The sequence below is a fragment of the Mastigoproctus giganteus genome, chromosome 10, assembly GCF_048544385.1.
Source record: "Mastigoproctus giganteus isolate SK-2022 chromosome 10, ASM4854438v1, whole genome shotgun sequence".
Lineage (NCBI taxonomy): Eukaryota > Metazoa > Arthropoda > Arachnida > Uropygi > Thelyphonidae > Mastigoproctus > Mastigoproctus giganteus.
Genome location: NC_143584.1, coordinates 181,263,567 through 181,371,460, shown reverse-complemented (window position 1 = coordinate 181,371,460; position 107,894 = coordinate 181,263,567). Strand labels below are relative to the sequence as shown.

At 37.7% G+C, this 107,894-nt stretch overlaps 1 protein-coding gene across 1 annotated transcript; it reads left to right on the top strand.

Annotated features, from left to right (window-relative positions):
• Positions 1–705: 705 nt before the first annotated feature.
• Positions 706–101,378, top strand: LOC150079591 (cation-dependent mannose-6-phosphate receptor-like). The gene is made up of 7 exons (XM_090383561.1): positions 706–932; positions 13,600–13,702; positions 40,272–40,399; positions 57,476–57,563; positions 57,899–57,978; positions 88,496–88,622; positions 101,117–101,378. The coding sequence occupies exons 4-7, from the start codon at positions 57,516–57,518 to the stop codon at positions 101,174–101,176; spliced, it is 315 nt and encodes a 104-aa protein (XP_090239687.1). The 5' UTR covers positions 706–932; positions 13,600–13,702; positions 40,272–40,399; positions 57,476–57,515; the 3' UTR covers positions 101,177–101,378.
• Positions 101,379–107,894: the final 6,516 nt, after the last annotated feature.

The following is a 107,894-nucleotide window of genomic DNA, read 5'->3' as shown; positions in this document are numbered from 1 at the left end:
CTGTGCTAAATTTCTTGTTTATCTACTTATCCATTGTCGTTCCACCTCTTGCAGGGTTGCTAAGGAAACCAGATTTCTCCATTTATCTCACTCTCTCTTCAGCTCTTCCCAGCTAACGCCTCTTCTCTCCACATAGCTCGTCACCTTTTCTTGCCAACTTCTTCTCGGCCTTTCTCTTCCAAATGTGGATATTGATTGATTTCAGAGAAAAGTAAAAAAAAAAAGAAGAAAAGAGAAGACTAGTTTATATGTTTGCTCAGAATATGAAAACATTACAGTGATAAACTAGTATTTATCACTGTAATGTCAATGTCAATGACCTGTCGGCTGCATGTGATATAATTATAAGATAACTAATAATCAGAGAACCAAAAGACATTTTCCTTCAGGGTTGATCCGGTTTTGTTATGAGGAACATTTATGTTTCTGCTCTTTACAGACAAATATATTATTTATTTAGGCCTTTTATACTTTAATTAATTTACTGTGGTTGTGAAGGGTGTTTATAGTCTTCTTTTCATATTAGCTGTTTTATTGCGGGTGAGGACGTCGAGCAGTTTAAAGTTTTGAAACCCCAGAGCATAGCGTAGTAAGATATTACTAAGATATTACACTCTGGGGCACAGTAGTAAGATATTACTACTACTCCTGTTCCCCAGAGTAATATATCTTAAACACTGTTCTTGAAAACGATAAACTTCTGCTGTATGTCTTCGGTTCATGCTGTGGTCTGCTGTACAGAGGCGCTTTTGTCATTTCTGAGATGGCTGGTTACGCAGAGTGGTATATTCAACTTAGTGTTTGTTACGTTATTGGGCTTTTACTTTCTTTTGTAACTTCTGAAAGTTGTTATCGTGAAAGTTCATGTAGCTGCAGGTTTCAAATGGAAGTTTAATAAATTTAGAAGCCCTTTCTACTTTTCCTGAGCCTCGGTAAGTTTATTTTGTCAACTCTGCTTTACCAGGTGATCTTATGCATATTTGTTTGAACAACAGTCAAATATTGAGTGAACGGGTTTTGACGGCTTTGAGTCTCACTGAGGCCAAGTGAAATCTTCAGAATCATATCCTCGTAAATTTTTTCTGGAGATCTTATACAGAGTTGTTTCCTGCGTAAATTCCAATTTTATGTCTTTGATTGAAGCTTCCAGATTCACGCTATCTTTGTTATGCTTGTCATGTTGGAGTTCATCCTGAATTTTATAGTAATATCTGTGTTTTCTATGAATTGTACAAATATGCGATTTCTTTTATTTCAGCCATGCTCTTTTAAAAAAAATGTAATTCATTGTTTTATCGTTGTAGGATTTCCTATTAAAGTCTGTAAAGTTTAAAGAACAAGTCACCTGGAACAAACTTCCATCTGTCGTTGTGGAAGTTGATAGGTTAAATAAATTTAAGGAGGAACTGGACAGGCATTTGGAGGGAATGGTGTGATTTTATTTATTTATTATTTTTTTTTTTTGGCTGATGCTGCATAAGCTCATTCATTTGCTTTCTTGCATTACATGCCACTACTACTACCAGAAAAGTTACGTTTCTTGTCAATCAGCATTTTTTCCCTATATCCAGCGAGTCAACACTTTTCATCATGATCAAGCACACGTCCTTGAAAAGGAGCAACAAAGCCTACATGACAAAACTTAACTAAAAAAAAGAGAAGTTGATAGAGTAATAAAGTTTTCATTAGAAACCACTCTTGAAAAAAATTTCATATCTGTCATTCATTTTTTGTGACAAATAGGTTAGTGTAACAGGTTACGTACATCGTGAGATAGTCGAAACATTCTTATATCGGGAAATGCGCTTATCCAGCAAGAAAATGTAACTTTCCTAGCCCCTCATTTACTACATTTGTAAAAATTCCATCAACAGTGGCTGAAACTTGTTTAGGTCACCTGGTTGAAGTTAAATAATGCATGCAGTGGTGTACTGCTAATTGTTTAATAGTGGATTTGTTAACAGAAACTAATTGCACATCACATATAATAGCATTAGCAAAGGCACAGATGCAAAAAAGCAAGCTTATATAGCATCAGCCAAAAAAAAAAAAAAAAAACCATTATTTCACCCATCCACTCACTCCAAATGTTTGTCAAGTTCTGCCTTGAACCTATTTAAGCTATTAACTTCTACAATGACAGATGGAAATTTGTTCCACCAATCAACCATCCGCTGGCTAAAGGCAAACTTCTGCACATCTATCCTACAACCGTTTTTCCTCAGTTTGAATTTATGCCCTCTCGGATGATTATTCTGAGCAAGAGGAAGAATCCCATCAGCATTGAGCATGCTCAAACCATTCAAGGCTTTATACACCTCAATCAGATCACCTCTCAGGTGCCTAGTCTCCAGACACTGTAATTTGCAAAACAAGCCTTTCTTTGTAAGAGCAACCCTTTGTTCCATTCTTCATGTTGCCCTTCTCTGTACTCATTCCAACAGCTCTACATCCTTCTTAAAATGAGGCCTCCAGACCTGTATACAGTACTCAAGGTGTGGCCTGACCATTGCTTTATACAAGGGGATAATCACCTCCTTATCCCTGCTAGAAAAATTCCTGTATATCATTGACAAGAATTCCTGTATATCATTGACAAGACACCATGAGTTATGTGGGCAAAACAAAACGACGGCTCAAAGATTGTCTGGGGGAACATGCAAATGCTATAAAAACCGCTGATTACAATAAGTCTGCTGTGGCCGAACATTTTTGGGAGAAGCAGCATCAAATCTCCCCAGAGGATGCGGTTATTGTGGATCGAGCGCATGGGTTCTGGAACCGTAAATGGCTCGAGAGCCTACGAATCTGTTCATCCGACCACAATATTATGAATAGGGACAGAGGTATGCGTATGCATCCTCTGTTTCACACTATCATCCTAAATATGGATGTACGGTTTTGCTTGACACGTTCCCGAGCTGTTTCCGCTTCCAGTTCAGACCATGCGCCGACTGAACCACGTGTATAAGTACCGTGAGCCTGTTATATAAGGATGTGCTGCAGGAAGTTTTATTATTGCTGAGGAAGGAAGCCGATGCTTCCGAAAGCGCCAGATTTTTATTGTTTTTATCGCTTTTAATCCGGTTTATTTTAGTGTATTTTATTGCAAGGATTTCTTCATAGTTTTAATGTTTTTTTTTTTTTTTTTTTTTTACAATGTACATAATTTAATTTAATATAATAGCAGTTTTTGTAAATATATTTTATTTTATTTGTAAATATTTTAGTTACAGTAAAATACTTATATTTTCATGGTTGGTGTATGAGTCTATTTATTGCTAAAATATGAATTTGCCCAATTTCAGAGGCTTTTTTCAGGACACCATGAGCTACTCTTGCAGACCGTCTGCACTGCTCAGAAAACTTCATATCTGCTTGCACAATTACCCCCAGGTCCTTTTCATTCTCTACCACTGTCAGTGTAGTACCACAGAGTTGATACATTACTCTGGGATTACTGCTTCCCATATGTAGTACTTTACGTTTGTCAATGTTAAACTTCATTTGCCACCTCTCAGCCCATCTGCTCAACTTTTCTAGATCCTGTTGCAGCAGTGTACTCTCATTAGTGTCATTAGCAACAGTGCCAACCTTCGTATTGTCTGAAAACTTGGACATTAAGCCTGATATACCATCATCAGTATCATTTATAATAATTCTTAATAACTGACAGCAAACCTTTTTTTTTTTTAAATGGCCCAAAAAAAAAAAAAAAAAAAAACTGGAAGTGCCACCCATAATGTACTCCTGAGGCCAGTACATGTGGTCACTGTTTTTCCACACCATGTGGAAATTGTTTGCATTCATGTAGGTTTGAATAAGGGAAGTGGCTTCTAGGCTAGCCATCCTTCAATAACCCCCATCAAAACAAGAAAAACAGCAAAGAGTTCTTTACTTATGTAAACTCTAGAAGGAAAGGGATAAATCAGATTGGACCACTTAACATAGATGGGTTGACTATTGATGATCATGCTCAGGTAGCTGATAAACTGAATGAGTATTTTGCATCTACATTCGCACATGAGGAGTTATTCAATGAGGGGAGCACCAGAAGTTTATCAAACTCTAACGGCGAGTTAAGTGATTTGGTAATAACTGAGAGCAAAGTGGAGGAGAAATTGTTGAAGTTAAACATAAGGAAGACACCTGGGATGGATGGGATCTATCCAGTTATATTAAATGAGGCAGCAAAGGAAGTAAGCAAACCCTTAGCCATAATTATGAGAGCTTTCTTGGACTCAGGGGTGGTACCCATGGACTGGAGGTGTGCAAATGTATCACCAATTCACAAAGGGGGTTCAAAAGGCGACAAGTAACTACAGACCTGTTAGTTTAACTTGTGTTCCAGGGAAAATATTGTAATCACTGGTTAAAGAAGCATTGCAGGATCATCTAGACAAGACTGCAGTAATAGTTAAGACACTGCATGGGCTTGTTAAATGGGAGGTCTTGTCTGACCAATTTTATTGGATACTATGATGTGGTCACTAAGGAACTAAATGCCAAAAATAATTTTGATATCATATACTTGGATTTCAGGAAAGCTTTTAATACTATTGCACATGGAAGACTGCTGTACAGATTGGAGAGGTATGGCATTAAGGGTAAGTTGCTACAATGGATAAAGGGATGGTTGAGTGGGAGACGACAGAGAGTGGTAATCAATGGACACTGCTCTTCGTGGACAAATGTTATTAGTGGAGTTCCTCAGATTTCGGTGTTGGGCCCATTGTTGTTTTGTATATTTATCAATGATATTGATGAAGCGATTGAGTTGTATTATTATTATCAGGTTTAATGTCCAAGTTTGCAGTTGATATGAAGGTTGGCAGGGTTGTTAAAAACAGTATGCTACTCCAACTGGATCTAGATAAGTTGGGGAAATGGGCCGAGAAGTGGCAACTGAAGTTTAACATTGACAAATTATGAGGTACTACACTCAGGGAAGTAGAAAGTGAAAAAGACCTGGGGGTAATTGTGCAGTCAAATATGAAGTTCGCCGAGCAATGCAGACGGGCTGCCAGGGCAGGTCATGGAGTCTTGTCAGTGATATCTAGGAATTTTGCTAGCAGTGGCAGGGAGGTGATTATTATTAGCTATATAGTGCAAGGAAGCCTGAGGCTTATGCTGCACCAGCCAAAAAAAAAAAAAAAAAAAAAAATTCTCGAGTTACCCTGAGAGAGAGAGAGAATCACCAAGAAGAGAAGAATGATGATATCCAGCTCAGGACCCTGGGTGTGCCAAGCCCATACTCACCAGATGTGAGCCCTATACAAGGCAATGGTCAGGCCACACCTAGAGTACTGTGTACAGTGGTCTGGAGGCCTCATTTTAGGAAGGATGTAGAGTTGCTACGAGTACAAAGAAGGGCAACAAGATTGGTGAAGGGAACAAAGGGGTGCTCTTACCAAGAAAGGCTTAAGTTCTGCAAATTGCAGCACCTGGAGAGTATGCACCTGTGAGGTGATCCGATTGAGTTGTATAAGGCCTTGAATGGGTTGAGCAAGCTGAATGCTGATGGAATTCATCCTCTTGCTCAGACTAAGAACCTGAGGGGGCACGGTTTCAAATCGAGAAAAGATAATTGTAGAATAGATGTGCAGAAATTTGTGTTTAGCCAGCGGGTAGTTGATTGGTGGAACAGGCTTCCATCTTTTGTTGTGGAAGGTAATAGCCTAAATAAATTTAAGACTTTGCTGGCTGTGCATTTGGAATGAATGGAGGGGTGAAATGGGAGGGTTTTTCTTTTTTTTGGCTGATGCTGCATAAGCTTTCTTTGTTGCATTGTATGCCTCTACTAATGCTAATTCTAAAACAAAAAGAATTGAGTAATTCTCTAGATCAGTGTTTTCCAAACTTTTTTTTGCTCTTGGACCCCTTTTGGCTTTGAAAAATAACCACAGATTTTCACTTCCTAGCTAAATTAAATATGGGGTGTCTGGATGAGGTATTATAAATTTTTAATTTTGATCTCAGGACTGATTTATTATATGTTTACAATATACCTTTTTCAGACTGACACAAAAAATAACTGAATAATAAACTGTCACTATTTGAGTATACAATCAATCATACCTCGTAGGGTACTAGTGTGAAGGATGGTGTGGTTTTTTTTTCATCTCACAAAGTCCTTTAAAGTTGGGAGCAATTGAATTCTCATGTCAGATGTAACGTCGTCTGTAATGATATTTATATTTTATTTTAAAAAATAAGTAAAATTCAAAGTAGCCATTATAGAAATTATCCACAGTTCTCCTGGAACTGTTCGCAGATCCCAAGGAATACACTGAACACAGTTTGGGAACCACTGCTCTATATTGATGGCTCTAATTCTCAGCACCCCTGCTCCCCCAGTGATTCATCCCCACCAAAGAAAAATCCTGAACCTGTGCATAGGTTCAAGGTCTGTATATGGATGGAACTTTTGTATTCTGGTTGAATTAGTCATTTTTGGACCAGAGGTCGCTTGATTTCCTCTTTGCAGAAAGTTTCCTTTTTCATTCTCAAGGAGTGAAGTTGGTTATCGGAATATATAGTTTTCAGGCACGTATATTACTGCCACATAAGGAACATTCTTCTTTGTTGTTGGCTCAGTTGAGTATTTATAGATGACTATGTAACAATACTCATTGAATGCATTAATGAATTTCATGTACTCTAACAACATTAGGATATATCTAGACAACAGTAGGACTTGACTGAATTTGGTTACCAAAAATAGATTTAAGATATCAGTACGGCCTCTGTAGCCGAGTGGTCATGAGCGGGAGTGCAGTAGCACACGCTCTTTGAGTAGACCGGGGTTCAAGCCCCTGGGCTAGCGTGGCAGATTATGGTCCATTGCCCTCAGCATGAATTGTTGAGGAGGCTTCCATCCTGCAGTGGGTTGATAATGGCTGCACTTTACCTTTTTTTTTTTTTTTACCATTGAATGTACATGTGTTGATTAGCCAGTCATGTAGCAGATGGATCAGTTGAAAAATGGATACAATGGATACCTTGGCAACAATAGGTTCCATGAGCCTGACCAAGCTTATGGCAGCACACAACCCTGAATGAATATTTTAGATTCAGTATCTTAAATATATTAAGTTGTAGGAGAGAAAGAGCTTATTGGTATTAAGCTTGAGAACTAGCTAATATACATTATCTCTAAATCTATTACCCCATCTAGATTTTATAGCAATCCAAATCCTATTGTTCCTTACGCTGAGCTTGGTTTTACTGGTGTTTACCTATATCTTTGTTTCTTTCAGAACCCATAATTACACTATAACTACAAGTTAACATACCTTTCCAGATTTACACTTGTTTAAATTGGTTTTGCATTCCAGTTTTACTGAAAACTGTTATTTATACAGGATAATTATATCCACATATTATATACTTGTAGAGGACCTGGATCATTTATATTCCTTTGAATGAGTAAAATGTATTCCTAGTAGAACAATAGTGACAAGTTCCTATCATAAGTGAAAGTACAAATTCTGTCCCCACTGCAATAATTTCAAACAGTCTTTTACTACCCCTCCTGGTCTCAAACAATGGCTACATCAAATTACAGTTGCAAATCCTTTAGCTCTTTTCAGATCTCCTCATGGTGGCAGATCTGATAGGTATAGTTTTCCAACAGTTTTTATCATATCTTAGCACGTTGAAGCAATATTCTATGCTGTCTCATGGACTGCTTGGACTTACCTTATTTGTGACTATATAAATCATTTAAATCCGCTACTTAAATCTGCATCTTGGAATTTTTCATTTTGATAATTATTTAAATAATGATTTATGGTAGAAGTAATAATTCTGAAGTAGAATAAAAATTGAGTTGAATACATCAGATATCATGATTAACAATGATTGCTAAATGTACACTAATATGTTGCTCAACCAAAATAATAAAGAATATGATCTTTATCATTTATATATAAAAAAAAAATTAGTGAATGCAGATTTTTATTTTTAAAAAACAATATATTTACAAAGATTGTCAAGAATATAGCGACGTGAAATAGCCACAGAAAAATTTTGATAAATTCTGAAAACATGCACAACAGAAAACTACTTAATTAAAGTTAAAATTATTAGTATATCAATTGTAGTGGTATACTAACATTCACTGAGACAATATGAACGAAAAATTTATACGGTGTAAGCAGTAAGGCTTTTGTTGTTGTTATTTAGTTTTTAGGAGCATTAGCAACTAAGGCCATATTGCTCTGGGAATATGCGGTGGTCATTTCCTGACCTTTCCGCATCCTCCGTATTTGGTGGTCACAGGCTTGAACCCCGGTCTGATCAAGAAGCGTGTGTTAAGCACTGCTGCTCCTGCTCACCTGGCTACGGAGGCGCCTAAGCAGTAAGGCTCAATGCTGTATAAGTTTAAATAGGATAACTGTCTTATTCTTGCATTTCTTTAACAAGTTAACTCTTACTTCTTCAAGAGTTACTCAGAGTGTAAATTTTCAGATTCGTGTAGACCAGGTTCATCCATAAAGCCAATATTAAACCTAGAGAGTAATGGACTCTTCCATAATAATATCACAACCCATAAGACATGAACTTTGCAGTAATGGTATGCAAAGCATTCCAACAATATGCAGTGTTTGCCATGGCCTGCAGTCAGTGGACATAAATCCTATTGAGAATCTGTCGGATCATCCGGCATGAAGCATCTGAGATGGACCAAGCAACCAAAGAATTGGCCACATTTAAGGTTATTTGAAAATAGGAATGGAGTAGCATCACCAAGGATACCTACATACACTTACGTGAATCAATGCCACACAGGACTACTGATAAAACTGCCAAAGGTAAAAACCTGCATGCTAATTACACATATTCTCTACTATGTTGGTTGGACAACGTATTAGTGTACATTTAGTGATTACTGTTAATGCCATGTTATTTGATGTATTAAGTGTACCTACATTCACTTAGGTGAATCCATGCCAAACAGGACTACTGATAAAATTGCTGCTAAAGGTGAACTTGCATGCCAATTATGTGTATTCTTTAATATTTTGGTTGGGCAACATATTAATGTTCATTTAGTGATCATTGTTAATCATTTATTTATTTATTTCGTATGATGTGATCAATACACGAAGGAACCAGTTTTTTCTTGCTTCTTTTGTGTATCGTGGCCGGGATATCCAACCAACCGGTTGGTTCAGCACCATCATGATATCCAGCCCGAGGCGGGAATCGAACCCGCGACCTTTGGGTTGCCAGGCAGGCACTTATTGTTAATCATGATATTTGATGTATTCGACTAAATTTTTATTCTACTTCAGAATTATTACTTTTACCATAAATCACTATTTAAATAATTATCAAAATGAAAGCCTCCAAGATGCAGATTTAAGCAGCAGATTAAGCCAATTTAAATGATTTATGTAGTCACAAATACAGTATTCGAAGCAGTCCATGAACCAGCCTAGAATATCAACTCAATGTGCTAAGACATAATAAGAACTGTTGGCAAAACTATACCATCAGATCTGCCACTATGAGATAATAATCTAGTGATAGTGTGCTTGTGTATTGTCTATAGATATTTTTCCAAAGCACTTTTATTAATTTTTGAATTGTTGGTCCTGTATTAGATGGAGCTATGATTTCATCTAAGACTGTTCAAGTTCTTTCTTTACAACCAAATAATGTAAAATACAAAAAAAAAAAAAAAACAGTTTGGGGAACAAGACCTAAGTTCTATACTTTTCCACGACAGGTATTTTTCCTCTGTCCAGCTGATCTAGCAGAAAAAAAAAGAAATAAAATAAAACTCTTACACATTCATTTTGTCTCGTGCATGTTTCAGAATTGCACGAAACAAATATAGGAGCATATTTGACAGCTAAAAATAAGAAAAAAGTTCCTATAAACATGTCTCAAAAGTCAGTATTTCCGAGATATTAAACGATCAAAAAATAAATAAATAAATAAACCTCTGAAGCAGTTGTTCAGTGTCCTACATTTTTTTTCAGTGTAATGAATCCACAATTACTGGCATGACTTATTTCAGGATTATTAATGGTTTCAGCATCTTCCAAAATGTGGTTTCTCATTTTATCTTGTGTGGTAATGCACATAAAATAAACCATGGATTTCATGTCGCCCCACACAAAGTAATGGATGCGAGGTGGGGTGATTGTGGTGGCCATTTGGACCAATCCATTGGTTATTATTCTCTGTATTTAAAATTTCAGAAATATGGAGAATTGTGGACCTTTTGCACCTTGAAAATTGGCAGTGAATGTGTATAAACCAACTTTCAAGGGGTATATCTTACAATAGGTTTCACAAATAGCTCTGCAGAAACTACTTATGTTATTCCCGAAACCTTGCTGGTAATAGTATGTTTTTTTTCTTTTCTTTATTCTGCCTAGGAATGAATGATTTTACAAGAAATGGAATTTCTTGTAAATTGTGATTCATCTCAGGACAGCTCGTGGGGTTTTATCAATGATGTACTGGAATTTTTCTAGAAGCAATCAGGAAGTAATTATCCCATTGTGTAAAGCAATGGTCAAGCCCCATCCTGACCATGGAAGCCTCATTTTAGGAAGGATGTGGATCTGTTGGAACACGTACAGAGAGGGCCACAGGATTAGTGAGGGGAACAAAAGGGTACTCTTACGAAGAAAGGCTTCGGGTCAGCAAATTGCAGCATCTGACTAGGCACCTGTGAAGAGATCTGATTGAGGTGTTTATGGCTTTGAATAGATTGAGCAGACTAAATGCTGATGGTATCTTTAAAACTTTCTCCTACAACACACATAAAGGAAAATAAATTGAAAAAGGATGACTGCCGGATAGATGTGCAAAAGTTTGCTTTCAGCCAGAGAGTAATTGAGTGTCATGGAAGTGGCTAGTTTGAATAAATTTAAAGAACAGTTTTAAAAAAAATTGTAGAAGGGATGGAAAGATGAGTTAGGTAGTGTTTTTTGACTGATGTTGTATAAACTTTAGTCCTTAAGGATGTTGCGGACATTCTTTCAGATATGCCAAGCTGTGCTTGCTACCTGGGAGTCTAAAACACTGATGGAACTGATATTCTGATGACACTCAAGTGGAGTGGATCTAATTTCGGCAAAATCTGGTCTGTCTGTGACAGCGAAATCAAATCTCTGCTTGCACCTTCGCAATGGTGGGATACTTAGTAATCCTGGGTGTAACCCCATGTGAAAGTCCTGAAATATGGCACCTAGCACACTGTGGATGACCACTCAAGTGCAAACCAACATGAGGCGAGGTGTAGCACCCACACCACATGGAGGAATGCTGCCCCTCTGTGTTACCAGCCAGTACTAGGTGGTATGACTCATCAACCGGTGCAGTACCACTATTTTGCTTATTAGAGTCTTTGAGTGAGTGGTGGAACCCATGTTTAGTCTCCAGAGCAAAGCTCCAGCTAACCCTCCCACATCTCTTCCATCATACAGTATGACTGATGTCTTTTGAGATTATGATGGACATCATGGTGAGATCCAATCTTCGTAACATTTTGAGGGTATAGCTCTAAAATGGTGTTTGCGGGCTGGCTACTAGTTAGTACACCGGACAGAACCTCTTGGTAACTCTCTAGGAGGCTTCCAAATCAGCTAGTGTATAATCTTGCTGCCTCTACTCTGCCAGATAGTGACTGGAAGGAGTCCAAGTATTGTGTAGGTGGGAGACATTGTCAAGGCCACTTTATGTCAAGGAGCTGGGTATATTCTTACGATGTCTACACCATATCCAAAAATTTCATTTCTTCATACAGCATTGCCCCCCCACCTTTTCTTACCACTGAATACACCATGAATTGTTAGACTAATAGAGCAAACTTATCTGCAAAAAGATCTAAACCTCCCAAACACTTCCTTGTTCATTTCACAAATATATTTGGTCTCAGTTCTGATCTCAATGTCCATTTCCACTTAGTCTGCGAAACCCAATGTACTTTTTCTGACAGAATCTGTTTTCATTTGATTCAACTACTGCTCATCTCAGTTGTCTGAATTATTCACTGTATGATTCCTTTCTCTTCAAAGGTGGTACTTGTGCATTCTGATATTCCCTGTCTGAGACTTAGTAATTTGGAATCTTTTCTTTTCTTTTTGATCTTCTGTGACTTAAAATCCTTCTACCATATTCTGTCAAATTCATCTGTTGCTTCTATCGTTCTCCCAACTCCACTAATTGGAATTCTTTGACTTCCTCTCTTTGAAACTTTACTTTCTTCAGTCCAACTTTTCTAATAGTGAGGTAATTTTCCTTGGTGATTTTAATGTTTGCAATTCCGACTGGCTTCCGTTTTGTAGTCACACAGACCAAGATGGTGAGACACTTTTGTAATTACTAATTACCTCACACAGATTGTTCATTTACCTACCAGAATACCAGACAATCCTGACCGCACAGTCAACACGCTGAATTTTTTTCTCACAAACAACCCTTCTAAGTAATCGGTTGAGGTGAGTGGTCCTCTAGGCACATCAGATCACAACTTGGTGATGGTCTCTTCCCCAATGGAGCCTTTGTCACATTGCTATTGTTTGGTATTACAATACAAAATGGGATGATCTGCAAATTTCTTTTACTTGGTAGGATTACTTTTTCAAAACTTCTGATGTCAACGTTTGCTCAGATCGTGTCAGTGAAATTATTCTTGTAGGGATGAATCCTTTATTCCAAACTCCACTGTAAAATCTCATCCTTTATTTAAACCTTGATTTTCTAATAAATGTGCCAAGGCTGTTCAAGTTAAGAACATTGCCTATTGCAATTGGCTTGTATCCAAATCGCCAGCTTAATTTTCTTCCTACACTAAAGCTCGTAACAATTGTAAAGCAGTTATTACCAGACCAGATCCTGATGGTATTTCTCCACTTGTTCTCAAAACCTATGCTGCTGAGCTTACTTCTGTTCTGTTTCATCTTTTTTGACTTTCTTGTTCCAAATGTGTTTTCCCTTCTGTGTGGAAATTTGCTCATATCCAGCCAGTTCTTAAAAAGGGTAAAAAATTCCTCCCATCCAGTTATTGTCCCATTGCACTTTTACTCTTTCTAAAGTAATGTAGAAATCAATTAACTAAAAACTCTAGAAACATTCCATCCGATCAATGATTGCCAATATGGATCCCATCAGTGTTGATCCACTGGTAATATTCTGGTTTATGTTATCCCTCTATGGAAAAATTCAATGGAAGAGTTTGGTGAAACTCAAGCAGATGCTCTTGACATTTCAAATGCTTCTGATCATGTTTGTCATGGTCTTCTAAATAAGCTTCCATCTTATGATTGTGGGGGAGGTTTTTTTTTTTTTTTTTGGCTGATGCTCTATAAACTTGTTTTCTTGCATCATATATTACTGCTACTACTACCACTGATAATAATATTATGTTTTATATTTTGCTGTTCATTCTCACATTCTTAGTGGCCAGTATATTGTCAGATTTTTGCGCAAATTTGTGTCCATTTGTTTCATATAAAATCACATCTTTTTAAAATATTTATTAAATTATAATACATAATTTGAGATTTATGTTGTTTGTTGATTAATTTTGGATATCAGTATTTAACAAAATTTATTTAAAAATATTTGTTTTAGGTGGTCTTATCTGAAAACAAATACTAAAAATGATCCATACCTATACTCGTATAATCCATGTTTTGATTTTGAAGAAAGTGGAGACTGTTCTGGTGGAGTAGCAGTAAGTTCTTTAATATATTTTCATTTTTGTGAAATGAAACTCTAGTATAATGCATATTTTATGACACTACTGCATGTGTCTACCCAAGTTTTGAAAGCATAAATTTGATTTTATGATTACAGAGACAAATCAGCTAATTCAGGGGAGGTCAAATTAAGTTTAGAAGGGCTTGTGAGTTAATCAGTAGCTGTTGTGGGCTTGCAAGTTATGTTAACTATTCTCTAGATCGGCTTTTGGCAACATAAGGTGGGACATTGTCTCGAATTGAGACAGTATGAGTCCTATTGGAACTGGCCTACTTTCCTGTGGTGTACACAAGTACCTAGAATCATCTTTCCGGGTGATTAATGATTCTGGGTAGCCAAGAGGCCAGAGCAGAACACGCACACAAATGTACGTTACCCACATATTTGGCTCTTTTCAGGTGGTACTGTTCTTCACAGAGATACGAGGAGGAGTTGAACTGATGTTCTAGGAGCTGCCCTTTACAAAAGCACATGTCCAAATTCTCTAGATCAGCATTAGAGTACATATAACTTTCAAGGTCTGCACTGGTGCACAGCAGTATGCAATTACTAGGAAAAAAAAATTTTATTTGAAACAAAAAAAAAATAAACCCATAAAACCAGGTTTTAATCAAGTTTTTTTTTTTTTGTCCTTCAATTTTCAATTTCTTCTTGTCTTTGATTGCAAGCTCCTTTCTCTCATGTTAGTGTCATTAATAGATGGCAACCTAATGGTATGAAGTCTGGTAGATATGGAATTTTTTTTTTTTCTAACAAAGCTCAATTTTTCAACAAGTGATTAGAGTGGTTTTAGAATATATGCTGTCCTCATTAAATAACACCCTAGTGATTGAAGAAAAGAAGTTTTTCTTGCAATGCAACATCAGACTTTGGAGTTACTGGCAATAGTCTTCCGTTTGGATTATTCTATTGAGCTGAAGCAGTTCAAAATAAAATATGACTTAGATATCCCACCAAACACATGGCAAATCCTTTCTGAGGTGAAAACCACCTCTTGGATGTGATATTGTAGAATCTGTGGCACTTATCCAATGTTGACATTGCTTAACACTTTAGTCAACAGTGGATTAAGTGGTAAAGCACTCATTTCTAATCCCCTAGTAAGAAATCTTTCAAAATGTGTTTGTTTACCTTAACTAAGATTTTCTAGTGATGTGTGGAACCCATTTTTCACATTTTTGCACTATTCATAGCCATTGCAAGTGATAAACAGTGAAATAACTGAGCAAGTTTTTCAACAGTTATAACAGGATCTTAAAATGTAGATCTTGGCAGGTTGTCAAACTGAACAATTGGCCTAAATATATTTAATCAGCTAAGCTGTTCAGGTCACTAGATCTGAACTTCTGGAATCGTGGCATTTCCTCATTTTGCATTCCGTGGAACTCTAGGGGCTCACATTTAGTGAGTATGGGCTTGGCACACCCAGAGTCCTGAGCTGGATATCATCATTCTTCTCTTAGTGATTCCCTTCTACTTTTGTCTCTCTCTTTCTCGACACCTCCGTAGCCAGGTGGGCAGGAGCAGCAGTGCGTAGCACACGCTTCTTGATTAGACCGGGGTTCGAGCCAGTGACCACCAAATACGGAGGATGCGGAAAGGTCAGGGAATGACCACTGCATATCCCTGGAGCAATATAGCCTTAGTTGCTAATGCTCCTAAAAACCAAATAACAAACAAACAAACTCTCTTTCTCTGGGTAACTCATTTTTTTTTTTTTGTCTGGTGCAGCATAAGTCTCAGGCTTCCTTGCACTATGTGGTTGATAATAATAAGTCGGAATTTCCCTAAATGCTTATGCAGCACTCGCAACATCATAATCATCAGCCATTTTCAATCCACTGCAGGATGAAGGCCTCTCCAGCAACTTTCCAGTTCCTTCTGTTTTGAGCACTGGCCATCCATTTATTACCCACAAACTCATGAATTTCATCTATCCATCTCCGCCTTTGTCTTCCAGGTTTTCTTCTAGCTCCTCTTGGGTACCATTCTGTTATTTTCTTAGTCCATCTGTCATCATGTCTACGAGCTATGTGTCCTGCCCAAGACCATTTTAGTTCTTTAGTTTTGATAAGAATGTCCTTTACTTGAGTTTGCTGCCTAATCCATGTGTTTCTCTTCTTATCTAACAGTCTAATTCCCAATATAATTTGTTCCATTCTTCACTGTGTAGTTCTCAGCTTCTCTTCCATTCTTTTGGTGAGTGCCCAAGTTTCACTTCCATAGTCATGGTAGGGAGTATACATTGGTTCATTATTTTACGTTTCACACAAACTGGGATATTGCTCTTCAGTATGTGACTATATTTCCGAATGCTATCCATCCAAAATTATTCTTCTCTTGACTTCCAGCCATTTTTACAGTCATTAACTTGTCCCAGATAAGTATGACTCTACCTTTTCAATTACTGCTCCTTCAATCAATATGTCCCTTTCTGTAGCATACTTGTTCATCATTCCTTTTGTTTTGGCCATATTCATCTTTAGTCCAAAATCTTTACTAATTGTGCATAACTGATTAAGATTTTCCTCTAATTGTTTGGGATCGGGGCTTATGACCACAATGTCGTCTGCAAATCGTAAATGGTTTAGGTACTCTCCGTTCACATTGACTCCTTTCTGCGACCAGTCTAATCTTCTGAAAGCTTCCTCAAGGGCAGCAGTAAACAGCTTCGGAGATATTGTCTCCTTGTAAACTCCTTTCTCGATTTTAAATTTCCTACTGTCTTTGTCTAGTCTAATAAAGGAGGTAGCACTCTCATATATTTTCTTCAAAATCATAATATGTGGGGTATCTATGCCTTGTCTTTCCAGTGCCCGAAACATTGCCTTATGCTGTATGGAGTCAAATGCCTTTTCATAATCCACAAATGCCAGGCATAATGGTGTTTTATATTCATTTGCTTTCTCCATTAGCTGTGATATTACGTGAAGGTGATCCATAGTTGAGAATCCTGCCCTAAAGCCAGCTTGCTCTTTCGGTTGATTCTCATCACGTATTCTTTCTAATCTGTTAGTAATGACCCTTGTGAACAACTTGTAGATGTGGGATAACAAGCTAATTGGTCTATAATTTCCAATTTCTGATTTATCTCCTTTCTTATGCAGCAAAGCTATGATTGCATTATTCCACTGCTTAGGCATCACACCTTTTCTAATGCACTTTGTGAAGAGTCTTGCCAATTTTTGTGTTATGTCTCTTCCTCCCAGTTTTAACAACTCTACAGTAACTTCATCTTCCCCCGGGGCTTTCTGATTCTTCATTTTCTTCAATGCATGTTCTACCTCATCAGGAAGAATATCAGGTATGTCGTATGCGTTGCTACTTTGCAATCCGTCTTCCCCACTGCTGGCATCATTCCCTTGCTCCTTGTATAATTCTCTATAGCAGTCTTCTGCTATTTGAATTATGCCTTCTCTGCTGTTTATAAGTACACCATTGCTATTCTTCAGTTTCAGTATCATTTGTCTTTATGTATTACTGCTCATGGCTGCTGATTTAAATCCTTTGTTTTCCTTTAATGCTTCTACTTTTCTTGTGTTAAATCTTATGTCCTCTCTGAGTCTCTTTCTAATGGCTTTGCATAACTCAGTATACTCAATTTTTTCCTTGTTAGTATTTATCTTGCTCTTCATTTTTCGCCTTCTGTTCATCATATCAAGTGTTTCTTGACTAATTTTTTCTTCTTTGGATTTCTTTTTTCCCTATAGGTTTCTTGGACTTTATCACTTTCAGAAAGTTGTAATATTCCTCGTCGATATCTTGGTCCTGAGCAGTCTGCAGAAGCTCAAACTTGTTCTTAAGTTCCAGTAAATACCACTTTTTCTTCTCTTCTGTTATCTCAAAGACCTTTGTATTATTTACTTGAGTCAGTTTTTTTCCTTTCCTTTCCTACATCTATATCAAGTGTACATCTTACCATTCTGTGATCACTTCCAACATTTACCTTATTCAGGACGGTAACATCATTCACAATATATCTTCTGTTAGTGAGGATGAAGTCGATTTCATTAGTTGTTAATCCATTTGGACTCTTCCATGTCCACTTTCTGTTCACCCTTTTCTTGAAAAAGTGTTCATTACTGACAATCCTTGAGATTCTGCAAATTCCACAAGTCTTTCACCTCTTTCATTGCTTTCACCGATTCCAAAATTTCCTATAGTTCCCATTTCTGCGCTGTTTTGTCTTTCAACTCGCAACTACGTGTGCTAAATTTGATTGAAGCAAAAAAATGTTCAACGAACATGTAAATTGAATTATTAAATTTTTTATCTCATGCGCAGGAAAATTACATGAATATACAAATATTTCAAAATTACAAAAAGAGAGAGAGAGAGAGGAGACAGTCGTAACACCAGAAAGTTTTACCTTTTGAGCATGCCAAAATAACTCTTCAGCTGATAAGTAAGCTGCTGCAGAAGTTGAGGGCTGTGGAGATTTAGAAGGGTTTTTTCCCAACACATCACAAAATTTCTCTGCAGCTGCAGAATCGTCACTGGCGACTTCACTACATACTTTAAGGTTGTGGAAACTAGCACGATGCTTGAAGCTATTAAATGACCCATTGCTTGCCACGAACTTGGCTTGAGGTTGGCTGTACTTATCCTTAATATCTTCATAAATACTTCTTGCTTTTGCTTGAATGCCCATTAGATTCAGGGGTACTCACTTCTGAATCTGATATTCTATACATATAGTATTAATAGCTTTTCTATCTTCGATATAGCACCCAAATGCTGCTTTGTGATCACTGTTGATCTTAAATGTGTTGATCCTTTAACATGTTCTTTTATACGCTCACTGTCTTTTAAAATAGCATTCACTATTGAAGGAGAGAGACCTAATTCTCGTCCAATAGATGACAAACTTTGCCCTGCTTCGTATTTCTTAATCATTTTCATCTTTCTAAATCAGTTTTGTTTGGTTTCCTAGCACTGCCACCACTTGCACTTTTCATTGGTCACTTTCCCTTCACTATTGTAATAAGTAAATAGGAATGAAGAGAAGATTCTGAAAATTTGTTTCTTATATGATTGAAGATTTAAGTGAAGGGGAAACACATTTCACCATAATAACGTAAAAACCCAAACAATTCCAGTTATCGGGATTATCACAAATGCAATAAGATTGTGTTTACTACCTGTTTATAATTAGATACACTAACAGAAAAGTTCAATAAACTGGAAAGTGCAAATTGTTTTTATTGTTTTATGGTATTGACTGGCAGAAACGTGCTTTAGAAAAATATCAAAAAGGCATCAAAAATTGATTCGTATAATGGAGCGTATGATAACGATGAAAGTGTAGTGCAATTTCCATTATAAAAATGACATTTTAGAGAGATAAATAGCTTAGTTATGTAGCGAAATTTTCAACTTCCGAAGTCTTGGGACAAATTACCAAAAAAAAAAAAACAGTGCTATTGTGTTCACATCACGATATTTTCATGATACCTCCATTCATTCTTATGGATGTGGAATACATTTCCATGATTTTTTTTAAAGTTTGCATTGACCAGCAAAAACTTAAAGTTGAATTTCCATAAGTCAAGTATTACTTATGTCGGGGAGTGCCAGTATAGAATTTCTTCAGCATCTCATAAGTCTTCCATATGTAGCTGCTGACCCAACCATCCCCAAGATTATCCAAAACTGTCAGCCTCACCCATCCACCCATGGTGGCAATTCTGTCCATTAATTCACAACTCCCTGTCAAAAGAAGATCCCCACAATCCAGTTCATGCTTTTATCCCTCCTCTCCCCACTACCAATATTAAGTCCATGTCTTCTAGTTGTAATATATTCCACAACTGTGAAAATTTCACCATCCCCTCCCAGAGCCTCATCAACTCTAGTCAGGTCCCTTCTAAGGTGCACAGCCACCAAGCTTAGTAGCTTGTGAGCATTCATGTTGGGAAGCCCTTGAAGTCCTTTCCAAAATGGATGGCCTCTAGTCTATCCCATCAAGTGGTGTCCCCAAGAACCCTGGTCTTTCCTTGGGTGTGGTCTCCACATTTTTGTCCATAAGTGACCTGATGAAATAACTTAATCTGATGGTATTTGCCATCATTTAAAATATTTTCACAATCAAGAGGCCAGAGAGCTGGGATTTTTCTCACCATCACCTTCCATCAGTTGGCTGAGCATGGCAGGAGTCATCTGAACCTTCAGTGAGGCTACTTGAGAGTTTTTCAGACTCTGAAGAAGTTTTAGTCAATTTCTGTTGCCACTGTATAACGATCCTGGTGGTCGTCTCTCTATCAACTGTCGTGAATTTCAGCGCTCCTGAAAAAGTTATCAAAAAGTGATTAAAAATACAGTTAAAAGTGCCAAAATGGATATAAAAAGATATCGGACGGAAGAAGGAACAACGGGTTAGTGATATAGTGTTTTTTTTTAATTGCTGTCAGCAATAATTAGCGTCGTAAGACTAAAATTAAAAAATCGTATGGAATAGTTGCTTGGCCTATAGACTTAACATGGGAAGCTATACAGCCTGATATATAGGAAATTGCTGACAACAAAACTTTATGTTATGGCATTAATTTTATATTGTTGTGTATTTTGGAACACTGGGGATAATGTCGGTGACTCTGGGGACACCTCCAAAGTAGAAATAGCGTGATTAGACGCCGGAAAGAGAAAATCTCCGTCGGCCGTGCGGCCTACATACAAAAAACAACAACAACCCAGGTGGACATATTGCCTTCTTCCCCAATGTCCAAACAAAGGAATTGACGGGAAGGGCGCGATTGACAACAGCAGTGAACATACGGGCATCTGGGGGTTGCAATAGTGAGAGTAGGGAACGGATCAGCACACGCGGTCGTCAAAGCTACGTACGGGCTAGCGTAAAAACACAACAGACAAGGAAGACAAGAACATCGTCACCCTAAAAAAATTTTAAACATGCATAACTCCGGGAATACTGGGTCAAATCGGATGGTACTTGGGACAGGCCCCCAATAGCCTAACCCCTATCACGCAGGCACACCATATACAGAAAAGGACAGGAACATCACCATCCTTATCACCAAACTCATATCTAATCAACTACTGGGCTGATAAAGCTGATATTTTGCCGGTGGCCTCCTCAACAGATCCCAACTACCCAAACATACAACACTGCCTACATCCAAGAACATCACCAACTTCAGGAAAAATATGTACTGGAAGACAAGTAAAAGAAGCAACTAAAAGGAGGAGAGCATACAGAGATAGAAACCTCGGAATTGCTGCCCCGACTAAGCCCATAAATAATAAAGACAACGAGATGACAATATTGAACCTGAGACAAGAACATCACAATATTTAGTAAGAAAACTTTGGCTGCCCATAACTCAGCTCCCCGGGGCACTACAGAGTTGATATTCAGGTCGCAAGTAGGGGATAAGAAATTTTACCTCCCCCCCCCAAGTTACAGCGCCCCCTGGCGGGAAAGTTTTAAAAAGCTGGTAACTCGGCCCCAAATTAACCGAATGCGATAAAAATCGGTATCTGGCCTATTCCAGACGTTACCGACACACCCAAAAAATTTCAAAGCCCTGGGACAATTAGAACAAAAAATATAGCGAAAACACTGGTTCCCCAAAGGCAACATATTTAACTGAGTAGCGGAAGCAGGCATTGAAACCAGGAAAAAATGGGTACCTCAACCAGTAGTGGGACATCAGCCTCCACGATTGAGATGGCAGGAAACCTGACTCTGGCACCAGGGGGGAAAGACCCCCTAGAAGAATTAGCGACCGAACTAAGAAACAAGTTACCAAATACCTCCACAAGGGGAAATGAAAATGACACAACAATAAACGACACAAATGGACTGGACCATCCCACATGTGAATCCAACCTAGAGACCTTAATGGAATTAAAAACCAAATTCCTACAAGTCTTCAAAAAGGGGAAAACAGTCACAGCAAATATGGTAGTGGAGCTGGTAAAAATATGGGGCTCTGTAGAGAACTTAGTAATACAGTCATCCCTGGAATTAGAGAGACTGAAAGTATCCAAGGAGAAACCCATGCCCACATCCACTCCAGTGGCAACATATGCCAGTACAGTGGCAGCTAAAGTCGATGGGAAAACAGAGCAAGATCTAATACCATCAGGGTCTCAGACTAAACATGTAATCCTGGTAAAACCAAATGACCAGAGTAAAATCAAAATGAGTGAAGAAGTCAGCAACACAATCACAAGAAATTTCAAGACAGAATTCAAAAACATAAGAATAAAATCGATAAGGAAACTAAGGGACAGAGGAGTGGTCATAGAGACAGCCACACCCAATGACCTAAACAAACTAAAACAATGCACTAAATTCCAAGAATACAATTTTAAAATTGACTCCCCACGTAAATTAAGACCAACAGTAATAGTATATGATGTCGACAAGGACCTCCCAGACAAGGAATTTTTGGAAGACTTATACGAAAAAAACTTCGAGGGCTCCAAAATTTCACTAGAGGAATATACAAATGAAGTAAAAGTGCGTTTCAGATTAAATGCCAGACAAAAAACCAACAAGCACCTGGTACTTGAGGTCTCACCACGCGCACGTAAGCACCTACTCAACCACGAGGGGCGCATATACATAGGGTGGTCGGTGCACTACCTGAAAGACTTTTTTGTAGCAACCAGATGCTTCAAGTGCCTAGCCTATGGGCACTCAGCAAAGTACTGCAGGCAGAGTGAACACACATGTGGCCACTGTGGCGAGGTGGGGCACCAACAGGCCTCCTGCACTAAGCCGGATGGACCGGCTACATGCCCAAACTGCAAAATACGGAAGCGAGATAGCAATCATTCTTATAGAGATCATACATGCCCGGAGTTTGTAAGGGCCCAAGAGATTACCAAACAAAAGACCAGCTACATTCAATCAGATCAATAATAACACAAGTAGTGACAAATTAACCTTCTGCCAACTGAATTGCCAACGCTCGGCTTCAGTGACCTCAGATCTCGCAAAAACTGCACTAGAAAAGAAATTTGATATATTAGGCCTACAGGAACCCTATAACTATAGGGACAAGGTAAAAGGATTGCCACACAACACAAGGATTATACAAGCAGAACCCTCAACTGACGGAGTGGGGAGAGGGGCAGTAACAAGGGTGTGGGCTGCACTGGCAGTATTAAATCCAACAATAACAGTGACCAAAATAAACAGCTTATGCACAAAATATGCAGTAACTGCCTGCCTAGAGGGCCCATGTGGGCAAATATATGCAACCTCAATCTACATGAGATGCTCAGGTAGAAACCAAGACATAGCCCCATATATAAACTTCATAGAGGCAGTCCTAAATACCCTCCCAGGAAAACAAATAATAATAATGGCGGACGCCAATGCATCCTCACCATTATGGAATAGCCCCAATCAAGATGCAAAAGGGGAGCTATTGGAGGAACTCATCATTTCAAAAAACTTGATAGTGCACAATACTCCAGGACACCCACCAACATTCTCCTCAGCATCAGGAGAATCATACATAGATGTCACCCTCACCAGCAGCTCACTAGCAAATGCAATAACTAACTGGACAGTCCACCCATACTGGTCAACAAGTGACCACGCAGTAATAACATTTACCTACACAACAACACAGAACCCCCATGGTAACAGAATCCCCCAGGTTGCTCCCAGATATAAAACAAAAAATATAAACTGGGAAAGATTTGACAAACAAGTAACAGATAAATTCACAACTAACCTCCTAGAAACAATGAAACAACTGCCTGCAGAACAACTAGTGGAAAGAGTAATGTCACTCCTCACAGAAATATGTGACGTCACATTTAAAGAAAAAACGGAGAAGAGAAAACCAGATGCCCTGGTGGACCAATGACTTATCTACTCTAAGGAAGACAGTGAAAAAATCCAGAAAAGACTTAAAGAAAGCAAGGAGAACACACAGACCACAGGACCAAATAGAAAGACTCCAAGAAATATACAAAGAGACCAGACGAGGATATTGCAATGAAATATACAAAGAAAAACATAAAGCATGGAAGAGGCTGGTTGAGGTCACACTGGGGAAAGACCCATGGGGCCTGGTCTACAGGCTAGTGTTTGAAAAAATACACCCGGGAGAAGTGTTCTCCTCGATCATAAGCTCCCCAAACAATGAGACACTGACATGGGAACAGTCAGTAAATAAAATTCTGGATGGAATAATAAAGCAGGACACTACAAACCCTGAAAGCCCCACACAAACAACCATCCGAATACAACACCTGGCATACAGAGCAACAGATAAAGAGGATGACTTCACACACGGGGAGATAAATGAGGCAATACTCTCCTTTAGTGATGGAAAATGCCCAGGATTGGATTTAATAGAGGTGACTATCATGAAAAGACTGTGGAAAAAGAATAGCACAGTACTGGAAACCCTATTTAATAAATGTCTGCATGAGGGCACCTTTCCTGCCCCCTGGAAAACAGCAAACCTTAAAGTCCTAATTAAACACCCAGACAAACCCCTAAACTTAGCTTCCTCCTACCGCCCCATTGCCCTGCTTCCTGTCATAGGTAAAGTACTAGAAAAACTAATAGTAGGCAGATTCCTACAATACTATGCTAAGAAAAATCTATCCACACAATGCCAGTTTGGTTTCACCCCCGGCAAGTCTGCCGTGGGAGCTATCAAGCAGGTTCTAAACACTATCACTTCCTCGGAATTCAATTATGTCCTAGGTCTCTTTGTAGACTTCAAAGGTGCCTTTGACACCTTATGGTGGCAAAGTGTGCTGGCGAGGTTTCGAGAGGCAGAGGTCTCAATTCCGATCTATCGTCTAATTACAGACTACTTCTCAAACAGGCACCTTGTGGTCTCAAGTGGAGCATGCTCCGTAACAAGACCCGTGACCCGCGGCTGCCCACAGGGATCTGTTCTTGGCCCTGTCTGTTGGAACATGGTCCTTGATGAGTGGCTCGCAAAAGACTCCCCCCAAATAACAAAAATAGCATACGCAGACGATCTTGTTCTGCTCCTACATGGCAACTCACGGCGACAGCTGGAAACCAGTGCAAAAGAGGTACTGAATGATCTAATTTCATGGTGTATAACAAACAAACTGGAACTGTCAGCAGAAAAAACAAAACAAGTCCTATTCAAGGGAAAGCTTAACAGAAACAGACCCCCATTAATCAAAATCAATGAACAGAGCATAGGCATGGAATCCAAATACAAATATCTAGGAGTAGTACTAGATGAAAAATTAAACTTTGTGGAGCATGCAAAATACCTAAGGAATAAAACCCAACAATTAACAGGGAAACTACTAAGAATAGCAAGAAAAAAATGGAACATAAAATCATCCACATTGGCAATGTACTACAAATGTTTATTCCTACCCATAATATGCTATGGAGCAGGTGCCTGGGCACCCAGAATCAGACACAGCCTAGTAAAAAAATACCTAATACAGGCACAAAGAATATTCCTACTGGCCTCCTCTAGAGCATGTAGAACCATCTCCACATCAGCACTCCAGATAATCTGTGGAAAACTTCCAATAACATTCGAAATAATACAAGCATACTTAAAATACTACAGGAGACAAAGAATAGCACATTCCTTTGAAGAATATACAACAGATCCAAATGAAACAGACAAAGAAGAACAAAGAAGACTAAGAGAAATGTTTCTCACACAATGGCAAAGAGAATGGAGAGAAGACACCAAAGGGAGAACAACATACCAGTTCTTCCCCCTGGCACAGGAAATAAGTAAAATAAATAAACCCTGGCTGCAACCAGGTTTATACACTACCTTCCTCTTATCGGGTCATGGAAGCCTAAATGCAAGACTGCATGCTCTGAGGCTAACAGATTCCCCCAACTGCAAATGCGGGTTGCAAGAAACAGTACAACATATAATGCTGGAATGCATAAACTACACGGATCTGAGGCAACCACTCCAGCTTATAACAGAGGTGTACCACACAGATGATTTTCCAAAAGTATTGGAATCACCAGAAAAATTCCAAGCACTAGCAACCTTTGCAACAAAAGCATTTAAAAGAAGGAGAACTCTCCAAGGCATGCCAGAGTAAGGCATGCTGCAACACACAAGCCCATATCTAAAATGGGAAGGAAACACAACAAGAACAGGGTCAGATGTACGGAAAGGGACTGACATACATAATTATCCCTGACCAAATTAGTAGTACAGCATGAAGAAAAAGTAATGACTGAGACATGAAAACAACAAAAATAAAATCAAGGGGCATGATACTGACCAACATTATCAGTGTCCATGATTCAGACATCACAGCACTCTACTAAAAGAAGATGGGCTATTGGAAACAATGAATGATGAATACAGACCTGTCATTCTAGAGAACCATAGCAATGGTCATAAACTATGGAAGTACCACAAACTACTAGTGCCATGCTCACCAACACCAGTCAACCCTATCACTGCCTAAGCCTAGGGAACACCTAGAGTGAATGGGTAATGGTGAGTAAAAATCCTAGATCACAGTTGTGTTACATGAACAAAAGTAATGATTGTGACATTGAAAACAGCAAAAATAAAGTCAAGGGGCAAGATATAGACCTACATCCCCAGTGTCCATGTTCCAGGCATTATAGTACTCTTACCTTACAAGAGGTTATGTGCTAATGAGAAGAAAGCATGTTGCATGACACCTACAGCCCTAACAACTCAGAGAAACATTAACACTGGTCATAAACTTGTATGTACCATAAATCACCAGTGCCATGCTCAAGAAGACCAGATAAATCTGTCATGGCTTAGGCTTAAGGAATATCTAGAGTACATAGATAATGGGGAGTAATCACCCTGGATCACAGTAGTACTATATGAGACCAGATAAATCTGTCATGGCTTAGGCTTAAGGAATATCTAGAGTAGATAATGGGGAGTAATCACCCTGGATCACAGTAGTACTATATGAACAGAAGCAATGACTGTGACATTGAAAACAACAAAACTAAAATCAAGGGACAAGACACTGACCTACATTTTCAGTGTCTATGTAGCAGACACCACAGTACTGACTGAGACATTGAAAATAACAAAAATGAAATCAAGGGCATGATACTGACCAACATCCTCAGTGTCCATGATTCAGACATCACAGTACTCTACTATAAATAGATAGACTATTGAAAACAATGAATGATGAATACAGACCTGACATTCTAGAGAACCATAGCAATGGTCATAAACTATGGAAGTACCATAAACTACTAGTGCCATGCTTACCAACACTAGGTAGCTCTATCACTGCCTAAGCCTAAGGAACACCTAGAGTGAATAGGTAATGGTGAGTAAAAATCCTAGGTCACAGTTGTATTGCATGAATAAAAGTAATGATTATGACATTGAAAACAGCTAAAATAAAATCAAGGGGCAAGATATAGACCTCCATCCCCAGTGTCCATGTTCCAGGCATTATAGTACTCTCACCTTACAAGAGGTTATGTACTAATGAGAAGAAAGCATGTTGCATGTCACCTACAGCCCTAACATCTCAGAGAACCATAACAATGGCCATAAACTTTGTATGTACCATAATTCAACAGTGCCATGCTCAACAAGACCAGATGGAACTGCCATGGCTTAAGCCTAAGGAATATCTAGAGTATATAGACAATGGGGAGTAATCACCCTGGATCACAGTAGTATTACATGAACAGAAGCAATGACTGTGACATTGAAAACAACAAAACTAAAATCAAGGGACAAGACACTGACCTACATACACAGTGTCTATGTTGCAGACACCACAGTACTCTACAATAAGTAGACATGTGATATTAAAAACAATGCATAATGACCACAGACCTGTCATCCCAGAGAACCATAGAAATGGTCATAACCTACGGAAGAACCATAAACTACCAGTGCAATGCTCACCAACACCAGGTAAATCTGTCAGTGCCTGAACTTAAGGAACACCTAGAGTGTATAGGTAATGGTGAAGAATAATCCCAGATCACAGTAGTACTGCACGAACAAAAGTAATGACTATGACATTGAAAACAACAAAAATAAAACCAAGGGGCAAGATACAGACCTACATCCCCAGTGTCCAAGTTCCAGGCATTACAGCACTCTCACCTACAAGGGGTTATGTGCCAATGAGAACAAAGCATGTTGATGTTACCTACAATCCTAACATCTCAGAGAACCATAACAATGGTCATAAACTTGGTATGTACCATAAATCACAAGTGCCAGGCTTAACAAGACCGGATGAATCTGCCAGTGCCTGAGCCAAAGGAATATCTAGAGTGTATAGGAAAAGGTACACACAAGGACATATCCAGGAAAGAAAAGAGAGGAAAGAAGGAGAAAAGAGGGAAGAAGGGAAGAAAGAAGAAGGAAAATGGAAGAGAGGGGAAAAAGAAAGACAAGAAGAAATGGACACTACCATGCCAGATTGCGTACCAATATGAACTGATCACATCATTCCCACTCTTGGTCAGGATTGAGCCCTGCAAGAGGTGGAATAGTACATCCCTCCCACTCTTGGCCAGGACTGAGCCCTGTGAGAGATGGGGTATAGGGATATCGAAAAGTAAATGATAGTCCTTATATTATTATAGTTTAATTTATTTTATTTATTTTATTTTAATATATTTTACTTTATTTTATTTATTTTAATTATCTTATTTTATTTTACTTTACTTTATTTTAATTGTTTTATTTATTTTATTTTACTTTACTTTATTTTAATTGTTTTATTTATTTTATTTTATTTTATTTTATTTCATATCTAAGGGGAAATAAAACCAAAAAAGTGTGCCCTGGTAATTCTGAGGGGACCTTCCCTGATGCATTACCCGGCCACACAGGATTAACTTGATGGGACATCAGACGTCCAAAAACTTAACCGCAGGACCGGATCAGTCCGTGTCCTCTTAAGATAAAGTAGATCCTGGCTGCCTCCATGTGGCTAGGGATGGGAGTGAGGGGCTGTGACACAAACCTGCCACAGCCCCCTACTGCTAAATGCCAGGTGCCGGCTAACACACAACGCAAACACAACACTAATGCACACCTAATTACATATTTCATCTATCAGATGCATTTTTTTTTTTTTTTTTTTTTGTTTTGTGTTAAATATATACGTGAAATTTTGATGCTCTTTTAAGTTCTTTTCTAAGCCGGCAACTTGGCAAAAAGCCTAACAAACGGCGGATATAGGGGAAACCCTGGAAGCCGCTAATAACTTACAAATACACTTTATCTGTATACATGTCGCGAATGGATATATATGTGAGAATGTATATAAATTGTATATAAATCTTGTATCATGTATATATAAATGGATGTATATAAATCTTGAGAATGTATATAGAATTGTGTGTATAAATAAATGTAAATGTAAAAATGCCACTGTATAACAGCAAAATATCAAGTTTTTCAGTACACAGTAAGTTCAGTAAAATACAGCAAAACAACATTTAGCCTTTGGTATTGTATATACATTCTACCAGGTTCAGCAATTATATGTATTTCTTTCAAGTTTAATGAACACCCAGATTGTTGTCCATAAAACTTTGTGATTTAATGGACAGAACCCCCATATAGTACATTAAATCAAGGTTTTACTGTGTGTGTGTGTAACACTTATTTGGCTTTATATTAGTGGTATCTACGTAATACCTCATGGGGCCACCTTTTGCCTGTAGTACACCCCGCCTGTATACATCTTGGCATGGTTTCCACAATATGTTATAGGTTATCCTCTGGTAGTGCTACCCATGTGTTACACAATGTGTCCAGTAATTCCTGCACATTATTAGTTGGATGGTTATATCATGGAATATCCTTTTCCAGCAGGTCTTAAACATGCTCAATTGGGTTGGAATTGGCTGAGCTGGGTGGCCACAGGAGAAAGAGAATTCATTGTCATATCCAGCAGGTCATTAACTGAGATAGTTAGTGACTGGCTGGACCTTGTGGCATAGTGCATTGACTTGGTTGGCGATGATAAAGGGTAGGTGTCCCATAAAGCTGTTCATTTATGGTGATCAGAAGACCCAGGGCATGCTACAAAAACAGTTCCCAAACCATAACACCACCACCTCCAGCCTGTTGAACACTAACAGTTCATCCAGGCACCATGGCTTTGTGTTGTTTTCTCCAAATGCAGATATGTCCAGCAGAACGATAGTTGGAAATGGGATTCATCAGACTGAGTAACAGATTTTCACATTTTGGTGGCCGTGCGTGCGTGCGTGCGTGCGCGCGCGCGTGTGCTGACATACCCATACAAGGCACAGGTTCTTGTGCCTTGTAGTAAGCATGGGTACCTGTGACAGCCATCGACTGCCATAGCCTATACGAGCTAATGTCCAGAGTATAGTCCAAGTAGATATTGGTCTTGCTATTCCTACATTGTACTGGGTTGTGTTACGAGATGTGTGCTGTGTTAAGAGATGAGACAGTGCTCACTGCAGGTGGCCACCACCACCTGTGTCTGTCCTATGTGTGACCTCTGGCTGGTTGTTCAACTGCTATTAAGCCAATTATAGTAGATTCATGACATCATAGAATGGGAGCACTTAACCATGTTGGCTGTTGTCAAGATAATGGCACCTGAACCCCCACCAGTCACTTGATTTTTGAAGTTAGAAAGTTTTCGATGCCAACCTATTCTTCCTCACAGACATCCAAAAGCTGATCATGATGTGTGTATGATCTACAGTCTTATATCAGCCAATCCCAATTTTGAACCTTCACCAGCATCACAGACTAGGACATTTCTACACCAGGGTGTGTGTTAATACAAAGTTAACTCAGTGTCACATGCACACACAAGTTACCATACAATTTGGCCTCTCTGTGGAGACTTAGTGGGATTAATAAATAATATTTTAATTTATGGTTAGCTACTACACAAGGAAAAATAAAAAAGAATTTTACAGGAAATGCCCGTGCATGTGGAGACCTTGAGGTCAAAGGGAGTTGGCTTCTTATTAGGTGAAGGTAAAAAAACTCCTTCTGTTTTTATCTAAATTATTAAGAGTGGTCTGTATGCGGTATTATTTCCAAAACTTCTTGACTTCATCTATGCAAGACTTTGGCCGGGATTTTGGTTGGGCCAGGTTGAACGAGTAGCCTTCTGAGATGGAAAGGAAATGTCACTTATAGCTATGTTGGGTGATTATGATATTTTTGTCGGACCAGTCCTTCAGTTGAGATTTGAGCTTCAAGTATATCTACCTTATGCAGGATTTGATACACTAACTGGACCATGGCCCAAGATCTAGGCCTAGTTTTGGTAGATCTCCAGTCAGGATCTCCCAACCCAAACTACTGCATGTTATGCTTTTCCTCACCAACACCTTCAGCTGCATCCAGTTGACTTGGTTGACGAGGGCAGTGTTGAGTCAGTTTGGTGTGATATAAGCAGTCAGAAAACAAAATTGTGAGTGGAAGTGTTTTGTAGGCCTAATGACTGTCATGCGGATACAAAACAGCTGTACAGAGATATAGTGGACCAGCAAATCAGAATGTCTCATAATGGAGGATTTTAACTTTCCAGATATTGACTCCAATTTGTGGATTGGTCACTCACACACTAGGAAGACTTTTATGGGTTTCTTGGATGACTGTTTTCTACAGCAGCATGTTAGAGAGGCAACAAGAGGAAGCAATACTCGTGATCTGGTTATCAGCAGTGATTCTTCATGCATTAAGGAGCTGCAGGTAAGAGACCCATTGGGTAGCAGCAACATAAGGTGTAAGGTATATTGTTGTCATGCGGCACCAGGGGTTTCCCCCAAATCCGCGTTGCTTTCTTTGTGGGTGTACCAGTTTCCTGGGAACACCAGAGGTTTAAAAGTGTGTGGGTATTGTACCTGTGTAATGTCGTGTACCGTTGTTCATCTGGTCATTTAGCTGCTGGACCCCTGCTGGAGCCCAGCATTGCCCCACCTTTGCCCCGTGGAGGCAGACCGGGAACCCAGAAGTTACCCTGGCAGGTCCTGCCGTGTAATTTCCTGAGATTTCAGCGGCTAGGACCTAAAAAAAAAAAAAAAAAAAAAAAAAAAACCCCACTTATGTTATGTTATGTTATTTGGTTTTTAGGCGCATTAGCAACTAAGGCCATATTGCTCTGGGATATGCGGTGGTCATTCCCTGACCTTTCCTCATCCTCCGTATTTGGTGGTGACGGGCTCGAACCCCGGTCTAATCAAGAAGCGTGTGCTACGCACTGCTGCTCCTTCCCACCTGGCTACGGAGGCACCACCCCCACTTATGTACACATATATACACAACAGTGATACATAATATATACGCATCCATGCAATCGTAATTACTTTGGATGTTTGCATACAGCACGTGTGTATGCATTCATATGGCAGGAGTAGAGCAATGCGTAGGATAATTAGGCTGAGACTGGACGAAGATTATTTTTGGGCTAGATTAAATTTAGTGTGTAGGGTGCTCGCATCATGTATAGATAGAGTGGGGGAGGGGAGGAAGAAGGTTGGGGGAAAGGCAGAAGTATGGGGGACACAGAAGAGATTCCCCCAGGTGGGCAGTGAGGCATGCCCATGCCTCACCATAAGGAAAGATGGAGTAGCAGGGGGCAAGGCGACTGGTCGTCTCGTCCTTCTGCCAGGAAGGGGTATTAAAGGAGAGCCAGGCTAGTGCTTGGCTCAGGCTACCAGAACAGCTGTGTCCTTCATTCAGATTTTTTGTCTATCTTCATGGCTGCTTGGTAGGTCATCTTTGGTGTTATGCACATTTTGGCTTCTAGCCATTATGTGGCTAGTGTGCATTCAGGTCCCGTCTTCTTCTGTACAAGGCTTCAGCGAACTTTGAGAAGGCAATATATTCCTGCCTTCTGTCCAGGAGGTGTTGTTCTCTATCTCTGGGCAAAAAGGTGATCCAGGTGATGAGCTGGCAGCGGAGGTCATCATAAAGCTGGCATTCATGCACGAGGTGGTGCCAGCTCTCCGTAGCAGCAAGTAGCGTCATCTAATGCCCAGGGCTGTAAGTTTAGCCTTAAAGGCACCATGTCTTGTTAGCAGGAAGGTCGCGTGGAGTCCCGGTGTGAACCATGCTGGAGCCATTGGATAGAGTTTTCCAACGTTGGGGAAGAATCGTTTGGTGATTTCTCCCTTTGGGGAATTCTCCCATCTGGTTTGCCAGGTTTGCATGAGGTGATTTGCAAGTCTCTTTTTCTCAGTCAAACGGTTTGTGGTAGGATCTGTGTCGAAGCCGGCGAAGGTGCAGGCTCTTCCCTTGGAGAGTTCGTATAATGCTCCACATTTAGCTACTTAGAGGTCTAAAGGTAGGGTTCCCGCCAGTACCTGCAGCGCGTGGGTGCTAACTGTGCTGCAGGCCCGGCTATAGCGAGCAGCATGGCTCTGTGGATAGAGTCGAGGATTCTGCGATTTACAGCCATGGTGACTCTGGGGTACCATGCTCCAGAAGCATAAGTAGCTATCGGCAGGAAGGCGGCTTTGTAAAACAGCTTGAGGGTCTTCTTTTTCAATCTCCAGTCCCTTTTTGCGACTCTGGTAACAAGGGCTGTATAGCCTCGTATCTTCTTACGGGTGTATTTCAAGTGTGCCTGGAAGGAGAGAGTGGGGTCCAGTATTACTCTCAGTTATCTAAGTTTCTTGGACAGTCATAGTGTGATACCATCAATCTTAATCTGGTGGGTCTCCTGTAATCTAGGGCACCCTTGAGGAGAATGGAGTCCGTTTTGGTTGCAGAAATCATAAGGAAGTGGATATTGGTCCACTCTTGTAGGATTTTAAGGGCATGATTTTCCTTTCTTTCCAGCCGGATTCTGCTGTTTGCCTCTATTATCAAGATGAGGTTGTCTGCAAAGGCTTGTGAAGACGCCTGTCCAATATTGGTATTTAGGAATTCATCCAAGACGATGTTCCATAATGTGGGTCCTAAAACGGAGCCTTGTGGACAGCCTCTGTTAATTTTTCTGCTGAGTATTTTATATGGAGCATTCACCATGATGAGGAGTTACTGGAGAGGTAGCTTTGGATTACTCGATACAGATTGCCTGGCATCCCACTCCCCCGGAGCCGAACCAGGATGCTTGGCCACCAAAGGGTGTCGAACACCGCAACGAAGTTGATAGAGATAGCCAGGAAGTATTTGTTTTCTGTGGCAGCTGCATGTGCAAGAAGGTTCTTCAGGGCATCTACAGTCGATGTTCCCGGTCTAAAGCCGTACTGGTTTGGGGACGTTAGGTTTGCCTGTATTCTGGTTAACAGGAGTCGTTCCAAGAGTTTACTGCAGACTGTTAGTAGGGCTATTGGTCTGTAGGAAGTCAGTTGGTCTGGTAGTTTTGTCAGGTTTTTAATTATGAGTTTAATATTTGCTTTTTTTCAGTCCTTCGGATAGGTCCCAGTTTGGAGACATAGATTGAAGAGGTTCAGTAGCATATCGGGGGCTATCTCCACCACCTTCCTGATGATCAGATCCAAGAAGTCTGGACCCGGACATTTCTTACTTTTAATAAGGTGCGCAGCTGCTTGTAATTCCTCTATTGTGAAATCCGGTTCCCTGTCTTCTGTTCGGTAGTCATCATTCTCTGTGCACATCTTGATTAATAACTACAAGAAAATTAAAAAATCAATGTCAAATGTGCATATGTACATGTGTGCATTATGATGCTATTCTTTTGAATTGCAGAAAAGATAAGAGCATCACTTTTTTTATTTTGATTTGACTTTAATGTATTGGTTTTTTTTAATTGAAACATCTTGTGGCACACACAAGATATTTCAATTAAAATGTGCTGGATTACTTATTTTTAAGTACACCAATGACATAGTAATCTTTGGATAGGGAACAGCTTTCTCATTGGAACAAAACCAGTTGATTAGGCAAAATTTAAACTTAGATATAATAAAATATATAAGCAGTAATACTTATTCCGATTTTAATATCAAATTCAAAAATTTCAACTGAAATATAAAAATAAAATAAAGTCAAGATGACAAATTGTCTAAACCTAAAAATAAGTAAGATAAACCCTGGTGTCTTTTTAAGTAAAACACCCTGTACATTAATATAACACAACACAACACTATGGGGCTTGGCTCCTTTGCTTGCCCGCGCATGCTTTTCTACATAAAATAATAGTAATAGTAATCGTGCCATGTGATGCAAGAAAGCAAGTGTTATGAGCTTATGTAGCATCAGCCCAAAAAAAAAAAAATTCACACAACCATTCCCTCTAAATGTTTATCCAGTTCCTCCTTAAATTTATTTAACCTATCAACTTCCACAACGACAGATGGAAGTTTGTTCCAGCAATTATCCACCCTCTGACTAAAGGCAAATTTCTTTCCTCAATTTGAATTTATGCCCCCTTAGGTTTGTAATCTGAACAAGTGGAAGAATCTCATCAGAATTCAGCATGCTCAATCCATTCAAGCCTTATACACCTCAATCAGATCACCTCGCAGGGAGCCCTGGGTGTCAAGCGTTCCGTGGCCAAGCGATCTCAGTGCGTTTCTCAAAGCGAGCTATCTAAAGAGCTTTTGCCATTGTATATATTCTGTTTATTTCTGAATACCGTTTTTCTCATTTTATATTTAAGTAGCTCTTTCGTTCTACAAGAAGTAGGCAAAGGCCCAGAAAGGAAAGAAACCTTTCTGTTTCGTTTTCTTTATTACTAATACAACTAATAGCTGCTTGGTCTCCTCGTGGCACTGCTCCTGCCTCCCCGTGGCGGGGCCGGTAACCTGGGTGGTAAAGACAAACCCCCAGGGCCAAAAGGGGCTGACATGGATATAAGTAACTATCCACTGTTAGAACCCTCGAGCTCAAGATCAGAAATTCCTGACAATGACCATGACTCCAATCGTCCAAAGTGACTAAGGACGGAAAATCAGAATAAAGATGTGCCAGCATTTCTTATAATGCACTCATTATCCACCCAACCTGTTGGCAAACTATCGCCTTTTCTTATACAGAAATGTTTAGAATCGGTTTGTGGATCTCATAAAATGGTAAACATCTCCAATCTGGAGACCTTCTAATTGAAACTTCTAAGACAGAGAAGCTGTTAAAATTAACATCATTTAACAGTATTCCAGTGTCAGTTACACCCCTTAACACCTCTAGAGGCGTTATCAGTGAATGGGACTTGCTATCCGTGTCAGAAGAACTCAGGGAACAAAAAGTGACTCGTGCACGGAGAATAATGACCAAAAAAGATGGCAACCTACTACCAACCAGGTCCATCATTTTGACATTTAGTACTCAGACTCTTCCATCTTCTGTTAAAGCAGGTTATTTAAACTGCAAGATTCGGCCCTACATCCCAAATCCCATTCGCTGCTTTCAGTGCCAGAAGTATGGCCATTCTCAGACGGCATGCCGAGGCGATGCCGTGTATAGGAGGGAGTATATGATGAGAGCCTTGTTGATCAATTCGGCCCTGGAAAGATTGTGCAAGGCTCAAGGGGTAGAATTTTTTTCAGCCTGGACTGTACTTGTTAACAGGAGAGATTGCTTCTACAGGGATGGGATACACTTAAATAGAAAGGGTGCAAGAATATTTGCTGATGCTATCGAGGCAGTGTTAGGTGGGTCGGAAAACTGCTAGCTTGGGGGGAGACAAAGACCAATAGATTGACAGTAGCCACTGGCAGAGGTGGAAGAGATTCTTGCACTGCTTCTATTAGAATGAGCAGAAGCCTGAAAAACAAGATGCATGGTATTTCAGAGACTGCTGGGAGCCATTGCGGTACAAGTAAACACATGGGTTGTGTTAGGGTAGCTAAGAATAGAAACAGGTGCAGGTATACTTGTGTGTACACCAATGCTAGGAGTTTAGTAAATAAATTTGATGAATTTGAGGTATTGCTCAAAACATCAAAGGCAGATATTGTTGGGATATCAGAGACATGGTGTCACACAGATATAAGGGATGCAGAACTGCAATTTGGGGAGTACAACGTCTACAGAAAGGATAGACAGGATAGGAAGGGGGGGAGGGGTTATGCTATTAGTTAAGAAACACATAAAAACCAAGGAAGTGAAGCCAGTCGACATCGCTGGACAGTGCAGTGTTGAGTCAGTTTGGTGTGACATAAGCATTGGGAGATCAAAATTGAGATTAGGAGTGTGCTATAGGCCTAATGACTCTGATGAGTATAATAAGGAACTGTACAGGGAAATAGAGTGGGCCAGTAAATCAGAGAGTCTTATAATGGGAGATTTTAATTTCCCAGATATTGACTGGAATTTGGGGGCTGGTTACTCACACACTAGCAGGGCTTTTGTGGATTTATAGGATGATTGTTTTCTACATCAGCATGTTCGGGAGGCAACTAGAGGGAGTAATACTCTTGATTTGATTATCAGCAGTGATTCTTCATACATTAAGAATCTGCAGATAAATGAACCACTAGGTGGCAGTGATCACAGTGTGCTGAAGTGGGATTTACTCAAAGAGGTAACTACCATTAGGGGTAAAGGGAAGGGTTATTGCTTCCGTAAAGGCGACTACGATGGACTGAGACAGTATTTAAATTCTATACAGTGGGACCAACTGATGATGTTACCAACAGCAAATTCAAAATGGGAAGCATTCAAAGAACTTATCTTGGAAGCTACTAGGCTTTACATACCAACTAAGAAATATTGTTCAAGGTTTAGGCCAAAATGGATGTCAGATGAACTAATGAGGCATATGGCAGAGAAGAAAACTGCATGGGATACTTACAAATTAACACATGACACAGAAGCCTATGATAGATACAAGTTGATATGCAACCAAGTTACAAAGGAGGTTAGGCAGGCGAAGGCAGATTACAAGAAATCCTTGGCAAGGGATGCAAAGAAAAACAGCAAAGAGTTCTTTACTTATGTAAACTCTAGAAGAAGGAGATGAATCAGATTGGTCCACTTGATATCGATGGGTCAACTGTTGATGATCCTGCTCAGGTAGCTAACAAACTAAATGAATATTTTGCATCGACATTCACACATGAGGAGTTATTCAGCAAGGGGAATGCCAGAGGTGTATTCAACTCTAGCAGTAAGCTACAGAATCTTGAAATAACTGAGAGTAAAGTGGAGGAGAAACTGTTGAAGATAAACACAAGAAAGGCACCCGGGGTGGATGGGATCTATCCAGTTATATTAAAGGAGGCAGCAAAGGAAGTAAGCAAACCCTTAGCCATAATTATGAGAGCTTCCTTGGACTCAGGGGAGGTACCCATAGACTGGAAATGTGCAAATGTGACCCCAATTCACAAAGGAGGATCAAAGGCTGACACAAGTAATTATAGACCTGTGAGCTTAACTTCTGTTCCAGGAAAATTAATGGAGGCACTGGTTAAAGAAACACTGCAGGATCATTTAGACAAGACTTCAGTTATAGCTCAGACACAGCATGGTTTTGTTAAGGGGAAGTCTTGCCTGACCAACTTGATTGGATACTATGATGCAGTCACAAAAGAACTGGATGCAGGGAATAACTTTGATATTATATACTTGGATCTTAGAAAGGCTTTTGATACTGTTGCACATGGAAGACTGCTACACAAATTGGAGCAGTGTGACATTGGAGGCAAATTGCTGCTATGGATAAAGGGGTGGTTGAGGGGGAGAAGACAGAGAGTGGTAATCAATGGACACTGCTCATCGTGGACTAATGTTATTAGTGGAGTCCCTCAGGGCTCAGTGTTGGGTCCATTATTGTTTTCTGTATTTATAAATGATATTGATGATGGTATATCAAGCTTAATGTCCAAGTTTGCAGACGATACAAAGGTTGGCAGGGTTGTCAGGACACTACTGACACTATGCTGCTGCAACGGGATCTGGAAAGGTTGAGCAGATGGGCTGAGAGGTGGCAAATGAAGTTTAACATTGACAAATGTAAAGTACTACACATGGGAAACAGCAACCCCAGAGCAACGTATCAACTCTGTGGTACTACACTCACAGTGGTAGAGAATGAAAGGGACTTGGGTGTGGTTGTGCAGGCAGATATGAAGTTCTCTGAGCAGTGCAGACGGGCTGCAAGAGTAGCTCATGGAGTATTGTCAATGATATACAGGAATTTTTCCAGCAGGGATAAGGAGGTGATTATTCCATTGTATAAGGCAATGGTCAGGCCACACCTAGAGTACTGTATACAGGCCTGGAGGCCTCATTTCAAGAAGGATGTAGAGCTGCTGGAACGAGTACAGAGAAGGGCAACTAGATTGGTGAATGGGACAAAGGGGTGCTCTTACGAAGAAAGGCTTAAGTTTTGCAAATTACAGTGTCTGGAGACTAGGCAACAGCGAAGTGATCTGATAGAGGTGTATAAAGCCTTGAATGGTTTGAGCATGCTCAATGCTGATGGGATTCTTCCTCTAGCTCAGAAAAATCACCTGAGAGGGCATAAATTCAAATTGAGGAAAGACAGATGTAGGATAGACGTGTGGAAATTTGCCTTTAGCCAGCGGGTGGTTGTTTGGTGGAACAGACTTCCATCCCTTGTGGTGGAGGTTGATAGCCTAAATAAGTTTAAGGCTCAGCTGGACAGGTATTTTGAACGAACAGAGGGGTGAAGTGGAAGTGGGGTTTTTTTTTTTTTTTTTGTTTGATGCTGCATAAGCTTGCTTTCTTGCATCAAATGCCTCTACTAATGCTAATGCTAATATACAGGAATTTTGCTAGCAGGGACAAGGAGGTGATTATCCCTTTGTATAAGGCGGTGGTCAGACCATGCCTTGTGTACTGCATACAAGTCTGGAGGCCTCATTTAAGGAAGATGTAGAGTTGCTAGAATGAGTACAGAGAAGGGAACAAGATTGGTGAGGGGGAACAAAGAAAGCCTTACCAAGAAAAGCTTAAGTTCTGCAAACTGCAGTGCCTGGAGACTAAGCACCTGCGAGGTGATCTGATTGAGGTGTATAAGGCCTTAAATGGTTTGAGAAGGCTCAATGCTGATGAGATTCTTTCTCTTGCTCAGATTATAAACCAGAGGGGGCAAAAACTCAAATTGAGGAAAGAGTTGTAGAATAGATATGTGGAAATTTGCCTTTAGCCAGTGGGTAGGTGATTGCTAGAACAAATTTCCATCTGTTGTGGAAGTTGATAGCTTAAATAAATTTAAGGAAGAACTGGATAAGCTTTTGGATTGAATGTATGTGTGAAATGGGAAGTTTTTTTTTTTTGGCCGATGCTTCTTTGTGCATATGCCTCTGCTAAAGCTATTCTGATCTTTCATAGTTAGGCCTAGCATTGGTATGAGGTACATAGAAAAAGATGGTAGTTCCACTAATTACTTTTTATTTATGCATTGATAGGTGTTGGTCCCCATCGAAGTACTTATCAGTGTGTAAAGATGGTAATTAGATTTTTATATATTTTTTATGTATTTTGTTTGATCTAATTTCTATTGCTTCATTACTAGCTGGTATGTCTGCGTATTATTATTTTTTACCATTAAAAACTATAGCCATGTGAATTACATCTGTGTGTTGTATATAATACACACACAGATGTAAAGCAATATTTTTCGTTTAACAATTATATTAATTTTATTTTAATATATACTTCAAGGTTTGTCAAAGTAACAGTAATAGAACAGTCTTCAGGAACTTAGGTAATCAACAAAGTGCAAAATTCAAATGGAATTCTACAAAGCATGCTTTACAGTTAATTTATACTCACGCTACAGAATCTAAGAAGTAAGTGTAATAAAAAGCTTTATATTTTTTTATTTACCTATATATGTATTGTTTATCTGTGTTGGTCAACTGTAGCACAATTACTATTGACATATTTTTTATGTATATTCTTTCAGCATTCATTGAGATCACACACACAGGGCAGACCGGGCTAGCCAGGTGGGTAAAGTGCCTGCCTGGCAACCCAAAGGTTGCGGGTTTGAATCCTGCCTCGGGCTTGGATCAGTGTGAAATGCAAAAACTTTGTGAAGTGCATTATGGCCTCAGAAGCCGATGCACCAACAATTAACAAAACACACACAGGGCAGACCGGGCTAGTCAGGTGGGTAAAGTGCCTGCCTGGCAACCCAAAGGTTGCGGGTTTGAATCCTGCCTCGGGCTTGGATCAGTGTGAAATGCAAAAACTTTGAAGTGCATTATGGCCACAGAAGCCGATGCACCAACAATTAACAAAACACACACACACAGTACATGAACTCAAAGTGTCTACAGTTATCCATTTTAAAGTTGCATGAATATTCTCTACTTTGTGCCACTAAGAGGGATATCTTTTTTCTGAAAGAAAAAAGATATCCCTCTTATTTAGTTTATTCAAAAATTTCAAAGCCTTAAATACCTCAGTCAGGTTCTCATGCAGACATTTGGTCCCAAGTCTTTTTAATAGGCAGATCTACATTGTTCCTGAAATGAAAGCTTCTAACTTCTATATGGTACTCAAGGTGTGACCTAACCAAGGCTTCAAATGTGAAATACTTATTTGTCCCTACTAGCAAAATTCCTGTGCATCATAACACATCAGGCACCACCGTAGCCAGGTGGGAAGAAGCAGCAATGCATAGCACATGCTTCTTGATTAGACTGGGGTTCGAGCACGTCACCACCAAATACGGAGGATGCGGAAAGGTCAGGGAATGACCACTGCATATCCTGGAGCAATATGGCCTTAGTTGCTAATGCTCCTAAAAACCAAATAACAAATCATAACACATCACATAATGCCATGCCAAGTAAACTTCATGAATTGGCACAATTAACTGCCTTTGTTTGTTTCTATTACCCAAATGTAAAACTTTGTATTTTCTAATATTTTAACTGCCATTTTTCAAACTAAATGAATGATTTATCTTGGTCTTGGTTGGTTATTATTATTTACCACTCTCCCAAACCTTGTATTATCAATAAACCTTGACATCAAGCCTGTTGTTTTTAGTGTCATTATCAGATATCAAAAAATAACAATGAACCCAGTACTGAACCCTTGGAACTCCACCAGAGACCAAAGTCCAATCAGAGCAGTAGCATTTTATTACCACCCTTTGTTTCCTATTACCTGATCACATTTTTCTCCACTATGTTACTTTCCCGACAATGGCATGTTCCAGTTTATGCAGGTCAGTATCCAGTAGTTTTAATAAGGTCTAAATATACTAGAATAACCTCTGTTTGCAAATATTTGTTCTTTTGAACAAGGCTGTTTAACATCTGGAATTCGGGTTACGAACTCAAAAGCTTGACCTTATGAACTTGTGCTAAACTTCAGAAACTGCATAGTACATTACCTTTTGAAACTAAAATTAAATTGAATGAAATATTTTCATATTTATGCATTTCACCTATATTTTACAGACATATAAACCTATATTTTATAAACATACAATATGGAACAGTATAATAGTTTTGTTTTGTAAAATTAGTGTTGTCACTACAATATTTTATTCATGTTTTAGTTGATCTAGCTCAGGACTGTTGTGAACATTTGAGATAAGAATATGAAATGTTGCAAGGTCCATAATAATAATTATTATTTTTATTATTTTTTAATAATAATTTAATTATCTACTTGCATATCATAAATCACATGTAAAGGTATACTTTGCTTGCTAAGGTGGAAGTTGTTTCCTTTGAACAAACATGTGCTTTCTAGATTTTGGATTTTTTTTAACTAAAATGCTTAGTAATAATTATTGTTTGAATGCAGTTAAAATATGATGGAAAAAAGAATTTCATCTGCCCCATCTTATCAGGAAACACAAGGCACTGGAATCTAAAACAACCGAGGGACCAATCATTTGAATAACCCTTAAACCTGCCAAGGAGCTGGGTTTGAAAGACTGTGGTCCTACGCTATACAAATTGCTAACAAACAAAACACTTAACCGGTGAAGGCTGAAGACAAAAGTGGTTTGTATATCGTAGGACCACATCCTTTCAGCCCAGCCCTTTTGCAGGGCTAGAGGTTATTGAAATTCTACTATGTTCCTTGGTTGTTTTGAACATCAGTGTCTTGTGGTTTCTGATGAGATAGAACCTCAGCAGATGAAATCCTTTCCTTCCATCACATAAAAGGTAGACTGAAGAGTTTTCTAAACTGATGTGACATAGGACTTGTCCGTTTATCTGCAGTCAGTGTGAATTAGTGCACATTGAATAGAAGGTGTTTTTTGTGTTTTGTCACATTCTAAAACAAGTGATTTTACTGAGAAGCAGATTGCATTAATGAATTGCATTAAGCAGAAAGCTTTAATGAATCACTGAAATATAACTATGGGAAATACCTTAGGTAGATAATTTATTGAATGCCACTCATAACATATATATAAATGCAGAACAAGAAAGACCGATCCTGAATGGCACATGGCAAGAAGAGCATGCATCGAGATAAAAAAAAAAACAAAATACAGTACAAATGGAAACTAAATATAATAAGAACATCATTCAGTTGCTTACAAGTAACCCATAGATGAATGCAAACACAATTTTACTTTAATGATTAACAATTGCTGATTTAAGAGCATATTGTGCTGATTTCATTGTCTCCAACTTAATGTTTGTAAATTTAATTGGTCTATTTATGCACTAATTAAACTTAAAGTATGTGTTAAAAGTACTGTTCTATTAGCACCAGGCTAAGGGTAAGAAAACAGCAGTTCTGATGTATTCTTAGCATTAGTAGAAGCATGCAATGCAAGAAAACAAGCTTATACAGCATCAGCAAAAAAAAAAAAAAAAAACACTTCCCATTTCACCCACCATTCGTTTCAAATGCTTGTCTAGTTTTGCCTTGAATTTAATTTAGTTATCAACTTCCGCAACGACAGATGGAAGTTTGTTCCAGCACTCAACTACCTGCCGGCTAAAGACAAATTTCCGCACATCTATTTGCCAACTGTCTTTCCTCAATTTCAGTTTATGTCCCCTCAGGTTTGTAATCTGAGCGAGAGGAAGAATCCTATCAGCATTGAGCCTGCTCAATCCATTCAAGGTCTAATACACCTCAATCAAATCGCCTCACAGGTGCCTAGTCTCCAGATACTGCAATTTGCAGAACTTAAGCCTTTCTTTGTAAGTGTACCCCTTTGTTTCCCATACCAGTCTTGTTGCCCTTCTCTGTACTCATTCTAGCAACTCTACCTCCTTCCTAAAATGAGGCTTCCAGATCTGTACGTAGTACTCAAGGTGTGGCCCGACCATTGCCTTATACAAGGGAATAATCACCTCCTTGTTCCTGCTTGCAAAATTCCTGTATATCATTGACAAAACCCCATGACCTACTCTGGCAGCCTGTTTGCACTGTCAGAAAACTTCATATCTGACTGCACAATTACCCCCAGGTCTCTTTCATTCTCCACTACCCTGAGTGTAATACCACCCAGTTGGTATGTTACTCTGTGGTTACTGCTACCCATATGCAGTATTTTGCATTGGTCAATGTTAAACTGAATTGGTCAATGTTAAACTTCAGTTGTCACTTCTCAGCCTATCTTCCCAACTTTTCCAGATCCTGTTGCAGCAGCAGCATACTGTTATTAACAACCCTGCCAACCTTTTTATCATCCACAAACTTTGACATTAAGCTTGATATACCTTCATGAATATCATTGATAAATATACAAAACAACCCTCGGGGACACCAATAATAACATTAGTCCACAAAGAACAGTGTCCATTTATTACCACTCTGTTTTCTCCCACTCAACCATCCTTTTATGCATTGTAGCAACTTGCCATTAATGCCCTACTGCTCCATTATGTACAGTAATCTTCCATATGCAACAGTATCAAAAGCTTTCCTGAAATCCAAGTATATGATATCAAAATTATTTTTTCCCTCCATCTGCTTTGTGACCACGTCATAGTATCCAATCAAATTGGTCAGATAAGGCTTCCTCTTAACAAATCCATTCTCTTTCTGAATTATTACTGCAGCCTTGTCTAGATGATCCTGCAATGCTTCTTTAACCAGTGACTCCATTCATTTCCCTGGAATGGAAATCAAACTAACAGGTCTGTAATTACTCTTGTCACCCTTTGATCCCCCTTTGTGAATTGTAGATACATTTGCACATCTCCAGTCCGTGGGAACTTCCCCTGAGTCAAAGGATGCACTCATAATTATGGCTAATGGTTTGCTTACTTCCTTTGCCACCTCCTTTAATATACTGGATAGATCCCATCCACTCCAGGTTTCTTTCTTATGTTTAACTTCGACTTCTCCTTCACTTTGCTCTCAGCTATTACACAATAATTTAACTTCCCGTTAGAGTTTGATAAACATATGGCCCTCTCCTTGAATAACTCCTCGTGTGAATTTTGATGCAAAATGCTAATTTAGTTTGCCAACTATCTGAGAATGATCATCTACGGTCAATCCATTGATATCAAATGGACTAATCTGATTCATCCCCTTCCTTTATAGTTTATATAAGTAAAGAAATCTTTGCATTCTTTGCCAAGGATTTCTCATAATCTGCCTTCGCTTGCCTAACCTCCTTTGTGACTTGATTACTGACTATCTTATATCTGCCATAGGCTTCTGTGTCACCTGATAATTTATATGCATCCCATGCATTTTTCTTCTCTGCCACGAGCCTCATTAGTTCATCTCACATCGAGGTCTAAATCTTGAACAGCATTTCTTAGTTGGTATGAAAAGCCTAGTAGCTTCCAAGATTAATTCCTTGAGGGCTTCCCATTCAGAATTTGCTGATTTTAACATCATCAGTTGATCCCACTGTATAGAATTTAAAAACTGCCTGAGACCACTGTAGTCACCTTTCACATTAGTTCAGGCATATGATGCATGAAAGCAAGCTTATAGAGCATCAGCCAAAAAAAACCCTTCCCATTTCACCCATCCGGTCACTCCAAATGTTTGTCTAGTTCAGCCTTAAATAAATTTAAGACTTAATTTAAGAATGAACTAGACGAACATTTGGAGTGACCAGATGGGTGAAATGGGAAGGTTTTTTTATTTTATTTATATGGTAGTTACATCTTTAAGTAAATCCGACATGAGTAGACTGTGATTGCTGTCACCTAATGGTTCCCTTATCTGTAGATTCTTAATGCATGAATAATCACTGCTGATAATCGGATCAAGAGTATTACTCCCTCTCGTTGCCCCTTGAACACGTTGCTGTAGAAAACAATCCTCCAATAAATCCACCAAAGGTTTGCTAGCGAGTGACGAACCCACAAGTTCCAGTCAATATTTGGAAAGTTAAAATCCCCCATTACAAGACATTCTGATTTACTGGCCTACTCTATTTCTCTGCACAATTGTTTGTTGTACTCATCAGAGTCTTTAGGCCTATAACACACTGTCTGGGAAATAAGTGAACTCGTACACCGACCATTAAATAAGTTTTACTGAAACTGAAGTTTTACAAATAAATATCAAAAAACAAATTATATAATTTACAATAAACTGGTGGCTGTATATTACGGAATGCTAAAACTATAATGAATAAAATAAAATAATAAAATCATTTACTATAAAATATGCTAAAATATAAAGCTTAAAAGCGCTAAAAACCTGAAGCTTTCGAGAGCATCAGCTGTCTTCCTCAACAGTGATAAGACTTCCTGAAACATCTCCTTATATAACAGGCTCACGGTACCTCCACACGTGGTATTTTTCCACGTGGTTCCCTCGGCGCATGGGCGGAAGCGGAAATGGCTCGGGTACGTGGCAAACAAAATCGTTCATCCGTACTGCGGACAACTGCTTGAAAAATAGGATGAATGCGTATACCTCTGTCTCTATTCATGGTATTCTTACTGGATGAGCCAATCCGTAAACCCTCTAGCCACTTACTCTCCCAGTACCCATGCGTGTGGTCCACGATGATGGTGTTCTCTGGGGAGATTTGATGCTGCTTCTCCCAAAAATGTTCAGCCACAGCAGACTTATAATCGGCGGTTCTTATAGCATTTAAATGCTCCCCCAGATGATCCCTGAGCAGTCATTTTGTTTCCCCCACAATCTGGGCATTCTATTCTGTATACAACTCCACTACTGAGGCCTTTTGGAATACGGTCTTTCACCTTGGATACAGCTGTGCACAGCCTCTGCCCTGGAAGCTGTACACAGTGTGTCTTATAACCCCATAAAATTCTTGCTAGATGCTCAGTAAGGCCCGGATAGTAGGGGATGTATGCAGTGGCTACCGGAACGAACAGCTCCCTGTGTTCAGACACTCCTCTACTATATCTGTCCTGGATCCTCTGGGGATATCCGCATTTTCTAAGGTCTGCCGTGACATGATTAATTTCCTTTTCTTTATCCTCGGAGGTGGTGCAGTGTCATCCTGCTCTATCAAATAGAGCTTTTACTACACTGTTCTTATATTTTCCAGCTTGTGCTGAGTTGTAGTGGGTGTATTGGCCTCTACACATGGCTTTCTTAAATACGGACGTCTTAAGTCTGGAACCCGTCCTAGAGACCAATACATCCAAAAATGACAGGGTACCACCTATTTCCACCTCTGAGGTAAATTGTATAAATTGGGAGAAGCTGTTAAGCCAGCAAACTGCATCATCCTCCCTCCCCTTCTGGACCAGGGCAAAAGTATCATCAACATATCTCTTCCAATTTCTAATAGGAAACGAACACCCACTAAAAACCATACTTTCTAACTCCTCATGGCCAAATTGGCCACAGTGGCACTAATGGACGAACCCATGGCTGTACCGTGAACCTGTTTGTACATAGTTCCTTGAAATAACATGGTAGTACTAGCCAGACATAATTCCACCCCGGCACAAATATCTTCTATACCAAGCAGCGATCTGTTACCAAGTGAGACATCCTTGGTCAATGCCATTTTTACACAATGTATTCCATGTTTAATAGGAATACATGTGAATAAAGATACAACATCAAAAGAGATCATACTCACATTATCATTTATAGTCAAATTCCCCACAAAATTTACAAACTCTTCTACTGTCTTTAATAACATATTCGGACTGCCCCACCATGGGCGTAATTAATTTAGCCAAGTACCCCGATAGAGCATAAGAAGGATTCCCTATAAAAGATACTATGGGTCTCAGGGATACTTCAGTCTTATGAATTTTTGGCAGTCCGTAAAACCTAGGGAGTTGACTACCTGCAGTGTGTAATGCCCAGAAAGTCTCCTTTGAAATCTCCGTATTCAACCAAGATTGCACTAATTTATTGACTCGCCGTTCCAGGCCCACCAACGGGTTCCTCTTTGGAACCTGTTGGGGGGCGAAGCAGCATCAAATCTCCCCAGAGGACGCGATCATCGTGGACCACGCGCATGGGTACTGGGAGCATAAGTGGCTAGAGGGTTTACGGATTGGCTCATCCAGTAAGAATACCATGAATAGAGACAGAGGTATATGCATTCATCCTATTTTTGAAGCAGTTGTCCGCACTACGGATGAACGATTTTGTTTGCCACGTACCCAAGCCGCTTCCGGTTCTGCCCATGCGCCGAGGGAACCATGTGGAAGAATACCACGTGTGGAGTTACCGTGAGCCTGTTATATAAGGAGATGTTGCAGGAAGTCTTATCACTGTTGAGGAAGAGAGCTGATGCTCTCGAAAGCTTCAGGTTTTTAGCGCTTTTAAGCTTTATATTTTAGCATATTTTATAGTAAACGATTTTATTATTTTATTTTATTCATTATAGTTTTAGCATTCCGTAATATACAGTCACCAGTTTATTGTAAATTATAGTAAATTATATAATTTGTTTTTTGATATTTATTTGTAAAACTTCAATTACAGTAAAACTTATTTAGTGGTCGGTGTAAGAGTTCACTTATTTCCCAGACATGAATTTTCCTGACCTCAGAGGCCTCTTTCAGCATGCTATAACACATTCCTACTCTCATTTTCCCTTTCTCAGTGTTTATGTCACACAAAACTGACTCAACATTGCACTGTCCATCCATGTCAACTGGATGCACTTCCTTAGGTTTTGTTTCTTAACTAACAGCATAACCCCTCATCCCTTCCTACCCTGTCTATCTGTTGTGTACACACTGTACTCTCCAAATTCTAATTCTGCACTGCTTATATCTGTGTGACACTATATCTCTGATATCCCAACAATATCTGCCTTTGATATCTTGATCAGCACTTCAAATTTATTTACTATATATCTAGCATTGGTATACATGCACCTGTTCTTACTCTTAGTTACCCTATCACATCTCATGTATTTACTTGTTCCATGATGACTCCCAGCAGAGCCGACCGGGCTAGCCAGGTGGGTAAAGTGCCTGCCTGGCAACCCAAAGGTTTCGAATCCCACCTCAGGCTTGGATAAAAGTACTGCAAAAACCTTGGGCGGTGCATTATGGCTACAGAAGTCGATGCGCCAACAACTGCAAAAAAAAAAAAAAAAAAAAAAAAAAAAAAACTACTCCCAGCAGCTCTTGAAAAATTCCCAGTAATTTTCTCTCTAGGCTGCTGCTCATTACAATAGAAGCTGTGCAAGAATTGCTTTCGCCTCTGCCTGAGGCAGATGTTAATCTTTTAGTCTGTGAATCCCCACAAGCTGGCAGTTTTCTGACTCACCTAACACTGCTTCGATAGCATCAGCAAATATTCTTGCACCCTTTCTATTTAAGTATCCCATCCCTGTAGAAGCAGTCTCTCCTGTTAGCAAGCACAGCCCACACTGAAAAAAATTCTTCCCCATGATCCTTGCACAATCTATTCAGGAGCAAATTGATTGACAAGGGTCTCATCATACACTCCCTCCTATCGTGTCTGGGCAGAATTGCACACTTTCAAATTTAACCCTAACTCATGACTTTTTTCCAGAAGTGACCTGTACTTGTTAAGTAAATCTGCAAATCTCTTACTCTTAAGGTCATTAATGCCAACGTGTGCAACAATATCACCTTCATTAAAGAGGCCTCCGGAGTCAGGAATTCGATAATTCATTTTTAATGTTGCTAACCACTGACTCAAAACTGCATATATAACTTTATTTACAATAAAACATACTATAAAATAAAATAAAATCTTCAAAGCTGCATTATACTATAATTAAAGCAAAAACCGAAATAAAGTAAAATAAAATAAGAGTGTATATTATGATAATATAAATTTAAAGATTAAAATCACTTAAAACTACTATACAATAGCTTTCAGCGGCAATAGCTGCCTTCATCAGCTGAGATCGTTACAGGTTATCCACAATATATATATATCCAATATTTTAAATTAAATAAAATAAAACATAAGCCAGTAGTATGGCAAAAACTGTAGAGTGAAAATTAACATAAAAATAACCCAAATAAACAAACAAACGAAAAGAAAGAATAGACATAAATAGTAGCCCGGAAACCCTTGTATAATTTCGAGTTTTAAATCCAATTAACAAAAACTATACAAATTTTAGGATAATGCCAATTACATATTAATTTAGCGGTACCCCCCCCCCCCCCCCCGAGAGGTACCAGTTCCGAAAGACGTGAAATATCACCAAAAGAGGGTTAAATGAACTACCAAACGATAATTAAAATAAATAGACTGACCATTATGCCCCATATCGACAGAGGACCACGAGGCCAATAATGGTCATGGAATCGCTGCATTTCAATCGCTATACAAATCGTCGCCATGGTGAAAAGATCGAAGTACCAATTCACCCTCCCTCCTCCGATCGATCTACCAATGCAGAGGATTTGCACGGCGGTGGTCTATAGTTTGTGCTGTCTGTTCTATAGTTTATTTTTCGCAGAGCAGAGCCACACCACTGACATCATGTAAGCTGAATCAGCTTATATAGAAGAAAAAAAGAAAATAGATGGCGGCACAGGCATTGCTAAATTAGCATATCGACCCATTACTATTGAATTATATTAAATGTTAATGAAAGTTAACATTTAATATAATTCAATAGTAATGGCCCTGCTCTAGAGTGCTGTCTGTTCTGTAGTTTATTTTTTGCTGCATAAGGACCACCGCCGTGCAAATCCTCTGCATTGGTAGATCGATCAGAGGAGGGAGGGTGAATTGGTACTTCGATCTTTTCACCATGGCGACGATTTGTATAGCGATTGAAATGCAGCGATTCCATGACCATTATTGGCCTCGTGGTCCTTTGTCGATATGGGGCATAATGGTCAGTCTATTTTATTTTAATTTAGTTATCGTTTGGTAGTTCATTTAACCCTCTTTTGGTGATATTTCACATCTTTCGGAACTGGTACCTCTCGGGGGGGTACCGCTAAATTAATATGTAATTGGCATTATCCTAAAATTTGTATAGTTTTTGTTAATTGGATGTAAAACTCGAAATTATACAAGGGTTTCCGGGCTACTATTTATGTCTATTCTTTCTTTACATTCGTTTGTTTATGTGGGTTATTTTTATGTTAATTTTCGCTCTACAGTTTTTGCCATACTACTGGCTTATGTTTTATTTTTTAATTTTAAAATATTGGATGTATTTCAGCTTCATATGGAGGAATTGCATGTTGCTGCCTCTAATGAATGCTTAATTATTTATTTATTTATTCCCTTTATTATAATTTAACTTATGTTAACATTTAATATAATTCAATGATTGTGTGTGTGTGTGTGTGTGTGTGTGTGTGTGTGTGTGTGTGTGTGTGTGTGTGTGTGTGTGTGTGTGTGTGTGTGTGTGTGTATATACAGTGCATTCCGGTTAATTGGGCCACCGGTTAATTGGGGCAGCCGCTTATTTGGGGCAAATTATGAAGAACAGAAACAAAACAAATATTTAGTCTGAATTTGTTCCGCTTATTTGGGCCAACTCGCCGCTTAATTGGGGCAATGAAGGTCTTGATTGAAAAATAAACTATATTTAGATGGCGCGCACAAACATCTAAATATAGTTTATTAGGCCTGACGTAGCCCAGTGGTCAGGAGCGAGAGTGCATCGCACGCGTTCTTTGAGTGGACCGGGGTTGAAGCCCGTGACTACTAAATACGATAATTGGCGATTTATTGTAAACTCTACTGACTTGGTTGTCGTGCCGGAGTATAAACAGAATTTTTTTATTGAACAATAAACTAATTTAGATGGTTCGTAACAAAGAGATCATGTGGGCAGCAGCGGAATCAGTTATTGCGAAGTCGTGCTGTACAGTGGTTGTTTTACGTTTGTTCTGTGTTGTGGTAATCGGATTCTGAAGAAATTTTTCTGAAGAATAGATTAAAAACTGTACCAAACAGTGCACTGATTTTGGTTTCCCCCTCCCCTTTTTTTTCAGTACATTTAAGACCCCTGTCAAGATGCCACGTAAAGATTTGTCACTTTCAGAAAAAATCTCTATTCTTGACAAGATAAAAAGTCAACCTCCTAACATCGGTCATCGTCAGCTAGCGGAGATAATAAAGGTGCCAAAATCTACGATTTCACGACTGCTACAGCAACAAGAAAAACTTAGAGAGGAGTGGACATTGCGCGTGGATTTAAAGAAAACATCTCATAAGCGAAAGAGGGAAGGCAAGGATCCAGACGTCGAAGATGCTTTGAATCAATGGTTTTCCACTGTATCTAAACGAGGAGTGTGTGTAAGTGTCCCTATGCTAAAACACAAGTCAGAAGAGTTGGCCAAAAAGCTAGGTCACGTAAATTTCAAAGCAACGGATGGTTGGTTGTCTCGATGGAAGTGTAGACATGACATTAGTTACAAAAAAGCACATGGCGAGAAGGACAGTGCTGATGCTATGAGTGCTGAGCAATGGAAATGTGAAAAACTGCCAGAGTTGCTTAAAACATTTAGTGCGGATGACATTTACAGTGCCGATGAAACAGGTCTATATTATCGTGCTACGCCGGATGGTTCCCTCAGCTATCAACACATAACACTGTCTGGTTCAAAGAAAGCAATGGATCGTGTAACAGTGTTGTGCTGCTCAAACATGTCAGGAAATGATAAACTCAAACTTTTGGTTATTGGTAAAAGTGCCAAACCTCGTTGTTTCAAGGGGCTTACAATAAGCAGTTTGCCAGTTTCGTATTATGCCAATAAGAAGGCGTGGATGACCACATATATTTTTACGCAATGGCTAATGAACTGGGACACGGAACTGCAACGGAAGTCCAGAAAAATTCTGTTGATATTGGACAACTGCACCGCACACTCTAATGTAGCTGGTTTAAAAAATATTGAACTGGAATTTTTACCCCCTAACACCACATCCCTGATACAGCCTATGGACGCGGGAATTATAAAAAATTCGAAGACCTATTATCGCGGAAAGCTGGTTAATCACATCCTTGAAGCAATTGAGGAAAATCTGCTGACATCATCTTCGAAATCAATAGAGGTTAGTGCAAAAGTTTCGATGTTAAAAGCTGTACAATTTATCGCCGATAGTTGGCGAGTAATAACTAGTAAAACAATTCGGAATTGTTTTGCTAAATGTGGTTTCGCGACTAATTGTGATTCAGACGCGATAAGCTGTACAGAAAATGAACTGGCTTTGGAACTGCAACAGGTCCAAAATTGTGAAGAATTTTTAACGATTGACGATAACCTTCAATGCCACGATGAAGATTATGAGGAAACGATTATTGAACAAATTGCGGCAAAACACTCAGAGACACCAAAAGACCAAGAAAATGATGACGATGATATACCTAAGCGAATGACTAACCAGGATGCCAGGAAATGTATCGCTAAATTGAGATGTTATTTCATGCAGGAAGGCAATGAAGGCAGTCCTTTATCAGCATTAGATACCTGCGCCGACTTTGTTCAATTGCAGTCCATAAAGAGGACACGTCAGGGTACACTTCATAATTTTTTCAAAGTAAGAACCCTTAAGTAATGTGTAACCTTTGCCTGACACGGACATTATTCTGTACTGTATCTTCATTTTACACATGTACATACGTACATTTTGTTTGCTTTTAGCTTTAGTTATTTTTAAATAAATGTTTGTACCAATATAACTTAAATACAGTGTGCTTTCTTTAAATACCACATTCCCTTTATTTTATTCATACCTTTTTTGCCTCCGTTAGAATGTGCTTTTCAGCTCATTAAAATTTCGCTTAATTGGGCCAAAGTGATCTGTCCCGATGTGTCCCAATTAACCGGAATCGACTGTATATATATATATAATATTAAGGATAATATAAAGAATTATTAGAACAAGTAAATCAATCCAATAATAATACCATCAGGGACCTAAGAAAACGCAAAAAAAAAAAAAAATTATCGCTTTTTACCGACAATCTATATGACTTCAACTGGGGCCAACCACCCAAAATGAAGGCAAAAAACGACAAGAGGTTCTCTGTTTCTGTGATGATCAATATATGCTAAGTAATTTAAATCTAAACCAAATATAAACCAGTATAGGCCAAATATAAATCGAATATAAATAAATCAAATGATGATAAAAGTTAAGAAAATTTAGAAATATTAGAATCAAAGGTAAGAAATATAAGTAAAATATAAAGTTGAAGTCATCTAGATTGTCGGTAAAGAGCGATAATAATTTTTTTTTTTTTGCGTTTTCTTATCGCTTTTTACCGACAATCTAGATGACTTCAACTTTATATTTTACTTATATTTCTTACCTTTGATTCTAATATTTCTAAATTTTCTTAACTTTTATCATCATTTGATTTATTTATATTCGATTTATATTTGGCCTATACTGGTTTATATTTGGTTTAGATTTAAATTACTTAGCATATATTGATCATCACAGAAACAGAGAACCTCTTGTCGTTTTTTGCCTTCATTTTGGGTGGTTGGCCCCAGTTGAAGTCATATAGATTGTCGGTAAAAAGCGATAATTTTTTTTTTTTTTTGCGTTTTCTTAGGTCCCTGATGGTATTATTATTGGATTGATTTACTTGTTCTAATAATTCTTTATATTATCCTTAATATTCTATAGACATAATGGGTGTATTGCATGATTGCTTGCAACTGCATTGACTCATAAATATTATTTACATATTAGTTACAGTTATTGTCGTTTTAACTTTCTTTCTTTACTTTTTTATCAATAATTATATATATATATATATATATATATATCTCAATAATAGGAACAATTTATAAATATCTATTTTAGATAGAACATTACATCCGTCGTAATATATTTTTTAAATTATTATAGCTTAAGTAAAATAGTTACGTGCTATTTAATAGTATATTATGTTAGATATGAAAGTGGTGGCCGACAATATAAAACTGATTCTATATAAATGTAAGAACATATGTATTTTAACAAGCTGCCCAAAATATACCCGTAGATCAAAACACCAAGTAACTCTATAATAGCCGATACCAGCCCCTGTGGCCAAACTTGGTAAAGAATAATCATTAGTTAAAAAAGTAATAATAATATAATACCAAATGTTAATTATAAGTAATAGGATACATTGAAAGGGACTTTATCAAGGGCTAACCCTCTCAATATATCCCACTCATAATTAACAGAGCTATCTGTTTCTGTTGTCATCTGCCTGTATAACATGGTCAGATATGTAATATTAAAAGTTTAGTGGTTAAGTAGATAAATAGTTAGGAAGTAATTTAGTTGTTAACAGGCAGGATGACATTTAGCCCGACCGATAGCTAAAACACATGTATAGAAAACTTGAAGAAGCAATTATTTAGAATGAAGAGAAAAAGAGAACCAATATCAATCTATAATTTTCATATAAATAGGTACAAAAGAAGCTATCGCTAAAATAAGGAGAACAGAAGTAAGGTTTAAGTATAGTAATGGTACCTCAATCCCTCTCGAATTGCTCTACTAGTTCATGAGGTAAGAAAAATAGGATTCAATAGTCTATAGTTAAAAGTAAAGAAAAAGCGTTAATGCAAAAGTACATAGGATAATACCGGGAGCGTAACTTCCCATTCCTTATAGAAAGGGATCCTGGTATATCTTAAGGATAATACTGAAATATAGGATAATATAAGGCATAACATAGAAAAATAGTGAACAGTGGAATGGCTAATTCCTACAAGCTATAAATAGTGGTATAGAGGCCCATTATATTCAAAAAATCTGTATACAACATGAAATAAATAATGATTAGGAGAAAGTCCCTTTCAGTGTATCCTATTACTTATAATTAACATTTGGTATTATATTATTATTACTTTGTGTTACTAATGATTATTCTTTACTAGGTTTGGCCACGTGGGCCGGTATCAGCTATTATAGAGTTACTTGGTGTTTTGATCTACGGGTATATTTTGGGCAGCTTGTTAAAATACATATGTTCTTACATTTATATAGAATCGGTTTTATATTTTCGGCCACCACCATCATATCTAACATAATATACTATTAAATAGCACGTAACTATTTTACTTAAGCTATAATAATAATAATAATAATAATAATAAAAAAAAAAAAAAAAAAATATATATATATATATATATATCCCAGCAGTAATATACACTTTTATCATAATATACACTTTTATTTTACTTTATTTCGGTTTTTGCTTTAATTACAGTATAATGCAGTTTTGAAGATTTTATTTTATAGTATATTTTATTGTAAATAAAGTTATATATACAGTTTTGAGTCAGTGGTTAGTGACATTAAAAATGAAATATCACCCTCTGTGCCCTTAAAAGATATGTGCTCTACAACATCATCAACTTTTGCCCCTGGCGAGACATACCCTGGTCCTGTTCCACCTATCCTTTTTTGCATAATATATTCCCCATCTCCCTGACAGTAGTCACCGACAATAACTAACTTCTGTGGGACGAGCACATTCTGCCTTGGAGATTGCCGCTGTGTTGCCTGTTGCACAGGAGTGAGCTCTGGCATTGATGTGGGCAGCTGAGAGCTTGATGGGCCCCTCGTATTAATTTCTTCGAGGGCATCTAACCTACACCTCAAAACTCTCATAGATGCCCATCAGAATGCTGAGTTAGTGCCTAAATTATTCAGAGTCTCTGCACCTAGCACACACAAAGACATCCTCCTTGGCTAGATCATGTCCTGTTCTAGAAAGGTCTGCAGACATTTCACATTTTGCACATTTTTTTTTTTTTTGACTGTGATGCATTGGAGAATCTCCCTCTTAGGTTCTTCCCCAAGCCACAGCACTCCCACTAATCTGTACATGTTGCTTTGCTGCTCTAGTCTTGGTCATGATTCCGTTTAAGTACAATGTAATTAACAAAAATTTAATAAGATTAATAAATTTTACTGATTAATTGATAATATTATACTAAGCTAACAGATTTCTTATACAATGCTACGTATTTCTCTGTCTAGTTTTACATTAAACTTTATGCTATCAAGTTCGGGATATATGTTACACTATTCCGTATCGAATAACAATGGCGGCAAGTTGTGAATGGTAAACTCTACGGACACTTGAGTATTAGCTTTCAAAATCACTATGTATATTCAAAATAAACCAAGGAGCTTGACTAGGACTATAAAGCATAAAGCTACATATATAAAATAATTTAATATGACAATTAAGTCAATAAAATAGCTAAATATAAATAAAAACTTAGTTTTTATTTATATTTAGTTACTGGAGCTGCAAAATCTTGTCCAACATGTGGACAAGATTTGTGTGAGATCCTTTGTGCGTTTTCAGTAAAACAAAAGTTGTATTTGCTAATCCCAATGTCTTATTTTTTGAAAGTGGTTCATAATTTAAATGAAAAATTTTTAAATTATAACATGAAGTAATTCATTGTAGATTTTGTTTTAATAATATAATTTAAATGGCAACCTAAATTTACTCTGCTGATATGTTTTTTTTTTTTTTATTGCAACATTATAAAAGTTTTTTTTTTTTTTCCCTTCTTCCCCCCTCCCTGAAGTCAAACAAAAGTAGTCGTAACATTGGTTTGCCCAGATAAAATGCAAGAAAAACTTGAAGTTTATGGTATGGTAGAGCCTGAACTTTATGTAAGTAGCTTTTGCTCTTTTTTTCTGTGGGTTAATGTTTAATTGGGCAGTAAATAGCAATAACATTGCATATTTCAGTGTTCAGGTTTAACTTTCTTTCTGTAGGTCTTAAATGCATTTTATTGTATTAATCAAATTAACTGAAAAGGTGCAAATAAATGTGGTAGTTATATTATTTGAGATTTCAAAAACTAGTGTTACCATTTGAATGTGTTTGACATTTGCTATAAAAGGTGACATGACTTAAATATTTTATGTAGCTTTTAATTTTCATGAAATTATTTTGATAGTAGAAGCAGTATTAAACTTTTATTTAATATTTTCTTTTAATGTAGGAATTTACTTTATTTTCGGTGTGTGCATGTCCTGATGGATGTGCAGATGGACTGTCAACTGGATCAGTTTTAGTTATTCTGTAAGTATAAATTTTATAAAAAAAAAGAATAATTTTTTACTTTTGTTACTTTGATTACAGGTAATATTACACATAATCTGCTTTATTTCTTTTAGCATTGTATAATATAACTCTCAATTACATTAAGTATTAAAATTAAAAGAACAGTAGTGGGAGTGAAGAATTATGTATTTTTACAGATGAAATGAATTGCATTTTTACATGTATGATCAGGACTGATATCCATCATCAGATTATTAGCATTACCATTAGTAGTAGCATATGATGCAAGAATGATGAGGCTTATACAACGTCACAAAAAAAAAAAAACCTTCCCATTTAGCATTTGATGTGAGTGGACCCACTTCGTCACGGCTCTTCAGTTTAGTGGATTGGATTACTGTTGATTATTGCTTTTAAATATTTGATTTATTTAGTTTATTGTTGGGTTATTTTGTTATGGGTTTTCCTGTAACTGTTTGATTTTTATAATATTATAGATATCATTTTTTAAAGTTAATTTTCATTGATATTTAGTTAATTTTATAATGGTAATTACGAGATCTGCCTTAAACACGTCACAGGGTAACGTGACTCACATGGAAATAGCCGATGGCGATTTACGGGTGAGTCATGATTTAATCCGTTGCAGAACATGTGGAATGTTTTCCAAGGTCGACCTGGTGACTAATTAATCATAGCTCACCTGGGGATTCTTTTCTTTGATCGATGTAAGGAGTGCACCGATCTTAAATTACAATTTTGTGCACTGATGGAACAAATAGTCACTGAAAAAAACGGGTGCTGCCCTCGAGAATAAGCATCTGGGAGCTCGTCAGGGACTCAAGACTCCAGCAATCTACCAAGTGATGCACTCCCGATTCGGGCCTCAAAACAGAAAAACTAAGTGAAGACTACTCTGGTTCAAAAGGACTTTGTTTTACTAGGAGACTCTATTGTCAGGGAAACAGGGAATATTTTTTATAATAAGGATAGGTGGAGTAGAACCAGGGTATGTCTGCCGGGAGCAACTATTAATGATGTCACCAACAGATTGTCAGATTTTAAGGGGGGTAAAGAGAATATTATTATTAATGTGGGGACTAATGACATTAAACGTACATGATCTGACGATTTGTTGGAAAAATACAGGACCATGCTGAGGAAATGCTGCAAGCTAGGCCACAATGTTTGTGCCTGCAATTCTGCCCAGAAACGATAGGAGGAATTATATGTTAAAAGCCTTGTGGATTAACTCGAGACTTGGACTCTGCAAGGCTTTTGGGGGGAAATTTCTATCAGCTTGGCCCACACTTGTAGGTAGAAGGAATTTGTTTTGTAGAGATGGGATACACTTAAACAAAGGTGGTGCAAAAGTTTTTGCCAGTATTATTGAGCATAGCTTCAGACGTTTCACGCGCTAGTATAGAATCTGTATGGGGCGTGAGATAGTTGGAAACATAGGTATAATGCGAGTAGGAGTAATCTACAGACCAGGTGATTGTGAAGATTATGACGAAAGCCTATACATTCAAATGGAATGGGCAGGTAAGCGTCAATGTCTTATTATGGATGATTTCAATTTGCCTCTAATTGATTGGAGTAAATGGGAAGGAAACTTGACATGGGGAACAAAATTTTTAAATCAACTAGATGACATGTTATTTGTATCAAAGTGTCAGGGAAAGTACTAGAGAAAAGAATATCCTAGACCTCATCATCACCCACGAATCAGATGACATAACAGGGCTGACAGTAGAGGAACCAGTAACAGGAAATGATCATGGAGTTCTATGGTGGATGATGAAGAGAGAGGTAGCAGTAGTAAAAGCCAAAGGAATGGGTTATAATTTCAGAAAAGGAAATTATGATACTTAAGGTGTTACGTGGCCTCTATTAACTGGGTAGATATCACACAGAGAATGAATACAATTGAACTGTGGTATGCTTTTAAAACATTAATGACCAAGAATGCGCTGGTCCCGAAGGAACTAGTAGTTGTTGGTGACTCTATTGTCAGGGAAACGGGGAACATGCTTTGTAAAAAAGATAGGTGGAACAGGACCAGGGTATGTCTGCCAGGGGCAAAGGTTGATGACGTTGTAGAGCGAATATCATCTTTTAAGGGCACAAAAGGTGATATAGTTGTACACGTTGGCACTAATAATATTAAGAGTAGGAGACCGGCAGAATTACTTAACAAGTACAGGTCACTGTTGAACAAAAGCCGAGAATTAGGGTTGAATTTGAAAGTGTCTGCAATTCTGCCCAGACACGATAGGAGGGAGTATATGATGAGAGCCTTGTCGATCAATTCGGCCCTGGAAAGATTGTGCAAGGCTCAAGGGGTAGAATTTTTTTCAGCCTGGACTGTACTTGTTAACAGGAGAGATTGCTTCTACAGGGATGGGATACACTTAAATAGAAAGGGTGCAAGAATATTTGCTGATGCTATCGAGGCAGTGTTAGGTGGGTCGGAAAACTGCTAGCTTGGGGGTAGACAAAGACCAGTAGATTGACAGTAGCCACTGGCAGAGGTGAAAGAGATTCTTGCACTGCTTCTATTAGAATGAGCAGAAGCCTGAAAAACAAGATGCATGGTATTTCAGAGACTGCTGGGAGCCATTGCGGTACAAGTAAACACATGGGTTGTGTTAGGGTAGCTAAGAATAGAAACAGGTGCAGGTATACTTGCGTGTACACCAATGCTAGGAGTTTAGTAAATAAATTTGATGAATTTGAGGTATTCCTCAAAACATCGAAGGCAGATATTGTTGGGATATCAGAGACGTGGTGTCACACAGATATAAGGGATGCAGAACTGCAATTTGGGGAGTACAACGTCTACAGAAAGGATAGACTGGATAGGAAGGGAGGAGGGGTTATGTTATTAGTTAAGAAACACATAAAAACCAAGGAAGTGAAGCCAGTCGACATCGCTGGACAGTGCAGTGTCGAGTCAGTTTGGTGTGACATAAACATTGGGAGATCAAAATTGAGAGTAGGAGTGTGCTATAGGCCTAATGACTCTGATGAGTATAATAAGGAACTGTACAGGGAAATAGAGTGGGCCAGTAAATCAGAGTGTCTTATAATGGGAGATTTTAATTTCCCAGATATTGACTGGAATTTGGGGGCTGGTTACTCACACACTAGCAGGACTTTTGTGGATTTATTGGATGATTGTTTTCTACATCAGCATGTTCGGGAGGCAACTAGAGGAAGTAATACTCTTGATTTGATTATCAGCAGTGATTCTTCATGCATTAAGAATCTGCAGATAAATGAACCACTAGGTGGCAGTGATCACAGTGTGCTGAAGTGAGATTTACTCAAGGAGGTAACTACCATCAGAGGTAAAGGGAAGGGTTTTTGCTTCCGTAAAGGCGACTACGATGGACTGAGACAGTATTTAAATTCTATACAGTGGGACCAACTGATGATGTTACCAACAGCAAATTCAAAATGGGAAGCATTCAAAGAACTTATCTTGGAAGCTACTAGGCTTTACATACCAACTAAGAAATATTGTTCAAGGTTTAGGCCAAAATGGATGTCAGATGAACTAATGAGGCATATGGCAGAGAAGAAAAATGCATGGGATACATACAAATTAACACATGACACAGAAGCCTATGATAGATACAAGTTGATATGCAACCAAGTTACAAAGGAGGTTAGGCAGGCGAAGGCAGATTACGAGAAATCCTTGGCAAGGGATGCAAAGAAAAACAGCAAAGAGTTCTTTACTTATGTAAACTCTAGAAGGAAGGGGATGAATCAGATTGGTCCACTTGATATTGATGGGTCAAGTGTTGATGATCCTGCTCAGGTAGCTAACAAACTAAATGAATATTTTGCATCGACATTCACACATGAGGAGTTATTCAGCAAGGGGAATGCCAGAGGTGTATTCAACTCTAGCAGTAAGCTACAGAATCTTGAAATAACTGGGAGTAAAGTGGAGGAGAAACTGTTGAAGATAAACACAAGAAAGGCACCCGAGGTGGATGGGATCTATCCAGTTATATTAAAGGAGGTAGCAAAGGAAGTAAGCAAACCCTTAGCCATAATTATGAGAGCTTCCTTGGACTCAGGGGAGGTACCCATAGACTGGAAATGTGCAAATGTGACCCCAATTCACAAAGGAGGATCAAAGGCTGACACAAGTAATTATAGACCTGTGAGCTTAACTTCTGTTCCAGGAAAATTAAAGGAGGCACTGGTTAAAGAAGCACTGCAGGATCATTTAGACAAGACTTCAGTTATAACTCAGACACAGCATGGTTTTGTTAAGGGGAAGTCTTGCCTGACCAACTTGATTGGATACTATGATGCAGTCACAAAAGAACTGGATGCAGGGAATAACTTTGATATTATATACTTGGATCTTAGAAAGGCTTTTGATACTGTTGCACATGGAAGACTGCTACACAAATTGGAGCAGTGTGACATTGGAGGCAAATTGCTGCTATGGATAAAGGGGTGGTTGAGGGGGAGAAGACAGAGAGTGGTAATCAATGGACACTGCTCATCGTGGACTGATGTTATTAGTGGAGTCCCTCAGGGCTCAGTGTTGGGTCCATTATTGTTTTCTGTATTTATAAATGATATTGATGATGGTATATCGGGCTTAATGTCCAAGTTTGCAGACGATACAAAGGTTGGCAGGGTTGTCAAGGACACTACTGACACTATGCTGCTGCAACAGGATCTGGAAAGGTTGAGCAGATGGGCTGAGAGGTGGCAAATGAAGTTTAACATTGATAAATGTAAAGTACTACACATGGGAAACAGCAACCCCAGAGCAACGTATCAACTCTGTGGTACTACACTGACAGTGGTAGAGAATGAAAGGGACTTGGGGGTGGATGTGCAGGCAGATATGAAGTTCTCTGAGCAGTGCAGACGGGCTGCAAGAGTAGCTCATGGAGTATTGTCAATGATATACAGGAATTTTTCTAGCAGGGATAAGGAGGTGATTATTCCATTGTATAAGGCGATGGTCAGGCCACACCTAGAGTACTGTATACAGGTCTGGAGACCTCATTTCAAGAAGGATGTAGAGCTGCTGGAATGAGTACAGAGAAGGGCAACAAGATTAGTGAATGGAACAAAGGGGTGCTCTTACGAAGAAAGGCTTAAGTTTTGCAAATTACAGTGTCTGGAGACTAGGCACCTGCGAGGTGATCTGATAGAGGTGTATAAAGCCTTGAATGGTTTAAGCATGCTCAATGCTGATGGGATTCTTCCTCTAGCTCAGAAAAATCACCTGAGAGGGCATAAATTCAAATTGAGGAAAGACAGATGTAGGATAGACGTGCGGAAATTTGCCTTTAGCCAGTGGGTGGTTGGTTGGTGGAACAGACTTCCATCCCTTGTGGTGGAGGTTGATAGCCTAAATAAGTTTAAGGCTCAGCTGGACAGGTATTTTGAACGAACAGAGGGGTGAAGTGGAAGTGGGTTTTTTTTTTTTTTTTTTGGCTGATGCTGCATAAGCTTGCTTTCTTGCATCAAATGCCTCTACTAATGCTAATCACAGACACTTTGAATGCGTATTTACCATTAAAAAAATACTCCACGAGGAGGGTTCCAAGTTGGATGAATAGTGAAGTTACCACATTACTTCAGCAGAAAAAGGTGGCATGGAAAAGTTACAGCGCAATAAAAAGTACTGAAGCCTATAACAGCTACAAGATGATATGTAATAGAGCTACAGAAAAGGTTCGACAGGCAAAGGCAGTTTATGAGAAATCGCTAGCGAACAGAGCAAAGGAGGCGGGGGGAAATAAGGAATTCTTCAAATATATAAATGCTAAGAAGAGCAGGACAAACCAGATTGGACCTTTTATGTAAGGGAAAGGGGATAGTATTAAATACACCAGCTGCCATTGCCGATGAACTCAACAGTTATTTTGCATCAATATTTACAGTAGAAAAACCTTGTGTCAAAGAGAAATCGTGGGAGCGAAGTTGAAAAATATGTAATTAATGATATTGAAATTTTACAAGATTATTTAATGAAAAAACTTTCGAGCCTACAGGCCAGTAAGGCTCCTGGAGTTGATAGAATATACCCTATAATCTTAAAGGAGGTGGCAAGCGAGTGCATTGAACCATTGAGGCTAATTATGCGAGCATCACTAGACTCGGGGGAGATTCCCTTGGATTGGAAAAGTGCAAATGTATCTCCCATACATAAGGGTGGCTCTAAAAGTGAAGTTGGAAATTATCGACCTGTCAGTCTGACTTCAGTGGTAGGGAAAATCATGGAGGCAATGATCAAGGGTGGAATTCAGGATCATTTGGATAGAATTGAAATTCTCAAGGATACTCAGCATGGTTTTGTAGAGGGAAAACCAAGTTAAACAAATCTAGTTTGCTATTTTGAAAGGGTCACTCATGAGCTAGATTTAGGGAATAATTTCAACATTGTTTTTTTAGATTTCAGCAAAGCTTTTGACTCAGTCCCACATTAGCAGTTGCTTTATAAGCTGGAACAGGTTGGAATCACTGGGAAAATCCTTAGATGGATAGAAGGAAGGCTTCAGAGCAGGAGGCAGAGGGTTGTGATAAATGGCTATTCCTCAGATTGGGTTGATGTAAGAAGTGGGCTTCCCCAAGGAACAGTATTAGGACCACTGTTGTTTTTAATATTCATAAACGACATTGATGAAGGGATAGAAGGCGTGATATCTAAATTTGCAGATGTTGTTAAAATTGGTAGAGTAGTTAATGATCACTGTCAAGCTGAGCTTCTTCAGAGAGACCTAGATGGACATTCAGGAATGGTCAGAAAAATGGCAGCTAAGCTTTAATCCAACAAAGTGTAAGGTATTGCACCTGGGAAACAGTAATCCAAGGATTACTGTTTTCCAGGTGTAATATATCCTAATATTTTAAAACACTAATCACAGACGCTTTTTGAATGCGTATTTACCATTAAAAAAAAATGCTCCACGAGGAGGGTTCCAAGTTGGATGAATAGGTTTAATTTCCTTTTCTTTCATTGATTATTAGTTTGTTTGTTTTTTCATTGTTTTATTCGGTTTTTTTATTTTTTTAATTGAGCTCAAAGTTCAACTAAACCCAGTACTGGAGGAAAGGGACTTGGGTGTTACATTATGGTCAGACATGAAATTCTCTGAGCATTGTAAAACGGCTGCAAGGAAGGCCCATGGTGTCCTATCAATGATCTATTGAACTTTTGCAAGTAGAGATAGGGACGTGATAATTCCATTATATAAGGGTTTTGTTAGACCACACTTGGAATACTGTGTTCAAGTATGGAGACCGCATCTAAAGAAAGACATCAAGCTTCTTGAAAGGGTGCAAAGACTGGTAACTTGCCTGGTGAGATTGGCAAAAGGGCATCCTTATGAAGAAAGACTTTGAATATGTGGGTTGCAGAGTTTGGAAACTAGACACCTTAGAGGAGATTTGATTGAGGTGTTTAAGGCTCTGAGAGGCATCAGTAAAATGAATGGGGACGAAATTTTCAAGATTATAAATGATGCTAGAACTAGGGGACATAAATTCAAGTTAAAGGGGGAGTAGTAGTAGTAGTGGCATGTGATGCAAGAAAGCAAGTGTATGAGCTTATGCAGCATCAGCCAAAAAAAAAAAAAAAAAATCACACCAGTCCCTCCAAATGCCTGTCCAGTTCCTCCTTAAATTTATTCAACCTATCAACTTCCACAGCGACAGATGGAAGTTTGTTCCAGCAATTAACCACCCGCTGGCTGAAGGCAAATTTCCGCACATCTATTCTTCATCTGTCTTTTCTTAATTTGAATTTATGCCCCCTTAGGTTCATAATCTGAACAAGTGGAAGAATCCCATCAGAATTCAGCGTGCTTAACCCATTCAAGGCCTTATACACCTCAATCAGATCACCGTGCAGGTGCCTAGTCTCCAGCCACTGCAATTTGCAGAACTTAAGCCTCTCTTAGTAAGAGGATCTCTTCATTCCCCTCACCAGTCTTGTTGCCCTTCTCTGTACACGCTCAAGTAAATCTACATCCTTCCTAAAATGAGGCCTCCAGACCTGTACGCAGTACTCAAGGCATGGCCTGACCATTGCCTTATGCAGAGGGACAATCACCTCCTTCTCCCTGCTAGCAAAATTCGTATATATCATTGACAAAACCCCATGACCTGCCCTGGTAGTCTATCTGCATTGCTCAGAAAACTTCATATCTGACTGCACAATTACTCCCAGGTCTTTTTCATTTTCTACCACCTTAAGTGTAGTTCCACACAGTTGGTATGTTTCTCTGGGGTTACTTCTACCCATATGCAGTACTTTGCATTTGTGAAGGTTAAACTTCAGTTGCCACTTCTTAGCCCACCTGCCCAAATTATCTAGATCCTGTTGCAGTAGCACACTGCCATTACTGTCATTAACAACCCTGCCAACCTTTGTATCATCTGCAAACTTCGACATTAAGCCTGATATACCTTCATCAATATCATTGATAAATATACAAAACAACAGTGGACCTAACACCGAACCCTGTGGGACTCCACTAATAACATTAGTCCACGAAGAGCAGCACCCATTGATTACCACCCTCTGTCTTCTCGCACTTAACCATCCTTTTATCCATTGTAGCAACTTACCTTAATACCATTCTGTTCCAATTTGTACAATAGTTTTCCATGCGCAACAGTGTCAAAAGCTTTACTGAAATCCAAATATATAATATCAAAATTATTTTTTGCATCCAGTTCCTTTGTAACCACATCATAATATCCTATCAAATTTGTCAGACAAGACTTTCCCTTAACAAACCCATGCTGTGTCTGAATTATTGCTGCAGTCTTGTCTAGATGATCCTGCAATGCATCTTTAACCAGTGACGCCGTTATTTTACCCGGAACAGAAGTTAAAACTAACTGGTGTGTAATTACTCGTGTCACCCTTCGATCCCCCTTTGTGAATTGGGGATACATTTGCACATCTCCAGTCCGTGGGAACCTCCCCTGAGTCCAAGGATGCTCTCATAATTATGGCTAAAGGTTTGCTTAGTTGCTTTGCTGCCTCCTTTAATATAACTGGATAGATCCCATCCACCCCAGGTGCTTTTCTTATGTTTAACTTCAACAATTTCTCCTCCACTTTGCTTTCAGTTATTACAAAATCCTTAAGTATCCTGCTACAATTTGATAACCTTCTGCCATTTTCAAACCTTAATAATTCCTCATGTGTGAATGTAGATGCAAAATACTCATTCAGATTGTTTGCTATCTGAGCAGGATCATCAACAGTCGATCCATCGATGTCAAGTGGACCAATCAGATTCATCACCTTCCTTTTAGAGTTTATATAAGTAAAGAAATCCTTGCTGTTTTTCTTAGCATCTTTTGCCAAGGATTTCTCGTAATCTGCCTTCGCCTGCCTAACCTCCTTTGTGACCTGATTACAGACTAGCTTATATCTGCCATAGGCTTCTGAGTCGCTTGATAATTTATATGCGTCCCATGCATTTTTCTTCTCTGTTACGAGTCTCATTAGTTCATTAGATAACCATTTAGGCCTAAACCTTGAACAATATTTCTTAATAGGTATGAAACTTTTAGTAGCATCTACGATTAATTCCTTGAATGCTTCCCACTTAGAATTTACTGTTGGTAACATCGTCAGTTGATTCCACTGTACAGAATTTAAAAACTGTCGGAGACCACTGTACTCACCTTTACGGAAGCAAAAACCCTTTCCTTTACCCCTGATGGTAATTAAATCTTTAAGTAAATCCCACATCAGTACACTGTGATCACTGCCACCTAGTGGTTCCTTTATCTGCAAATTCTTAATACACGAATGAACACTGCTGATAACCAGATCAAGAGTATTACTTTGTCTGGTTGCCTCTCGAACATGCTGCTGCAGAAAACAGTCATCCAATAAATCCACAAAAGTCTGATTAGTGTGTGTGACCAACCCACAAGTTCCAGTCAATATCTGGGAAGTTAAAATCCCCCATTATAAGACGTTCCGATTTACTAGCCCACTCTATTTCTCTGTACAATTGTTCATTGTACTCATTCGAGTCATTAGGCCTATAACACACTCCAACTCTTATTTTTTCTTTCCCAGTGCTTATGTCACACCAAACTGACTCAACAGTGCACTGTTCATCTATATCAACTGGATGCACTTCTTTTGATTTTATGTTTTTCTTAATTAACAGCATAACACCTCCTCCCTTCTTATCTTGTCTATCTTTTGTTGATATTGTTGACTCGGGAGTCTTGACCAACACTTCAAATTCATCAAATTTATTTACTATACTTCTAGCATTGGTATACATGCAAGCATACATGCTCCTATTCCTAGTTACCCTAACACATCCCATATACCCACCTATTTCAGGATGACTGCCAACCGTCCCTGAAACCCCCAACACCCCTCGCTCCAGGTTGCTACTTATTCTAATAGAAGTTGTGCAAGAATCACCTTCACCTCTGCCTATGGCTACTGTTAAACCTTGTATCCCCCAAAGCTATCAGTTTTCCGACCCACCTAACACTGCCTCGATAGCATCAGCAAATATTCTTGCACCCTTTCTATTTAAGTGTACCCCATTCCTATAGAAGCAGTCTCTCCTGTTAACAAGTACAGTCCAGGCTGAAAAAAATTCTACCCCTTGAGCCTTGCACATTCTTTCTAGGACCGAATTGATCGACAAGGCTCTCATCATATACTCCCTTCTATCGTGTCTGGGCAGAATTGCAGACACTTTCAAATTCAACCCTAATTCTCGGCTTTTGTTCAACAGTGACCTGTACTTGTTAAGTAATTTTGCCGGTCTCCTACTCCTAATATCATTAGTGCCAACGTGTACAACTATATCACCTTTTGTGCCCTTAAAAGATGATATTCGCTCTACAACGTCATCAACCTTTGCCCCTGGCAGACATACCCTGGTCCTGTTCCACCTATCCTTTTTACAAAGCATGTTTCCCGTTTCCCTGACAGTAGATTCTCCAACAACTACTAGTTCCTGAGGGACCAGCGCATTCTGCCTTGGGGGTTGCCGCTGTGTTGCATGATGACCAAGTGCAAGCTCTGACGTTGATGTGGGCAGCTGAGAGCCTGATGGGCCCCTCAATTTAGATCTTTCGAGGGCATACACCCTGTCCTTCAAACTCTCATATAGGCCCATAACAACGCTGAGTTGTCGCCTGATTTCCTTACACTCCTTACATCGTGCACACACAAAGACATCCCCCATGGCAATATCATGTTCCGTTCCAGAGAGTTCAGCAAACATTTCACAAGTCGCACATTTTTTTTAGGCTCTGATGCGTTGGAGAATCGCTCCCCTCAGTTCTCCCCCGAGTTACAGCACTCCTGCCACTTTGTGCCCGTTGCTTTGCTGCTCTAGTTTGGGGCATGATACTTTAAATTAATAAAATCAATAAATTAAATTAATTAAATGTCAGTACTACACTATCTAATAGAAACAGTGAAGCGTATTACTCTATAAATTATACGTTAGAGCTACCTAACTACCTCAATTAAAAATTTGAATTCCCTACCACTATATACAAAAACAATGGCTGCAAGATTCAAACGAAATAATGGTTTTACGTATATCTACAAAAACTGTTTATCTAAATTAAAATAAAAATAACCGGCATAACTATAACTATAAGACTACGTATTAAGTACAATATAAAATAACAATTATGTAAATAAAAAGGCAAACACTTATCGTTTTTTCGGAGCCTGCAACTGACAGCTGTAATTTTTAAAGAGAGTTTTTAGATTGGACTGCAGGAAGTTTTATTTTAGCCAGTGAGTTATAAATTACTGGAATAAGTTGCCTGCAAATGGGTGGTAGAGACTGACAGTTTGGGGAAATTCAAAGGTCATCTGGATAGTTACCTTCAGGTGAGGGAAATGCATAGGATAATAAGTTTAATTTCCTTTTCTTTTATTAATTATTAGTTTTTTTTTTATCATTGTTTTATTTGGATTTTTTTTTTTTTTTTTTTTTTTTTTTTGGCTGGTGCAGCATAAGCCATAGGCTTCCTTGCACCATGCAGCCATTACTAATACTAATTTCACATATCCATTCCCTCCAATAGTTTGTCTATTTCTTTCTTGAATTTATTGAACCCATCCACTTCCAGAACAACAGATGGAAGCCTGTTCCAACAATCAACCACCCACTGGCTGAAGGCAAACTTCTGCACATCTCTCCTGCAACCATCCTTCTTCAATTTGCCCTCTCGTGTGTGTAGTCTCAGCAAGCAGAAATTAACATTCAGGTTACTCAATCCATTCAATGCTTTAAACACCTCAGTCAGATCTCTTTCCAGGTGTCTGGTCTCCAGATGCTGCAATTTGTAGAACTTAAGCCTTTCTTGGTAAGAACACCCATTTTTCCCCTCACCAATCTCATTGCCCGTCTCTGTACTTGTTTCAGCAGCTCAACATCCTTCCTAAAATGAGGCCTCCAGAACTCTATACAGTACTCAGAATGTGGCCTGACCATTGCTTTATACAATGGGATAATCACTTCCATATCCTTCCTAGCAAAATTCCTGTTTATCATTGACAAAACCCCATGAGCTGTCATGGCAGCCTGTCTGCACTGCTCAGAGAACTTCATATCTAACTGCACAATTACCTCAAGGTCTTTTATTTCCCACTACCCTGATTCCATCATTACTTTGATTAACCACCCTGCCAACCTTTGTGTCAACTGCAAACTTGGACATTAAGCCTGATGCCTTCATCAATATCACTGATAAATATAGAAAACAACAATGGGCCTGGGGAACTCCACTAATCACATTGCAAGTGCAGCATTCCCATAAGGTAACCTATGTATTTGTGAGTTGCGGTCGGTGCCATAGGATATTTCCTAATCAATAATAAACGGTAGTGAAAAGATGCACAAATGTCGGTCAAAATATTTAATATTCAAATATTTGTACATATAAAATATTCTGCATTACAGACGTATATAATTATGTGGTAACTACTTACATATCAAAATTAAACTTAAAATTCAAATTAAAATCATGAATTAAATTGATCTAAATTGATTTAATTTAATTGACGAATTTAATCATGAAAAATGTGACGATTTTGAGTTGAACTTTGGCCCTCTTCCAAATAAACTAAAAGAGGTATTAATTTTAAATCTCCCGCAGCGTTACCACTAACAATTAAGTAAACCGATCGTTCACCGCTTTGAAACCTGGCATGTTATTTTCTTCTTTCAAAATGAAACTTATTAGCCATTCGTTTCCATAAAAGTCCTGCTTCATCCATGTTAAAAACGTGTTGAGAAGTATAACACATAATACCCCTCTTCAATAATTTTAACAAGTTCTTTTTTGAAAGTTTCGGCTCCTTGATCAGCACTTGTGGCTTCTCCCTGGACTTTAAATCTATTTAACCAACCATTACCAGTTTTAAATGGTTCCACATTTTTTTTTTTTTTTTTTTTTTTATAGGTGAGTTTTCTTTAGATCATCATATTGGCTAATCTCTCTCTCTCTCTGTCTTTTTTTTTTTTTTTATAATATTTAACTTAACTGAATTTTGCATTGGATATTTATCTTTAATAAAATTAGTTAGTCTTTCCATTTCAATCCTAATAGCCGGCCTAGCCCTAGTTGCTTGCAGTGGAACAGCTGTCTTTCCCGCTGCTAAAATTAATTCTTTATTTTTTTATAATTGTTCTTACAGTTAAACTTGCAAGTCCTAAATTGTGGCACACATCCGCCTGTCGTTGACCCAAATCGATTCGCTTCAAAACGTCTAATTTCATTTTCAAATTCAGTCTTTTTCTTACATTTATAGTCTTCATACTGCGTCCAGACGTTGTTGCTTTTTCATTCTTATCGGCCATTATTAACTCTTCACAAATGTAACTGTGTTGGTTGCATTAATTATGATACAATGTTCGAGTAAACTGTCCGTTATGCACAATGTCTAATACTGTACTGAGTAATGATTAGTCTTTGGATAAATGCATATAACGCAAATATTACAAGCAATATACTTGATAATTTTTTAAAATGTTGATCTCGGAACTACGTAACAAGTCACTGTACTGCAATTAAATTAGTGTGCGAGAAAATTTCACTGAGCGTGGGAAAAGTTCTCAAGTCAGTGTGGGAAACGTTTTAATGCTGTTTTGCTATCCATTTTCAAGCTATTGACTCCATCAAATGAAACTATTTCGTTAAATATGCCAAAAATGCAATCTATAAAAGAGCGTTATAGTGATCTGTGATAGCGTTATAGTCAGATACAGGTTATAATATAAGAACAGCGTTATAGCGAATTAGTGTAAAGCGAACCATGTTATAATGGGGGCCTGCTGTATTCCACAAACAGCAGTGCCATACCACGCTCTCTTCTCCCACTCAGTCATACCTTTATTCAAAACAGCCACTTACCACTGCTCCAATTTGTACAGCAGTCTTTTATGTGCAACAATATCAAAAGCTTTTCTAAAATCCAAGTATATTATATCAAAATTTATTTTTTGCATCCAGTTCCCTTGTGACCACATTGTAGTATCCGATCAAATTGGTCAGACAAGATTTCCTCTTAACAAACCCATGCTGTGTCTGAAGTATAACTGCAGCCTTGTCTGGATGATCCTGCATTACTTTTTTTAACCAGTGATTCTATTATTTCTCTGGAACAGTAGTTAAACTAACAAGCCTGTAATAACTTGTGTCACTCTTTGATGCTCCTTTGTGAATTGGGGATATAATTGCACATCTCCAAAATGCGGGGACTTCCCCTGAATCTAAGGATTCTCTCACAATTAACTGACTGCACCCTGCTGATTATCACAAGAATGTAATATTATACATAGCTCAAAGAGCAAACGTTTCTAATATTTAGATAAAGCTTACTTCCAGTTCTGCTTGGTTTATAGCTTTAAATAAGATGAAGTGGAAGAAATAAACTAAAATATGATATACTGAATCCCATTCCTCCAGAAGTTGCACCTTTATGTGTGGGCTGTCATTTCTTTAGAAGGCATTTCATTCATTAGCACAAAATCAGGAGCTATAACAAGGAGCTTTTGAGTTGTCTTCATGTTGACACTGACGCGGATATTCTCAGCAAAGGGTTAGCATTAGCATTAGTAGAGGCATTTGATGCAAGAAAGCAAGCTTATGCAGCATCAGCCAAAAAAAAAAAAAAAAAAAAGTAACATAAATAAATAAAAATAACCACTTCCACTTCACCCCTCTGTTCGTTCGAAATACCTGTCCAGCTGAGCCTTAAACTTATTTAGGCTATCAACTTCCACGACAAGGGATGGAAGTCTGTTCCACCCACCAACCACCCGCTGGCTAAAGGCAAATTTCCGCACATCTATCCTACATCTGTCTTTCCTCAATTTGAATTTATGCCCTCTCAGGTGATTTTTCTGAGCTAGAGGAAGAATCCCATCAGCATTGAGCATGCTCAAACCATTCAAGGCTTTGTACACCTCTATCAGATCACCCCGCTGGTGCCTAGTTTCCAGACACTGTAATTTGCAAAACTTAAGCCTTTCTTCGTAAGAGCACCCCTTTGTCCCATTCACCAATCTAGTTGCCCTTCTCTGTACTCGTTCCAGCAGCTCTACATCCTTCTTGAAATGAGGCCTCCAGGCCTGTATACAGTACTCTAGGTGTGGCCTGACCATTGCCTTATACAAGGGAATAATCACCTCCTTATCCCTGCTAGAAATATTCCTATATATCATTGACAATACACCATGAGCTACTCTTGCAGCCCGTCTGCACTGCTCAGAGAACTTCATATCTGACTGCACAACCACCCCCAGGTCCCATTCATTCTCTACCACTGTCAGTGTAGTACCACAGAGTTGATACGTTGCTCTGGGGTTGCTGTTTCCCATATGTAGTACTTTACATTTGTCAATGTTAAACTTCATTTGCCACCTCGAAGCCCATCTGCTCAACCTTTCCAAATCCTGTTGCAGCAGCATAGTGTCAGTAGTGTCCTTGACAACCCTGCCAACCTTCGTATCGTCTGCAAACTTGGACATTAAGCCTGATATACCATCATCAATATCATTTATAAATACAGAAAACAATAAAGGACCCAATACTGAACCCTGAGGGACTCCACTAATAACATTAGTCCACAATGAGCAGTGTCCATTGATTACCACTCTCTGTCTTCTCCCCCTCAACCACCCATTTATCCATAGCAGCAATTTGCCTCCAATGCCACACTGCTCCAATTTGTGCAGCAGTCTTCCATGTGCAACAGTATCAAAAGCCTTTCTAAGATCCAAGTATATAACATCAAAGTTATTCCCTGCATCCAGTTCTTTTGTGACTGCATCATAGTATCCAATCAAATTGGTCAGGCAAGACTTACCCTTAATAAAACCATGCTGTGTCCTAGCTATAACTGAAGTCTTGTCTAGATGATCCTGCAGTGCTTCTTTCACCAGTGCCTCCATTAATTTTCCGGGAACAGAAGTTAAACTCACAGGTCTATAATTACTTGTGTCAGCCTTTGATCCCCCTTTGTGAATTGGGGTCACATTTGCACATCTCCAGTCCATGGGTACCTCCCCTGAGTCCAAGGAAGCTCTCATAATTATGGCTAAGGGTTTGCTTACCTCCTTTGCTGCCTCCTTTAATATAACTGGATAGATCCCATCCACCCCAGGTGCCTTTCTTGTGTTTATCTTCAACAATTTCTCCTCCTCCACTTTGCTCTCAGTTATTACAAGATTCTCTAGCTTACTGCTAGGGTTGAATACACCTCTGGCATTCCCCTCGCTGAATAACTCCTCATGTGTGAATGTCGATGCAAAATATTCATTTAGTTTGTTAGCTACCTGAGCAGGGTCATCAACAGTTGACCCATCGATCTCAAGTGGACCAATCTGATTCATCCCCTTCCTTCTAGAGTTTACATAAGTAAAGAACTCTTTGCTGTTTTTCTTTGCATCCCTTGCCAAGGATCTCTCGTAATCTGCCTTCGCCTGCCTAACCTCCTTTGTAACTTGGTTACAGATCAACTTGTATCTATCATAGGCGTCTGTGTCACGTGTTAATTTGTATGTATCCCATGCATTTTTCTTCTCTGCCATATGCCTCATTAGTTCATCTGACAACCATTTTGGCCTAAACCTTGAACAATATTTCTTAGTTGGTATGTAAAGCCTAGTAGCTTCCACGATAAGTTCTTTGAATGCTTCCCATTTTGAATTTGCTGTTGGCAATATCATCAGTTGATCCCACTGTATAGAATTTAAATACTGTCTCAGTCCATTGTAGTCGCCTTTACGAAAGCAATACCCCTTCCCTTTACCCCTAATGGTAGTTACCTCTTTGAGTAACTCCCACTTCAGCACACTGTGATCACTGCCACCAAGCAGTTCATTTATCTGCAGATTCTTAATGCATGAAGAATCACTACTGATAATCAAATCCAGAGTATTACTCCCTCTAGTTGCCTCCCGAACATGCTGATGTAGAAAACAATCATCCAATAAATCCACAAAAGCCTTGCTACTGTGTGAGTGACCAGCCCCCAAATTCCAGTCAATATCTGGGAAATTAAAATCCCCCATTATAAGACTCTCTGATTTACTGGCCCACTCTATTTTTCCGAACAGTTTCTTATTATACTCATCAGAGTCATTAGGCCTATAGCACACTCCTACTCTCAATTTTGATCTCCCAATGCTTATGTCACACCAAACTGACTCGACACTGCACTGTCCAGCGATGTCGACTGGCTTCACTTCCTTGGATTTTGTGTTTTTTAACTAATAGCATAACCCCTCCTCCCTTCCTATCCTGTCTATCCTTTCTGTAGACATTGTACTCCCCAAATTGCAGTTCTGCATTCCTTATATCTGTGTGACACCACGTCTCTGAAATCCCCACAATATCTGCCTTTGATGTTTTGAGCAATACCTCAAATTCATCAAATTTATTTACTAAACTCCTAGCATTGGTGTACACACAAGTATACATGCACCTGTTCTTTTTCTTAGCTACCCTAACACAACCCATGTGTTTACTTGTACACCAATGATTCCCAGCAGTCTCTGAAATATCCTGCATCTTATTTTCCAGGCTGCGGCTCATTCCAATAGAAGCAGTGCAAGAATCACTTTCACCTCTGCCAGTGGCTACTGTTAATCTATTAGTCCTTGTATCCCCCAATCTAGCAGTTTTCCGACCCACCTAACATTGCCTCGATAGCATCAGCAAACATTCTTGCACCCTTCCTATTTAAGTGTATTCCATCCCTGTAGAAGCAGTCTCTCCTGTTAACAAGTACAGACCAGGCTGAAAAAAATTCTACCCCTTGAGCCCTGCACAATCTTTCCAGGGCCGAATTGATTGACAGGGCTCTCATCATATACTCCCTCCTATCGTGTCTGGGCAGAATTGCAGACACTTTCAATTTCAACCCTAATTCACGGCTTTTTTTCATCAGTGACCTGTACTTGTCAAGTAATTCTGCCGGTCTCCTACTCTTAATGTCATTAGTGCCAACGTGTACAACTATATCACCTTTTGTGCCCTTAAAAGATGATATCCGCTCTACAACGTCATCAACTTTTGCCCCTGGCAGACATACCCTGGTCCTGTTCCACCTATCCTTTTTACAAAGCATGTTTCCCGTTTCCCTGACAATAGAGTCACCAACAACTACTAGTTCCTTTGGGACCAGCGCATTCTGCCTTGGGGGTTGCCGCTGTGTTGCGCGATGACCAATTGCAAGCTCTGGCATTGGTGTGGGCAGCTGAGAGCTTGATGGGCCCCTCACTTGTAATCCTTCGAGGGCATCCACCCTGTCCTTCAAGCTCTCATATAGGCCCATAACAACGCTGAGTTGTCGCCTTATCTCCTTACACTCCTTGCATCGCACACACACACAAAGACATCCCCCATGGCAGTATCATGTCCCATACTTGACTGCTCCGCAAACATCAAGCAAATAGTGCATCTTACAAGGCTGTGATTCAGAGGACAACTGCACCCCTCAATTCTCCCCTGGGCCACAGAATTCCCATTAGCTTGAGCCCTTTGCTTTGCTGCTCTGGTTTGAGTCATGATTTAGATTTACTTTCAATAAAATTTCAATTTCTGTACAAAATTAAATCCTAAACTTGTATCCAAACACAGTTATAACGCTATATTTATGTTTCAGTAACGAGTGTTATCTACGGAATATTTACGTTTCAGTAACGAGTGTTATCTACGGAATATTTACGTTTCAGTAACGAGTGTTATCTACGAAATATTTACGTTTCAGTAACGAGTGTTATCTACGAAATCCCTTTATATAACTTTCGTATCAAGTTATGTAATTATTTGTTTTTACTAATTATTTATGTTACGTAACCTAAGTGGTTATATGTATAGTTAAAAGTACAATTTAATTGCCAATGAAGTTCGACAAGATTAATAGATTTTACTGATTAATTTTCCCTTAACAATGGCGGATATTACGAACGGTAAACACGTGTATTTGATACCCTTTCCGATACTAAGTAATACCTACAAAATCTCTATCTAAGTTACTTTAAACTTAAGTACCGTAATAGGAATATAAAGCTACTCTAGAAGATAAGTTAATATGTCAATTTAAACTAATAAAGCAGAAAATAAATCAGAAAAAACTTCTCTGTTCGAAGAGCAGCAGAAAGGCACGTCCGCACCGGCAACCTCGTTCCCAGAATGATCAATTGGGTTGCTGAGAATATCCTTGAATAGCCATTATTATCAGATTTTCTGGCTGAAAGTTGCATGTTTCCAATTCAAGACCTCTGAAAATTCTGTCGTTAATCTAATATTTAGTATATTCAGTTGGGGATACTGTTGCTTATGTCAGACAATAACTAACAATTCAAGTATCTTAAATCTAGATTAGACTACATAATCATTATAAAATCAACATTAACTTGTGGTTTATGATTTGTATTATGGGAGCCAGTCAAAAAACTTAAAGCAATTAGTCAAAACATTACACATAGTATACATTGCATAAAAGTAAACTGTGTTCACTTACCAGATATAAAATATTACATTAAACTTTTGCTAGTTCATTATTCATTAAAATACGTGATTATGTGTGGAAATACGCATAATTCTGCTGTTGCTCTTATTGGTATTTTATTAAAATTACAAAAAATCTGACTATAAAAAATTAATATAGTCTTGCCTATCTTTATAATTTATCTACTTCTTCCAGATAAAAGTATATAATCACCCATTCTTTAAATCTGCATTAGTTTTCTGATTCTATAAAGTTAGTTGGTAGCTAGTTTTAAAAACTGATAATTCTGTCTGTGACTAAAAGCAAATTTCCATATATGTAGCTTACAGTTTTTATCTTTCCTTAATTTGAATCTCTTTGTCTGAATTATCTGTGAGAGAGAGAGGGGGATGTGTCTGGTGTTAAATTTATTCGGCATCTGCAAAATATGAAATTTTTCATTATTATGTAGTATTATATAAATTCTTGTTAATTTTGAGCCACTGAGGAAGGGCTGGAAAGAACAGCCTGATGTGTTTGGTTGTGTATTTATTCTAAAGTTGAAACATTATTTCTAGTCATTCTTGTAGTTGCCCATTTCAGAAAATAAACCTGTTTAAGCCTATAATGCAGAGAGGTGCCTTTATTCAGGCAGGTTTTCTTAATTCTTTTAAAGCCTTAAATATCTCTGCAGGTTTCTGGTTAAAACACTTTTCAGCCCACACATTTGAAGTTTCCATCTATAAGAATATCCATTGGTACTCAATGTGTCATTGTCATCTGTTATTAGTATTTTTAGTATTCAGTATTAGCAATGGCCACATGGTGCAAGGAAGCCTATGGCTTATGCTGTACCAGCCAAAAAAAAAAAAATAAAAATAAATAAAAGAATAAAATAATAAGAAAATTTAAAAAAATAACTAAAAGAAAAGAAAATAGACAACCTGTGCATTTCCCTCCTGTTCGTAACTATCCAGCTGTCCTTTGAATTTTCCCAAACTGTCAGCTTCTACCAATCTAACTTATTCTAGTAACTTATAACTCACTGGCTAAAATAACACTTCCTGCAATCCAATCTAAACACCTCCCCCCCTCATAACTTCAATCTATTGCCCCTACTTCTAGAATCATTTATAACCGTGAAAATTTCATGCTCGTTCATTTTACTTATGCCTCACAGAGCCTTAAACACCTCAATCAAGTCTCCTCTAAGGTGGCTAGTTTCCAAGCTCTGCAACCCACATATTTGAAGTCTTTCTTCATTTGGATGCCCTTTTCCCGATCTCACCAGGTGAGTTACCCATCTTTGGACTCTTTCAAGAAGCTCATTGTTTTTCTTTAGGTGCAGTCTTCATACTTGAACACAGCATTCCAAGTGTGGTCTAACGGTAGTGTTATATAATGGGATTATGACGTCCTTATCTCTACTAGCAAATGTAAACATTGATAGGACACCACGGGCCTTCCTTGCAACCTGTCTACAATGCTCGGAGAACTCCATGTCTGGCCATATTGTAACACTCAAGTTCCTTTCCTCCACTACTGGCTTTAGTTTGACTCGACCAAGTATATAAGTTATTTTGGGGTTACTGTTCCTCAGGTGACCCCTTCTTTGCTGGATTAAACATAGCTGCCATTTTTCTGACCATCCCTGAAGTCTATCTAGGTCACTCTGAAGAAGCTCTGCTTGCCAGTGATCATTAACTACGCTACTAATCTTTACATCATCTGCAAATTTAGACATCACGCCCTCTATCCCTTCATCGATGTCATTTATGAAAATCAAAAAGAACAGTGGTCCTAATACTGATCCTTGAGGAACCCCACTTCTTACATCAGTCCTCTGTCTCCTGCCCTGAAATTATCCATTTAAGGATTTTCCCTGTGATTCCAACCTTGTTCCAGCTTATAAAGAGGCTGAGTGGGTAAAGTACCTGCCCGGCAACCCAAAGGTCGCGGATTCGATTCCCGCCTCGGGCTTGGATCAAAGTACTGCAAAAACCTTGGGAGGTGCAATATGGCCACAGAAGCTGATGCGCCAACAACTACCAAAACAAAAAACAAAAAAAAAAGCTTATAAAGTAACTGTGCATGTGGGACTGAGTCCAATGCTTTGCTGAAATCCAAATAAACAATGTCGAAATTATTCCCTAAATCCAGCTTATGAGTGATCCTGTCAAAATAATAAATAAATAAATTTTCTGCTTACTCTGGGATGACTAAATGGTCAGAGGAGTTCACAAGATAGACAGAATACAAGAAGCAGCACCAGTAAGAATTAGTAAAAAATCAGAGCTACAGGGCTCAATAACCTCCACGATTTTAGTATATTAAAAAGTAAGAGATTACTTTTTACTCGCACTTATGGTCTTGCTGCGGTGGTTTGATGCGTTTCGGGATCGGGTTGCAGCACTCGGGTTTCGGTTCCGTTGCGCATCGGATTTGGCCGTATCTCTGAGTGTGGGAATTCATTAATTCGGTTTTTTTTTTTTTCCCCCAATTTTTTCATCTTATTTGATTTGTCACATATGAGAGAGAATTAACTGGAAGCATTCCACAAAAAAGATTGAGGTAATCTCTTACTTTTTAAGAAACAGCACCGTATTCAGCAGTTACGGGCTTGAACCCTAGTCACTCAAGGCACGTGTACTTATGCAGCCACGCATAGCTAACAAGATTTGTTAAACATGATTTTCCCTTTACAAAATCAGGCTGAGTATCCTTCAGAATTCCATTTCTATCTAAATGATCCTGAATTCCACCCTTGATCATTGCCTCCATGATTTTCCCTACTACTGAAGTTAGACTGACCGGTTGGTAATTTCCCACTTCACTCTTAGAACTGCCCTTATGTATTGGAGATGCATTGGCACTTTTCCAATCCATCAGAATCACTCCCGAGTCCAGTGATGCTCTCATAATTAGCCTCAATGGTCCAATGCACTCACTTGCCACCTACCTTAAGATTACAGGGTATATGCCATCATCCCCAGGAGTCTTACTGGCCTATAGGCTCAAATGTTTTTCATTAAATAATCATGTGATTTCAATATCATTAATTATACATATTTTTCAGCTTCACTCCCATAATTTCTCTCTGACATAGTTTTTCTTCTGTAAATATAGATGCAAAGTAACTATTGAGTTTGTTTGCAACATCAGCTGGGGGTATCTAATGCTATCCCATGCCCATTACATAAGGGTGCGATCTGGTTTGTCCTTCACTTCTTTGCATTTATATATGTGAAGAATTCCTTATCTTTACCCTTTGTCAGCAATTTCTCATAATCTGCCTTTGCCAGCCTAACCTTTTCTGTGGCACTATTACAGATCACTTTGTAGCTGTTATAGGCTTCAGTACTTTTTATTGCTCTGTAACTTTTCCATGCCGTCTTTCTGCTTAAGTAATCTGGTAACTTCATTATTCATCCAACTTGGAGTCCTCGTGGAGTATTTTTTTTTTTTTTTTTTTAATGGTATATACTCATTCAAGGCTTCTGTGTAATGTTTTAAAGATTAAATTGTATTCGCTATCTGTGCGATATCTGCCCAGTTAATAGATGCTGCGTAGCACCTTAAGGTATCGTAATTTCCTTTTCTGAAATTATAACCCATTCCTTTGCCTTTAACTACTGCTATCTCTCTCTCTTCATCTTTCACCATAGAACTCTGTGATCACTACTGGTTCTGTACTGTCAGCCCTATTATGTCATCTGGTTCACGGGTGATGGTGAGGTCTAGAATATTCTTTTCCAATGTACTTTCCTTGACATATTGGTACAAATAAAAATCATCTAGTTGATTTAAAAAGTTTGTCCCCCATGTGGAGTTTCCTTCTCATTTGCTCCAATCAATTAGAGGTAAATTAAAATCACCCATAATAAGACATTCACGCTTACTTGCCCATTCCATTTACATGTAGAGGCTGTCATCATAATCTTTCCAATAACCTGGCTGTAGAGTACTCCCACTCATTATATCTTTGCTTCCAACTGTCTCACACCATGCAGATTCTATATTAGCATGTGAAACATCTAAATCCAGGAAAGCTTTATCGTGCTCAGGCTGCTTTTGATAAGAAGCATGACCCCATCACCCCTTCTATCCTTCCTAAATACATTATATATACCGTACTGAAACTCATCCCTCATCTCCAGGTTTCCATAAGCCCTATTATGTCAGCATTACTTGTCCTAACCAGCAGTTCAAATTCACTTATTTTATTGATGACACTTTTGCCAATACTGTATAAACAATTAAGACTTAGTGTTCTTGTATAGTTAACTATCCTGGCATTAGCTAACCCCTCGTTTGAAACATTTCTGTTCTGTTCTGTTGCAGTAACAAACAAGAACTCTTGAGGTATGTGCAAGCATTACTTTTAACCAATATCAGATAAATGCATATCTATATTACCCTTGTCCCCCAAACTAGCAGTTTCCCTGAACCTTTAAGGTATCCTCAATAATTTGTTGTCTTTCTACAATGAGGTTTCTATACCTGAAAACTGAAATAAATATCTTATATATCATTGGAATTCCAATGATATATTTCCAACACAGAACCCTGTGTGCCTTGGACAGTACCTTTCATTATAAAAAACTTAGTTGCTTCCCGAATAAACTACTTAAACATTTCCCAATTATCATTTGTATTTGTTAAAATAATCACTTGATTCCACTGAAAAGAACTAAAAAAAAAAAAAAAAAAAGTAAAGTGCAGCCATTATCAACCCACTGCAGGATAGAAGCCTCCTCAACAATTCATGCTGAGGGATATGGACTATAATCTGCCACGCTGGTCCATTGCGGGTTGGCAGATCGACCATATTCAGCAATCAGGGGCTTGAACCCCAGTCTACTCAAAGAGCGTGTGCTACTGGACTCCCGCTCCTGACCACTCGGCTATGGAGGCCTGAAAAGAACTTAGCTACCTGAAACCATTGTAATTGCTTTTGTGGAAACAAAAACCTTTCCTTTTACAGTAGTTATTTCTATTTTAATATTTAATTGCCAATTTTCACAGAACTAAAGGCTGTCCATAAATCTAATATAATATACAGTAAACCCTCACTATTCGCGGGGGTTACGTTCCTGAGAAATGTTGCGAATACCGAAAACGCGAATACTGAGTTATGGCTCCCATAGTAATAAAGGGGTTCCGTTCCAAAGTACGAAATATATAAGAAAAACTAGTCTAAAATTTTGTCTATGTATGTATTATATGTACCTTCATAATATGACTGTACATGACAGTACATAGTGAAATGCAAGCATATGGCATCGAAATGAAAATAAGAAACAATTTAATATTAAATGTAATATTTATTAGAAATTTCAAACAAATCTTTCAAATCAGCGCCTTTGCTAGCAAAAAAAAACATCCCGCCAGTGCTATCACCAGTTTCGCTAAAGTGTTGATAAAGAAGTTTTGCCTTTTCACGAATGATGAGTGAACTTAACGGAATTTTATTTTATTTTGAATTCGGTCTTCTATCCACAGATTTCAAGGTTTTCCATTTTTTTTAAATTTAACATCACGAGTTACAGAGCAAATTTTTGAAGCAATTAGCGCGGTTTCACGGACACTACGGCAGATTTTTTCTTCCGATTTCTTGTTTGATCGTACCGTTGACTCATTGATTTTATAATGTTTTGCCACTGAGGAGACACTTTCACCTTTAGAAATTTCGTCTAATAACTCAATTTTATTCGCTAGTGTCATCACCTTCTTTGATATTTTCACATTTCTCTTTTTATTCGTAGCCATATTTTTGTAGGGGTTAGAAAGAACTTGACCACAATAAAGTCACTTTCTTCCGTTAACGCACTCGAAAAAGTCTGTTTTACACTGCAAAACGGTAGAGTTATCATTTTTGTAAGCATATCAATTTATAAATTGATAAATTTATTCAATTTATAAACATATAAATTAAAATCAAACGACGAAACCTTCCATGACTAACACATACTGTACTGAACAAGGATTAGCGAGCAAACATCCACGCTCGCGATTTTTTTCACCCCTCTACCCCCACCCACTGAGCGCTGTTTTGACCGGTGAAGATAATTTTAGCCACACCCATGTTTTTTATGCCGGAAAATATTCACGGCGTTTTAAAATTCACATTTTTTTAGGTTTCATTTTATATTAAATCGGCGATCGCGAAACCGCGAATACAGATACCGCGAATAGCGGGGGTTTACTGTATATATCAGTTATTTCTTTAAATAGATCTCAGATTAATACATTGTTCACTGCTTGCCAGTAGTTGCTTTATTTGAAGATTCTTAATGAACCTTTAAACCAAGATTAAGAATACATCTTTCCCCTTGTGTCGTTTGCGACATGTTGATTTAGAAAGCAGTCTTCCAAAAATTCCAGACAGTGCTCAGCTACTAGTTGAGTGACCAATGTGCTTGTTCCACTCATTCTCTGGAAAACTGAAGTTCCCTGTGTTAATGAGGAACTTCAGAATGTCAGTAGACATTCTGATTTGGTCCACTTTTTCATTATACTCACCACAGTCATTTGTTCTGTAACATATTCTTCATCTCAATTTTGTTTTCCTGATTCTTAAATCATACCATACTGGTTCAGTGTAATTATCTTCTAGATATCCTTATCTTGAATCTAGAGAAGTTTAATAGCATTTAATTGCCAAACACAGGTTTGGCAATTAAATGCTATTAAACTTCTCGCCTTTTGTCATATCTATCCTTCCTGTATATATTTGCCATATTCAAATTCTGCATCTAGTATATTAGTATATGGTATTAGTGTCTACAAAATGATGTAAGCAGACAAGCTTATGTAGAACTTGCCAAAAAATAAATCAAATTTCAATTAAATTTATAAAATAAAGTAAGCAGTTTCACCGTTCCTCCTTTCATTTGCACATTTCTTTTAAGCATCTGTCCAATCCCTCCTTGGATTTAGATAAATTCCCAACCTCTAGAAGAGTAGGCGAGTGTTTATTCCAGTAGTCAATCAGCCTTTGATTAAAGGAAAAGTTTCAGTCATCCAGTCTAGCATTATCTCCTTGAAGTTTAAATTTATGCCCCCTTTGTGTGTGCTTGTCATTTGATTAAGCATAAAAATTCTCTCAGCATTTAGTTTACTCAACCCTTTCAAGGCTTAAAATACCTAGATCACATCACATTGTAGATATCTGTTTTCTAAACATTGCAGCTTACAAACTCAAGTCTCTCTTGATAAGAATACTCTTTGTGCACCTATCCATGTTTAGCACTGTGTTTCTGATATCTCTGTAATATCTGCATTTGTTGACTTAACCAGTCCCTAAAATTCATCAGATTTATTAACTATGCTCCTAGCATTAGTATTCAAGGCTTGGGACATAATGGGACATAGCACTGTGTTTCTGATATCTCTGTAATATCTGCATTTGTTGACTTAACCAGTCCCTAAAATTCATCAGATTTATTAACTATGCTCCTAGCATTAGTATTCAAGGCTTGGGACATAATTTCCTTTTGCCACGACTGAGCAAAATTTGAGACCTTTTTGCATCTACATTCTGACTTGACTTATTCTGTGTTTAATATTATTATTACCTGAATGTATTATTATTATCTTTTGTTTCCTTAAAAGATGGTAATTGTTCTTTGGTGGGAGGGCTATCAACCATAACCCTCCCACCAAACATTTCCTGGTCCTGTTCCATTTATCCTTATTATGCAGTAAATTTCCTGTTTCGCTGACAGTTGAGTTAGTTAGTGAATTGAATTGAGTGAGTTGAGTTGAATGGGACATTTCCTGTTCCATTTATCCTCATTATGCGGTATATTTCCTGTTTCTCTGACAGTTGAGTTTACCAGAATTACTATTTCACTATTTCTTGTTGAACCAGCATCTCCTATCCCCAGTGTTTCCTCCCTGTAGATATATTAGACAAGTTTTTAGCATTGAGTTGGACACCAGAGAGCCTGATGAATCCCCTGATTAATTCCTTACAAGCATCAACTCCTTTCTTCTGGCAGCCATTCTTGTCCAACAAAATGCTGAATTTACACATACTTTTTGTGCTCTCTCTCTCTCTCTGTGCATACAAAAGGAATCCCTTGTGGCACTGTGTTTTGTGTCACAAAAGGCATAAGTTGCACTGCATATAGAAAAGATGTAGAAATTCTGGAGTTTTGCCTTGGAAGCCAAACATGGTTTGATAGCAGTTGGAACCTCCATTAAACAAAGTAGTGATATTGCACTGGGTGATGACTCATCTATCATCTAGTATTTCTTAGTGCCATGGAAGGTTGACTTTGTGGTATGAATGCCACAATTTGATCCCCCTACTTACATTGGTTTTTACCTGGATGGTTATCTTCATTTCAGTTACACTCGTAATTCATAATAGTTGTAGATCACATGGTAGTTATACCCAGCATTACTGTCTCATCAGCATGAAGGTGTAAGCAGAGTATTTAGTTGTCCCTGAATAACTGCTGAAATTCAGTGCACTTTTAACTCAAGTTGGATTTGAATTTAGCTCCATCAGCATTTTAGATTTCAAAGTGGCAGCCATAACGTTTTACTGAAGAATGTCCATAGCAATGCTCAAGGGCAGAGATGTAGCATTATGTAATCTGTTATTTTATGTATATTGAGATGGCTTTGCATTAGCAACACTCCCTTGTGTAGGAATGGAGTGGGCTGTGACACTAGTGTAGGCTCAGTGTCAGGAATGGCTGATATAAGATTTTTTTTTTTACACGTGGAAATCAGTTTTTGAGTGTTCGTGAGTAAGAATGGGTCGATGTTGAGATCTTTCTGACTTCAAACATGGAATGATTGTGGGAGCAAGGCATGTAGGCCTGTATCTTAACAACAGCCAACATGGTTAAGTGCTCCCATTCTGTAGTGACACTAGTGTGACACTAGTGTAGGCTCAGTGTCAGGAATGGCTGATATAAGATTTTTTTTTTTACACGTGGAAATCAGTTTTTGAGTGTTCGTGAGTAAGAATGGATCGATGTTGAGATCTTTCTGACTTCAAACATGGAATGATTGTGGGAGCAAGGCATGTAGGCCTGTATCTTAACAACAGCCAACATGGTTAAGTGCTCCCATTCTGTAGTGTCACTAGTCTACTGAGACTGACTCAACAGTGGTTGAACAACCAGACAAATGTTGCATGTGGGATAACCACATGTGGTCAATGCTCATTGTGTGTGTGTGTGTGTGTGTGTGTGTGTGTGTGTGTGTGTGTGTGTGTGTGTGTGTGTGTGTGTGTGTGTGTCATCTTGTAACATAGCAGCAGCAGTGACACTACATAGTGTCCCAGCTATCCACACATTATAACATAGGAATGTCAAGACCAATATCCACATGAACTATGCCTTGGTTATTAGCTCATATGGACAGTTGCAGTAAATGGCTATTGTGGATGCCCATGCTCATTGTGAAACAAGAAACTGCACCTTACATGGACATATCAGTACCAACACTGGGCCACTGACATGTGAAAATCTGTTGCCTGGTCTGATGAATCATGTTTGTAGCTCTATCAGCATGGTGTTATGGTTTGGGAACTGTTTTCATGGCATGCCCTGGGTCCTCTGATCACATTAGTCAACAGCTTGATGGAATGTCTACCTGTTTATCGTTGTTGACTAGGTACACACCTTTGTGATTACAGCATATCCAGACAACTCCAGCATTTATCAGCAAGACAGTGCACCATGCCACAAGCACCAGCTGGTTACTGACTGATTTCAGGAAAATGATAATGAATCCTCCCATGGTTGCCCAACTCATCCGATCTCAACCCAGTTTGAGCATGTTTGGGACCTACTGGAAAAGGACATTCACTGCTATGACCATCCACCTGACAATGTGCAGGTGTTACTGGATACATTGTACAATGCATGGGTAGCACTACCACAGGAACCCTGCAACACCTTGTGGAGTTTATGCCAAGGTGTTTATGGCCATAAGATGGCCCCATGAGGTATCAAGTAGCAGTTGCTAATGCAAAGCTAATACAGTGTATTTAAACATTTCTGGCCTTATAAACTCTCTCATAGCTATGGATCCAAAAAAGAGGCTGTAAATTATTTTTTAGTATGTATAGTATCATAGGTAAAGTAATTTAATTAAATAATTCCTCACCCCCACCCTCTGGGAAAAAAAGAGAGGGAGAATATAATATAAAGCAGCCTCCCTAGCTGCTTTGTACATTATCACCTACTGTTTTCTGTTATTAAAATAGCATTTGGATGCAATAAAATATCTATTATTCTTTATAGCTATGAATGTATTTTCAGACCAATAAATTGTTATCTGTTTCTTGTTCATAGTAGCATTATATATAATGCCTATTAATTTGATCATAAGAAATGTGCAAAAAAGTTAATAAATTTGGTGAAGTATATGTTTTGCTTTGCAAAAGTAGTGCAAAATTTGTAGTTCGTAACTATAAAGCCCATAATAGTGACAAAAAATTGTTGCTATTATGGGTTTTGTAGTTGATAAATAATGGTGTTTTTTTTTTTTTTTTGTAAGCTTTTTTGTGATTGTGCTGATTTACCTATGTGGAGGCATGCTGTATTTAAAGATAGTAAGAGGAGCTTCAGGAAAGGAATTAATACCTCATTATGACTTTTGGCTGGACCTTCCATTACTTGTTAGGGTATGTTTATATTTTCTTATAAATTAGTGTACATGCTACGTGATGTGAACTACTCACTCGCCAAATATAGTTATTTGTGAATTATATCATACTGATAAATGTAAAAAACACATTATATATACAGACAGTTCCTGCTTTGAGTTTTCACTTTACGAATTCCCAGGTTTACGAGTATTTTTTTTTTTTTCAAGTAACAACAAAATCAAAAATATGAACATTAAATTATTCAAAAAAAAAAAAAAAAAAAAAAACCGAATGTTAAACATTCATAAATATCGCATTTCAAACTACGTGCATAGCTATACAGTACAGCGTACCCCGCTTTACGATATTAATACAATAACACACTGTTTTTTGGTAATTCGTTCCTCAACCTCGAAGTTGAAATTTTTGTTATATAACTCTGAAAGGTCATTTTTATAGTGTAAATTGTACTAGTTACCAATTCAAAACATTAAAATGCACTACACTTTCATTGTTATATGTTCTGTTATAAGAACCAATTTTGAATAGCTTTGTGATATTTTTCTAAAGCACATTTCTGGAGGTCACGACCATAAAACAATAAAAAAATTTGCACTTTCCGGTTTATTGGGCTTTTCTGTTACTGCAAGCAATTATAAACGGGTAGTAAACTCCACATTTTTGCATTTGCAAAAATACTGATAGTTGGTTTGTGTGGTTTTTAATGTTATTATGGTGAAATGTGTTTCCCCATTACTGAAATCTTCAATCATAAAAAACATAATTTTTTTTTTTTTTTTTAAGCTTTGAAAACTTGTTATTCAGTGCAAATTGTGTTAGTTGCAATTTGTGCATGCTGTTAAAAAATGCTTATGCATGCTATTGAAATTTAAAAAGAAAAGAGAAGATTATATTGGAAAGAAATAAACGTCTCTTGAAGTATTTCTGAAGAAGACTACTCCTTGTGCAACAAACCAACGAGTGCTGAGCTAATAATGAGTGTTCAACAAGTATGCACTGGTCGATGATGATGAAGAATAAATATTCTTTAACATTTGCAAGTCATAAATAATTTCTTTATTATTATAATTTGCTTGATTTTATAGGCTGTTTTCATTTTTTTGGATAAATCAATCATTGTTTAAACAAACTAATTGGCTAACTAATTTCATTGTTGAGAACATAACCCCTATTTTTAACAGTATGTCTGTGGGAAATAAATTCCCGCTTTACGAGTGCACGCTAGGAACGAATTAACTTGTAAAGTCTGGAACTTCCTGTATATTAATTTTTTGAGTTTTACTTTAATAACATTAAAGAATTTTCAATTCAGTCTTTACTAGCTAAATAAATGTGGAAAATCTTGAATTAGGTGTGTGTGTATGTGTGTATTTTCTACTAAGAAAAAAAATATGCCATAAAGAATGCAGTGATAATTTACCTAAATATCTACATAATTTCTAGAATAAGTAAAATATGTAAACACACACAAAAAAAAAAAAAAAACATTAATTCAAAATCCTCAAATGCATGAAACCTCTAGAAGAAATGTAGCAATATAAATATACACTCCTCTAAATGTCTGAAAATCAGGCATCTAGAAGAAGATTTATTTTCTATCTTAAAGACTTTAAATGATCACCATTTCAGTTGCAAAGAAATTTTAATCTAGGCCAGACACACACATCTCATTGCTTATTGGACATAATATTATGTATACCTTGATATGTGTGAGGCTGCCACACAACTTTTCCAGTTGAAAATTTGCATGTTCCATGGCATTCATATCCAGCAAGTGTAATTGTGCCGTAGTTAACAATATATATAGTGATCCTGTCCAAGCAGTCTTTGGTATGAAAAATTGATTTATTTATTTACACCCAACAGAATCCCTGTTGTGGAAAGGATGTAGGATCTTATTATGTTGATATGCATCCATGCACTTGTGCACACACAACATATATAATGTGTCTTTTTGTATCTGTAAAAATTTATTAATGAATCTGTTTGTGTCATGTATCCTCAATTCTTGTAATTGAGGATGGACATAGTTTAGGGACTTATGTAAATTTATTATATTTTATATTTATTAGTGCATTATTATTGTTTGTAAAATATTTTATTAACTGTATTTGTTGTAAATGTATGTTTTTTTTTTTTTTTTTTTCTTTCTGAGAATATACATTGGTGAACATTAGAGGTACTTGTAATTGTCTTCTCAGGAGTGCTTATATGGCACTGTTGTACTTGTGAGGATTTTCAGAGTTTTTTCCTTGGGGTATTTTTATGAGTTGTTTGAGTTTATAAGTCATGGAATTGTGCAGTTTTTTTTAATTATTTGAAGCTAAGAATAGCAATGACTCTCATCAACTGGCGCAATAACACCACTTTGCTTATTGGAGGCTTGAAGTGGTAGAACCCACGTTAATCTCCAGAGCAAAGCTCCAGCAACCCCCCATCTCTTTCATCGTATGGTATGAGTGATGTATTTTTAGGTTGTGATAAGCATAATGGCAAGATCCAATCTTCCTTACATTTTGAGGGTACAGCTCTAAAACGGTGGTGTTTGCAGGCCTGTTGCTAGATAGTCCTCTGGACTATCTAGCAACTCTCTCTATAAGGCTTCTTGATTAGTTAGTGTATAATCTCGCTGCCTCTGTTCTGCCAAGTAGTGACTGGAGGGAGTTCGATTAGTGTGTATGTAGGGGCATTGTCAAGGCCATGTTATGTCAAGGAGCTGGGTGTATTCTTGCTGTGTATATGCCTTATCCAAAAACTTCAGTACTTCATACAACATGCCCTATCTACCTTTTCTAACTACTGAATACATCATAAAGAGTCAACTAATAGAACTAACTTATCTGCTAAAAGATCTAAACCTTTCCAACACTTCCCTGTTCATTTCACAAATATACTTGGTCTCGTTTCAATCTCAATGATGTCTATTTCCATGTACAATTTGCCAAACCCCACATACTTTTTCTGACAGTATCCCAATTAACAGTTTATTCAATCACTGCACATCTCAGTTGACCTAATTACTTGCTATATGATTCCCTTTGCTTTTAAGATGGTAGGTATTTCTGCATACATATGTCCGCTCTGATATTCCCTATCAGAGAATTAGTCATTTGGAATCTCCTCTTTTTGATCTTCTGTGGCTTAATCTCTCTACCCCATTCTGCCAAGTTCATCTGTTGCCTCTATCATTTTCCCAACTCCACTAATCACTTGGAACTTTGACTTCCTCTCTTTGAAATATGACTTTCTTCAATCCAACTTTCCTAGCAGTGAGGTAATTTTAATTGGTGATTTTAATGTTCACAACTCCAGCTGGCTTCCATTTTCTAGTAACACGGATCCAGCTGGTAGAGATACTGAGACTTTTGAAATTACTAACGACCTTGCACAGATTATTCATTTACTTACCAGAATACCTGACAGTGCTCACCACACAACACACAAGGTATGTCTGCCAGGGGCAAAAGTTGATGACGTTGTAGGGCAGATACCTTTTAAGGGCACAAAGGGTGATATTGTTGTACACGTTGACACTAATGACCTTAAGAGTAAGAGATCTGCAGATTTACTTAACAAGTACAGGTCAATGCTGGAAAAAAGTCACGAGTTAGGGTTAAATTTGAAAATTGTCTGCAATTCTGCCCAGACATGATAGGAGGGAATATGTGATGAGAGCCTTGTCAGTCAATTTGGCCCTGGAGAGATTGTGCAAGGCTTGTGGGGTAGAATTTTTTTCAGCATGGTCTGTGCTTGCTAACAGGAGAGATTGCTTCTACAGGGATAGGATACACTTAAATAGAAAGGGTGCAAGAATATTTGCCGATGCTATCAAGGCAGTGTTAGGTGGGTCGTAAAACTGTCAGATTGGGGGGATTCGCAGACTAAAAGATTAATGATAGGCAGAGGCGAAAGTGATTCGTGCACTGCTTCTATTGTAATGAGCAGCAGCCTAGAGAGCAAGTTGCTGGGAACTTTAAGAGCTGCTGGGAGTCATCATGGAACAAGTAAATACATGTGGTAACTAAGAGTAAGAACAAGTGCATGTATACTTGCATATACACTAATGCTAGAAGTATAGTAAATAAAATTGATGAATTTGAAGTGCTGCTCAAGACATCAAAGGCAGATATTGTTGGGATATCAGAGACATGGTGTCACACAGATATAAGCAGTGCAGAATTGGAATTTGGGGAGTACAATGTGTACAGAAAGGACATACAGGATAGGAAGGGAGGAGGGGCTATGCTGTTATTTAAGAAACATAAAATGTAAGGAAGTGCATCCAGTTGACACGGGTGGACAGTGCAAGGTTGGTCTGTTTGGTGTGACATAAACACTGGGAAAGGGAAAATGAGAGTAGGAGTATGTTGTAGGCCTAATGACTCTGATGAGTACATTGAACAGTTGTGCAGAGAAACAGAATGGGCCAGTAAATCAGAATGTCTTGGGATGAGGGATTTTAACTTTCCAGATATTGACTGGAACTTTTGGGTTGGTCACTCACTAGCAAGACTTTTGTGGATTTATTGGAGGATTGTTTTCTACAGCAAAAATCTTTGAGAGGCAACCAGAGGGAGTAATACCCTTGATCTGATTATTAGCGGCGATTATTCATGCATTAAGAATTTGCTGATAAGGAACTACTAGGCGAGAGTGATCAGTTTACTGATGTGGAATTTACTTAAAGAAGTAACCACCATCAGGGGTAAAGGGAAGGGTTTTTGTTTTCGAAAAGGTGACTACAGTGGTCTCAGACAGTTCTTAAATTCTATACAGTGGGATCAAATTATGATGTTACCAGTGGTGAATTCTAAATGGGAAGCCTTCAGGGACTTAATTTTGGAGGCTACTAGGCTTTTCATACCAACTAAGAAATACTGTTCAAGGTTCAGGCCTAAATTATTGATGAATTATTGAGGCTCTTGGCAGAGAAGAAAAATCCATGGGATGCTTATAAATTATCCAGTGACACAGAAGCCTATGGCAGATATAAACTAGTCTGTAATCAAGTCACAAAGGAGGTTAGGCAGGAAAAGGCAGATTACGAGAAATCTTTGGCAAAGGATGTAAAGAAAAACAGCAGAGTTCTTTACTTATGTAAACTATAGAGGGAAGGGGATGAATCAGATTGGTCCAAAGGCACATGATGCAAGAAAGCAACCTTATATAGCAGCATCAGCAAAAAAAAAAATCTAATTTCACCCATCCACTCGCTCCAAGTGTTTGTCTATTTCTACCTTGAATCTATTTATGCTGTCAACTTTTACAACAGATGGAAGTTTGTTCCAGCAATCAACCACACACTGGCTAAAGGCAAACTTCCGCACATCTATCCTACAACTGTCTTTCCTCAATTTGAATTTATGCCCTCTCAGGTGATTATTCTGAGCAAGAGGAAGAATCCCATCAGCATTGAGAATGCTCAAACCATTCGAGGATTTATACACCTCAATCAGATCACCTCTCAGGTGCCTAGCCTACAACCACTGTAATTTGCAAAACTTAAGCCTTTCTTTGTAAGAACAAACCCTTGTTCCATTCATTATTTCTTGTTGCCCTTCTCTGCACTCGCTCCAGCAGCTCTACATTCTTCCTAAAATTAGGCCTCCAGACCTGTATACAGTACTCAAGGTGTGGCCCAAAGATTGCCTTATACAAGGGGATAATCACCTCCTTATTGCTTCTAGAAAAAATTCTGTATATCATTGACAAAACACCATGAGCTACTCTTGCAGACCATCTTCACTGCTCAGAAAAGTTCATATCTGCCTGCACAATCACTCCCAGGTCCTTTTCATTCTCTACCACTGTCAGTGTAGTACCACACAGTTGATAATGTTATTTTGGGATTACTGCTTCCCATATGTAGTACTTTACACTTGTCAATGTTAAATTTCAGTTGCCACCTCTCAGCCCATCTGCTCAACTTTTCTAGATCCTGTTGCAGCAGCACATTCTCATTAGTGTCATTAACAACCCTGCCAACCTTCGTATCATTTGCAAACTTGAACATTAAGACTGATATACCATCATTAATATCATTAATAAATACAGAAAACAACAATGGACCCAACACTGAACCCTGAGGGACTCCACTAATAACATTAGTCCACGAAGAGCAATGTCCATTGATTACCATTCTCTGTCTTCTCCCACTCAACCATCCCTTTAGCCATAGCAGCAATTTGACTCCAGTGTCACACTGCTTCAATTTGTGCAGCAGTCTTCCATGTGTAACTGTATCAAAAGCCTTTCTAAGATCCAAATATATGATATCAAAGTTCAAAATCCAGTTCCTTTGTGACCACATCATAGTATCCAATCAAATTGGTCAGACAAGACTTCCCCTTAGCAAAACTATGCTATGTCCGGGCTATAACTGAAGTCTTGCCTAGAGGATCCTGCAGTGCTTCTTTAACCAGTGCCTCCATTAATTTCCCTAGAACAGAAGATAAACTAACAGGTCTGTAATTACTTGTGTTGCTCTTTGATCTTCCTTTGTGAATTGGGGTCACATTTGCATATCTCCAGTCCATGGGTACCTCCCCTGAGTCCAAGGAAGCTCTCATAATTATGGCTAAGGGTTTGCTTACTTCCTTTGCTGCCTCCTTTAATATAAGTGGATAGATCCCATCCACCCCAGGTTCCTTTCTTATGTTTATCTTCAACAATATCTCCTCCACTTTGCTCTCAGTTATTACAAAATCATCTAGCTCTCTGCCAGAGTTTAATTCACCTCTGGCATTCCCCTCCCTGAATAACTCCTTAACACTTAACCACTTAACATAGATGGTTTGACTATTGATGATCCTGCTCAAGTAGCTGATAAACTGAATGAGTATTTTGCATCTACATTCACACGAGGAGTTTTTCAAGGAGGGGCATGCCAGAAGTTATTCATACCCTAACAGGGAGCTAAGTGATGTTGTAATAACTGAGAGCAAAGGGGAGGAGAAATTGTTGAAGTTAAACATAAAAAAGGAACCTGGGACAGATGGAATCTATCCAGTTATAATGAAGGAGGCAGCAAGGGAAGTAAACAAAACCTTAGCCATAATTATGAGAGCATCCTTAGATTCAGGGGAGGCCCTCATGGACTGGAGATGTGTAAATGTATCTTCAATTCACAAAGAGGGTTCAAAGGGTGAAACAAATAATTATAGATCTGTTAGTTTTACTTCTGTTCCGGGAAAAATAATGGAGTCACTGGTTAAAGAGGTGATACAGGATCACCTAGACAAGACTGCAGTAATAGCTCAGACACAGAATGAGTTTGTTAGTGGGAAGTCTTGTCTGACCAATTTGATCGGATACTACTATGTGGTTAGAAATGAACTGGATGCATAAAATAATTTTGATATCATATACAGCAATACCCCACATAGCACTGATAATTGGTACCGAAACTGTTCCGTGTTATGGGAAGCCGTGCTGATTGAGGTATAATTATAATAAATCAATAAACAATTTGCACTTGATAGCCAATTAAAAGGATTTGAAATTAAAAATATTGCAAAAATTTTATTAATGAAAAGGTAACATCATGAGAGATGAGATAAAAGCTTTGTTTAAGTATTTCAATAATAAAGCCTGAAGTTGCCTCTTCTTTTTCTCAGCATACAAGTCTTTGTAGTATTGAATCCCATCTTGTAAAATTTGCTGTACCTTGGTGCTACGTTTGACATCCGGATTTCCATTCTTAATTGCTTCGCAGGCCGTCACTACCCCCACCCACCCAAAAAACTTTCTCCAATTCTTCTGTTGAAAATTATTTTGGTGCCACTTCAGAATTGTTTTCTTCTTCTTATGCAGTTTGATCTTCAATTTCGTGGAGAGTTGCATCATCTAAGTCATTTGAATGTGAGTCAATGCAGTCACATAGGGGTGCCTCAGTAGCCAGGTGGGCAGGAGCAGCAGTGCGTAGCACGCGCTTCTTGATTAGACCGGGCTTCGAGCCTGTGACCACCAAATGCGGAAAGGTCAGTGAATGACCACTGCATATCCCTGGAGCAATATGGTCTTAGTTGCTAATGCTCCTAAAAACCAAATAACAACAACAGCAGTCACGTACATTTGCAGTGTCCAAAGTTTCGAATCCCAAGTGTTTTGCGACCTTCACAATGTCTTCGGCAGTTGTCTGAATTTGTGATTCAAAACCAGTGAAATCATTTGCAAAATGGGCAAAACATGCTGCCAAACAGAATGCGTGTTGTTGTCAGTGATTTTTAGCCAAGAGATGCAAATATATCTTCAATCATATTTAAAGGGATAAAAAATAAATTGTGAAATGAAAAGTTTGAAAGCTATCACGTCGTCTCATCTGGATGGAATTAAGAATCTGAACACTGTTGCACGTTGCTGCTGACTGTCTGAGGGGAGCTATTGGCACATGTGCATGTGAGACATAGAGTTGGCACTGCAGCATATATGTATGAATACCTAGGCTACGACAACACAGCTTACATGTAGAGTACGTCTAGGCTATTGAATGAGTTTTAATATATATACAGTAAATTTTTGACTTAAACTTAATTGAAAACCGTGTTATAGTGAAATCTGTGCTGTTTGAAGCTGCAATCAGTTGGCATCCTTTTACTGTTCAACCTCAAACATATAGAACCAACTTTTCTTTTTCCTCATTTATTCCTGCAACTTCCATTTTCTGGAACAATTCCCCCTTCATACATATTTCCTGAAAATTACAATCTACAGAAATTCAAATCTAGTATCAACAAGTATCTTCTTTCATCTTCTCGACATTCAACCCATGCACGGCACTAATACTATAGGTTAACTAATACCTCTTGCGGTTTTCATAAAACTAATGATAAATAAATAAAATAACAACAGCTTCGTTGCTATATGGCAGACATATTGCTGTCGTACTCTAATCTTTCCATTAGCATTATGCATTTCGAAGTCCAGTTTGCTCCATAGTACATTAAAGCATTTTTTTTACTTTTGTCTAGATAGCAATGAATTGGCGTGTGGTAAGCTCATTCACTACTATAATGCTTAATGTGTCATATTCACAGACACCTTCAGCTGAATTCTCTGATTGAATTGAGCTGTTATTTCCTTCATGGTGAAACATCTTAACCCATACAATCCTAGTAGTTTGCTCTCCCCAAATATCAGCTGTTGATTTTCAGCCACAATTGCCTACTGGATTGTTTGACTTTTTTTTTTTTTTTTTCCATTTTTTGCATACCCACCATTTTGGCCACTGGAGAAATATAAGAACGTACAAGCATTTCACACTCAGAAAATCTTTGGGTATTGAGTTACATTGTTTGCCAGTTGTATCATCTACATTGTCTTCTTTACAATGCTGCTGGGAAAATTCCCTTTGTCTCTAGGATATATGGATCACATCATGTATTACCATGGTGTATCAAATCAACAATAACACACTTAACCTTAACAATGACCTTAACTTACCAATAAAGTGGCCACAAAGTGTATAATAAAGCTGTGTTTATTTAATTTAGAATTTCTTTTGTGGATCACATACACAAAAGAAACAATCACATACACAATCCCAGTATATGTGAAAAAGGATTAGTTGAAGTGTATTTTAATTTGTCTAAAGCAGGGGTCGCCAAACTTCTTTGACCGTCGACCCCTTCAAGAGTTTCTTGACTTTTTATCGACCCCCTCTATTTTATTATTACGTAATTATAATAGGACAAGCAAAAAAGATGCTTATGTGAGTTTTTTGATTGTTTATTTTATAGTTACAGTGTTTATTGTATGTATAATGTAGTATATATTATTATATTGGCTTAATGTCAAAGGGATACGTTTTTGTTTTTGACATCCTTCTTAACATTACATATTTGATAGGAGGGATAAATAAAATATAAAATTTAATTTAGATAACAAAATAACAATAATACAATCTTCCTTATATATATGAAAATAAGACTTTTATTAACTTAGTATACAATTTACTAACGTTGTCAATGTGAAGGGTGTGCTTCGTGACTCTTGACAAAATTAGCAATGTTGGGTTCAAAATTAGTAAGTTTCAGCCTTAAATCGCCACACAATTCTATATCTAACTTATTTCTTTGTTTTGTTAAAATGGGATTAACATGGCTGAAACCAGCTTCAACCATGTACGAGCTTGGAAATGCAAGCAAAAAGGGGAGTACCACTTCAGAAAGTTTTGGATATTTTTCTACAATATTTATATTCATCCAAAAGCATCTTAGCTTCAAGATCAACTGGCAATTCAGTAAGTTCATCTTGTAAGTTACATTTGATATTTTCAATATCTGCAGAAAATGGCGTGATAATCCAATCTGGAATGTGCATGTTTTCAAAATCTGCAAAGCGCAATTTAAAATCATCGCTCAAATTTTGAAGATGTTTTGTGTATATTTCTAAGTCTTCATCTTTTACTTCCAATTGCCATAGATTCGAAAAGTACTGAAAACCTTTTCATAAAAATGATGATTTAAATAAGGCTAATTTAGCTTGGAAGCCTAAAAGAATTGTCCCAGCTTGAATAATTGTGACATCTTTACCTTGTAGACGGGTCTGTATGTCAATAAACTTTGAAAATAAGTCCGCCAAGTAGAAAATATGATTCTTATTTCTCTTCAGTTCATCACTCAAAAACAAATTAATATCTGTAAGAAACTCTAGGGGTCGAACAACTCAACAAATCTTTGTAGACTTGCACCTCTAGACAACCATCTTACTTCAGTATGCAAGAGTAATTGGTTTGATACTTCATCATTTTTTTCACAAAGTTTGGCAAACAATCGCGATTTAACAGGATGAGCTCTAATTTGAATAATAGATTTAATACACACTCTTAGAGTATCATGCAGTTCGTCACTGAGAGTTTTTGCTACCAAATGGTTTCGGTGCAACACAGTGAATAGTACATACACTTTGAACTTTTTCTTTCAGAAAGGCAGCAAAACCTCGATAACGGCCCACTATTGCAGGTGCACCATCTGTGGCTACTGCTATTATATTAGTAAATGGAATATCATACTTATTTAAATATTCCTCCAATCTCTGAAAAATTGTCAATCCCCGTTCCATCACTTTCAAGATATTTTGCAAATAAAAATTCGTCAATAATTTGATGTTTGGTTTTACTATATCTTACATAAGCCACAAGAATAGAAGCACTATCGAATGTAGATTCAACAAGTTGGATGGAGAACTTACTATTTTTGAGTTCTGATACTACAGTTTTTTTTTTTTCTACGTCTTCCGCCATTTTACCAATACGCCTTTTCACGGTATTCCCACTCAATGGTAAGCATTTTAAAACAGGGCCAGAATCTTTTTTCATTAAGGTTTCAATTACTTCTTTGATTGCGGGTATAACAATGTCCTCTGCAATTGCATATGGTTTTCCTTTTTTTGCTATATTAAAAGAAATATTGTAGGAGGCTGTTAATCCTTGTTTATTGTCAGTTTCGGCAGGTGCTTTCATAAATGATTTTATAATTGGTCGATGTGTGTATTTCTCTTTCAGTTCTTTAAAAAAGTCAAGATCTTTACCTTTCTTATAGGGATGAGGTCTTTGAAGATGATCTTTCATTTTTGCTGGTTTCATTGCATCGTTACTAAAAGTTTTTTTCACAAAGAAGACACATAGGCCTCGTTTCATTTGTTAATGAAGCAATAAACCCAAGTTTCAAATATTCTAACGAATGTTGTCTGCATTTCTTTTTAGAATCTGAAGCTGCCATTGTGATTATTGGGGTTGTAACAAAATAATTAAAATTGAAGTCAGTAAGCAAAAGTAATGTCTAAATAATATACCTACTCACGTATTTCTATAGGATGTACAAAACTACCAGCCCCACTCAACTCTTCAACATAGAGAAGTTCAGTTCGTGAATGAATAACGATTGAATTATAATATGTATGTTGATGAATTTTAGAACATTAACGCTCACTTGTATGTCGATGCGCAAAAATGAGACTGGGATCGAATATGTGTAAGTAAATAAGCAACCGCGCACTTGTTGCAACGTCGCTCCCACTGGGCGGGAACCACCGACATCCGTTTATTGGTAAATACATCATTTTGGCCTCTGTAACTATTTTCACGACCTTGCTCCATCTTACAGGTCCTATTCATGTCACTGTTCCCACGATTCACTCTTAATTGCATTGTCATTCAGGATGGTGGTAATCCAAGTTAACCGAATTAAATATTACCCATACAATGATGTCTTATATTTTTCTATAGATTCCCAATCGACCCCTAACAATGTTATATCAACCCCTGGGGGTCAATATCGACCACTTTGGTGGCCACTGGTCTAAAGAGTAAAAGCATTATGCCTTTGGATTTTATTTAATTATTATGTAATTAACTCTTTTTTGCAAAGTAGAAACATTTTATCTTTCGTTAGACGAAATGAACATTACTTATACTTTTTTTTTTTTATCATATCTTGCAGTTTTGTAGATATTTTCTGTATATCATAAATACATGCATTTTTAATTAAAGTTGTTTACTTGATTTACAGGATGGTACAGTTTTTGTTTTTAGTGGTTGCAGATCAGGAAGTGGTTATGAAAGGATCTAAAAATTACACAGAAAAGAAAAGCAAATCGGCAAAACTTTTAAATCATAAGAATCAACAGCAAGTTGTTCTCAGTTGCCTTAGGGTGTCACTATACAGAAGACTTCAGAAGTTTGCAAGTCTGATCTTGTACCTTTCTACAACAGTGCCTGAACATTTTTACAAAGTTTTGTGATAGGGTGGGAAACTTATTTTAACTGTAGTTATTTGAAGAGTTTGTCTCACAGTGTTTGTAGTGATTCATAAAGAAATTTTTCTCATGACAGCTACAGAGTTATGAGAGAATTTTATACATTTTCTCTCTTAATATTAAATACCTGTTTTTTCTAACTTTATATTAATAGGTTTTAAATATAAGAATAAAATTTGTCAATATTAAAAAAATAATCTAATAAAAGTTTTAAGAGTAACAAAAACTTAAATGAAAAAATGTATATAAGACTAATAGTCGTTCCTGCTTAAAGGCATTTAGCAATTACAAATACAAGACTTATGTTTTTAAATCATTAATTCTTAGTGCAGTTGATTATAATGATATGAATAAGGAAGTCTTTGAAGGAATTAAATTTGTTATTTTCCTTCTGCATTGTGCCAATCTGATTAAGATTTAATTTAGTCAGATCACATTAGGTAAGATTACCGAGAATAGTTTAGTTGCTAGTCATAAGTGCTTTGTTTAATTAACCTAGAGACTTTGGAAAATTTGTAAATTTTTTCTTTTTTACATAACCATTGGAGTATAATCTCAGAATCCGAAGCGGTTGAAAAGAAAAACATTTTACATTCTGATTTTTTTATTTCCCAAACTATTTTTTTAATTATTGATTTTTGGAAATTATTTCCTTTTTTCAATTCTCAAGTGCATTTAAATTTGTACAAATAATGTATACTATGTCATAAACAATGACACAATTACCTAAATGAATTTAAGATATTAGATATGAAGGTTTATATAATGTTGTTTATTCTTTATCTCCTCTGGATCTGGAAAATGGCTAAAAGCTTTTAAGTAATCTGCACTTTTATATGCAGTGTTTCTGAAGAGATGTAAATTTAAAAAAATATATATATTTATTAAAATATCTAAACTTAGTTATTCATTGTCTACTTTATGAAATTACAAAGTTTTTGTTTATTAATTTTTGTTAATATATATTCAAATTATTTGATTTAAGATTCGTGAAACTTGAATTTTTTGTAGTCTCTTCCCATATAGTAATAGTAATTAACTGGTTTTACTTAATGATTTAGGTAGAAGCAGTTGGTCAACTTGATTTCTTGTAATATATCACTGGTCTACAACTGCCTGTACTCGCATTATAAATATTTAACTAAATATTAGAGATTTAATCTTTATACTTATTTTTATAAAGTAAACTTTTTCAAAAGGATTCTGTAAAATTGTAATTTAACACAAATCACACTCTGCATATAAGTTGTTCGTGCCCAATTAATAATGAAAGAACAGCAATTAAGGAATGAATACAAATATAATCACAGGAGAAGCACATACTAATTTCAACCTTCATCTTATAAAATTAGATGACATTAAATACAGTGTAGAAGTTATTATGGAATTTAAGGTAATTCTGTATAAAATTTAAAGTTTTAGCTCCATCCACTAAATAAAGTATGATTGCAATATTTTCTGTTACAGCACAAGCTTTCAGCCTTAATGAACAAGAATTTTTGACACCACAAATTTGATTTACAAACTTAAAACTTTGATCTTTGTGACCTTTAAATTAAGGAATTCTAAGTGTCCTTATGAAAGTGACATGAAGGAGAATGATATACTTTCAGTATTATGTATTTAATGTACAGTATTTTAAAATTTGCATTGCTACTTCTGCATTTATTTATTTTTTTGCTAATTGAATATAGAAAATACGTTTACTGATATTTATTGTACAGTATAATACACTATTATTATTAAAATCAAGAAATTTTAGAAAAGAATTAAGTTTAAAAATAATATCTCCATACAGTACAAAATCTGAAATCTGGCAAGACCATTACCAGATTTCTGATTGAAACTTTGACAGGTGTATTGCTTTTTTATCATTTCAAAACCTAATACTGTACTGCACTTTTATTTATACAGTATGTATATATTGCAGTTAAAACAAAATTATTAAACAGTGCATCAAACACATCAAGCTAACTATATCAGAATTATTTTTTATGGCACATGTCATCTATCCTTTTTTTTTTTTTACATTAAGTGATTGAACCAAAATGGCTGCCTTGTTTGAAGTGTGTGCACAATCAGATTTTATCATCAAATCATATGTTATACCCAGTGGTAGATATACAGATTGTTGTGGTAGTACAAATAAATCCTTCTGGATTATCAGCCTTATGAATTGTTAAGCCAATAACGATTCATTAGCAAGTACAAGCTATGCATGGTTCAATAATCAAGTCCAAGAAACATCTGTTTTTGGTGCACTCGGTTTGAATAACACTTCACATTGCCATTTGCACACAGTGGTTAGTGTCATGGATGGGAAGTGCTTGCTTCTCCACAGTAGTCCTAACCATATTTCTGACATTTTTTCAAGCCTTGCGGAGGGAAAAAAGAAAAAAAATGGGGACCCAAATTGGTGATGACCATGAAGTTAACTAATTGAATGGCATTTTTCCTGTATTTTACAACAGACCTATGATTGTGGTTCTGCCACCCATCTGAATGTGATGGATGACTATATTCAAGAGCAGTGTGTGCATATGCATTCATTTGGTGCTTAACTGTTCTGTGATTAAATGTATTTTTGAACAGCCGCCATATTTCTCAGGAACACATGATTTTCATAAATTTGGAGATTACTGTACATTCACTCAGATTGTATGCACATATATAACTTCTTTTATCTTCCTGTTCATAGAAATTTAAAATACATCCATACACTTCTATTGAGATGCAGGAGTAAACAATTTCACGTTAAATAAATAATCAAGTGTGCTGTCTGAATAGCATTGGATTATAGGAATTGCAGTGAGACATAACACTGGATACATTTTTAAGTTAACAATATAATTGTTAAAGTAAACTGTCTTTCTTTAACTTGATAAGCACATATTTTGATTCTGTCCACTCAGTAGACACGTGTGAGAAAGCATTATTTTAAATGCTCTATCTTGCTGTATTTGGGGTTTTACATTTTTTTTTTTTTTTTTTTTTTTTTAAATACTGATATAGGAATGTAAATAAATGTCACTTTTTTACTGGTTTTTCAGTTAAAAAAAAAATGGCTGTGACTTGTCGTGCTGGACATTATAAAATATGGTATGTAATAAATCAGGTATAGTTTTCTAATTGTAAGATAAATGGTAAGAACATAAGGTTCTAAACCCAGTTTTGATATTCTTTAACAAAAGCAGAGCAAAATACATTAACATGTCATTACCGGTAACCTTTTGGGGTGCATAAACATTTTGATGAATAGCATTCAGAATTATTGATAAAGAACTTTTTTTTTTTTTTTTTTGCTTAAATTCTGCTGCACATTCCTATATTTAGAAGTAATAACTTCTGATTTATTTTCAATTAAATGTTGACTATAAAACCAGTACTAAATGAATAAAATAATACTTATTACAATGTAACATATTTGTTCAGAGATTATCATTTTCAAAGATTATTTTATAAAATTATCTTTATAAGAAATACTAAATCATATGCAGGCCACATCATTTCACAATTGCAGAAATTTATCCAAATTTATCACTTAACTCTTTCCTGAGTGCGTTTCCAAAATATGTGTGCATATTTGCTCCCTATGGTGAATTCACAATAGAAGTGGATTCTGTGGAGTGTTTATTATATTTTGAGGTTTTGTAAAAATGAAAATTTTGTACATAAATTCCTATAAATATTAACTCCTTTCAATTTGAATGCCCACCATTAAAGTTGTCAAAAAAAAAAATCAATAAGAAAAAAAATTGTAAAAAGAAATATATAAAAAACTTTTTTTTTTAAAATGGCAATATCCTCTACATATGTTCATGTATTGCTTAATTCAATCTCAACTTCTAGATTCCAGAGAATTTGGCTTTTTATAAGCCAAACAATGATTGTCAACAAGTGGGATCTACTCATCTGATTATTAAAGCTATTTTGTGTTTCCATCTATTAAAATCATATCTACTATTGTAGTCATGGTTTTAATAGATGGCAGACATAGCAAATGACAGCATGTACTAAAAAAAAATTGTGAAAATTTATACATAAAAGGACAGTATGTGGAATGTATAAGAAATGATTTCCAAAAACATAAATCAATGTATGTACTCTCCAGAGCATACACATGAAATTTGTAGATCAACATGTTCACTCTTGAAATGAAAGTGTTGATTTTGGATTTGGTATAACGGTGCCAAAATTTGACAATATAAAGGAAATTATTGAAAACAAGCTATGAATTCTGAGACCCATGTACAAATAACATTGCCAGGCACACTGGAATATGCAGTAGCATCTCTTGAAAAAGGCTATTTAGTCAGGGGAAGAATACTTTGAAGAGGACATATTTGATTAAGTCTTTGTGTTATCAATTAGTTACAGAACTTCAATAGATTCTCATGTTGTAATGATAACATCTTACTCCAAATATATATGCAATTGTCATATGTCAGCATTTGTTTACACGCTGTATTAAATTATATTTACCGGTATGTAATACATTACATACCGGTACGTGATGTATTACATTTAGTTGGCATCATCCTGTATCCATATTACATATTTTTTGAATGGGGATTAAAAGATTTTTCACGCTATTGCACTGTTTGCCACTGCTGTCCAATATTTATTCCTGTTATCCATGCTGTTTCCTGCTGTAGCCACAATCAGGTGTTGACCATAATAATTCAAGCTACTACAAAATACCAGCCAAAATTGTTTAATATAATTTCAATGAGAACAAAAATGTATAAAGTGCTATTAAGTAAAAGGTTGGAGTGTCCAACTTTTCCTAGATAAGGACCAAAACAGTGCCAATGGTCATGGGCTTGCAAGGAGCAAGCCACATGACAGTTTCTTACTACCAATTATGCACTTTTAAAAATAAGAATTTTTGTTGACAAATTTTGGTTTTTACAAATTAATTTTTTTTACATGTAATTAAATACAAAATCCACACTACACATTACATAATCCACACTACATAATACTAATATTTTTATTACATGGTTGTAGTAATATTGCTACACATTGAGGAAGGTAATATAGAAAAATCAAAACCATTTTCAAGTCAGTGTGAAACTATTTTGTGACATGCTAGTTTTAAGCTTGGGAAGAGGGTGGCATAATACTTGAGCTCTGTGTTGCTGTATGATGTGAAGAAGTGAGCCATTTGCAGATCAGACATGACTGATATAAAGCATTAGGGACCTGCAAATACAGCTTGCACTTTGTCAGTGTAGGATTTAATAATGGATGCTACAATAAGCTTTCCTACAAAAACTAATACAATTAAACAATTGCATCACTGACTAGCAAGTGAGAAAAAGGGCTAGGATTGCAGCAGCTATACAAATATACATACACCAAGATAACTGTATTTGGAACACCAACCTGGATAGTTTCAGCATGGACTCAAGGTGCTGAAAGGTGTCCACAGGTATAGTATCTCATGTTGCTTACAATTTCTATATATTCAACAGTACTAGCTGGCAGCTCTTCTGTGGCTAGGCTACTGTTCTGGAGCAGAACGGTGACTGAAGTTGCAGAGCTCAAAATATTCATCACAACTGCTAATCTCTCCCATCTGTTTTAGAACCCTTACCCCATCCTTCACCTGGAAGATCAGTCCACTGAATGCTGCAGTATAAAGCTGTCCTTGTGTAGAGATTGTGCAAAAGTGGTGATAATAACAGCAGATGCCATGCATAAAGTCATGGGTGGGAGCTTCCTAATGTAAAGCTATCTCAGTATATGTGGCCTATGGATACATGCCTTCATATACACAGATAGATGGGATGTTGAACTACAAAAGTAAATGTGTGTGCAACCATTTACCCTCCCTACAGCATTACTGTTCCCATTCCTTCATATTTTCGCTTTTATGTAAATACAGATGACTTCTCCTACCCATCACTACTCAGTTACTTTTTCCACTCCACACTTTCTATGTCAGTGGTCAGCCATGTGATTAATTTAGAATGTTTCCCAAGCAGCTTATCCCTAACAGGCACATAATTCTAGATTGACAGAGCACAGGTTATATTTAAAAACTTAATCTTTATGCATCAATGTCACTATATGTTTGTAGCAGGTCTCATCTTTTTTGTTCTCCTGCATAGCATAAGCCAGCATTCTACAGCATGAATTATTATGAATAGTCATAACTATCATCTGGGAGGGATGCAATCACTATTCTTCAAGTTTGGCCTACAAGCCATTCAAAATTCATTCGGGAGTGAAATGTTAAACAAGTATACTAGAGTAGCACATATGTTCAAAGGAGTCACCAATAAGTACTATCTGAAATTTAAACTGCTCTGCAGCAGCTTACTCAGCACAATATATTGCCACCTATTTGGAGAGATCTAGGTTTAATTTTCCTGAAAGAGCAGATGAATTTATAAAGTAGCCTTAGCCAAACTTAAGCATGGGAGTTCACTTCAAGCTTATTTCAACCTGCAAAAAAGTTCTACAAATGTGGGAACTGTTAAAATGATTTTAATCTGCTCTAGCCACCATGGCCATCTTAGTATA

Bases quoted from the DNA above. Each gene is read 5' to 3' on its own strand.
- LOC150079591 (XM_090383561.1), top strand. From the start codon at position 57,516: ATGCAAGAAAAACTTGAAGTTTATGGTATGGTAGAGCCTGAACTTTAT. The intron at 57,979-88,495 runs GTAAGTATAAAT...TTTTTTTGTAAG, and splicing joins GGATCAGTTTTAGTTATTCT to CTTTTTTGTGATTGTGCTGA. The intron at 88,623-101,116 runs GTATGTTTATAT...CTTGATTTACAG, and splicing joins ACCTTCCATTACTTGTTAGG to GATGGTACAGTTTTTGTTTT.